Source organism: Ranitomeya imitator, chromosome 1, assembly GCF_032444005.1.
Source record: "Ranitomeya imitator isolate aRanImi1 chromosome 1, aRanImi1.pri, whole genome shotgun sequence".
In the NCBI taxonomy this organism is placed as follows: Eukaryota; Metazoa; Chordata; class Amphibia; order Anura; family Dendrobatidae; genus Ranitomeya; species Ranitomeya imitator.
The window spans coordinates 51,584,900-51,729,078 of record NC_091282.1 but is presented as its reverse complement, the minus strand read 5'-3'; the positions used below and the strand labels follow the sequence as shown (position 1 = coordinate 51,729,078).

At 46.1% G+C, this 144,179-nt stretch overlaps 3 protein-coding genes across 5 annotated transcripts; 2 read left to right on the top strand and 1 right to left on the bottom strand.

Annotated features, from left to right (window-relative positions):
* The first annotated feature begins 29,725 nt into the window (after positions 1-29,725).
* Positions 29,726-33,557, top strand: IER3IP1 (immediate early response 3 interacting protein 1). The gene is made up of 3 exons (XM_069746547.1): positions 29,726-29,856; positions 30,242-30,343; positions 32,699-33,557. Exons 1-3 carry the CDS (start codon positions 29,766-29,768, stop codon positions 32,752-32,754), a joined length of 249 nt encoding a protein of 82 aa, XP_069602648.1. The 5' UTR covers positions 29,726-29,765; the 3' UTR covers positions 32,755-33,557.
* Positions 33,558-48,998: 15,441 nt separating this feature from the next.
* On the top strand, positions 48,999-79,198 carry HDHD2 (haloacid dehalogenase like hydrolase domain containing 2). The gene is made up of 7 exons (XM_069746535.1): positions 48,999-49,054; positions 54,776-54,877; positions 55,084-55,292; positions 58,426-58,510; positions 77,442-77,658; positions 78,571-78,634; positions 78,887-79,198. Exons 2-7 carry the CDS (start codon positions 54,777-54,779, stop codon positions 78,988-78,990), a joined length of 780 nt encoding a protein of 259 aa, XP_069602636.1. The 5' UTR covers positions 48,999-49,054; position 54,776; the 3' UTR covers positions 78,991-79,198.
* Positions 79,199-83,193: 3,995 nt separating this feature from the next.
* On the bottom strand, positions 83,194-142,994 carry KATNAL2 (katanin catalytic subunit A1 like 2). 3 transcript variants are annotated; one of them, XM_069746506.1, is made up of 16 exons: positions 142,904-142,994; positions 133,864-133,934; positions 131,572-131,738; positions 131,225-131,270; positions 123,852-123,975; positions 123,579-123,674; positions 121,169-121,267; positions 120,394-120,471; positions 118,918-119,016; positions 118,770-118,833; positions 118,104-118,222; positions 114,479-114,570; positions 105,189-105,299; positions 95,051-95,213; positions 86,185-86,287; positions 83,194-83,518 (listed from the first exon to the last, which is right to left on the bottom strand). In XM_069746506.1, exons 1-16 carry the CDS (start codon positions 142,952-142,954, stop codon positions 83,379-83,381), a joined length of 1,623 nt encoding a protein of 540 aa, XP_069602607.1. In that variant the 5' UTR covers positions 142,955-142,994; the 3' UTR covers positions 83,194-83,378. The 3 variants fall into 3 exon arrangements, with proteins under 3 accessions (XP_069602607.1, XP_069602615.1, XP_069602622.1); XM_069746514.1 differs by lacking the exon at positions 142,904-142,994 and adding an exon at positions 142,538-142,657; XM_069746521.1 differs by lacking the exon at positions 105,189-105,299 and having other exon boundaries at positions 142,904-142,982.
* Positions 142,995-144,179: the final 1,185 nt, after the last annotated feature.

Here is a 144,179-nt window from a genome sequence, read left to right as displayed (position 1 = left end):
GGCAGTGTAAGCGGTTTATACCTTGTGGGAATAAAAGGACTAGAAATAGGAAAAACCCAATGTGGCTAAACAAAGAAGTAAGACAGGCAATTAACAGTAAAAAGAAAGCATTTGCACTACTAAAGCAGGATGGCACCATTGAAGCTCTAAAAAACTATAGGGAGAAAAATACTTTATCTAAAAAACTAATTAAAGCTGCCAAAAAGGAAACAGAGAAGCACATTGCTAAGGAGAGTAAAACTAATCCCAAACTGTTCTTCAACTATATCAATAGTAAAAGAATAAAAACTGAAAATGTAGGCCCCTTAAAAAATAGTGAGGAAAGAATGGTTGTAGATGACGAGGAAAAAGCTAACATATTAAACACCTTCTTCTCCACGGTATTCACGGTGGAAAATGAAATGCTAGGTGAAATCCCAAGAAACAATGAAAACCCTATATTAAGGGTCACCAATCTAACCCAAGAAGAGGTGCGAAGCCGGCTAAATAAGATTAAAATAGATAAATCTCCGGGTCTGGATGGCATACACCCACGAGTACTAAGAGAACTAAGTAATGTAATAGATAAACCATTATTTCTTATTTTTAGGGACTCTATAGCGATGGGGTCTGATCCGCAGGACTGGCGCATAGCAAATGTGGTGCAATATTCAAAAAGGGCTCTAAAAGTGAACCTGGAAATTATAGGCCAGTAAGTCTAACCTCTATTGTTGGTAAAATATTTGAAGGGTTTCTGAGGGATGTTATTCTGGATTATCTCAATGAGAATAACTGTTTAACTCCATATCAGCATGGGTTTATGAGAAATCGCTCCTGTCAAACCAATCTAATCAGTTTTTATGAAGAGGTAAGCTATAGGCTGGACCACGGTGAGTCATTGGACGTGGTATATCTCAATTTTTCCAAAGCGTTTGATACCGTGCCGCACAAGAGGTTGGTACACAAAATGAGAATGCTTGGTCTGGGGGAAAATGTGTGTAAATGGGTTAGTAACTGGCTTAGTGATAGAAAGCAGAGGGTGGTTATAAATGGTATAGTCTCTAACTGGGTCGCTGTGACCAGTGGGGTACCGCAGGGGTCAGTATTGGGACCTGTTCTCTTCAACATATTCATTAATGATCTGGTAGAAGGTTTACACAGTAAAATATCGATATTTGCAGATGATACAAAACTATGTAAAGCAGTTAATACAAGAGAAGATAGTATTCTGCTACAGATGGATCTGGATAAGTTGGAAACTTGGGCTGAAAGGTGGCAGATGAGGTTTAACAATGATAAATGTAAGGTTATACACATGGGAAGAGGGAATCAATATCACCATTACACACTGAACGGGAAACCACTGGGTAAATCTGACAGGGAGAAGGACTTGGGGATCCTAGTTAATGATAAATTTACCTGGAGCAGCCAGTGCCAGGCAGCAGCTGCCAAGGCAAACAGGATCATGGGGTGCATTAAAAGAGGTCTGGATATACATGATGAGAGCATTATACTGCCTCTGTACAAATCCCTAGTTAGACCGCACATGGAGTACTGTGTCCAGTTTTGGGCACCGGTGCTCAGGAAGGATATAATGGAACTAGAGAGAGTACAAAGGAGGGCAACAAAATTAATAAAGGGGATGGGAGAACTACAATACCCAGATAGATTAGCGAAATTAGGATTATTTAGTCTAGAAAAAAGACGACTGAGGGGCGATCTAATAACCATGTATAAGTATATAAGGGGACAATACAAATATCTCGCTGAGGATCTGTTTATACCAAGGAAGGTGACGGGCACAAGGGGGCATTCTTTGCGTCTGGAGGAGAGAAGGTTTTTCCACCAACATAGAAGAGGATTCTTTACTGTTAGGGCAGTGAGAATCTGGAATTGCTTGCCTGAGGAGGTGGTGATGGCGAACTCAGTCGAGGGGTTCAAGAGAGGCCTGGATGTCTTCCTGGAGCAGAACAATATTGTATCATACAATTATTAGGTTCTGTAGAAGGACGTAGATCTGGGGATTTATTATGATGGAATATAGGCTGCACTGGATGGACAAATGTCTTTTTTCGGCCTTACTAACTATGTTACTATGTTACTATGTTACTATGTTACTATGTCACTGATTTTTACTTCCTTGATAGACCCTCAATAAACAGTTACTCACGTGTGCAGGAACCAAATATATTTTAGCTGCTCCTGGTGTGACCATATAACAGAACACATAAAAAAGAACACATATCAAAGGTTTCCTGTTATCTGTAGCGCTCATCAATATTATCAGCGCAATAAATCTACAAATACTGATCTGTAGAGATTAGCCGAAAGGGTGGATTTTCCACATGTACTTGTTAAATTTTATGATATTGGTAAGTAGTTTTATGTTAATGATGCATGACATAGCATAAAAAAAGAGTTCTGCAATTTGCCAATGTCCAAAACACGGTTTGTGCAATAGAAACAGTTTAGGTTACTTATTTGCTGTGTATCTTCCAAAGTATATATATATTGAAAATGGAAAGGATCCTGGGCCCAAAAAATATCAGTTGAGGAACCTTTCATTACCAAATGACCAAAGGGTTCAAGTAGGAAAAGGTGTTTAGATATGTTAAACATTGAAATATACTTTTATTCTAAGGACTTCATGGGTTCTGGATGATGCATTTCTGCCAGGAGTTCAACAAAGGAGATCTGTGTCTCGTGGCATGTACCTCGTGGTATGTGCGAAGGAGAGATATTCCGGTGTCAGCACGTGACAATGATGTGTATGAAAAATGAGCCCCTGGTCCATCTACTCCTGGAACAAAACTAAGGTTTCCAAATCCATTACATAGGGGCATTTTAAGGTGACAATTGCAAAATCACTTGGAATTTTTCATATACAAATGACAGTTCTTTACTCACAGGGAGGCAATGAGCTTAGTGGTTACAGATTCTTTTACAAGGAAATATGCTTGGTGGTTACAGAATCTCACACGAGACCCATAAAGGCTTAAATAGTTTTCCGGTATACAGCAATAGGCTTAGTGACTAGGCACATTATACTTATGCAGTGCATCTATGGTTTTGCAGAGGTGTTCTATATGAATTTTTAAACAAAATAAAGCAGTGTTCAGGTGGAACCCCCAAAGAGTGCAATGACACAAATGGACTCTGTTTATTTATTCTTTCCAGCGGAGTCCAAATTTTCATATGAGCATAAAAAATATAGTGGGTGTTACTTTATTGGCACTTGTGTCATTTTACTTGAACTAGTGACAGACTGCTGGCAATCTCCTCAGCAGCACCTCCTTCCATCTGGCAGAGTATCTATGTTTCTTACAATGAAGCACAACACACACTCACAGTGCTTATCATATCCTTCTCCCAGAAAACTCTCTTAGCAGAGATTCGCAGCTACTGTCTGGGAATTTCACAACTCTTTCAGGCTACTCTTAAAGGTTAGTATCACAGTCTCTACCTGTCCCTGATATGGTTTTCTCTTTATCCTCAGGCATCAGCACTCAGACTCCTCTAGTGTGGCAATCCTCAAAATCTGAAATATGCCTATATGCTCCCCTTTTGCAGAGGCCCTGAAATCACCAATTGCTTGCCTCACTTATGCAGTGCACCACTATATCTGTTGGATGTCCATCACAGCTTTCAAATAACACAATAAGGATGATAAATATTAATATAGCATTACCTAAATGAAATGGGCACAATACTACCATACACATGCCCGTCAATGCATTTATATGGGGGAGTCAGGAGAGACAGCTGTCGGCGGATAGTTACCGAAGGTGAAGGGGCATAGATGGGGTCACTGTATATTGGGGGGCGGTAGATAGAGGGTGATTAGACTGCATACCTTCTTTCTTTGCTAGAGTTTCCATCTCATTGTGCCTGACATTTCAGCAGAAAAAGGAATTCATATTGACTGGAAATAAAATAAAACAAGCAACCGGACCTTTTGCATAATTGTCATGTAATAAAACAGTAAATGGGCACAGCCTGTGAGGTCATAGATTCGGAACAATCTGTAACATATTTTATCTCTGAATCATCTTTAGTTCACGCAGATAATAGATTCACGATCAGATAAGCTCCTCATATCTTGATTGTATCATTCCTCATTACCGTCACTCCAATCTGTTCTATAACTCTCCTCAACCGGTTTGTTTTCTAAACCTTCATGACATGAGCTGATCTCAATCACCCAATAATAAATCATGTCGTCCACATACAGGCCTCCCCATACGAATTAGACTAACATTGGCCGAACCCCCTGATATCAAAGTGTTTGGCCAATAGTTCAATGTGTTTGGGGGCCTCTTGACTGTCCCCCCCGGTATATGATGTTAGAGGGCAGAAGGATCAAGCATGTCTGATTTCGAGCTGCGGATCCCTTTGTTCTCGAAGAGATTAGCCACTGATGTCTGGTAGCAGCTCTCTTATAGAGAACACAGGCGCATTCGGCCAACTGAGCACTCCTGTGTATGGGAGATTCCGCTGAAAGATCATATGAAGTTGAATCATCATTTGTCCGTCAGCTATCTAAAGTTTATTGAAGTCTTTAAATTCCATATGCTCATTGTTGGGATATCTGATACTGGGACTTCCTCCTTCCTGGTATTATAGATCTGAGAATTAGTCCTTAATGGTTTTTAGATGCTTTTTAAGGTGGGAACACTAATGATTTTTGCATTTTGCTCATAAAAACTCAACTTTTTGCACCTTTGACTTTATTGAAATGTAAAATTTAGAAATCTACAATTTTTTTTTATTGTTATAGGGTTTGTCTCATCAAGGCAAAGCCTTTCAATATACTCTATTAGTGTAAATGAACATCAATTTGAGGTTCCTCTCTGTGAGCCACATTAGGATCATAAGAGTGGAAGATTCAACCTAATATTAAATGCATAAGGTTCTAGAAAAAAATGCACTGCATGATTCCTACATAAATAATGACAATTGTTGTAAGGTTATATAGTTCTATTAACAGAACTATTCACATTTGCAGCAAAGTGTTTGGAGAACAGTTATATTCTGCATAGCCCACAGCCCTGAGTCAGTCTCCTTTTACATATTGGCATATTATAATAGTCAATGGCCAAGGTTACGGACAATCAAAATAAAGTTCTTGGAATTATCTCTACAAATCAAGTTACTGTTGCAATAGACAGCACAAAAATTAGTAATGCTGGGTACCGCCATGGGGTCTAGATTCAGGCCATATCAAATAGTCATATTGACAATATCTCTAGGGCCTGGTATTGAAGTATGCCGTCAGCTAATTATCATGCACATAAATAACCTTTGCAGTCTGGGAAATACTATAACGGAATCATGTCTTGTATATTTTGGCAAATTTATAAATAATTTGGACTAATGGCCAATGATAGAGTAGAAGAAAACAATATGGTGTATTTGTGCTGTCCAGCTATCTTCTTCTGAGTTTATAACTATTACAAGGACTTATGCATAATATTTTGATTCCACTGAAGTGATTGTTGTACAGTATTTGTTGTCTTTTGCTGCCATCTACTGGCCATTGTTATTATGCATTCTCATGTATTGCTGACATTTTCTCCCATCATACCTCTCTCTCTGTAACTCATCTTTTTCCTCACTTCCTTTCCTTCTGGTCAGTGCCATCTTGACAGAAGCGTACGACAAGATCACAGAAATCATCTAAGGCTTCTATGGCACCAAAATAATGTCACCAGCAAGGAAATGGCTGAATACCGCATGAAGGTACATATTGTAACGCCTGTTGTTGTGGACCCTCTGCAATCTGCACCACAGGCCATGCTTATCCTGGAGGGGCGTGACTAAGTGTGTACCGGGCCTTCACTAGGGCCACTGATGGTGAAGTTACACTGGGCTGCCGGTAGACACATGGTACCACTGCATGGCAGTCCCTGGGACTGCAGCAGCTGACTCATGGGCCAAAGCAGGTATACGAGGTACAGAAGGGGAGAGACAGAAGCATCGTCAGACGGACCGAGGTTGGGGCAGGCAGCAATCAATCTCTAAATACAAAGTTGGAGTCAGGGATGGAGAAGTCAAACGGAGTGGATAAACAGGCAGGGTTAATAATGGAAGACAGAATACGGAGATATGCATAAACAGTTGCTAGCTTGCTAGGAATCAGTGTTTGAGCAAGGAGTTGTTGGAGGATATGCCTAATATAGACCCTGCTGGCACGGGATGGACCAAGGAAACTAATCTCTGCAGGACACAGTTGGGTTAAATTGCTGCAGAGATCAGCCACACCCTCCTAAGGCCAAATGGAAGCAACATGCAGATGCAGCTGTACTGAGGAGTGCTGCAAAAGGCAAACTCAGTGAGACAGCCTGACACGAGGAGAAGCTGCACAGTGGTCACGGTTAGTAGGGCAGTGCTGAGGAGGCATGGGAGTGACTGCCGTGACACAAGTGTTCAGAAACAGTCCTCCTGCAGTTGCTACATACGGCCTACATAGCACTGCATCACATGGCGAGTCACAGTATGAAAAGGACATCCAATGGTTTGTTGAAAAGGACTTCTACGTAGACAATGGGCTCAAATCCCTGCCCACAGCGGAAAATCCAACAGATCTGCTTAAATGGGACGAAAAGTATGCTTTCCAAAGCTCATCTCAGATTGCATAAAATTGCCTCCAACAGTGCTGTCGTCATGAAGGCCTTTCACCCTGAATATCGTGTTGCAGAATTCAGAGATTTAGACAATCCACCAGTAAGGAGAAGTCTGGGCTTGAGATGGAACTTATTGAAGGACTCCTTTAACTTTCAGGTTAGTTGTGCAGAAAAACCATTTGCTAAGCGTGGGGGTCTGTCAGTGGTGAACAATCTATACGATCCACTCTGGTTTGTTGCAACGCTGACTATACAAGGCAAACTTCTGCTAAGACACCTCTCAGAGTCTATTAAGGACTGCCTGCTGACAAACAACTAAAGTGGAGGTCCTAGAAGTAATCTCTTTGCGCCTTGGATAAGATCCACGTAACACGGTGTTAAGGTACCGTCACACTAAGCGACGCTGCAGCGATACCGACAACGATCTGCAGCTGCAGCGTCGCTGTTTGGTCGCTGGAGAGCTGTCACACAGACAGCTCTCCAGCGACCAACGATCCCGAGGTCCCCGGGTAACCAGGGTAAACATCGGGTTACTAAGCGCAGGGCCGCGCTTAGTAACCCGATGTTTACCCTGGTTACCATCGTTAAAGTAAAAAAAAAAACACTACATACTTACCTACCGCTGTCTGTCCCCGGCGCTCTGCTTCTCTGCCCTGTGTAAGTACAGCGGCCAGAAAGCAGAGCGGTGATGTCACCGCTCTGCTTTCCGGCTGCCAGGCACTCACAGCCAGAGCAGAGAAGCCCAGCGCCGGGGACAGACAGCGGTAGGTAAGTATATAGTGGTTGTTTTTTAACTTTAACGATGGTAACCAGGGTAAACATCGGGTTACTAAGCGCGGCCCTGCGCTTAGTAACCCGATGTTTACCCTGGTTACCAGCGAAGACATCGCTGAATCGGCGTCACACACGCCGATTCAGCGATGTCAGCGGGAGAGCCAGCGACGAAATAAAGTCCTGGCCTTTCTGCCCCAACCAGCGATATCACAGCAGGGGCCTGATCGCTGCTGCGTGTCACACTGGACGATATCGCTATCCAGGACGCTGCAACGTCACGGATCGCTAGCGATATCGTCCAGTGTGACGGGGCCTTTACAGTCTGAATCCCTTGCTGCGAGTCTAAAGGAAGACGATCCATATACAGAGCAAAATTGTACACAGACAGTAAGGTTGTTCTGGGTTACATATACAACATGACAAAACGCTTCTATGTCTTCTGCATGTCAGTAATCGCATTGAAAGGATCAGGAAGTCTTTGGAACCTGAACACTGGCAGTATGTTCATTCCCAAATTATCCCTGCTGACCTTGATAGCAGGCCAGTGTCTGCTGGAGCCCTTGCAATTTTTTGTAACAGGCCTGGAGTTCCTACTGGACCAGTTCAAAGGGACAACCAATGAAGATGTTTTTGGCCTTCTGGATCCGGACATTTATCCAGAGATACTTCCTGATCTCAGTGCCCTCATCACAAAATCCAAAGAGAAGGGTGGTTTGGGTAGACAGTGAGTCGAAACACTTCTCCAGTTGGACAAGGTTTATTTACATCATCACATTTGGAACCTGAACTTGAAACTTTAACAACTGAATTACAATGGGGTTGGAGACCATTTGGCCTAGTGCAGCTTCTCCAATCCAAAGATGAGTTATCCATTGGATTATTCAGGAATTTGATGTTAGACATTCGTCTACCTTGATCATATAGTATTGTTGTATTGAATGTAGGACACCCCACTTGGGCCTTGGGGTACTCAGTACCGGGTTCAGTACTGAAAGGGGATGTCAAGGTGGCTGCGACCCAGTCCGTGGCCCTGGGCGCCCAATTAAAGAGGAAATTCTTTAAGGGGATTTGTAAGTAAAGTCTATTGTTCGTGACACCACCTGTGGTTCTCGGTCAGTAAGGACCGACCCTGCTTAAAGGGGTCCTCTGGGGTGATGTTGTTGAAGCAAGATGGTAATGCTTCCCACAGGTGAAGCATGGTCCCCAGGACTTCCCAGATGTATGGCAAGATGGTGTAAGCCGATGAACGCACAAAGAACGAGGACACAGGTTTGCAAGTCTTTACCTGATTTACTGATGGTAGTAGTAGTCCTCAGTCCAGGGTACCAAGTGCAGGGTAGCTGTGGTCCAGCCGGCTTAGAGGCAATAAGGGATTCCTTTACCAGGTGAGGTCCGTAAGCCTTTCCTACTAGAACCCTATACTTAATTAGGTCCCTGCTGCTTGAAGCTCAGTGCAAATCCCTTCTCTCCTGTCCTAAGACAGATGTCTGTACGATAAGCAGTTTGAGCCTTTTTATAGGATCTCTTAGGTGACCCAGCTCTCACGGTCACTGCTTCACCTCAGACTTGTTAAAGGCAATTGACATATAGTACTTTGCCCTCCGGTTCTGTCGTGCGTCCTGGAGAACAAAACGACCTCGGGCTCCCAGTACCCAGCTTCTGTGCTCTGACTCTGCGGGTATCCTACCACTGTTCCCCTCCTGAGCCCTTTCCTCCTCTGTGCTTCTTTCCTCTAAGCTCCTTCACAATTCAACTCTCCTTCTGCTTCTCTTACCAGGGGTAGCAGCTCCCTCATGGCTGCACAGCCCCCATGTTTGCTCCAGACGTTCTTCTCCTCTCCACTACTGTCCTCCTTGGTCCCTCTGGACCAACTAACTAGCTCCTCCTCCAGACCAGGATACATAGAGTGTAAGGGAGCTCCCCCTGAATCCGGGTCTTGAGCTCCCCCTCCTGGCCTAAATTCAGAGATGTTGAATGCGAGTGCCTTACCTGATAGAATCTCCCTTGCCTCCAAGCGTGACATCAACCTCCCCGAAGGGAAGGCAACATCACTGCAGCAACCGGTTACCTGGGGGGTGCTGCATATGCATGTGTTATTTTGTCTTTCAGATTAAGTTATCCTCCTGTGAACCCCAGGAAAACACCTCTACTTCAAGACAGTTACATAGTGAAATCCAAGGATTTCAGATGGGGAGTGTGCTGTCCAACTATCCTCTCTTGAGTTTATATCTATTACAAGGACTTATGCATAATATTTTGATTCTATTGGAGTGATGGTTATACAGTATTTGCTGTCCTTTGCTGCGATCTACTGGACATTGTTATTATATGTTCTCATGTATTACTGATGTACTCTCCCATCATGCTTCTCTCCCTGTAACTCCTACTATCTTTTTCCTAACTTCCTTGCTTTCTGGTCAGTGCCATTTTGGCAGAAGCATGCAACCGAGCTGGAGAGAGGATTCTCCTGTTACCTCCAACTTCTACCTTCTTCCTCATCCTCATCCCTTCATCTTCTCTGATATCTCAATATCATCATTTGTCAAGGTACTCTAAATAAACTACCTAAATGTTTGTCCACTACATCTTCCTTCCTTGATCAACCACGTGTAACTGGTCGGGCAATAGTGATAGGGATAGTGATAGGGATAGCGAGTAACCTATCTACCATTGCATGTACAGAGATCCGTGGTCAAAACCATCAGACACATTTCACTTACGTACGTCGGTGGCAGAATAGTAATATTCCCTGTTGGCTTTAAGCAATATTGCACCTTTTAAATATTACATGCCCTTCTGAAAATTATCAGCAAGTAAAGCCGAAGAACGGGCTGAATTATGGCATGCAGTAATCAGGGAAACTATGTCAGGCAGAGCTTGGTTGTAGCCAAATCATGCAAATGTCAAACAAATGAAAAGCCCTTTAGAACTGGTTTATTGTGCAACCTGTACCCAGATGATTGTGATTCATTGTAATACTGCTCACCCACCCATATTATAATAGTGTATCATAATATGCGTGGGTTGCGCCACTTCCATGAGATACCATGTGGACAACAGGAAGCTGAGGATCTTGTCCAGTATGTTTTATTGCAGCTTAAAACTTAATAATGTTGTAAATTGTGATTTATATCCCAGTCTACACACATAAAAAGCACATTGCATTAAATTAGACAGTGACGTATCCTGAAGACTTGTCCCACCCCCAGCACTCATTGACTGTACATGATTCCAAGCTATTGCTTCTATGTATGTCTCTGCGGAGGAAGGGACTATCATTTTGAAAGATATTGCAATTTATAGCATACAGTCATGGCCGAATGTGTTGGCACCCTTGTAATTGTTCCAGAAAATGAAGTATTTCTACCAGAAAATTATTGCAATTGCACATGTTATGTTATACACAGGTTCATTTCCTTTGCGTGTATTAGAAGAACACAAAAAACAACTACGAAAAAAGGCAAATTGGACATAACTTCAAACAAGACTACAAAAATGTGCGTGACAAAATTGTTGACGTCTTTCCCAAAATGTGGCTAAACAACTTTGTTTCCAGTATGTGATGCTCGTTCAAACTCATCTGTGGCAAGTAACAGGTGTGGGCAATAGGAAAATCACACCTGAAACCCGGTAAAATGGGGAAAAGTTGACTCAATCTTTACATTGTGTGTCTATGTGTGCAACCTTAAGAATGGAGATCAGGAAGAGGAGAAGAGAACTGTCTGAGGACTTGAGAACCAAAATTGTTGCACAATATCAACAATCTCAAGGTTACAAGTCCATCTCCAGAGATCTTGATGTTCCTTTGTCTACGATGCGCAACACAATCAAGAAGTTTACAACCCATGGCACTGCAGCTAATCTCTCTGGACGTAAACGGCATCGAAAAATTGAGGAAAGGTTGCTGGATTGTCCAGATGGTGGATAAACATCCCCAAACAAGTTTCAAATAAATTCAAGCTGTCTTGCAGACTCAGGGTGCATCAGCAGGCTCAGACTGGCCCACAGGGTAACAGGGGAATCTCCCGGTGGGCCCCTGTGTAGAACTGGGCCCCCAACCCCATTGCATGGGCAGTACTTGGCATAATTCACTTGATTCACTCTGTCCAGAAAAAAAAACAGCATCTAAACATTAATTAACCAAACCACCCAGTTTGTTATATAGAGATATAGGTAAATTTGTGAATGAAGGTAGTATAATATTTGCATGCAGGTGAAAAGTGGACCCCCCAAAGTCAATGTTACTGGTGGGCCCTTGTCACCCCAGTCCAACACTGCATCAGTGTCAGATCATACTATCCGTCGAAATGTGAATGAAGTGAAACACTATGGCCGGACACCCTGGAGGACCCCAACTGCTGACACGGAAACATAAAACAGCTAGGCTGCAGTTTCCATAATATGTGTGTAAGCCAAAATCCTGAAAAAAATATGTTTTGGGGTTGATTTGCTGCCTCTGGTACTGGGTGCCTTGACTGCGTGCAAGACATCCTGAAATCTGAAGGTTAGCAAATGATTTTGGGTGGCAATGTAGTGTTTCTATTAGGACAATGACCCCAAGCATACTCAACAAGCAGCCAGAAGTGGACGGATGCAAACCGCTGGAGAGTTCAGAAGTGGCAGCAAAGAGTCTGGATCTAAATCCCATTGGTCACCTGTGGAGAGATCTGACAATTGCTGTTGGGAGAAGGCGCCTTCATATATGAGAGACTTGGAGCCAGAGAAGCCATCAGGGCATTACTGCCCTTAGTGGCGTATGGGGCCCGATGAGCAGAGGGGGACCGCAGTGGATCTCCTCTGTTCTGGTCACCAGGCCCCAGAAGCAGGATTCTGCCAGCTCAGTAACTGCCCGGGCGTTCTCAGACGCAGGGGCAGTTAAAATTTGTTGCCATGCGGGAGATTCTTCCTGCACGGCAACAGTTAACAGCCTCCAGCCAATCACAGGCCAGCAGCTGACGTCAGTGGGCACGGTGTATGACGTCACTATCTTATGCTGGAAGGCCCGGAATGACTCTGGTGTCTCAGATATATTGAGCCGAGGACATTGCTGGATCTCAAACAGGTAAGAAGAATCTTTTTTATTTTTTTCTAAAGCCGCGGTATGGGTATATGATATTATACACTATGGGGCTGAATTATACCCCTATGACGGTGCAATATACCCCTATGGGGGTGCATTATACCTCTATGGGACTGCATTATACCCCTATGGGACTGCATTATACCCCTATGGGGGGCATTATATTATGGGGCTGCATTATACTCCTATGGAGAAGCATTAGATTATGGGGTGCATTATATTATGGGGTTTTCATTATGCTATGGGGCTGCATTATACCCCTATGGGTCTGCATTATACTCCTATGGGGCTGCATTATACCACTATGGGGGTGTAGTATACTGCTATGGGGCTGCATTATACTATGGTGGTGCATTATATTGCTATGGGGCTGTATTATACTATGGGGTGCACTATATTGTTATGGGGCTGCGTTATACTGCTATGGAGGTGCATTATACTGCTATGGGGCTGCATTATACTACTATGGGGCTGCATTATACTGCTATGGGGTGCAATATATTAAGGGGTGCATTATACTACTATGGGGCTGCATTATACTATGGGGTGCATTATACTACTAGGGGGCTGCATTATACCTCTATGGGGCTGCATTATACCCTTATGGGGCTGCATTATACTGCTATGGGGTGCATTATACTATTGGGTGCATTATACTGCTATGGATGCATTATACTATGGAGCTGCATTATACCCCTATGGGGGTGCATTATACCACTATAGCAGTGCATTATATTATGGGGTGCATTATACTACTATGGGGCTGCATTATACTATGGGGTGCACTATATTGTTATGGGGCTGCTATATACTGCTATGGAGCTGCATTATACTGCTATAGGGCTGCATTATACTATGGGGTGCATTATACTGCTATGGGGCTGCATTATACACTATGGGGCTGCATTATACTACTATGGGGCTGCATTACACTGCTATGGGGTGCATTATACTGCTATGGGGGTGCATTATAATATGGAGCTGCATTATACCCCATTATACCTCTATGAGGGTGCATTATACCACTATAGAGGTGCATTATATTATGGGGTGCATTATACTACTATGGGGCTGCATTATACTATGGGGTGCATTATACCACTAGGGGGCTGCATTATTCCTCTATAGGGCTGCATTATACCCCTATGGGGCTGCATTATACTGCTATGGGGCTACATTAAACCACTATGGGACTACATTATACTGCTATATATGACTATGGGGGTGCATTATACAGCTATTGGGCTACATTATGCTGCTATGGGGATTCATTATACTACTATATATGACTATCGGATTAATTATACTATTATGGATGACTATGGAGAAATATGAAGAGACATGAGGCAGAATGGGTGGACACATGGGGTCCAGAATGGGAGGACATATGGGGTCCAGAATGGGAGGACATGTGGGGTCCAGAATAGGAGGACACGTGGGGTCCAGAATGTGGGATATTATTACTGTAGGGGCTAATTAAAGGATATTTTGAGGATACTGTTTTCAGTGTTGGGGAGGAGAGGTCCTGTTACTGTGCAGCGTGACACAGTTGCTTTTTTCTTCATCTGGTGTAGTATAGAGGTAAGGAAAAAATTGTGGAATGTACTCTAGATCACTGTGTTATTTTCTGCAGAGATGAGTGTCCTGGCTGGAAGAAGTGATGGCGGTCTGAACTGGATGAAGAAGAAAAGTGAAGATGAAGGACTTCAACTAGAGACGTCACCGGTGAGTCAGTGTGTTACCCGTACACTTACACTATATACTGTATACTATATAACAACATACTTACAGCCAAAGCTAACAGACAATACTCCTCCTTCCAGACCTGTCCTCTGCTTTTGACACAGTTGACCACTGCCTTCTACTACAGATCCTTTCTTCCTATGGCATCAAAGACCTCGCCCTATCCTGAATCTCCTCATACCTTTCCAACAATCCATTCAGCGCCTCCCACTCCCACATTATCTCCTCATCCCACCCTCTCTCTGTTGGAGTCCCCCAAGGCTCTGTTCTAGGTCCCCTAATTTTCTCAATCTATGCACTTGGTCTGGGACAACTCATAAAGTCCCATGGATTCCAGTACCACCTTTATGCTGATGACACTCAGATCTACCTCTCTAGCTCAGATGTCACCTCTCTGCTGCCCAGAATCCCGGAGCGTCTATCAGCCATATCCTCCTTCTTCTCCTCTTGCTTCCTCAAACTCAATGTGGACAAATCTGAAGTCATCATCTTTCCTCCATCTCACAGATCATCCTTACCTGATCTATCTATCACAATAAATGTCATCACTCTTTTCCCCGTACCGGAAGTCCGCTGCCTCGGAGTAACCCTTGACTCTGCCCTGTCCTTCCTACCGCACATCCAAGCTCTTTCCAAATCCTGTCGCCTCCAGCTCAAAAATATTTCCAGAATTCATCCTTTCCTCAACCCTCACTCTACTAAAATGCTTGTGCATGTCCTCATTATCGCCCGCCTCGACTACTGCAACATTGATTTCTGTGGCCTCCCTGCCAACACTCTCGCACCTCTCCAGTCCATCCTTAACTCTGCTGCCCGACTAATTCATCTCTCTACTCGCCACTCCTCTGCTTCTCCCCTCTGCAAATTTTTTCACTGGCTTCCATTCCCTCAGTGTATCCAGTTCAAATTACTAATACTGACCTACAAAGCCATCCATAATCTGTCTCCTCCATATACCTCTAAACTAATCTCCTGATATCTTCGCCCACATAATCTCCGGTCCTCCCAAAACCTCCTTCTCTCCTCCACACTTATTTGCTCCTCACCTAATTGCCTCCAAGACTTCTCCCGAATATCCCCCATCCTCTGGAATTCTTTGCCCCAACACGTCCGACTATCAACCACATTCGGATTCTTCAGACGGAACCTGAAAACCCAACTCTTCAGGAAAGCTTATAGCCTGCAATGACCCCGCTGCCTCCTCACCACTACCGCAGCTACCGCCTCACCAACACTGGAGCTGCTGCAACCCCCCAACCTACTATCTCCTTCCCCACCATCCTGTAGAATTTAAGGGTCCTCTCCCCTCTGTATCAGTCTGTCATTGTTAGTTTGCTTACTATAAGTGATATCTGTAATTTGTATGTAACCCCATCTCATGTACAGCACCATGGAATCAATGGTGCTATATAAATAAATAAATAATAATAATATACAGAACTCCTGTGTATAATGTCACGAGTGATCATGGCATTACCTTTAAACTGACACTATATAAAGATCACCTGTGAATAATGTCACTGGGGATCCCTGTATTACCTGTACACTGACACTATATACAGAACTCCTGTGTACAATATCACTGTTGATCATTGTATTACCTGTACACTGACATTGTATACTAAGTACAGATCTCCTATATATAATGACATTAGTATTGTGTTTTTTTTATTAATGATCAGTATTGTAGCATTCAGTCACTATGTGGTGGTAATGTGTGATCTGGTCATGGTGTGGTGGTATTTGTCCCCCGTATGTGGTATTATTTGGTCACTGTGGTGGTAACATGCAATCCAATCTGGTCATGGTGTGGCTTTATTTGTTCCTTGTTCATGGTATTATTCAGTCACTGTGGTGCTAATATGTAATCTGTTCATGGTGTAGTGGTATTTGTTACTTGCATGGGGTATTATAGGTCACTATGTGAGGGTAATATGGTGTCTGGTCATGGTGTGATGGTACAGAGTACTGAAGGAGATAGCAGAAGTTTTTGAACCACTCTCCATAATCTTTGAAAATTCTTGGAGAACAGAAGTCCCAGAAGACTGGAGAAGAGCAAATGTTGTTCCTATCTTAAAAAAAGGGGAAGAAGGTAAGCCCAGGGAACTATAGGCCGGTGAGTCTAACTTCTATACCATATCTTTGAACAAATTATTAAACAACATGTATGTAAGTACCTGGATAAGAATGAAGTGATTAACCAGAGTCAGCATGGGTTTGTAACTAATAAGTCATGTCAGACTAACTTAATTTCCTTCTATGACAAAATCACTGACTGGGTGGATCAGGGAAATGCTGTAGATATACTATATCTTGACTTCAGAAAAGCATTTGACAAAGTATCTCACACAATCCTTATTGAAAAAATGACTAAGTATGGAAATGACAAGGCAACTGTTAGGTGGATTCATAACTGGCTTAGTGATCGGACCCAAAAGAGTGGTCATAAATGGCTGCACATTCAGTTGGAAGAATGTCTCAAGTGGGATACCACAGGGTTCTGTCATGGGCCCTGTATTGTTCAACATCTTTATCAATGATTTAGATGAAGGATTTGAGGGTACAGTGATTAAATTTGCTGATGACACAAAGCTAGCAGGGATAGCTAATACTAGAGAAGTGAGAGAGAAGATTCAAAAAGATATAAATAAACTGGAGCAGTGGGCAGCAACTAACAGAATGGTTTTTAACAAGGAAAAATGCAAAGTACTACATCTGGACAATAAAAATGAAAAAAAGCATATACAGAATGGGAGGAATAGGGCTAAAAAACAGCACATGTGAAAAACACTTGGGTATACTAATAGATCATAAACTGAACAGGAGTCAATGGTGTGATGCAGCAGCAAAAAAGGCAAATACAATTCTGGGATGTATTAACAGAAGCATACAGTCTAGATCACATGAAGTCATTATTGCCCTCTACTCCTCTTTGGCCAGACCTTATCTGCAATACTGTGTCCAGTTTTGGGCACCACATTTTAAAAAAGACATAAACAAACTGGAGCAAGTTCAGAGAAGAGCGACCAAAATGGTGAGTAGTCTGCAAACCATGTCCTGTGAGGAACAATTACAGGATTTGGGAATGTTTATCTTGCAAAAAAGAAGACTGAGAGGAGACTTAATAGCGGTCTACAAATATCTCAAGGACTGTCACAGTGTAGAAGGATCATCTTTATTCTCATTTGCACAAGGAAAGACTAGAAGCAATGGGATGAAACTGAACAGGAGGAGACACAGATTAGATAACAGAAAAAACTTTTTGACAGTGAGGGTGATCAATGAGTGGAACAGGCAGGCATGAGAGGTGGTGAGTTCTCCTTCAATGGAAGTTTTCAAACAGAGGCTGGACAGACATCTGTCTGGGATGATTTAGTGAATCCTGCTTTGAGAAGGGGGGTGGACCAGATGACCCAGGAGGTCCCTTCCAACTCTAAGATTCTATGATTCTATGTATTTGTCCCTTGTATGTAATATTATTGGTCACTTTAAAATTTGAAAAATAAATAAAAATATACCTAACATTTTATTGGATATTTTATTAAATGTTTAATACATTAGAGTAGAGCCCGGCCAGAGGAGTCCAATACAGTATATCGCCCGCTCATGCTTGCTGAGCATCATGCTTTAGAGCAGTTTTTTGAGTGACTCAGGACCGGACAGCTACCCCTCTGCACTACATTTAATGAAGTTAGAAAATAAGACAATTTTAGTTTATGTTCACATGTCCAGTAATGATCTGTTAGAACGGATCCAGCAGCAATCCGTTGGCAAAACTTTTCAGGCCGTTTTTAAATAACTGATCTCTGCTGGATCCTTTTTTTTAAACATTGAAGTTTATGGAAAACAGATCTGTTAATTAACCATCCATTTTTCTTTCATTTGAAATGGATCAAGTAAGCAAAAAACGGATAGCTGATTAACGGATCCATTTTCCATAAACTTCAATGTTAAAAAAAATGGATTCAGCAGAGATCAGTTACAGATTAAAAAGTTCTGTCTGCACAACTTTTTTTGCCAATGGATTGCTGCTGGATCCGTTCTAACAGATCATTACTTGACATGTGAACATACTCTTATTTTGGTTGTCCAGCACAAAAAAAAAAGAAACAAAGAAAAAAAAATTCCTACATTTCATTAGCCCGAATTGCCATTTTTCAATCCTGCATCTCCCAATAAAAAGCGATCAATGTGTCCCAAAATAAACGTCACTAAAATACACAAAATGATAAAACTATGCAAGTTTGGTATCGTTGTAATTGTGCTGACCTGCCGAATGCTGTCGCTTTTTCTATTGTAAAGGACAATAAATTGTATAAAAACAAAACCGTCAAGAAGCGATGACTAGTAATGCAAATATTTTAAAAGAGTTGCCGACCCGTTCGTCTTCGGAATTCTCAAAAACTTTAGTGACCGGTACAGTCGCAGATAAGGAGAATTTATTTGTAGGGTGCAATCATAAAACGACGAAAAGCTCTGCATGGGTGCTGTATACACAAAACTGTTGATTTCTAAAAAAGGTTATTTTTGCAACTTTTTTTTCATTTTTTGCATTAGAACAAAGAAAATATCGATTGCAAATGTCAACATACCCTCTGAGAATAAATAAAAAGTTGGGAGATGACCACAATCTGAGCAGCGACAAACAAGGACTTCCCTGTGACTGCCCGCGGGCAAAAAAGAATTAATGAATGTAAATCAGTCGTTCCACCGTCAGAGAATCAGGAAAACAATCCAAACTGGAAATGTCATTTTCAAGAAGGGGACATATTTCCCACGGGAAGGGCCGGGAGGCAAGATGCCGGCGTGAGAAATGTTGGGTAATTCACGCTGTCCGGTCCACCGCACACATTCTACATATGAATATACAGCGTGTCTTATATACGGTTCTCACTCTTTTTATTAGAACATTGCATCAAAATTCTGGGGGGAAAAAAAATAATGTCACAAACCAAAAAGTAAGATGTGATTGTGTCATCTCCCTGCGGATACCAGGAAATAACTGGATAACGAGACGTTCTGAAAGTTTCTGAAATATTTTGCCTCCGATTCATTATTGTCTTCGCGCTTTTTTTGTGGAGTAAAAATAGTGGTTTATGTTTGCACCTTATTCATTTTTTTTTTGTTTACATTAACCTTACTTGATTTTGTCTTTTGTTTGCCAATATCGGCGTGGGTTTTCATTATCCAAATGTTTTAATCTAATTTATAATTTGTGAATTTTAGAAATATCGCAAAATGTTTGTGCAATTGTATTCCAGTACACTAGTGGGGTACAAAATTTGTTCAATTTGTTTGGAAGACTGACATGCAACATTTTACAAGATCATGCAACTTTTTACTCAAAATATTAAGATTGAGGCTGAAATTACACCAGTGTACGGCATCCGATGCGAGATGGTAATGACCCACGGCCCCTGCTCTGCTGCGAGAGGATCACTGCCCAGGTGCGGAGAAAATGGATACACCGAGACATCTCCTTTAGCTGTCTCGGTGTATATCGAACGGCACTGGGGTGATATCCGAGTGCCGTCCGATGTTTCACTCGCACCCATAGACTTGAGCAGAGTCCATGCTGTTGAATCAGCATGAGAAAATAATCGCAGATCTGAGCTGCCCCATAGAATAACACTGGGCAGAGTATTAGGAGATGTTTTATCGCATAGCACTAGGACGTATTATACTGTAGTGTGACTTGGACCTAAGAAACAAAACCACTTGGGCCATATTGAAAAATTTGGTAAAAAAAAAGCTAATAATAGGAGGCAGAAAAGAGAAAAGTCACTTAAAAACAAACAAAACAAAAGAGAAATGATGAATCAGGACTAGAGATGGGCTAATGAGTCGCCCGCCGGGGCCATGGGTACCCGGTACTGGGTCCGGTGTTCACAGGGGGATGTCACGGTGGCAGTGACCCGGTCCGTGGCCCTGGGCACCCATGTAAAAGGGAAATTGAATAAAGTTTATGTTAGTGACTCCATCTGTGGTATTCGGTCAGTGGGGACCTACGCTGCTTTAAGGGGTCCTCTGGGGTGATGTTATGGCAGCTAGATGGTACAACTTCGCACAGGTGAAGCATATCCCCAGGGCCCCCGATGTGTAGATGGAAGATGGTGGTGAATGGTGCAGTAAGGAACGAGGACACAGGTTTGCAGTCTCTTTACCTGGTTTACTGAAGACTTCAGGCAGCCACAGTCCAGGGCACCAGATCACAGGATAGGTAGAGTCCAGCCGGCTTGGAGGCAAGTTGGGAGTCCCCTTTTCTCAGGTGGAGATTAAACCCTTCCCTCTAGCGCGGTGGAATTGTAGTCCCTTACTGCCTATGGCTTCTGATAAGGTCCTCACAGTTCTTCTCTCTGTCCCCCATATGAGATAGGACATAAACCCGTATGACAGGTGACTCAAGCCTTTTTACAGGGACTCTATCATGCCCCGGGCTCTATGTGTCACTGTGCCTGCTGGGTATTAGGGTAGACAGGTAACTTGCACTTCAACTGTCCTGCCAGTCTCTGATGTAAGTCTTAGAGTCCCTTACAACCTCGGTGTTCCGGCTACTGGTTGTCTGCGCTTTGCCAGGAAGACAGTCTGCTCGCTGCTGTCCTCCCCCTGGTGTCCTTGCCCATGCCTCTCTCTCCTACACGCTCACTGCAATCTGTTCTGCTTTCGGTGTTATCTCGGTCCAGGGGCTGCAGCACTTTCTCGTGGCTGCACGGCCCCTCTGCTTCCTTCCTTTCTGTCTCTCTGACAGGAACTGACTGACTTTCCCTTCAAACCACAATAGATATAGGGGAGTCACCCAGGAATAGGATCAAAAGCTCCCCCTTGTGGCCTGGAGTGTGAACATGTTGCATGCTTGTGTTTACCTGATGAAAGTTATCCTTCCTTGCCTCCAAGCATAACATCACTCTCCCCGTGAGGAAAGCAATGTCACTGTGACGACCAGGACCCTGGGGCATCGCACTAACCCAAATGGTAAAGTTCACCTAGTCTCTGTGCACGAACCCAGAACAAGGACTTCTGACGAAAGTCTGTGATACTGTTCCTGTTCGGCAGCCTAAACAAAGCTTTTTTAAAGGCTGTTTTGCAATGTTTTATTGTCTAAGTTTCACTGAGAGAGAACATATGTGCTACTAGATTGGCCAAATTGGTGAATTCATAAGGCGGACCTGGGGGTCATTGTTAAGGATAGTAAAATATCCACCTTCCCTAAGATAATGAATAACTTATTGATTGATTGATGGGGTCCAAATGCTGGATCCCAAGAACAAGGTCATGAAACCCAAGTATTGGTCTCCGTGGTGGGCACGCTCTGCCAAGGCTCCATCCATTGTCTATGGGACTGCCGGTGAAAGCCGAGTGCAGAGCTCAATATATCACATAGACTGGGTTCTGGTCCAGAGCCACAATCCCAGATCTTCCAGGGCTGATTACCCCAACTGTGGCACGTACAGAGAGAGGTAACGACAAGCTTAGGAAGATAGCAGTCCAATCAGGTGCAAGAACCAGTTGACCGGAGGGCCACAACCTGGCTTCATCTTCCAGGGTCGATTACCCCACCTGTGGCACACACAGAGAGATGGTAACAACAAGCTTAGGAAGATGATAGTCCACTGAGATACAAGGCCAGTTGACCAGAGGGTCACAACCTGGCTTCTCCAAACATCTCCATGGAGCCAGGCGAACGGCAGGTCCAAATCCTGGCTTTCTCCAACCGTATCCATGTATTCGCTATGGTCAATGTAACAGATCTGTATCCTTCCAGCTTGCGGTGAGGTCTCCTAAGCCTGATCCTGTAGAATGATAAATCTGTGTCACACATGATGGAGCCAGGATGTTTTAGCTGCTGTCCTGTAGAGTCTTTTGGATGTTTGGGTGTTTTGGCCGAATCTCTGGCTCTCTCAGTCTCTCTCTAGAGGCATGTAACCTCTTTTTATAATTAATAAGTGTCCTTCATTCAGTATTTACATAAAGGGTAAGAATGGAGATGAGATCAAGTAGCATTACTTGATTTTTTAGTCTATTTGCATAGTTTTTCCTCCTGTTTTCTAAGTCAACAAACTAACTGGCCTAGACAATGCGTAATTATCATATCAGTAAACATCACTAGTCATCAAGGATAAGAGCAAAATATGTTACATCGATTGTCTACTTACAAGTCAATATTACAGACTTAAACAAGCAAAAGTCTGTTTTCTTGACCAACCAGAAAGGAACACATAAATTTGAAAGTCATCATATAAATAACAGTCTATTCTTTCTGGCTTGCTAAACATAGGCATCTGGTTAAATAATAATTCCGGGGGCCACACCCAGAATAATTAGGGGGGTCCAAGTTGTCGGATCATAAAGTTGCCTTCAGCATGGATGACTTAAAAGTTTTGAAATTATCCTATAAATCAATGATTACCATGACAATTCCTCAGCATGAAGATGTGATGTGATCTCAGGGCTACTGATGGGTAATTAGAAGTAACTGCTTTGATGCCAGGGTCACTTTTGACTGCAGCATCTGAGGATTTCAGTAATCAGGATCAGGGTTATCTTCGTTCCAGGTTGTTTCAGCAGCAATGTCAGCTGGCACCATCACTGTCCCATAAATGTCTGGTATTTTAACTATCTTTATATCACCAAAATCATATCAAGGCTCAGAAGTTTGTATCACTATAAGGCCGCATTCATACCTTCAGTATTTTACCTCAGTATTTGTAAGTCAAAACCAGGTGTGAAATAATCAGAGGAAACGTATAATAGAAACACGTCACCACTTCGATATTTATCACCCACTCCTGGTTTTGGCTTACAATTACTGATGTAAAATACTGAGAAAATACTGAATGTGTGAATGTGGCCTAACACCATGAAGCCGGTTCCCCTAATGGTCTCCTACGACCAGCTGCATCTGGGGAAATTGTGCTGCCACTGCGTCAATTCCAATGAACATGCGACCATGTAATGTCGGAGTGACGGCCACTGTTTCTGGGCAACTCTCCATTTATATAGATACATGACCCACATTATAGAGAGCATAACCCAATAGAATAAAACATAACTTTTACTAATAATATTAAAAGGTGGACAAAACAATACAAAAAAAAATAAATAAGTGCTCCCGCCGCAAACTGTGCTCAGATAAAAAAATGGTTAGATCTCACCAATCATGGACGAAGGGTCCCCATATAAATGGTAGAGATCCCTCTGGGGTTCCAGTAGTTGTGGGATACAGAAATGGGGAGGGGGCGGGGAACCTGTTTCCTTAACCCCTGTCGTGCCCCAGTAATAGCTCCTGTCCTTACAAGGACAGGCCCAAATCAGTCCCACTACGGACACCCTCCAAAAAGTGTTAGATGTAGTAGTAGATAGCGTCTCCCAGTAGTAGACGCTATCTACTACTACATCTACATCTTTATAGTAACACATGAGTTGCGCACACCCCAGACCAGACCTCTTTATTTACACAAACCCAAGACCCTTTATATAGACCCCACGTTATTTACACAGATCCAGACCAGCACAATACAAACCCTGCACCAGAGGCACAGATGCCCGGCCCAGGACGTCGTATATGGAGGCGTGTAGGAGTAAAGAGGGCTTAGGAACCGGGAGAAGGACGTATCATTTAACAAAGATGGTGCATTTGTGCAGATTACTTTCTCCTGAACTTTCTGGGAGTTAGCGAAAATGTAATAAATGGCTACCTCTAACTACATACATCACGTATTCCCCGATTAGGTGAAAAACACTGAACCAATTTCTGACTTGTTTCCAGAAAAAAAAAATCATGAGGAAGTGAAACACAAAGGTCTTGATTAGGAATGGGCAGACACTTGGATGTTCAGGTCTGTCCGAACGTTATAAAAAAGTACCAGAAAGGTACCCGAACTTGATCCCGAAACCGGACCCTGTTCAAGTGAATGGGGGGCCTTAACATCTCACCACGCTGTTATTTGTGTGACAGCGTTGGAAACATCGGCTCTGACCGGTGGTAACCTTAATGGTCACCACCGGTCACAACCGCTGGGTATCGCGGTTCCTACACTGTCTCACAAAGGACAGTGTGTGAGCCAGCAGCTGTGACAGGCGATGAAAAGGTTACCAAAGTTCAGTCATCAATTGATGATTACTACTCTCATCATCATACCCCTAATCTCACCGAGAGCAGGCGTGGCTGATGAGAGTATTCACCAAGCGGCACCTGTGCATAGTAAAAAAGATGTCAGCGAGATATGTAGTTAGAGCAGTGCATGTTTATCCTTACTGAATATGTATTTAGCTAATAAAGGAATAAAATAAAAATGGTGGGGGTCCCGCTTATTTTTAATAACCAGCTGAGGGAAAGCAGACCAGCTGGGGGGTGGTGTTATTATTCTGAAAAGGGGGCAATAAACATGGAACTTCCCAGGCTATTAATATCAGTTCACATCTGTCTACGTAGCCTTTACTGGTTGATAAAAAGGGGAGACCCCCCAAAAAAAATGACGTGGGGTTCGCCTATTTTTAATATCCAGCAAAGGCTATGCAGACAGCTGCAGGCTGATATTAATAGCCTGGGAAGTTGTCATGGATATTGGCCCCTTCCCAGACTAATAACACCAGCTCTAAGTCGCACCACAAATGATGTATCCATTAGATGCGTTATTTCTGGCACTTAGCTTTGGTTCTTTGCGCATGTCCTGATTCGTTAGCAAGCGGGGTGATGGTTTTGGGGTTGATGTCAGCTGTGTAATGTTTGCTGACATCAAGCCCGGGGGTTAGTAATGGAGAGGTGTCTATCAGACACCCCCATTACTAACCCTGTAGTAAAAAGTGATAAACAGACACACAGAGAGAAGTCCTTTAATAGTACAAAAGACTCCCCGACCATCTTTTACTCATTTATTACCTTTAAAAAAAATCAAATAATCCAAAGGGGTCCGCCGTAGATCCATCCTACGTCCCGCGATGATCCCCAACTCTGCTACGTCCAGATGGTGTGTTGAGCGGTGACATCAGTAATGTGACCACTCGGCGCTGTCGCTGGAGCACACTGACAGTGGAGCGTGAATTCGGCTGCCGCGTCGAACGCTGACATCAGTAATGTGACCACTTGGCGCGGTCACTGGAGCACACTGACAGTGGAGTGTGAATTCGGCTGCTGCGACGAGCGCTGACATCAGTAATGTGACCACTCGGCGCGGTCACTGGAGCACACTGACAGTGGAGCGTGAATTCGGCTGCCGCGTCGAACGCTGACATCAGTAATGTGACCACTTGGCGCGGTCACTGGAGCACACTGACAGTGGAGTGTGAATTCGGCTGCTGCGACGAGAGCTGACATCAGTAATGTGACCACTCGGCGCTGTCGCTGGAGCACACTGACAGTGGAGTGTGAATTCGGCTGCTGCGACGAGCGCTGACATCAGTAATGTGACCACTCGGCGCTGTCGCTGGAGCACACTGACAGTGGAGTGTGAATTCGGCTGCTGCGACGAGCGCTGACATCAGTAATGTGACCACTCGGCGCGGTCACTGGAGCACACTGACAGTGGAGCGTGAATTCGGCTGCTGCGACCAGCGCTGACATCAGTAATGTGACCACTCGGCGCGGTCGCGGGAGCACACTGACAGTGGAGCGTGAATTCGGCTGCTGCGACCAGCGCTGACATCAGTAATGTGACCACTCGGCGCGGTCGCTGGAGCACACTGACAGTGGAGCGTGAATTCGGCTGCTGCGACGAGCGCTGACATCAGTAATGTGACCAGTTGGCGCGGTCGCTGGAGCACACTGAAAGTGGAGCGAGAATTCGGCTGCTGCGACGAGCGCTGACATCAGTAATGTGACCGCTCGGCGCGGTCGCTGGAGCACACTGACAGTGGAGCGAGAATTCGGCTGCTGCGACGAGCGCTGACATCAGTAATGTGACCACTCGGCGCGGTCGCTGGAGCACACTCACAGTGGAGCGTGAATTCGGCTGCTGCGACGAGCGCTGACATCAGTAATGTGATCACTTGGCGCGGTCGCTGGAGCACACTGACAGTGGAGTGAGAATTCGGCTGCTGCGACATGCGCTGACATCAGTAATGTGACCACTCGGCGCGGTCGCTGGAGCACACTGACAGTGGAGCGTGAATTCGGCTGCTGCGACGAGCGCTGACATCAGTAATGTGACCACTCGGCGCGGTCGCTGGAGCACACTGACAGTGGAGCGTGAATTCGGCTGCTGCGACGAGAGCTGACATCAGTAATGTGACCACTTGGCGCTGTCGCTGGAGCACACTGACAGTGGAGCGTGAATTCGGCTGCTGCGACGAGAGCTGACATCAGTAATGTGACCACTCGGCGCGGTCGCTGGAGCACACTGACAGTGGAGCGTGAATTCGGCTGCTGCGACGAGCGCTGACATCAGTAATGTGACCACTCGGCGCGGTCGCTGGAGCACACTGACAGTGGAGCGAGAATTCGGCTGCTGCGACGAGAGCTGACATCAGTAATGTGACCACTCGGCGCGGTCGCTGGAGCACACTGACAGTGGAGCGTGAATTCGGCTGCTGCGACGAGCGCTGACATCAGTAATGTGACCACTCGGCGCGGTCGCTGGAGCACACTGACAGTGGAGCGTGAATTCGGCTGCTGCGACGAGCGCTGACATCAGTAATGTGACCACTCGGCGCGGTCGCTGGAGCACACTGACAGTGGAGCGAGAATTCGGCTGCTGCGACGAGAGCTGACATCAGTAATGTGACCACTCGGCGCGGTCGCTGGAGCACACTGACAGTGGAGCGTGAATTCGGCTGCTGCGATGAGCGCTGACATCAGTAATGTGACCACTCGGCGCGGTCGCTGGAGCACACTGACAGTGGAGCGTGAATTCGGCTGCTACGACGAGCGCTGACATCAGTAATGTGACCACTCGGCGCGGTCGCTGGAGCACACTGACAGTGGAGCGTGAATTCGGCTGCTGCGACGAGCGCTGACATCAGTAATGTGACCACTCGGCGCGGTCGCTGGAGCACACTGACAGTGGAGCGAGAATTCGGCTGCTGCGACGAGAGCTGACATCAGTAATGTGACCACTCGGCGCGGTCGCTGGAGCACACTGACAGTGGAGCGTGAATTCGGCTGCTGCGACGAGCGCTGACATCAGTAATGTGACCACTTGGCGCTGTCGCTGGAGCACACTGACAGTGGAGCGTGAATTCGGCTGCTGCGACGAGCGCTGACATCAGTAATGTGACCACTCGGCGCGGTCGCTGGAGCACACTGACAGTGGAGCGTGAATTCGGCTGCTGCGACGAGCGCTGACATCAGTAATGTGACCACTCGGCGCGGTCGCTGGAGCACACTGACAGTGGAGCGTGAATTCGGCTGCTGCGACGAGCGCTGACATCAGTAACGTGACCACTCGGCGCGGTCGCTGGAGCACACTGACAGTGGAGCGTGAATTCGGCTGCTGCGACGAGCGCTGACATCAGTAAGGTTATCGCAGTTCATATGGGATTAACTGATGTAACCTTACTGACGTCAGCGCTCGGCCCAGCAGCCGGAGTCGCACGCTGTCAGTATAAAAGTAAAATTTCTGTGTTTTCTTCTTAACTCCCCATAAAAAAGCTAATCAATCACTTGACAATGCGCTAAATACATAGCTAAAAAATATTAAAAATGGCACCTGCACTGCAATAAATTAGTGAACGCAACTCTCACAGAAATAACATAGTAACATAGTAACATAGTTAGTAAGGCCGAAAAAAGACATTTGTCCATCCAGTTCAGCCTATATTCCATCATAATAAATACCCAGATCTACGTCCTTCTACAGAACCTAATAATTGTATGATACAATATTGTTCTGCTCCAGGAAGACATCCAGGCCTCTCTTGAACCCCTCGACTGAGTTCGCCATCACCACCTCCTCAGGCAAGCAATTCCAGATTCTTACTGCCCTAACAGTAAAGAATCCTCTTCTATGTTGGTGGAAAAACCTTCTCTCCTCCAGACGCAAAGAATGCCCCCTTGTGCCCGTCACCTTCCTTGGTATAAACAGATCCTCAGCGAGATATTTGTATTGTCCCCTTATATACTTATACATGGTTATTAGATCGCCCCTCAGTCGTCTTTTTTCTAGACTAAATAATCCTAATTTCGCTAATCTATCTGGGTATTGTAGTTCTCCCATCCCCTTTATTAATTTTGTTGCCCTCCTTTGTACTCTCTCTAGTTCCATTATATCCTTCCTGAGCACCGGTGCCCAAAACTGGACACAGTACTCCATGTGCGGTCTAACTAGGGATTTGTACAGAGGCAGTATAATGCTCTCATCATGTGTATCCAGACCTCTTTTAATGCACCCCATGATCCTGTTTGCCTTGGCAGCTGCTGCCTGGCACTGGCTGCTCCAGGTAAGTTTATCATTAACTAGGATCCCCAAGTCCTTCTCCCTGTCAGATTTACCCAGTGGTTTCCCGTTCAGTGTGTAATGGTGATATTGATTCCTTCTTCCCATGTGTATAACCTTACATTTATCATTGTTAAACCTCATCTGCCACCTTTCAGCCCAAGTTTCCAACTTATCCAGATCCATCTGTAGCAGAATACTATCTTCTCTTGTATTAACTGCTTTACATAGTTTTGTATCATCTGCAAATATCGATATTTTACTGTGTAAACCTTCTACCAGATCATTAATGAATATGTTGAAGAGAACAGGTCCCAATACTGACCCCTGCGGTACCCCACTGGTCACAGCGACCCAGTTAGAGACTATACCATTTATAACCACCCTCTGCTTTCTATCACTAAGCCAGTTACTAACCCATTTACACACATTTTCCCCCAGACCAAGCATTCTCATTTTGTGTACCAACCTCTTGTGCGGCACGGTATCAAACGCTTTGGAAAAATCGAGATATACCACATCCAGTGACTCACCGTGGTCCAGTCTATAGCTTACCTCTTCATAAAAACTGATTAGATTGGTTTGACAGGAGCGATTTCTCATAAAGCCATGCTGATATGGAGTTAAACAGTTATTCTCATTGAGATAATCCAGAATAACATCCCTCAGAAACCCTTCAAATATTTTACCAACAATAGAGGTTAGACTTACTGGCCTATAATTTCCAGGTTCACTTTTAGAGCCCTTTTTGAATATTGGCACCACATTTGCTATGCGCCAGTCCTGCGGAACAGACCCTGTCGCTATAGAGTCACTAAAAATAAGAAATAATGGTTTATCTATTCCATTACTTAGTTCTCTTAGTACTCGTGGGTGTATGCCATCCGGACCCGGAGATTTATCTATTTTAATCTTATTTAGACGGTTTCGCACCTCTTCTTGGGTTAGATTGGTGACCCTTAATATAGGGTTTTCATTGTTTCTTGGGATTTCACCAATCCCAAGTGAATTCACTTTTGTAAATGACCAAGACAATAAAAAAAAACCTTATGACTGATGACAATATACCTCCCCTGGCTCTAGACTTAGCGCCTTCGCGATGCTATCCATTTTGTCCCACAGTTCGATCCGTCCCAGCTGATTCCTGCGCTCCCCACTAGTCGCCGCCACGTCACACCCAGGGAGTCCACCAACAAGATGGCGTTCACGCTGTACTCGCTCCTGCAGGCCGCACTGCTGTGTGTGAACGCGGTGGCCGTCCTGCATGAGGAGCGGTTTCTGAGCAAAAGTGAGAGCTGCGGGTAACGGGAATTGGACGGGGAGGAGGAGGAGAACCCCGAGGGTGCGGAGAGGGCTGACATAGTCCGCTGCCACATAGTTACACTGTATGGAGCCTGACACCTGTTAAACTTCAGCTCCCAGAATGCCCTGGCAGACAACTGAACCTGCAGCGGTGATCTGCTGCTGCGAGGAATTGTGGGAGTTGTAGTTTACAATAGCTGGAGAGCCAGCATCTGTGTCAGAGCAGGGGGAAACTACAACGCCCAACATGTAATGATAGGAGTTGTAGTGGAATTGGATTGTAAGCTCCGGTGGTGGGTTTTTCTTTTCTGCACCTGTCACTTTTGGCTGTGCCTGGTGGTGACCCCGATTTCTCATGCTTGTGTCCGCAGTCGGCTGGGGCGCTGATCAGGGGATCGGAGGTTTTGGAGAAGAACCCGGAGTCAAGTCCCAGATGATGAACCTTGTGCGCTCCGTACGGACAGTGATGAGAGGTAAACGTCACCATCTCTGAAGATTTTGTACACACTTAAATCCCTGCTCTTTCTATGCTTAGGAGTCCAGTAGGCGGTCGTACACACTGATTGGCCCCGCCCACTGGACTCCTGAGCATAAAACAAGGAGGAATTAGTTCTAGGGTTGAGCGACCTTGACTTTTTTAGGGTCGAGCCGGGTTTTGCGAAACCCGACTATCTCAAAAGTCGAGTCGAGTGAAATCGGCCGATTATGGCGAAAAGTCGAGGATCGACCGAAACACGAAACCCAATGCAAAGGCAATGGGATATTTTTTTTTTATTTTTTTTTCTCTGTCTCTGTCTCTGTCTCTGTCTCTGTCTCTGTCTCTGTCTCTGTCTCTGTCTCTGTCCCTGAACTGAAAAGCTGGTGTTACACAGTGCAAATCGCTACAGCGCACAAGCGACAACATGGCGATAGGCGTCCACGCCCCTAAGACCTATGTCATCACTCTGCCCACGCCCCTTCATTGGCTGAAAAAAATGGTGCCAAGCGCGTCATACGAAACGCGACTTTGGCGCGAAAGTCGCGTACCGCATGGCCGACCCCACACAGGGATCGGGTCGGGTTTCATGAAACCCGACTTTGCCAAAAGTCGGCGACTTTTGAAAATGACCGATCCGTTTCGCTCAACCCTAATTAGTTCTACTGATACTTTTTGTCGTCCAAAAAATCTATATATCCATCTGCTCCACTCTGATGTGCCGCCTCCAGACATGGCGCCCCCGATTCATCATTTGCTTTCTCTTTTTTTTTTTTTTGCTATGTTGTTTTTACTTACTTTCTTTTTCCAAGTGGTTAATAAGTTTTGCGTAGAATAAAAAAAAAAAAAAAAGTTATTTATTTTTTCTTTTAACTTGTTTTGCGAAAAATGTCACAAGATTCTTCTAAAATTTGTGCGAAAAATATCTGGCATCCATAAAATCATTCATGTGAGAAGGGACTGGTGTCCGTTGATGACAAAATTTGCGACTTTTTTTGGTTTTAAAAAAAAAAAAAAAAAAAAAAAAAAGCTGCCATAAGCCCCTTATGTAGTCACTTCTGTGTTGCTGAATACTTGGGCGCTCTTTCACCTTCGCTCATGGGCGGACACCTCAACAGAACCCACCTGATAAGATTTTTTTAAAGGTTCAATGTATTTTATGTATTTTATTATTCTTTTATCCGTATTGGGGACGGCCATTGGCTTTTAGCAGCATGTAGAGATGAGCTTTACTGCAGCCGTATGGACCATAGGGAACAAAAGGCTCGAGATTAGAGTTGAGCGAATATGTTTGGAATCGGTCACCAAATCTGAACTTGCCATTTTGGTCCTCTATTCGCGCCAAATTTGTGTTTGATGATCAGTTCCGAACATATTGTTCATTTCTACCCCCCGTTGACTCCAATGGCTTTCTACTGTGTTTGGTGAATATTGCAAAAACAATATTCACCGCCGATCGTAATTAGAACCGAATTTTGAAAATTTCGCTCAACACTACTCGAGATGACTTCTATAGAAGAGTGTTGTGGGCGTGCTTAAAGGGAGTGTCCAGTGAAAAGAAGTTGGGATAGGTGATCTGTGGGGGTCTGACTGCTTGGCAGAAAGGGGAACTTTTATTCCAGTGAGCATGTCCCAATGCTACTTCATTCATTCTCAATGGGGCTGCTGGAAAAACCCAAGTGTATCACTCAGCAGCCTCATAGTAAATGAAAGGAGTGGCAGGTGGGGGCGTGCTCGCTGGAGTGGTGGGTGGGAGTGAGCTCGCTGGTGTGGCGGGTGGGGGCGAGCTCGCTGGTGTGGCGGGTGGGGGCGGGCTCGCTGGTGTGGCGGGTGGGGGCGGGTTCGCTGGTGTGGCGGGTGGGGGCGGGCTCGCTGGTGTGGCGGGTGGGGGGGAGCTCGCTGGAGTGGCGGGTGGGGGCGAGCTCGCTGGAGGGGCGGCGAGCCCGCTGGAGTGGCGGGTGGGGGCGAGGTCGCTGAGGTGGCCGGTGGGAGCTCGCTCGCCGGTGTGGCGGGTGGGGGCGAGCTCGCTGGAGTGGCGGGTGGGGGCGTGCTCGCTGGAGTGGCGGCGAGCTCGCTGGAGTGGCGGGTGGGGGCGTGCTCGCTGGAGTGGCGGGTGGGGGCGAGGTCGCTGTAGTGGCGGGTGGGGGCGTACTCGCTGGAGTGGCGGGTGGGGGCGAGCTCGCTGGAGTGGCGGGCGGGCATTGTCACTGCTGCGTTCTAACAGGAATCAGTTCCTTGTTCTGTTGATCGGTGCAGGTCCCAGCGGGCAGATACCTGATGGGTTGTATTCACCGGACAGCCCCTTTAAGACTCAGTCACCAAAACGTTCTACATTTTTTTTTCTATCTTGCAGTTCCCCTAATAATCGTCAATTCGGCAACGATCGTGCTCCTCCTATTATTTGGATGAAGACTCTCTTGTCCCTTCTTGTGAAGACTGACCTGGACGGATGACCCCACCACCTCAGACTGTCCCCCTCCTCCGGCTCGAGCGCTGCGCCGTCTGTGCTGTGCATTTTTCCAAATACTCTTAATATACGCCCAATCTGAAGACTGAGACACCGGGATCTACATACAGTTGTGCCCACCCGCCTCGCAGTCGGCAAAATGATCAGCGCGCACCACACTCCTATATTTTGGCTTTTTGGACTTTGTACCAGTGTCGGCAGCATTTACTGTCTATGGCAGCGATGTGCAGCCTGTGGCTCTCCTGCAGCAGACCTGCGACCCATGAGCCGCCATCTACACCTGTGACGGGCAGGTATCCACCACGAGATTTAATAATGAAGTGTGTACCTTGGGCCACGTTCACACGTTCAGTATTTGTAAGCCAAAATTACTGATGTAAAATACCGAACGTGTGAACATGGCCTTAAGGTGTGACTCCCAATATGTGCTGTGCTTGGCTTTTTACAGCAGTCCCATAGACAGTGAACTGATCAGCTGCAGTTAGTTTTACACACCCTCCCCTGGTCCAAAGCCGAGTCTCCGCCGCTGCTGTCGGTCTTTGTGTGCATTGTGAGGGTCCCAGAGGAAAGTCCCTGGCAGCGACCATTGTATGCATATCAGGCCGGGGAATGTCATATGATGGGTGCAGAGCTCTCCCTACACTGCAGTGTTCCACACTATTGCAGCACATGGTCTTTTTGTATTTTTTTTCCGTTTCTTTGTATGTAGGTTTTGGGGGAAGAAAAATAAAAACGCATCATAAAACCCTGTCTGAAAAAAGGTGGGTTAGTTAATACATTGAGCTGCTGCAAAGGTCTACAGATGGGAACCTCACAGAACATTGCATCTGACTAAAATGGAAACCTAAATCTGGTATTTGTTTGTTTGTTTGTTTCTTTTAAAAATTGTTGTTTGATTTTGCCATATAACTATGTCTTTAAAAAGTACAGGTATATATCAGAAATCTTGCAATTTTCACATTGGCCACTAGGTCTTATAGGAGGCTCACTTCCTGTTCTGTCCAGATGATTTCAGCAGCCACATGGACATAGGCAGAAACAGATGGCTACTGACTCATTAACTTCTAAAGGAGAGCTGTCTAGGCATGCTCTCGTCTGGACATAACCTATTGTGAATGGTGGATCCTGTGTTATCTACTGTATATAGAGGTGTTATCAGTCATTGTCACAGCTCACCTACTCCTCCTCCTGTACAATGACTGATAACACCTCTATATACAGTAAATAACACAGGATCCACCATTCACAATAGATGATGTCACAGCTCACCTACTCCTCCTCCTGTACATCACCTATTGTGAATGGTGGATCGTCTATATAACACCTCTATATACAGTAGATATCAGTCATACAGGAGGAGGAGGTGAGTTGTGACATCACCTATTGTGAATGGTGGATCCTGTGTTATCTACTGTATATAGAGGTGTTATCAGTCATTGTACAGGAGGCGGTGGTGAGCTGTGACATCACCTATTGTGAGAGTGTGTGTATATATATATATATATATATATATATATATATATATATATATATATATATATATATATATATATATACAGTACAGACCAAAAGTTTGGACACACCTTCTCATTTAAAGATTTTTCTGTATTTTCATGACTATGAAAATTGTAAATTCACACTGAAGGCATCAAAACTATGAATTAACACATGTGGAAACAACTGAAAATATGTCTTATATTCTAGGTTCTTCAAAGTAGCCACCTTTTGCTTTGATGACTGCTTTGCACACTCTTGGCATTCTCTTGATGAGCTTCAAGAGGTAGTCACCGGGAATGGTTCTCACTTCACAGGTGTGCCCTGTCAGGTTTAATAAGTGGGATTTCTTGCATTATAAATGGGGTTGGGACCATCAGTTATGTTGTGCAGACATCTGGTGGATACACAGCTGATAGTCCTACTGAATAGACTGTTAGAATTTGTATTATGGCAAGAAAAAAGCAGCTAAGTAAAGAAAAACGAGTGGCCATCATTACTTTAAGAAATGAAGGTCAGTCAGTCTGAAAAATTGGGAAAACTTTGAAAGTGTCCCCAAGTGCAGTTGCAAAAACCATCAAGCGCTACAAAGAAACTGGCTCACACGAGGACCGCCCCAGGAAAGGAAGACCAAGAGTCACCTCTGCTTCTGAGGATAAGTTTATCCGAGTCACCAGCCTCAGAAATCGCAGGTTAACAGCAGCTCAGATTAGAGACCAGGTCAATGCCACGCAGAGTTCTAGCAGCAGACACATCTCTACAACAACTGTTAAGAGGAGACTTTGTGCAGCAGGCCTTCATGGTAAACTAGCTGCTAGGAAACCACTGCTAAGGACAGGCAACAAGCAGAAGAGACTTGTTTGGGCTAAAGAACACAAGGAATGGACATTAGACCAGTGGAAATCTGTGCTTTGGTCTGATGAGTCCAAATTTGAGATCTTTGGTTCCAACCACCGTGTCTTTGTGTGACGCCGAAAAAGTGAACGCATGGACTCTACATGCCTGGTTCCCACCGTGAAGCATGGAGGAGGAGGTGTGATGGTGTAGGGGGGCTTTGCTGGTGACTCTGTTGGGGATTTATTCAAAATTGAAGGCATACTGAACCAGCATGGCTACCACAGCATCTTGCAGCGGCATGCTATTCCATCTGGTTTGCGTTTAGTTGGACAATTATTTATTTTCCTATCGCCACGACAGCACCCCTACGAGAGAGGGGATCCGCCCACCTTCCGGACAGGAACCTACAGCATTTAAAGGGGCGGTCCCCCTCACCACTCCAGTTTGGGTTCCTGTCCGGACGGCGGGAGCCTGCAGCAGCAGTCTTACCCGGGCCTCCATGCCTCCGCGCGGTATTTGTTAGGAACGGCGGAATCGGGGGCTCGGAAGCAGCGTCGGGGGTGTCCTGCGTGCAGACCCCCCCTCGTCTGGCCGTGAGGAGCGCGTCCCAGGAGTCGGGCAGTGCCGTCCTGGTCCGCGGTTGAGCGCGGTGTGCAGCGTCCACACCGGCGCTGGTGAACCCGGAAGTAGTTGGTACGCTTCCGGGGTAAGCCGGGGGAGGAGCGCTGCAGCGCTGTAAAAGAGCGACGCCTAGGGTAGGAGGCGCGCAACCATGTCCTCAGTAGGGGACGCCGAGCACCCTCATGGAGAGGGAACGGAACAGCGCAGTAAGAGCGGTAGCGGCCGCTCAAGGAGAAGCAGCAGCAGCAGCGTGCGAGCGCCCCAGCGTCACATTTGGATCCTACTCCTCCAGAACCGGCATTCACAGGATCAGCCTTATGGTGAGTGTTAAATCAGACACCTGGTGCTGATATGGTCTGTTATTTGTGCTTTGTTTTAGGGAAAAAAGACCACAAAATCTAAGCACAAGCAATGTGCTCTATGCATGACACCAATGCCTGACAGTTATACCAAAAGGCTGTGTCAGGCTTGCCTATCTCAGACCTTAGAAGAGGAAGCTCCCCTTCGGTCATCAGACCTTAGTGCGGTCATCAGGGAGGAAATTAGCTATTCCCTTAGAGGCAGCCGCCAGGAAAGGTCGGGCAGGGACATATCGCCAGGATCTAGTCTGTCCCTGCAAGAAGGGGAATGTTCCCGCTCCTCATCTCCATCCTCCTCAGATGAAGAGGGAAGGCCTTGCTTCTCGGTGGACAACATGGACATGTTGGTTAAAGGAGTCCGAGCTACCATGGGTGTTGCAGAGAGCAAGGAACCAAGGTCTGCACAGGACATAATGTTTGTGGGCTTGTGCCAGAGGAGTCGTAAAAGAAGGTATCCCTTTGAAGATAATGAGCTGGCAGAGTGGATGAAAGTCCCGAAAGTGGATGCAGCGGTGGCTTCTACATCTAAAGCCGGTACCTTGCCGCTGGAGGACGTGGGCCTTCTGAAAGATCCATCAGATAGGAAGGCGGACATGTTTTTGAGGAAAGTTTGGGAATCAACTGCAGGGGCATTTAAACCTGCTATCTCTAGCACGTGTACGGCTAGATCTGTCATGGTGTGGATATCCCAACTGGAAGAACAGCTGAAGTCCAAGGTGCCCAGAGACAAGATGTTGAACTCACTTTCGCAAATACGTGAAGACGCGTCAGTGGATTCTTTAAAATTGGCGGCAAGATCAGCAGGCCTTTCAAACGCTGCTCGCCGAGCCCTATGGCTTAAGACCTGGAAAGGGGATGCCCAGGCGAAAGCTAAACTGTGTACAATACCGTGTAGGGGTGAGTACCTGTTTGGCCCGGTATTGGATGATATCCTAGCTAAGGCTGAGGATAGGAAGAAAGGTTTTCCTAAAGCTTTCAATCCTACCTTTAGGAATACCTTCAGGAGACGCTTCCAATACCAAAGACCTTACCACAACCGAGACTGGGAACCATCAGACCCAAAAAAGAAAGGTTCGGACTTTAATGCTTCGTCATCTTCCTCAAGAAGAAGAAGAAACTATCGTTAATAGAGATCTTCCAGTAGGGGGCAGGTTAAAATTCTTTTATGCTCAGTGGGCCAAAATAACGTCGAGCAATTGGGTTCTGGGTATAATCAATTCAGGGTTAAAATTAGAGTTCCGGGAAAGACCTTCTGAATTTTATATCTTGACTGCCCCTGATTCCTTAGAACAACAAAAGGCCCTTGAAAAAGAGGTCCAAATGTTAAGACGGAAGAAAGTCATAGTGGAGGTTCCAAAACATCAACAGGGGAAAGGGTTCTATTCCCCTTTATTTTTAATCTCCAAGCCAAATGGATCCTTTAGAACCATCATAAACTTACGGAGATTAAACAAACATCTAGAGTATCATGCCTTTAAGATGGAATCGATTAAAACGGCAACTAAACTTCTCTTTCCCAGATGTTATATGACAGTCCTGGATTTAAAAGATGCGTATTACCATCTGCCCATTCACCAGGATCATCAACAATTCCTCAGAATGGCGGTGCACTTAAACGACCAGGTCAGACACTTTCAGTTTGCTGCAATGCCCTTTGGTCTATCTATGGCACCGAGGGTGTTTACTAAAGTCATGGCAGAAGTAATGGCCTATGTCAGAGAACAGGATACGTTAATTATACCCTACTTGGATGACTTCCTGGTAGTGGGGAATTCCTTTTGCCAGTGCAGTACTCGCCTAAATCATGTAATATCTTCCTTACAGGACTTGGGTTGGATAGTCAATATGGAGAAGTCAAGACTCGACCCATCAACAACTCAGACTTTCCTAGGTATTCTGCTGGATTCGGAAGTGCAACAATGTTTCCTTCCGGAAGAGAAAAAGCAGAGGATTGTGCACAAAGTCAGTACGGTAACAAGGAAGCCAGATCTGACTTTAAGAGACGCTATGTCCCTTCTGGGATCTCTAACGTCCTGCATACCAGCCGTCCAGTGGGCTCAATTCCACACTCGAGTGTTACAGGCCCAAGTCTTGGATACAGACAGGAGTCTTCAAGGGCAATTAGGTGGAAGACTCAGGCTGTCCACCGCCACTCTACACAGTCTGAGATGGTGGTTAAACAGAAGACATTTAGGGAAAGGAGTACGCTGGAGTGTAGTACCAGACAACATGGTCACAACCGATGCCAGTCCAATAGGTTGGGGAGCTCATATAGGAGATGTTTGGACTCAAGGGCAATGGTCTCTCTTAGAGGCTCAAGAGTCCTCAAACTGGAAAGAGCTCACGGCAGTGAAGAAGGCCTTACTCAGGTTGCTTCCATCTCTGCAGGATTCACATGTAAGAGTCCAGACAGACAACACAACAGTAGTGGCGTATCTCAACCATCAAGGGGGTCAAGATCCCTAATGAACACCGCCACAGACATACTCGAAATAGCTGAAGCCCACTTTCGCTCTCTATCAGCTGTGCACATTCGGGGAGAGCTCAACACAGAGGCAGATTACCTCAGCCGTCATTCTCTACGTCAGGGAGAATGGGTTCTAGATCGACGGGTGTTCAGACAAATAGTGGACCTGTGGGGATTGCCCGTAATCGATCTATTCGCAACGAGAGAGAACAGGCAGACCAGGAAGTTCGCTTCTCTTCGGGTGGCGGACAAGCCCTGTATAATAGACTCCCTTCAAATACACTGGAATTTTCCTCTAGCTTACGCGTTCCCTCCAATGTGTCTGATCCCGTTAGTCCTCAGGAAGATCAGGGAGGACAGGGCGAGAGTGATCCTGATTGCCCCCTTTTGGCCCAGGAGGGCATGGTTCTCGTTACTCAGGGCAATGTCTGTGTCCGACCCCTGGGTACTGCCGACCAGCCCGGAGCTTCTTTCTCAGGGTCCATTCAGTTACCCCAATGTGGAATCCCTGCATCTGACGGCGTGGAATTTGAGAGGGAGTTATTGAGGAGAAGAGGGTTTTCAGAGGCTCTCATATCTACCCTTTTAAATAGTCGGAAAGAAGTCACCACTAAAATCTATGCTAAAACTTGGAAAAAGTTCCTTGCCTTCTACCAAAATCCCTTTTCTGGCAAGGTTCCAATTCCGGCTATTCTGGAGTTTTTACAGAAAGGCCGAGAATTGGGCTTGGCGGTAAATACCCTTAGAGTCCAAGTATCAGCTTTGGGAGCGTTATATAACAGCGATGTGGCGGGAAATAAATGGGTTTCCCGATTTATCAGGGCCACTGAACGTAGTAAACCAGTGTATATTCCTAGATTACCACCATGGGATCTAAATTTGGTTTTAGACGCCTTAACAGAAGCCCCCTTTGAGCCAATAGATTCTGTCTCCATTAAAAATTTAACTTTAAAAACAGCCTTCCTAGTAGCCCTGACCTCTGCTAGGAGAGTGAGTGACTTACAAGCTTTGTCGATAGACCCTCCTTATTTAATGGTCTTTCAGGACAGGGTAGTGTTAAAACCTGATCCAGCATACCTACCAAAAGTAGCTTCCAAATTTCATAGAAGTCAGGAAATAATTTTACCATCTTTCTGTGACAATCCGAATTCAGCTGACGAGCAGAAATATCACATGTTAGATGTCAGAAGAACTCTATTAGAGTACCTATACAAAACAGAACCATGGAGGCAGAGTAGGGCTCTGTTTGTTTCCTTTCAGAATCCAAGGAAAGGGGCGAGTGTAACTAAAGCGTCTATCGCCAGATGGATAAGAGATGCCATATATCTTGCTTATACTGCTAAAGGCCAGACACCACCAGATGGCATCAGGGCCAACTCCACTCGAGCCATGGCCTCATCCTGGGCGGAAAGAGCGGACGTCTCCATAGACGTAATATGTAAGGCGGCAACTTGGTCATCTCCTTCCACCTTTTATAAACATTATCGCCTTGATTTATCTTCAGAGGCCAATTTAGTTTTTGGCCGTACAGTACTTAGTGCTGTAGTCCCTCCCAGGTGATTGATCTTTGAAAATCTCTCGTAGGGGTGCTGTCGTGGCGATAGGAAAACCGGTTTTTACGTACCGGTAATAGGATTTTACGGAGCCACGACAGCACCCGCACATTCCCCCCCGTAGTTATTCACTGGTTTCTGCACCCTTTGGGGAAAGTGTGCTTGTTAAAAAATCACTCTTTAGTAGGTGATGGTATTTAGTAATGTTTAAGTATATATGTTTATGTACTAACTCAATGGCGGTGTCCCTTATACTCTGAAACACAAACTGGAGTGGTGAGGGGGACCGCCCTTTTAAATTCTGTAGGTTCCTGTCCGGAAGGTGGGCGGATCCCCTCTCTCGTAGGGGTGCTGTCGTGGCTCCGTAAAATCCTATTACCGGTACGTAAAAACCGGTTTTTCAACAGGACAATGACCCCAAACACACTTCCAGGCTGTGTAAGGGCTATTTGACTAAGAAGGAGAGTGATGGGGTGCTACGCCATTCCTGAACCCAATCGAGATGGTTTGGGGTGAGCTGGACCGCAGAGTGAAGGCAAAAGGGCCAAAAAGTGCTAAGCATCTCTGGGAACTCCTTCAAGATTGTTGGAAGACCATTTCCGGTGACTACCTCTTGAAGCTCATCAAGAGAATGCCAAGAGTGTGCAAAGCAGTCTTCAAAGCAAAAGGTGGCTACTTTGAAGAACCTAGAATATAAGACAAATTTTCTGTTTCACACTTTTTTGTTAAGTATATAATTCCACATGCGTTAATTCATAGTTTTGATGGCTTCAGTGTGAATGTACAATTTTCATAGTCATGAAAATACAGAAAAATCTTTAAATGAGAAGGTGCGTCCAAACTTTTGGTCTGTAATGTATATATATATTTATATATATATATAATTATATATATAATTTCACATGTTGTTGTGCAAATGGAATGGACAACAGATGGAAATTATTGGCAATTATCAAGACAGCCTCAAAAAAGGAGTGGTTCTGCAGGTGGGGACCACAGACCACATCTCAGTACCAATGCTTTCTGGCTGATGTTTTGGTCACTTTTGAATGTTGGTTGTGCTTTCACACTCGTGGTAGCATGAGATGGACTCTACAACCCACACAAGTGGCTCAGGTAGTGCAGCTCATGCAGGATGGCACATCAATGCGAGCTGTGGCAAGGTTTACTGTGTCTGTCACCGTAGTGTCCAGAGGCTGGAGGCGCTATCAGGAGACAGGCTAGGACACATGGAGGGGGCCTTAGGAGGGCAACAACCCAGCAGCAGAACCGTTATCTCAGCCTTTGTGCAAGGAGGAACAGGAGGAGCGCTGCCAGAGCCCTGCAAAATGACCTCCAGCAGGCCACAAATGTGCATGTGTCTGCACAAACGGTTAGAAACCTACTCCATGAGGATGGTCTGAGTGCCCGACATCCACAGATGGGGGTTGTGCTCACAGCCCAACACTGTGCAGGACGCTTGGCATTTGCCCTGGGAAATTTGGCACTGGCGCCCTGTGCTCTTCACAGATGAAAGCAGGTTCACACTGAGCACATGTGACAGACATGACAGAGTCTGGAGACGACGTGGACAGCAATCTGCCTGCAACATCCTTCAGCATGACCGGTTTGGCAGTGGGTCAGTAATGGTGTTGGGCGGCATTTCTTTGGAGGGCCGCACAGTCCTCCATGTGCTCGCCAGAGGTAGCCTGACTGCCATTAGGTACCGAGATGAGATCCTCAGACCCCTTGTGAGACCATATGCTGGTGCGGTTGGCCCTGGGTTCCTCCTAATGCAGGACAATGCCAGACCTCATGTGGCTGGAGTGTGTCAGCAGTTCCTTCAAGATGAAGGCAGTGAAGCTATGGACTGGCCCGCTCGTTCCCCAGACCTGAATCAGATTGAACACATTTGGGACATCATGTTTCGCACCATCCACCAACGTCACGTTACACCACAGACTGTCCAGGAGTTGGCGGATGCTTTAGTCCAGGTCTGGGAGGAGATCCCTCAGGAGACCATCCGCCACCTCATCAGGAGCATGCCCAGGTATTGTAGGAAGGTCATACAGGCACGTGGAGGCCACACACACTACTGAGCATCATTTCCTTGTCTTGAGGCATTTCCACTGAAGTTGGATCAGCCTGAAACTTCATTTTCCACTTTGATTTTGAGCATCATTCCAACTCCAGACATCCATTTACCATTAGTTGTGATTTACATAGATCATTTTTAGGTTTTATTGTTCTCAACGCATTCCACTATGTAATGAATAAAGATTTACAACTGGAATATTTCATTCAGTGATATCTAGGATGTGGGATTTTAGTGTTCCCTTTATTTTTTTGAGCAGTATATATATATATATATAGATATATATATATACACCGTATATATATTTAAGATGGCGATATAGAATATTAATTGCAGCATAAAAACCTGATTTATACAATGGGTCATGTTCTGATTATTCATTTCTGTTTAGAAACCACCTCACATTACAACAAAGATGCTTGTTGGGAAAGAGGCTTGATAATAACACATTTGTGCGTTGATACCTAGCACTGCTGCACGCATGTTCAAAGGAACAATAAGTGACAGTGTAAAATTGTGCAAATTCTCCAAAAGTATCAACCTAGGCTAGCACATACATTTTTGCTTTATGTGTATGCCAATGTTTTGTGCCCCCACTAGCTTGTCTTCCCATAGCGCACCCTTATACCATCCCTTCCCCATGTAAGTGGCGCGCACCCCGCTGCCCACATGCTGTAAGAGTGATTCATCAGATCTGACTTCCTTCTTTGTTTCTTGATCCTGTTCTGATGTTCACATTCCCATTGGTTGGATTATGTGGAGTGCACATAGATCAGCATGAGCGCCCTGACAAGCCAGAAAACACACAGCTCCACACAGCAAGCTGCCATGTTCTGCGTGTCTTGACCTCTATCATATCCAGTTGTAAATTTCTTCACAATTTGAACCACAGTAATATTAGTTTTCTGGGAATCGGACCTGGCAGCCTAACTTTCACTCCCCACGTGTATCAATGAATCTTGGTCATCCGTTTCACTCATTCTCTGTTACACCATGGACCACCTTTCCTAGGTAATAATCACTGTGCACCCACAAGACCCACCATCTACTGGCAACACCCCACAAAACCAGCCATATACTAGAAATACCCCACAAGACTTCCATATACTGGGAAATCCCTATAGGACCCGCTGTATATCAAGAACACCTCATGAGACCTGTGGTATACTGGAGACCTCTAAAACTCGCGGTATACTGGGAACACTCCAAAAGACCTGCCATATTCTGGGAACATCCTAAAAGATGTTCCATATATTTTAAACACCCCACAAAACCCACTATATACCGATAACACCCCAATAGACCCACCATATACTGTGAACACCCCAATAGACCTGCCATGTGCTGGGAACACTCCAACAGACCCACCACATACCGGGAACACCCTAACAAACCCACCACATACCGGAAACACCTCACAAGATTCACCATATACCGAGAACACCCCAACAGGCCCACCATATGTTGAGAACACCTCACACGATCTACAACATACTGGGAACACCGCAACAAACCCACCACATACCAGGAACACCTCATAAGATTCACCATATACCGGGAACACCCCTAACAGACCCACCATATACTGGGAACACCTCACACGATCTACAACATACTGGGAACACCCCAACAAACCCACCACATACTGGGAACACCTCATAAGATTCACCATATACCGGGAACACCCCCAACAGACCCACCATATACTGGGAACACCTCACACGATCTACAACATACTGGGAACACCCCAACAAACCCACCACATATCGGGAACACCTCATAAGATTCACCATATACCGGGAACACCCCTAACAGACCCACCATATGCTGAGAACACCTCACACGATCTACAACATACTGGGAACACCGCAACAAACCCACCACATACCGGGAACACCTCATAAGATTCACCATATACCGGGAACACCCCTAACAGACCCACCATATGCTGAGAACACCTCACACGATCTACAACATACTGGGAACACCGCAACAAACCCACCACATACCGGGAACACCTCATAAGATTCACCATATACCGGGAACACCCCTAACAGACCCACCATATACCGGGAACACCTCACACGATCTACAACATACTGGGAACACCCCAACAAACCCACCACATACCGGGAACACCTCATAAGATTCACCATATACCGGGAACACCCCTAACAGACCCACCATATACCGGGAACACCTCACACGATCTACAGCATACTGGGAACACCCCAACAAACCCACCACATACCGGGAACACCTCATAAGATTCACCATATACCGGGAACACCCCCAACAGACCCACCATATACTGGGAACACCTCACACGATCCACAATATACTAGGAACACTCCAACAGATCCACCATATACCAGGAACGCCTCAACAAACCCACCATATACCAGGAACACCTCATAAGATACACCATATACCGGGAACACCCTCAACAGACCCACCATATACTGGGAACACCTCACACGATCCACAATATACTAGGAACACTCGAACAGATCCACCATATACCAGGAACGCCTCAACAAACCCACCATATACCAGGAACACCTCATAAGATTCACCATATACCGGGAACACCCCCAACAGACCCACCATATACTGGGAACACCTCACACGATCCACAATATACTAGGAACACTCCAACAGATCCACCATATACCGGGAACGCCTCAACAAACCCACCACATACCGGGAACACCTCATAAGATTCACCATATACCGGGAACACCCCCAACAGACCCACCATATACTGGGAACACCTCACACGATCTACAACATACTGGGAACACCCCAACAAACCCACCACATATCGGGAACACCTCATAAGATTCACCATATACCGGGAACACCCCTAACAGACCCACCATATGCTGAGAACACCTCACACGATCTACAACATACTGGGAACACCGCAACAAACCCACCACATACCGGGAACACCTCATAAGATTCACCATATACCGGGAACACCCCTAACAGACCCACCATATGCTGAGAACACCTCACACGATCTACAACATACTGGGAACACCGCAACAAACCCACCACATACCGGGAACACCTCATAAGATTCACCATATACCGGGAACACCCCTAACAGACCCACCATATACCGGGAACACCTCACACGATCTACAACATACTGGGAACACCCCAACAAACCCACCACATACCGGGAACACCTCATAAGATTCACCATATACCGGGAACACCCCTAACAGACCCACCATATACCGGGAACACCTCACACGATCTACAGCATACTGGGAACACCCCAACAAACCCACCACATACCGGGAACACCTCATAAGATTCACCATATACCGGGAACACCCCCAACAGACCCACCATATACTGGGAACACCTCACACGATCCACAATATACTAGGAACACTCCAACAGATCCACCATATACCAGGAACGCCTCAACAAACCCACCATATACCAGGAACACCTCATAAGATACACCATATACCGGGAACACCCTCAACAGACCCACCATATACTGGGAACACCTCACACGATCCACAATATACTAGGAACACTCGAACAGATCCACCATATACCAGGAACGCCTCAACAAACCCACCATATACCAGGAACACCTCATAAGATTCACCATATACCGGGAACACCCCCAACAGACCCACCATATACTGGGAACACCTCACACGATCCACAATATACTAGGAACACTCCAACAGATCCACCATATACCGGGAACGCCTCAACAAACCCACCACATACCGGGAACACCTCATAAGATTCACCATATACCGGGACCACCCCCAACAGACCCACCATATGCTGAGAACACCTCACACGATCTACAACATACTGGGAACACCGCAACAAACCCACCACATACCGGGAACACCTCATAAGATTCACCATATACCGGGAACACCCCTAACAGACCCACCATATACCGGGAACACCTCACACGATCTACAACATACTGGGAACACCCCAACAAACCCACCACATACCGGGAACACCTCATAAGATTCACCATATACCGGGAACACCCCTAACAGACCCACCATATACCGGGAACACCTCACACGATCTACAGCATACTGGGAACACCCCAACAAACCCACCACATACCGGGAACACCTCATAAGATTCACCATATACCGGGAACACCCCCAACAGACCCACCATATACTGGGAACACCTCACACGATCCACAATATACTAGGAACACTCCAACAGATCCACCATATACCGGGAACGCCTCAACAAACCCACCACATACCGGGAACACCTCATAAGATTCACCATATACCGGGACCACCCCCAACAGACCCACCATATGCTGAGAACACCTCACACGATCTACAACATACTGGGAACACCGCAACAAACCCACCACATACTGGGAACACCTCATAAGATTCACCATATACCGGGAACACCCCTAACAGACCCACCATATACTGGGAACACCTCACACGATCTACAACATACTGGGAACACCCCAACAAACCCACCACATACTGGGAACACCTCACACGATCTACAACATACTGGGAACACCCCAACAAACCCACCACATACTGGGAACACCTCATAAGATTCACCATATACCGGGAACACCCCTAACAGACCCACCATATACTGGGAACACCTCACACGATCTACAACATACTGGGAACACCCCAACAAACCCACCACATACTGGGAACACCTCACACGATCTACAACATACTGGGAACACCCCAACAAACCCACCACATACTGGGAACACCTCATAAGATTCACCATATACCGGGAACACCCCTAACAGACCCACCATATACTGGGAACACCTCACACGATCTACAACATACTGGGAACACCCCAACAAACCCACCACATACCGGGAACACCTCATAAGATTCACCATATCCCGGGAACACCCCTAACAGGCCCACCATATACTGGGAACACCTCACACGATCCACCATATACCAGGAACACTTCAACAAACCCTCTATATACCGGGAACACCTTACAAGATTCAACATATACCGAGAACACCCCAACAGACCCGCCATATACTGGGAACACCTCACACGATCCACAATATACTGGGGACACCCCAATAGACTCACCATATACTGGAAACACCCCCACAAGATCCACCACATTCCGGGAACACCTCACACGATTCACCATATACTGGGAACACCCCAATTGACCCACCGTATACCGGTAACACCTCACAAGACTCACCATACACCAGGAACACCCCAATAGACCCACCATATACCGGGAACACCACCAGAAGATCCACCCCAATAGACCCACAGTATACCGAGAACACCTCCACAGACCCCCAATATACAGGGAACACCTCACGCGATCCACAATATACTGGGAACATCCCAATAGACCCACCATATACTGGGAACACCCCAATAAACCCACCATATACTGGGAACACCCCCACAAGATCCACCATATACCGGGAACACCCCAATAAACCGACCATATACCGGGAACACCCCAACAGACCCACCATATACTGGGAACACTGCCACAAGATCCACCATATACCGGGAACACCCCAATAGACCCACAGTGTACCGAGAACACCTCCACAGACCCACAATACACGGGAACACCTCACGCGATCCACAATATACTGGGAACATCCCAATAGACCCACCATATACTGGGAACACCCCAATAAACCCACCATATACTGGGAACACCCCCACAAGATCCACCATATACCGGGAACACCCCAATAAACCCACCATATACCGGGAACACCCCAACAGACCCACCATATACCGGGAACACTGCCACAAGATCCACCATATACCGGGAACACCCCAATAGACCCACAGTGTACCGAGAACACCTCCACAGACCCACAATACACGGGAACACCTCACGCGATCCACAATATACTGGGAACATCCCAATAGACCCACCATATACTGGGAACACCCCAACAGACCCACCATATAGTGGAAACTCATCGACAGACCCACCATATACTGGGAACACCCCGACAGACAGGCCATGTACTGGGAACACCCCCACAAGACCTGCTCTATACCGTAAACACCCCACTAAACATGCCGTTTACCGGGAACAACCCATTTTGGGGGAGTTCCGTATTTTGCTCATCACAATATGGCCTTTGTCAAAGTCAATCAGCTCTTTACTTTCGCAGTGCTGCTTCCTGGGAGATTTTCCAGGACTTTGTGGCGCCAAGGAGATTTTCCACCAGGAGGTCTCACCCCTTTTTTTTACCCCCAGAAAATTGTTTTTCACTTGTAATCCCTTTGACAACATAAGCATTGTTATGCACGTCAGTTGTAAGATTCTGGTAAAGTCGCGGCCAAACGTTTTGAGACTAAATAAGTTTGAATTTCACTCGGTTTTCCGCTTCAGTGGATTTAGATCTTTTAGTTGTCTGTTTCTATGGTTACTGGAGACTACATGTATAATCATATTCTAATACAAAGCATTATTGTGCTTTACACTCTATCTCTCCAAGAGATGTGACACTACAATATCCAGATTTACTTGCAGAACATGCTGGTTATTGTAGTGCTACACTTGCTGGAGACACATTTGTTGCTATATGACTTTGTGCGTTCCACGCCTCACTTCCGCATTTGCCTGCAGTAGTCAGGAACGTCATCAGCACTGAGGCGTGGAACGCACCCTGTTCGCAAGGCCCGGGGTCCTCTTCAAACTAGACTGACCTTGGAATTGCCTGTGTGTAGAAAATAGTAAGTTACCTATAAATTGGTGCAGGCTTTATGGTGGTCACCTATTTTCTGTCAGTGACAGGACTGCAGTGCTGCTGGTTAGGAGGTAAGGCAGAGCTCCAGTTCCATCCATTACTAGGTAACAAATGAAAGCTGTAGAATGCCATAATGATATAACTGTGCTGAGACTTGTAGTTCTGTCCTCATGTTAACTCCATGAGCCACAAGTAAAGAGTAAAGTTAAGAATTGTCAGCAGCAGGCAATATAGGAAATCATATAACTGAAGCTTAAAGGGGTTGTCTGTTTATGCAGCCGGTTGCTTCAATGCATTTAAAAAAAAAAAAAAAAAAGATAAAACTTTGCAAATAAGTTTGATTAAATCTAACAATGGTGTACGCAGCTCCTATTTGGATCAATGCGTCTCCATGGTTACAAACAACAAGTATGTTGCCACACTGTTTCAAGCGTTTTTACTGTTTGTTTGTTTTTTAATGCATTTTTTTGTTTGTTTTTTTAAATTCCTTAGCTTTTTTTTCTGGAATAGAGGCAGAAGACATCTATGTGCTCTATACTTTATGGATCCATTATTTTGATGACGCTAGGTCGTATGAATGCAGCCTAAGCGGTTTTTAAAGGGAACCTGTGAGAGCTTTTTACGTAAGGAAGTAGTGGTATGTTCGTATAGGCGCTTGTTCCCCGATAAAAACAATACGTGTTTTGTAGAGATCTGATGTTCCAGTCCTGAGAAATCCAGTGTAGAAATCTTAGACAAATCAGGCTTTAAGTGCACTGGGGGGCGTGGCCGATTGTTCCAAGTGCATTGGCACGCCCCCAGTGCCTGATTTGCATACGGCTTCAACACTGGATTCCTCATGACTGGCTTATCGGATCTCTACAAAAAAGGTATCGTTTTTATCAGGGAACAAGCACCCACACAGTCATACCACTACTTCCTTGTGTAAAAACGTGCTGGCAGATTCCTTTTAATCCAACAATATATAATGTCATATAGCATTTTTTTTACCATTTTAGTGTAGTGCCACGTACAGAGAGGAACTGCAGATGCAAAAATCGTTTTGGCTAAGGGTACGTTCCCACGGAGAAAATATTCCACTGTGGATTTTAGCGGCTGGAAAATCTGCAGTATATTGGGCCATGCTCACACAATGTGGATTCTTGCACCAAAAATTCAATTTACAGTACAATACATGTGAATGAGTTCTAAATATCCGGACAAAAATCAGACAAGCCTCGCCTCATTCAGACGCCCGATTTTTTTTTTCACATAGAAGAAAATCGCACCTATAATTCTGATCAGTTTGATCAGGGAGAAATGTGCATCAAAATGCAGATCTTTTTTGCACTTTTGCATTTTTTTTTAACTCTGCCAACTTTGCTGTGTTTTTTTTTTTAACCTCTGTGACGTAATCATCACGCGATACGCAACGACTCTTACACCGGGGAAAATTTGGTGGGATGTGAGAGCAAAAATCTACAAAAAACGTCTTGCGCTCACGTCTCAGCCTTTGCTGCGATTTTTCAAAAATGTGACCGCAGTTTTCGAATCCACCTTTAGTCCTCGATTTATTGTGCCGCCAACTCTTGCAAGCTCACCGTCCCATCCGCAGGCGATATGTGATCTGCATTTGGTGACACACAGGGCGCAGTAATTAAATTTCCACCATAATAGCAAAACAAAACCTCAAAATGCAAACGTTATGGGATTCAGCAGGCTAACACTGCATGTAATATGACAGCAACATTGTGCACGCCGGTGCAATAATCTGGCCCATGAATGCAGCGTTAAGGGATGCAGCAGGCTAACACTGCATGTAGTATCACAGGAAGATTGTGCATGCCGGTGCGATAATCTGGGCCATGAATGCAGCGTTATGAGATGCAGCAGGCTAGTACTGCATGTAATATCACAGGAACATTGTGCACGCCGGTGCGATAATCTGGCCCATGAATGCAGCGTTATGAGATGCAGCAGGCTAGCAATGCATGTAATATCACAGCAACATTGTGCACGCCAGAGTGATAATCTGGCCCATGAATGCAGCGTTATGGGATGCAGCAGGCTAATACTGCATGTAATATCACAGGAATATTGTGCACACCGGTGCAATAATCTGGCCATTGAATGAAGCGTTATGGGATGCAGCAGGCTAACGTTTCATGTAATATCACAGGAACATTGTGCCTTTTGGTGCGATAATCTGGCCCATGAATGCAGCGTTATGGGATGCAGAAGGCTATAGCTGCATGTAATATCACAGGAACATTGTGCACGCCGGTGCGATAATCTGGCCCATGAATGCAGCGTTATGGGATACAGAAGGCTAACGCTGCATGTAATATCACAGGAACATTGTGCCTTCCGGTGCGATAATCTGGCCCATGAATGCAGCGTTATGGGATGCAGCAGGCTAACACCATGTAATATCACAGGAGCATTGTGCACGCCGCTGCGATAATCTGGCCCATGAATGCAGCGACGGCTAGGAGATATCAGGACGTGAGTCCCTGCAGAGGCGGTGAGCGCATCATCCGCATCACATGTTCTCAAGGACAAGAATGAGCCTTCACCTTGACATTGCAGTCGATGTCTTGGTGATAAGGAGCAATATTACAGGACGGCTGATGGCTCATAGCTTATATGGCACAGACTGATAACTGCAGCTCTGTAATCTGCGCTGATAAGATTATCACAGGAATCTCACAGCACAAATTACTGGGAAATGTTTCCTAATTGTGAAAACAATGGAACTAAAATCTGTTACAGCAAGAGATGAGGAAACAATGGAGCGATCAGGTGGTACTTCATATCAGAACCAGACAAGAACCTGCAGGGACTGAGTTTAGTGGAGATGTGTCCTCAGAGCCAGCCTCCTCCTTGTCAGACAGGACAGAAGCTCAGAGAGAGTCCATTATCTTGTCTCCATGGCCGACTATTGATAATACTATTAAAGGGATCTGTGGCTGGCACTGTTATAGGGGATCTGTGGCTGGCACTGTTATAGGGGATCTGTGGCTGGCACTGTTATAGGGGATCTGTGGCTGGCACTGTTATAGGGGATCTGTGGCTGGCACTGTTATAGGGGATCTGTGGCTGGCACTGTTATAGGGGATCTGTGGCTGGCACTGTTATAGGAGCTCTGTGGCTGGCACTGTTATAGGGGATCTGTGGCTGGCACTGTTATAGGGGCTCTGTGGCTGGCACTGTTATAGGGGCTCTGTGGCTGGCACTGTTATAGGGGCTCTGTGGCTGGCACTGTTATAGGGGCTCTGTGGCTGGCACTGTTATAGGGGCTCTGTGGCTGGCACTGTCATATTGGATCTGTGGCTGGCACTGTTATAGGGGATCTGTGGCTGGCACTGTTATAGGGGCTCTGTGGCTGGCACTGTTATAGGGGCTCTGGCTGGCACTGTTATAGGGGCTCTGTGGCTGGCACTGTTATAGGGGCTCTGTGGCTGGCACTGTTATAGGAGCTCTGTGGCTGGCACTGTTATAGGGGCTCTGTGGCTGGCACTGTTATAGGGGCTCTGTGGCTGGCACTGTTATAGGGGCTCTGTGGCTGGCACTGTTATAGGGGCTCTGTGGCTGGCACTGTTATAGGGGATCTGTGGCTGGTACTGTTATAGGGGATCTGTGGCTGGCACTGTTATAGGGGATCTGTGGCTGGCACTGTTATAGGGGATCTGTGGCTGGCACTGTTATAGGGGATCTGTGGCTGGCACTGTTATAGGGGCTCTGTGGCTGGCACTGTTATAGGGGCTCTGTGGCTGGCACTGTTATAGGGGATCTGTGGCTGGCACTGTCATAGGGGAACTGTGGCTGGTACTGTCATAGGGATCTGTGGCTGGCACTGTTATAGGGGATCTGTGGTTGGCACTGTCTGCGGGATCTGTGGTTGGCACTGTCATAGGGGCTCTGTGGCTGGCACTGTCTGGGGGATCTGTGGCTGGCACTGTCAGGGGGATCTGTGGCTGGCACTGTCATAGGGGATCTGTGGCTGGCACTGTCATAGGGGATCTGTGGCTGGCACTGTCATAGCGGATCTGTGGCTGGCACTGTCAGGGGGATCTGTGGCTGACACTGTCATAGGGGATCTGTGGCTGGCACTGTCAGGGGGATCTGTGGCTGGCACTGTCAGGGGGATCTGTGGCTGGCACTGTCAGGGGGATCTGTGGCTGGCACTGTCAGGGGGATCTGTGGCTGGCACTGTCAGGGGGATCTGTGGCTGGCACTGTCAGGGGGATCTGTGGCTGGCACTGTCAGGGGGATCTGTGGCTGGCACTGTCAGGGGGATCTGTGGCTGGCACTGTCAGGGGGATCTGTGGCTGGCACTGTCAGGGGGATCTGTGGCTGGCACTGTCAGGGGGATCTGTGGCTGGCACTGTCAGGCGGATCTGTGGCTGGCACTGTCAGGCGGATCTGTGGCTGGCACTTGCATAGGGGCTCTGAGGCTGGCACTGGCATAGGGGCTCTGTGGCTGGCACTGTTATAGAGGCTCTGTGGCTGGCCATATTACGGTCATTTTGTGGCTGGCCCTGATATATAAACTTTGTGGCTAGCTATTATAGGTGCCCTGTGACTGGCACTGGCATATGGGCTCTGAGGCTGGCACTGTCAGGGACTCTGTGGCTGGCACTGGCATAGGGACTGTGTGGTTGGCACTGTCATAGGGGCTCTGTGGTTGGCACTGTCATAGGGGATCTGTGGTTGGCACTGTCATAGGGATCTGTGGTTCGCACTGTCATAGGGGATCTGTGGCTGGCACTGTCATAGGGACTCTATGGTTGGCACTGTCATAGGGACTCTGTGGTTGGCACTGTCATAGGGACTCTGGTTGGCACTGGCATAGGGACTCTGTGTTTGGCACTGTGATAGGGGCTCTGTGGTTGGTACTGTCATAGGGATCTGTGGCTGGCACTGTCATAGGGGATCTGTGGTTGGCACTGTGATAGGGACTCTGTAGTTGGCACTGTCATAGGGATCTGTGGCTGGCACTGTCATAGGGGCTCTGTGGTTGGCACTGTGATAGGGACTCTGTAGTTGGCACTGTCATAGGGATCTGTGGCTGGCACTGTCAGGGATCTGTGGCTGGCACTGTCATAGGGGCTCTGTGGTTGGTACTGTCATAGGCGCTCTGTGACTGGCACTGGCATAGCGGATCTGTGGCTGGCACTGTCAGGGGGATCTGTGGCTGGCACTGTCAGGGGGATCTGTGGCTGGCACTGTCAGGGGGATCTGTGGCTGGCACTGTCAGGGGGATCTGTGGCTGGCACTGTCAGGCGGATCTGTGGCTGGCACTGGCATAGGCGCTCTGTGGTTGGCACTGTTATAGGGGCTCTGTGGTTGGCACTGTCATAGGGGCTCTGTGACTGGCCATATTATGGTCGCTGTGTGGGTGGCCCTGATATATGAGCTTTGTGTCTGGCTATTATAGATGCGTTGTGTCTGGCATTATAATCTCCTTGGCTGGCAATGTGTTTGGGTCGCCAAGGTCGGCACTATTTTAGGGGCACTGAATATCAGTATGGAGAATGTTATGGTTGTTTTTGTTTTTACCTGCATGCTATGGTGCTATGAGGTGTGCACTGTGTGGCAGTATTATCTAACGATCCTGACCGGGCAGTACAGTATACCTTTATGTCTTGGTGGCATTATTACATGTATTACCGTGTGGCCGGCACTGTTGTACATCACTGTTTTGCCTCTCTCTGATATGTGGGCACTGTATGGCTACATTATTGCCTATATGATTACATGGGACTATTATTTATTATATTGTAAAATCTAACCCTGCTGAATCTTTATAGAATGGCGGCTCGACGCGCCCTCAAGGCCGTGCTGGTGGATCTAAGTGGCACCCTCCATATCGAGGACACCGCTATACCGGGGGCTCAGGAGGCTCTGAAGAGGTAAGAGGCATTGTCTAATGGTTTCCTCGCCTGTCCACAGGTTGTCTGTGGCATTATAACTTGACCAGTTTACTTAACTGGAGCTGAACTGCAGTACCAGACACAACCTGTGGACAGATATGGCGCTGTTGCAGATAGAACCGCCATGTTTTTTCTTTTTTTTTTTTTCCCACTTGCTGCGTGAGTCTCTGTATTCCTTGCTCTAGACTGCGCTCCGCTCCTGTTACCATACGGTTTGTCACTAACACGACCAAAGAGTGTAAGAGGACGCTGCTGGAGAGACTGCGCAGGCTGCACTTTGATATAAGCGAGGACGAGATCTTCACATCTCTGACGGCAGCGAGGAACCTGCTGGAGCAGAAAGACGTCCGACCCATGCTGCTAGTGGACGATGGCGCACTGCCCGATTTTGAAGGTAATGGGACGTTAAATCCCGTAAACTGTTCCAAAACGTCTCCCTGGAGCATTGTGTCATGAACTGAGAATCCATCAGTAAGGCCACCATGAAAGTCTGACAGGGAGCTTCTCTGTTATCTGTCTTTTTCTGAGCTCCTCAGCCGATTTATCACCACAGACCACATCAAAGTTGAATGTGCAGAGCCTGGAAAAGCCAAAACGGTGCAAAATTTTGACTGAAAGCCTAATTGTAGGAATGATATTTTCATTTTTTTCTCCTGTGGCTGATCTCTTTGGGGCCCTTACCTTCTTGGTACTGGTCTGACATGGGCTCCTTCTGGCCTACAGGGGTCTCACAGGCTGCGATGTGTCTTCTTCTCCTCTGCTAAGTATGCGGCGTGCTAGAGTCAACCATTGTCAATCCGTTGGTGGAGCTTCTTCTTACTGTCCTTCTCTCTACGCTGGCTTCTTCAGAATATTAAGTGCTGTAGATCATTTAGGCTGAAGTTCAAAATGTCATAGAGGAATTTAAGAGGACTTTTCCCGGGAATTCCTCGCGCACATCGGTCTTAAGCGGCATAGTGCTCTGAGATTGATGAGGAAGGTAAAGTAGTATCGGTGTCATTCTTAGAACAAAAAGCTTCTGGAAGACCTTTGTACCTGGCAAAAGATGCGTTCCTTTACTAAAAGCCACCATTCAAGTAGAAGAGCAAAAAGCACCTTGGACGGTCCAGGACGGGATGTTTGAGGGCCTACAGCCTAGGAGATCTAGAATGGATGAAACCGGATGTCCATCATTCCGCCAAATGTAAACATCCGTTTGTTAGGAAAGGGCCCCTAAAATTGAAGATCCTGTAGCTAAAATCTCCCAAACCATGAGCTCTTCCCGTTGAAAATAAGGGATCTTTAAAGGATTCTATGGATAAAAGAGATGAACTAGACCTGGAGAAAAATTGGGAGGCATCTATAGTCTTCAGTGTTTGTCTGAACCAGTTAACTGTTCATCTTCAAAGTAAAACCTTTAAGAAAGAAATTTCGGGAACAATTTCAACTCTACCTAAGGCTGTAGACAAAGCAAAGTCAAAAAAAGGCACCAAAGTATTAGGTGGGGGAACATCTATATTCCTTCTCCCAAGTCCAGGAGAAGATCACAGCAAGTTGTTGGGTAAAAAGCACCACCAAGGATGGCTACCATCTAGATTATATGTCCCTCCAACCAAGAAAATGTATAGAGCAGACTTAACAAATGTAAGACCATTATCAGATACTTATAAACTGGAAAATTGAATCATTTCCTCATTAATTTACTGATAAAAGCTCTGGCCCTTTAAGAGAAGGAGGCTCAAGCTGGAGCCATTTGTTGTCTCTCTATTTGACAGCTGTGTGAGAGTTCCTGCATTTTATCTGGGAGAAACCACTGTGTTGGGGAAAACTAGGATAGTGCAGCATAACACAGGAGTGTCTGCTACTACAGGGTGAATATAATTAGTCGTATTTGTGGATCCCTGTATATTATAGAGCAGCAGAACAGGTAAATTCTACATTCTCTTAACTGTACCATTTGGCTACTGCTGGCTTTGTACATCTTGTAGTAAGAGACTCAGATTAACGGTTTATAAGCGACTCAGATTTATCCTTTTCAAGCAGATTTATCCATTTTGCAGATTTACCCTTTTGAACCAGCTATGTCCTCCTCCAGCAGTATAACCCTTTAGAAGCAGCTTTGTCCTCCTCTTACTTTTGCTGGTCTGTAAACTATACTGCAACATCTTATTACGTGTCTGATACTTAACCATATTCATTTAGAAGTAAAGTTAACGTGCTTGGTTGAAGGGGAATGTTTCTCTGAGTCAGTGACCATTGGGACATATTTGTGAAATGATTCACCATGTTTGTGAATCAGTTTAGGGGTATGTATGAGAAAAAAAAGGCAAATTGGTCTCCCATAGTATTTGATGGACCAGAAACTCAACAAATCAAGCAAATTGAAGAGCTCACCTTAAATCCTGCAGATCGAAGCAGAAGATTTAGGAGGAAGATTGATCTCTTTACCACCAGCCATTCTGTGACATGGTATTAAAGGCAGACGGCATGGTGGGGGGGCGGAGGCTATACACTGGGGGTGAGGGGGTCAGAGGTTATACACGGGGAAGGGGGGGGCGAGAGGTTGGTAGTTATACACCGGGGGTATAACTGGATGTTATACACGGGGGTACTAGAGGTCAGAATTTTATACAGCGGGGGTGTTGCGGGTGTTAAACACTGGGGGCTAGTGTCCGGATGTTATACATGGGAGAGGACAGATGTTATACACTGGGGGTGGAGGGTTAGAGGCTATATACCGGGGGGGGGGGGAGGGCCTGCAAGTTATACACAGGGCGTGAGGGGTCGGAGGTTAAGACACAGGGTGGGAAGTGCCGGATATTATACACAGGGGTGCAAGGGGTCGAATGTTGTGTTATATACCGGGGGAAGGGGCCAGATATTAAACATTAGGGGGTAAGAGACCAGATACTACACATGGGGGGGCGAGAGGCCAGATATTATACACCAGGTGCCGATGGAGATGGACATTAATAAAATATTATTTTCGGTAGCACATCTTCCTGTTTAAACATTATGTGCTGCCGAGAACAATGATATACTATGCACACAGCACAATTGTCACATGGAAATTCAGGTCTATTAAATGACCACTGATCACATTGCGTAGGAGATTGGTGGTTTGTTTATCGGCCTCCGGTCGGCCAGCGTAAACGCACCGTCAGTCACGTTCCACCCTCTTCCAACATTATATTTTAGCCTTGTTTGATGCGCAGCGGAGAAAAGGCAGCCAAATCGGAATCAAGAAAATATCACTGCGGATTTTCTCGCAAAAAGGAAGAGTACATGACGTTTCATGGAAAAAAAATGGGGAGCACAAAGGAAAGGGTTACAGGCAGATCCCCGCATCCGGCAGCCGGCGATGCACCGTATAGATATAGAGGCACCGAGGACAGGTTGATAATACCGCTGCGAGAATTAAAGGTTTTGCATTGATGAGAATTTCCTCCTTGGGCTTTGTATCGAAGCATGACTAAATTATAGCCGCCACGTACAATTCAATTACGGCAGAGTCTTCCGGCGGTGACCTCTCTCTTCTCCGCTCGCAGGAATCGCCACCGACAGTCCCAACGCGGTGCTGATAGGATTAGCTCCAGAACACTTCAACTACCAGCGCATGAATCTGGCCTTCAGGTGAGTCCTGGCCTGATTGCGTTTCATGGCTCGTGTAATTGGCTGGTTACTTCTTAACCCCTTCAAGACCCAGCCTATTTTGACCTTAAAGACCTTGCCGTTTTTTGCAATTCTGACCAGTGTCCCTTTATGAGGTAATAACTCAGGAACGCTTCAACGGATCCTAGCGGTTCTGAGATTGTTTTTTCGTGACATATTGGGCTTCATGTTAGTGGTAAATTTAGGTCAATAAATTCTGCATTTATTTGTGATAAACACGGAAATTTGGCGAAAATTTTGAAAATTTCGCAATTTTCACATTTTGAATTTTTATTCTGTTAAACCAGAGAGATATGTGACACAAAATAGTTAATAAATAACATTTCCCACATGTTTACTTTACATCAGCACAATTTTGGAAACAAAATTTTTTTTTGTTAGGAAGTTATAAGGGTTAAAATTCGACCAGCGATTTGTCATTTTTACAACGAAATTTACAAAACCATTTTTTTTAGGGACCACCTCACATTTGAAGTCAGTTTGAGGGGTCTATATGGCTGAAAATACCCAAAAGTGACACCATTCTAAAAACTGCACCCCTCAAGGTACTCAAAACCACATTCAAGAAGTTTATTAACCCTTCAGGTGCTTCACAGCAGCAGAAGCAACATGGAAGGAAAAAATGAACATTTAACTTTTTAGTCACAAAAATTATCTTTTAGCAACAATTTTTTTATTTTCCCAATGGTAAAAGGAGAAACTGAACCACGAACGTTGTTGTCCAATTTGTCCTGAGTACGCTGATACCTCATATGTGGGGGTAAACCACTGTTTTGGCGCACGGCAGGGCTTGGAAGGGAAGGAGCGCCATTTGACTTTTTGAATCAAAAATTGGCTCCACTCTTTAGCGGACACCATGTCACGTTTGGAGAGCCCCCGTGTGCCTAAAAATTGGAGCTCCCCCACAAGTGACCCCATTTTGGAAACTAGACGCCCCAAGGAACTTATTTAGATGCATAGTGAGCACTTTGAACCCCCAGGTGCTTCACAAATTGATCCGTAAAAATGAAAAAGTACTTTTTTTTCACAAAAAAATTCTTTTAGCCTCAATTTTTTCATTTTCACATGGGCAACAGGATAAAATGGATCCTAAAATGTGTTGGGCAATTTCTCCTGAGTACACCAATACCTCACATGTGGGGGTAAACCACTGTTTGGGCACATGGTAAGGCTCGGAAGGGAAGGAGCGCCATTTGACTTTTTGAATGAAAAATTATTTCCATCGTTAGCGGACACCATGTCGCGTTTGGATAGCTCCTGTGTGCCTAAACATTGGCGCTCCCCCACAAGTGACCCCATTTTGGAAACTAGACCCCCCAAGGAACTAATTTAGATGCCTAGTGAGCACTTTAAACCCTCAGGTGCTTCACAAATTGATCTGTAAAAATGAAAAAGTTATTTTTTTTCACAAAAAAATTCTTTTCGCCTCAATTTTCTCATTTTCACATGGGCAGTAGGATAAAATGGATCATAAAATTTGTTGGGCAATTTCTCCCGAGTACGCCGATACCTCATATGTGGGGGTAAACCACTGTTTGGGCACTCGGCAGGGCTCGGAAGAGAAGGCGTGCCATTTGACTTTTTGAATGGAAAATTAGCTCCAATTGTTAGCGGACACCATGTCGCGTTTGGAGAGCCCCTGTGTGCCTAAACATTGGAGCTCCCCCACAAGTGACCCCATTTTGGAAACTAGACCCCCCAAGGAACTTATCTAGATGCATATTGAGCACTTTAAACCCCCAGGTGCTTCACAGAAGTTTATAACGCAGAGCCATGAAAATAAAAAATAATTTTTCTTTCCTCAAAAATGATTTTTTAGCCTGGAATTTCCTATTTTGCCAAGGATAATAGGAGAAATTGGACCCCAAATATTGTTGTCCAGTTTGTCCTGAGTACGCTGATACCCCATATGTGGGGGTAAACCACTGTTTGGGCGCACGGCAGGGCTCGGAAGGGATGGCACGCCATTTGGCTTTTTAAATGGAAAATTAGCTCCAATCATTAGCGGACACCATGTCACGTTTGGAGAGCCCCTGTGTGCCTAAACATTGGAGATCCCCCAGAAATGACACCATTTTAGAAACTAGACCCCCAAAGGAACTAATCTAGATGTGTGGTGAGGACTTTGAACCCCCAAGTGCTTCACAGAAGTTTATAACGCAGAGCCATGAAAATAAAAAAAAAAATTATTTTCTCAAAAATGATCTTTTAGCCTGCAATTTTTTATTTTCCCAAGGGTAACAGGAGAAATTTGACCCCAAAAGTTGTTGTCCAGTTTCTCCTGAGTACGCTGATACCCCATATGTGGGGGTAAATCACTGTTTGGGCACATGCCGGGGCTCGGAAGTGAAGTAGTGACGTTTTGAAATGCAGACTTTGATGGAATGCTCTGTGGGCGTCACGTTGCGTTTGCAGAGCCCCTGATGTGGCTTAACAGTAGAAACCCCCCACAAGTGACCCCATTTTGGAAACTAGACCCCCAAAGGAACTTATCTAGATGTGTGGTGAGCACTTTGAACCCCCAAGTGCTTCATAGAAGTTTATAATGCAGAGCCGTGAAAATAATAAATACGTTTTCTTTCCTCAAAAATAATTATTTAGCCCAGAATTTTTTATTTTCCCAAGGGTTACAGGAGAAATTGGACCCCAAAAGTTGTTGTCCAGTTTCTCCTGAGTACGCTGATACCCCATATGTGGGGGTAAACCACTGTTTGGGCACACGTCGGGGCTCAGAAGGGAAGTAGTGACTTTTGAAATGCAGACTTTGATGGAATGGTCTGCGGGTGTCACGTTGCGTTTGCAGAGCCCCTGGTGTGCCTAAACAGTAGAAACCCCCCACAAGTGACCCCATTTTAGAAACTAGACCCCCCAAGGAACTTATCTAGATATGTGGTGAGCACTTTGAACCCCCAAGTGCTTCACAGACGTTTACAACGCAGAGCCGTGAAAATAAAAAATCATTTTTCTTTCCTCAAAAATTATGTTTTAGCAAGCATTTTTTTAGATTCACAAGGGTAACAGGAGAAATTGGACCCCAGTAATTGTTGCGCAGTTTGTCCTGAGTATGCTGGTACCCCATATGTGGGGGTAAACCACTGTTTGGGCACACGTCAGGGCTCGGAAGTGAGGGAGCACCATTTGACTTTTTGAATACGAGATTGGCTGGAATCAATGGTGGCGCCATGTTGCGTTTGGAGACCCCTGATGTGCCTAAACAGTGGTAACCCCTCAATTCTACCTCCAACACTAACCCCAACACACCCCTAACCCTAATCCCAACTGTAGCCATAACCCTAATCACAACCCTAACCGCAACACACCCCTAACCACAACCCTAACCCCAACACACCCCTAACCATAACCACAACCCTAATTCCAACCCTAACCCTAAGGCTATGTGCCAACGTTGCGGATTCGTGTGAGATATTTCCGCACCATTTTTGAAAAATCTGCGGGTAAAAGGCACTGTGTTTTACCTGCGGATTTTCCGCGGATTTCCAGTGTTTTTTGTGCGGATTTCACCTGCGGATTCCTATTGAGGAACAGGTGTAAAACGCTGCGGAATCCGCACAAAGAATTGACATGCTGCGGAAAATACAACGCAGCGTTCCCGCGCGGTATTTTCCGCACCATGGGCACAGCGGATTTGGTTTTTCATATGTTTACATGGTACTGTAAACCTGATGGAACACTGCTGCGAATCCGCAGCCAAATCCGCACCGTGTGCACATGGCCTAATTCTAAAGGTATGTGCACACGCTGCGGAAAACGCTGCGGATCCGCAGCAGTTTCCCATGAGTGTACAGTTCAATGTAAACGTATGGGAAACAAAAATCGCTGTACACATGCTGCGGAAAAACTGCACGGAAACGCAGCGGTTTACATTCCGCAGCATGTCACTTCTTTGTGCGGATTCCGCAGCGGTTTTACAACTGCTCCAATAGAAAATCGCAATTGTAAAACCGCAGTGAAATGCGCAGAAAAAAACGCGGTAAATCCGCCATAAATCCGCAGCGGTTTAGCACTGCGGATTTATCAAATCCGCAGCGGAAAAATCCGCAGAGGACCAGAATACGTGTGCACATTCCTAACCCTAACCCTAACCCTAGCCCTAACCCTACCCCTAACCCTACCCCTAACCCTACCCCTACCCCTACCCCTAACCCTACCCCTAGCCCTAACCCTAGCCCTAACCCTACCCCTAACCCTACCCCTAACCCTAACCCTAACCCTAACCCTAACCCTATTCTAACAGTGGAAAAAAAAAATTTCTTTATTTTTTTATTGTCCCTACCTATGGGGGTGACAAAGGGGGGGGGGGGGTCATTTATTATTTTTTTTATTTTGATCACTGAGATAGATTATATCTCAGTGATCAAAATGCACTTTGGAACGAATCTGCCGGCCGGCAGATTCGGCGGGCGCACTGCGCATGCGCCCGCCATTTTGGAAGATGGCGGCGCCCGGGAGAAGACGGACGGGACCACGGCTGGATCGGTAAGTATGATAGGGTCGGGGGGGGACCACGGGGGGGGGGATCGGAGCACGGGGGGGGGAATCGGAGCGCGGGAGGGGTGGAACGGAGCGCGGGGGGCGTGGAACGGAGCACGGGGGGGCTGGAACGGAGCACGGGGGGGTGGAACGGAGCACGGGGGGGGGGGTGGATCGGAGTGCAGGGGGGGTGATTGGAGCACGGGGGGGTGATTGGAGCACGGGGGGAGCGGGCACGAGCACGGGGGGGAGCGGAGCACTGGACGGAGGGGAGCCGGAGCAGTGTACCGGCCAGATCGGGGGGCTGCGGGGGCGATCGGTGGGGTGGGGTGGGGGCACACTAGTATTTCCAGCCATGGCCGATGATATTTCAGCATCGGCCATGGCTGGATTGTAATATTTCACCCGTTATAATGGGTGAAATATTACAAATCGCTCTGATTGGCAGTTTCACTTTCAACAGCCAATCAGAGCGATCGTAGCCACGAGGGGGTGAAGCCACCCCCCCTGGGCTAAACTACCACTCCCCCTGTCCCTGCAGATCGGGTGAAATGGGAGTTAACCCTTTCACCCGATCTGCAGGGACGCGATCTTTCCATGACGCCGCATAGGCGTCATGGGTCGGAATGGCACCGACTTTCATGACGCCTACGTGGCGTCATGGGTCGGGAAGGGGTTAACAGACGGATTAATCCTCCCCGCTCCGGAGGGACTCGTTAACGCGCCAAAATCTGCTCCGTCCGCGCGGGGACTGTAATAAGGAGCCCACACAAAGCCGTGCGCGGCCCGTGCCCCAATTATCCGTCAGCTGTGGACGTTTACTGTAGCCGATGTTATTAACCCATCCGAGCCTTTTTAAAATAATTGTTTATCTGTTGGACAACCCCTTTAATGTTCTGGTGACGGGAATAGCGGCGTCCTGCATGGCCTCCATACGTGACATCTGGCTGTTCTACTAAATGTGGAGCAAATCAGAAAGTGTGAACCAAGGCGATGACCGAGTCTCTATCTCATATCTATGTATTATCTATCTAGCTCTATCTATCATCTAACTAGTATCTATTATCTATCTATCTGTTATGTATCTATCTATCTATTATCTATCATCTATCTATATATTATCTATCATCTATCTATTATCTATCTATCTATCTATCTATCATCTATCTATCTATTATCTATCATCTATCTATTATCTATCTATCTGTTATGTATCTATCTATCTATTATCTATCATCTATCTATATATTATCTATCATCTATCTATTATCTATCTATCTGTTATCTATCTATCTATCTATTATCTATCATCTATCTATCTATTATCTATCATCTATTTATCTATTATCTATCATCTATATATTATCTATCATCTATCTATTATCTATCTATCTATTATCTATCATCTATCTACCTGCCTATTATGTATCATTTATCTATCTATCTATCTATCTATCTATCTATCTATCTATCGATTTTCTATCTATTATCTATCTCATATCTATATCTATTGCAGCCATCATATGTATCTATTCATCTGTGTCTCTGTCTATTTAATATCTACTTATCAGCTCTATCTATATGTCTTTCTTTCAGTGTATCTAGATATCCATCAGCCAGTCCATCGGTCTATGACTATCTGTATTTATATAACATCTACACTGTGTGCAGAATTATTAGGCAAGTTGTACAGTATTTTGATCACATGATACTTTTTATACTTGTTGTCCTACTCCAAGCTGTTCAGGCTTGAGAGCCAACTACCAATTACCGTAAGTAAATCATGTGATGTGCATCTCTGTAATGAGGAGAGGTGTTGTCTAATGACATCAAAACCCTATATAAGGTGTGCTTAATTATTAGGCAACTTCCTTTTCTTTGGCAAAATGGGTCAGAAGAGAGATTTGACGGCTCTGAAAAGTCCAAAATTGTGAGATGTCTTGCAGAGGGATGCAGCAGTCTTGAAATTGCCAAACTTTTGAGGCGTGATCACCGAACAATCAAGCGTTTCATGGCAAATAGCCAACAGTGTCGCAAGAAGCGTGTTGGGCAAAAAAAGGCGCAAAATAACTTGCCATGAATTGAGGAAAATCAAGCGTGAAGCTGCCAAGATGCCATTTGCCACCAGTTTTGCCATATTTCAGAGCTGCAACGTTACTGGAGTAACAAAAAGCACAAGGTGTGCGATACTCAGGGACATGGCCAAGGTAAGGAAGGCTGAAAAACGACCATCTCTGAACAAGAAACATAAGGTAAAATGTCAAGGCTGGGCGAAGAAATATCTTAATACTGACTTTTCAAAGGTTTTATGGACTGATGAAATGAGAGTGACTCTTGATGGGCCAGATGGATGGGCCAGAGGCTGGATCAGTAAAGGGCAGAGAGCTCCACTCCGACTCAGACGCCAGCAAGGTGGAGGTGGGGTACTGGTATGGGCTGGGATCATCAAAGATGAACTTGTGGGACCTTTTCGGGTTGAGGATGGAGTGAAGCTCAACTCCCGGACCTACTGCCAGATTCTGGAAGACAACTTCTTCAAGCAGTGGTAAAGGAAGAAGTCGGTATCATTCAAGAAAAACATGATTTTCATGCAGGACAATGCTCCATCACATGCCTCCAACTACTCCACAGCGTGGCTGGCCAGTAAAGGTCTCAAAGAAGAAAAAATAATGGCATGGCCCCCTTGTTCACCTTATCTGAACCCCATAGAGAACCTGTGGTCCCTCATAAAATGTGAGATCTACAGGGAGGGAGAACAGTCCACCTCTCGGAGCAGTGTCTGGAGGCTGTGGTGGCTGCTGGACGCAATGTTCATCGTAAACAGATCAAGCAACTGACAGAACCTATGGATGGAGGCTGCTGAGTGTCATCATAAAGAAAGGGGGCTATATTGGGCACTCATTTTTTTGGATTTTGTTTTTGCATGTTAGAAATGTTTTTTTCGAAATTTTGTGCAGTTATATTGGTTTACCTGGTGAAAATAAACAAGTGAGATAGGATTATATTTTATTAAGTTGCCTAATAATTCTGCACAGTAATAGTTACCTGCACAAACCGATATCCTCCTAAGTTAGCCAAATCTAAAAAAACCCCGCTCCAACTTCCAAAAATATTAAGCTTTGATATTTGAGTCTTTTGGGTTGATTGATCAACAACATAGTTGTTGATCAATAATAAAAATAATCCTCTAAAATACAACTTGCCTAATAATTTTGCACACGGTGTATATCTCAGATATCTATCTACATATCTATCAACTAGATGGCAGCCCGATTCTAAAGAATCGGGAGTCTAGAATCCATATATACTTTATTTATTCAAATGTAAGAATAATACAATTAATAAATAATAGTAAGAAAGAACAAAAAATGGCTGCACTCACCAGCTCTTGACAATTCTTGTTATTTAAGGTACAGTTACACAGGATCCATGAACATGCTTATGAGGGGAAGGATGAAAGACATCAGACGATCACTGAGGAGTTGGAAGGTGTATCGTGGTCAGAGTTTATTAATATGGAGGTGCAAGCGGTTTTTTTGCGCCATTCACGGCGTGCACCAGCTGCATTTGGTAATGGTTTGTTTGTTGCCTTAGTAGAGTCAGGTGTGAAGCATGTCTTATAAGCAGACTTAACAGTGTGCAGGCGACGGCGTTTATCATTTGGAGTGTAAGTAGGACAGTGTTTGCTCTTACGTGCAGATTTACCAACGGTTAAAGGAGCTTCAAGCTGCACACATTCTATGAATGGAGACAAAGAAGCTGTATTGTGGGCAGAATCTATGACTGAGGACGTGGAAATATTATGTTTGCAACGTTGAGAGCGTGCAGCAGCAGCTTTATTACTTAATCGATTAGTTTTTTCCTCAAAAGACTCATTAGTAATGCGTTTATTGCAAGCAGCATTAACAGTGTCCAGGCGCTTATGTCTGTCCTCTGTAGTCTCGTTACCACGCTGTTTGTGCTTACGTGCGGCATCGGCGGCTTTTCGCTCAGCGTCATTGGTATACTTATTATCAGACCTGATCTTACGTGCGCCATCAGCAGCTTTGGACTCTGTGTCATTAGTATACTTAACAGTATCCAGGCGCTTGCATGTATCCTCTGTACTCTTGTTAACACGCTGTTTGCGCTTACGTGCGGCATCGACGGCTTTTCGCTCTGCATCATTACCATACTTTATATCAGACCTGATCTTACGTGCGCCATCATAAGCTTTGGACTCTGTGTCATTAATATACTTAACAGTGTCCATGCGCTTGCATATATCCTCTGTACTCTTGTTAGCACGCTGTTTGCGCTTACGTGCGGCATCGGCGTCTTTTTGCTCTGCATTATTAGTATACTTTCTATCAGACCTAATCTTACGTGCGCCATCAGCAGCTTTGGGCTCTGTGTCATTAGTATCCTTACTATTAGAGCTCATGTTGGCTAAGCTAAACAGCTTTAAGCGTGGTGGTGGCAAACAACAGGTTAATAAGAGGCAGTGTCAGGTAGTAGGAAAATAGCCAGTTAATAATAGGCAATAGTTCTTTGCAGGAATGCAGATATTAATAAATAGGCAGTTTATATTGCAGAGAAATTGCTGGGCAATAATGGACAATGTCCTTATGCGGCAAATAATAGAGCAATATACCCAATGTGGCAAAGAAGAGGTTAATAAACGGCAGTCTCTCAGTATAACAGTCAGTGAATAATAGGCAGTATATGGAGAAAACACCAAACAAAAGTTCAAAATTGGTGTGAAAATGTCACTGAACCACTTCACAACTAAATATATATAGTTTTGGTAAATGGTATTATCATTTTTTTGACGAAATTCGGCAGGAGCTTGAAGAGCAACGTCACTGGGCCCGCCTCCACGCAGTAGAAACTTGCTGTGAGGTAAAAATTCAAAAATCACACCAAAATGGCGGGCGGAGTGTGTCACAGTACGGCACGTTTCTGATTGGTCGCTCGCAGCAGGCGGCAACCAATCAGACACTGGACACTGTTGACGTCACTTATCTCCGGACATTAGCTCCGGACATCATCTCCGGACATTATCTCCGGACATTAGCTCCGGACATTAGCTCCGGACATTATCTCCGGACATTATCTCCGGACATTAGCTCCGGACATTAGCTCCGGACATTAGCTCCGGACATTATCTCCGGACAAAGCCACGGAAGTTGGCACAAATTGCAGGAAGTAGTATTCTAGGCAATTATATATTAGATATACAGTCATGGCCGAAAGTGTTGGCACCCTTGAAATTGTTCCAGAAAATGAATTATTTCTGTCAGAAAATTATTGCACTTACACCTGTTTTGTTATACACACGTTTATTTCCTTTCTTTGAATTGGAACAACACAAAAAACTGAGAGAAAAAGGCAAGTTGGACACAATTCTACACAAAGCCCCCAAAATGGGCCCAACAAAATTGTTGGCACCCTCAACTTAATATTTGGTTGCACACCCTTTGGAGTAAATAACTGCAATCAATCGCTTCCTATAACCATCCACAAGCTTCTTACACCTCCTAACTGGAATTTTGGAGCACTTTTCTTTTGCAGACTTCTCCAGATCTCTCATATTTGAAGACACCTTCTCCAAACAGCAATTTTAAGATCTCTTCATAGGTGTTCAATGGGATTTAGATCTGGACTCTTCAGGACTCTCTAGGGCTTTGTTTCCATCCATTTCTGGAGGCTTCTTGAACTATGTTGGGGTCTTTGTCCTAAAACGCCAACGCAGCTTTCTGACACTTGACACTACATTGCGACCCAAAATCCTTTGGTAATTTTCCAATGTAGGTTTCATTCCGTTTTCAGTAAACAGTAGAATGATGTGCTTTACCAAAAAGCTCCATCTTGGTCTCATCTGTCCACAAAACACTATCCCAGAAGGATTTCGGCTTACTCATGTACAACGTCACAAACTGCAGTCTGGCTTTTTTATGTCTCTCTGTCAGTAGTGGGGTCCACCTGGGTCTCCCACCATAGCGTTTCATTCATTCAAATGTTGATGGATAGTTTGCGCTGACACCAATGCATCAAGAGCCTGCAGGACAGCTTGATTGTCTATAAAATGATGGCACATTCAAAGCAATAGTGGATGGTGAGATATGGAGCCTGAAAGTCAGACGTTCAAAACATTGTTACCCTTTTGCTCGTCAGTGTGTCAACAATCTCGAGATTACAAGTCCATCCCCAGAGATCTTGATGTTCCTTTGTTCACGGTTCGCAATGTACTCAAAAAAGTTTACAAACCATGGCACTGTAGCTAATCTCCCTGGACGGCAGAGAAAAAGTGATGAAAAGTTGCAACGCAGAATAGTCTGGATGGTGGGTAAGCAGCCCCAATCAAGATCCAAAGAAATTCAAGCTGTGCTGCAGACTCGGGGGGGCATCGGTGTCAGCGCAAAGAATCTGTCGACAATTTTGATTCTCAAGTCCTCAGACAGTTCTCTTCACCTCTTTCTGTTCTCCATGCTTAATGTGGCACACACAGACATACAAGGCAAAGAGTCAACTTCTCCCCTTTTTATCTGGTTTCAGGTGTGATTTTCATATTGCCCACACCTGTTACTTGCCACAAGTTGTTTATCCACTATTTTGCCCGTCCCATGTACACACATGGCAAATTAAACGTTTGTTCACTTTTTTTTTTATATTCCTACAGTGTGCTGCTGCTTTTCTGCCATTATATTATTAGGTTACTTGGTGTAACCTGTAGGCCGACACCTACCAACTGCATGTAGTCATTGCTTGTGCCATTTCATTTTTTGCTTTTTCTATATCTATCTAGATTTCTTTTTTTATTTCTATCTAATATCTGTTTCATATCTGCTTATTTATCTCATATCTATCTATTATCTATCTATCATATATTTATTATCTATCTATCTATTATCTACCTATTATCTATCATCTATCTACTATGTATATATTATCTGTCTATCTATTTATTATCTATCCATTATCTATCTATCTATCTATTATCTATCTATCCCATATCTATCTATCTAATATCGTTCTATTTATCTAATATCTATTTATCTAATATCTATCTATCTATTATCTATCTATTATCTATCTATTTATTATCTATCCCATATCTATCTATCTAATATCTATCTATCTAATATCTATCTATTTATCTAATATCTATCTATCTATCTATCTATCTATCTATCTATCTATCTATCTATCTATCTATCAATATAGTGATATATTTCTCCATCCCCTTATATAAGAAACAAGTAGTCACCCCACAGTTGCACATGGCGGAGAGCAGTAGAGAGGGACTCCGGGGTACAGCCCATCAATATGAAGTGTAATATACTCAAGTAAGAAAGAACAACAATAGGAAAGGTGACGCTGTACAATATAACGTGCGCAGGGAGTCCAATGGATGACCGATGGCATAACATGTAAAGCATGGTGCTAGGAGGACTGCACCAGCCTTATAGTCTCTCCTGAAGAATCTTGCAAGAGGAAACACATGGAGAGCCATATATCTTATTATGGACACATTTCCCTAATGGCCCCCTTACATGTATGTTGTGAATTCTGTGGCTGAATTCACTTCTGTGGTCACAAGTGGTACTGCAGCTTCTGAGCTTCCTCCCTCAGGTGTTCTGGTGAGCTCGTTAACTGCTTCATTACTTAACTCCGCCTGATGCTGCTATCCTTGCTCCTTGTCAATGTTTCAGTGTTGGATCTGAGCTTCTCCTGATTGTTCCTGTGACCTGCTGCTCTGTATAGCTAAGTGCTTTTTGCTTTTTGTTGCTTTTTTTTCTGTCCAGCTTGTCTTTTGTTTTGCTGGAAGCTCTGAGACGCAAAGGGTGTACCGCCGTGCCGTTAGTTCGGCACGGTGGGGTTTTTTTGCCCCCTTTGCGTGGTTTTGCTTTAGGGTTTTTTGTAGACTGCAAAGTTCGCTTTACTGTCCTCGCTCTGTCCTAGAATATCGGGCCCCACTTTGCTGAATCTATTTCATCCCTACGTTTTGTCTTTTCATCTTACTCACAGTCATTATATGTGGGGGGCTGCCTTTTCCTTTGGGGAATTTCTCTGGGGCAAGTCAGGCCTATTTTTCTATCTTCAGGCTAGCTAGTTTCTTAGGCTGTGCCGAGTTGCCTAGGTAGTTGTTAGGCGCAATCCACAGCCGCTTTTAGTTGTGTTTAGGATAGGATCAGGTGTGCAGTCTACAGAGTTTCCACGTCTCAGAGCTCGTTCTTGTATTTTTGGGTATTTGTCAGATCACTGTGTGCGCTCTGATCTCTAAGCACACTGTGTTTCTGGATTGCCTTCATAACACCTGTCATTAGCAAACATAACACATGTATCCAGCAGTAAGGAGACGCTATATTTTTTAGAATGTGCATTCTTCTGCGTGATCGTTACCACGTACCATTAATATGCCGTCTCCTGATTATCACACATCTTGCTATACAGGTCCTTCTCAAAAAATTAGCATATAGTGTTACATTTCATTATTTACCATAATGTAATGATTACAATTAAACTTTCATATATTATAGATTCATTATCCACCAACTGAAATTTGTCAGGTCTTTTATTGTTTTAATACTGATGATTTTGGCATACAACTCCTGATAACCCAAAAAACCTGTCTCAATAAATTAGCATATCAAGAAAAGGTTCTCTAAACGACCTATTACCCTAATCTTCTGAATCAACTAATTAACTCTAAACACATGCAAAAGATACCTGAGGCTTTAATAAACTCCCTGCCTGGTTCATTACTCAAAACCCCCATCATGGGTAAGACTAGCGACCTGACAGATGTCAAGAAGGCCATCATTGACACCCTCAAGCAAGAGGGTAAGACCCAGAAAGAAATTTCTCAACAAATAGGCTGTTCCCAGAGTGCTGTATCAAGGCACCTCAATGGTAAGTCTGTTGGAAGGAAACAATGTGGCAGAAAACGCTGTACAACGAGAAGAGGAGACCGGACCCTGAGGAAGATTGTGGAGAAGGACCGATTCCAGACCTTGGGGAACCTGAGGAAGCAGTGGACTGAGTCTGGTGTGGAAACATCCAGAGCCACCGTGCACAGGCGTGTGCAGGAAATGGGCTACAGGTGCCGCATTCCCCAGGTAAAGCCACTTTTGAACCATAAACAGCGGCAGAGGCGCCTGACCTGGGCTACAGAGAAGCAGCACTGGACTGTTGCTAAGTGGTCCCAAGTACTTTTTTCTGATGAAAGCAAATTTTGCATGTCATTCGGAAATCAAGGTGCCAGAGTCTGGAGGAAGACTGGGGAGAAGGAAATGCCAAAATGCCTGAAGTCCAGTGTCAAGTACCCACAGTCAGTGATGGTGTGGGGTGCCATGTCAGCTGCTGGTGTTGGTCCACTGTGTTTCATCAAGGGCAGGGTCAATGCAGCTAGCTATCAGGAGATTTTGGAGCACTTCATGCTTCCATCGGCTGAAATGCTTTATAGAGATGAAGATTTCATTTTTCAGCACGACCTGGCACCTGCTCACAGTGCCAAAACCACTGGTAAATGGTTTACTGACCATGGTATTACTGTGCTCAATTGGCCTGCCAACTCTCCTGACCTGAACCCCATAGAGAATCTGTGGGATATTGTGAAGAGAAAGTTGAGAGACGCAAGAACCAACACTCTGGATGAGCTTAAGGCCGCTATTGAAGCATCCTGGGCCTCCATAACATCTCAGCAGTGTCACAGGCTGATTGCCTCCATGCCACGCCGCATTGAAGCAGTCATTTCTGCCAAAGGATTCCCGACCAAGTATTGCGTGCATTAATGAACATTATTATTTGATGGTTTTTTTGTTTGTTATTAAAAAACACTTTTATTTGATTGGATGGGTGAAATATGCTAATTTATTGAGACAGGTTTTTTGGGTTATCAGGAGTTGTATGCCAAAATCATCAGTATTAAAACAATAAAAGACCTGACAAATTTCAGTTGGTGGATAATGAATCTATAATATATGAAAGTTTAATTGTAATCATTACATTATGGTAAATAATGAAATTTAACACTATATGCTAATTTTTTGAGAAGGACCTGTATTTCTCGGTATCTCGATAGTTTGTTTTCTGACCCGATTCTGATATTCTCCTGTGACTACTCGCTGCTGTACCAGGACCATGTTTCCATAGGGGGCACAGGGCACATACTGTATTATGTTGTTCCAGGTATTTATATATATATATAGTAGATGGTGGGCCGATTCTAACGCATCGGGTATTCTAGAATATGTATGTATATAGCCACATAGTATATAGCACAGGCCACGTAGTACTGTATATAGGAGTACTACGTGTCCTGTGGTATATACCATGTGGCTGCTATATACATACATACATATCGTAGAATACCCGATGCGTTAATATAGGCCACGCAGTAAATAACACAGCCCACGTAGTATATAACAGCCCACACAGTATATAGCACAGCCCACGTAGTATAGAACACAGCCCACATAGTATCTAACACTGGCCAGGTAGTATATAGCAGCAACACGGTATCTAACAAAGCCCACGTAGTATACAGCAGTGTGGGCACCATATCCCTGTTAAAAAAAATAATTAAAATAGAAAATAGTTATATACTCACCCGACGGGATCCAGTGTAGATCTAGCGAACTTCTGACAATGTGCGCGGTTGCCGCCATCTTGCGTTCCCAGGATGCATTGCAAAATTACCCAGATCACTTAGCGGTCTCACGAGACCGCTAAGTCTTCTGGGTAATTTCGCGATGCATCTCTCGGATCGGAAGCTGGCGGGAGCGCATCGTCGGTCTACGGAAGGTGAGAATAGCAGGTTTTTTGTTTTTTTTAATTATTTTTAATATTAGATCTTTTTACTATTGATGCTGCATAGACAGCATCAATAGTAAAAACTTGGTCACACAGGGTTAATAGCGGCGGTAACAGAGTGTGAGTTACCCGCGGCATAACGCAGTCCGTTACCGTTGGCATTAACCCTGTGTGAGCGGTGACCGGAGGGGAGTATGGAGCAGGCGCTGACTGCGGGGAGTATGGAGCGGGCGCCGGGCACTGACTGCAGGGAGTATGGAGCGGGCGCCAGGCACTGACTGCGGGGAGTATGGAGCGGGCAACGGGCACTGACTGCGGGGAGTATGGAGCGGGCGCCGGGGACACTGATTGCAGGGAGTATGGAGCGGGCAACGGGCACTGACTGCGGGGAGTATGGAGCGGGCGCCAGGCACTGACTGTGGGGAGTATGGAGCGGGCAACGGGCACTGACTGCGGGGAGTATGGAGCGGGCGCCGGGGACACTGACTGCAGGGAGTATGGAGCGGGCGACGGGCACTGACTGCGGGGAGTATGGAGCGGGCAATGGGCACTGACTGCGGGGAGTATGGAGCGGGCGACGGGCACTGACTGTGGGGAGTATGGAGCAGGCGATGGGCACTGACTGCAGGGAGTATGGAGCGGGCGCCAGGCACTGACTGCGGGGAGTATGGAGCGGGCAACGGGCACTGACTGCAGGGAGTATGGAGCGGGCGCCAGGCACTGACTGCGGGGAGTATGGAGCGGGCGACGGGCACTGACTGCGGGGAGTATAGAGCGGGCGACGGGCACTGACTGCAGGGAGTATGGAGCGGGCGCCAGGCACTGACTGTGGGGAGTATGGAGCGGGCGCCAGGCACTGACTGCGGGGAGTATGGAGCGGGCGACGGGCACTGACTGCAGGGAGTATGGAGCGGGCGCCAGGCACTGACTGCGGGGAGTATGGAGCGGGCAACGGGCACTGACTGCGGAGAGTATGGAGCGGGCGCCGGGCACTGACTGCGGGGAGTATGGAGCGGGCGACGGGCACTGACTGCAGGGGAGTATGGAGCGGGCGCCGGGCACTGACTGTAGGGGAATAGGGAGGAACTAATCGGACTGTGGCTGTCGCTGATTGGTCTCAGCAGCCATGACAGGCAGCTGGCGAGACCAATCAACGACTTGGATTCCATGACAGACATAGGCCGCAACCAATGAATATCCGTGACAGACAGACAGAAGGACAGACAGAAAGATGGAAGTGACCCTTAGACAATTATATAGTAGATATATTATTGACCCATTTGCAGTAATAGGTCCCTGGGACTTTATATGTGTTTGTTTTTTATTAGTACAGAATAAAATTAAAATTAATTTTGAACATTACCACTATCTGCTCCACAGTATCTGATACCAGCGGTTCTCTACATATACCCACTTCTTTGTTATAAGACTTTATTCTCCTTTACTTTATTGCTATTTTATTTTCATTGCTTTATACGGTTTTTTTTTTTTTCATTTTATTTCCGTGTTTTTATTGTATTTTTTTTGCTGTACAAAATTGTGACAAAAATGGAAAAGTAAAATTGACCTCCGTCATCATTGCCAAAATTTTATTTTTTATTCATTTTAAATGTTCATTTATTTTATGCTACATTTTTACAGGGTTTTTTTAATACTATTTTTTTTTTATACATTTTTTTTTGTTCAAAATTCTGACCTAAAAATGGAGAAATGAAAGTGTTGTGTGTCCTCACCACTAACTTCCAGACTGACTGCCCTCCCGGGTGCACTGTAGCGTGAGGGAGGTCATGATGTGCAGGGACATCAGGCCCATGTGTTATCTAATCTCCCTTCTTCTCTTATCTTATCACCCCAGAGATATAAAGCCATGTTCTCTGTTGAATTGCTGCCTTCTATAACTTATATGCTGCATCATTCACAGTTTTCCTTTTCTCTAGAAGCATGCGAAGGGCAGAATGAACCCCGCTCTTGCCCAGGTCAATGGTCTTACTGCCATTTGCCCATGTAATAACCCATGCGCCACTTCCCGTGTATTCTACGTGTCCTGTCTATGCTCCACACAAGACTCGGGACCTCCATTCTACTGATCTGCCATCATACATTGATACGCGTTAAATGTCCTATGTGGGAAAATCTGTCAGCAGGTTGTTTTTTTTCTAGTTAATCTGAGAGCACCATGATGTAGGGGCAGAGACCCCGATTCCAGCGATGGGTCACTTATCAGGCTGTGTGCTGTAGTTTCAATACAATCAGTGTTTCATCAGCAGGAGATTATCACTGCAGGACTAGATCTCAGGTGCAGACCTGTCCAGCTAAACTGTGTAACCCCGCCCCCAGCACTGATTGGCAGCTTGCTGACAGTGTACACAGGAAGCTGCGAATCAGTGGTGTGGGCGGGGTCATACACAGCTGAGCAGTTAGGTCAATGGCTCGTGCTGTCTACTCGGGCAGAGCCACTATGAGTAGGAAGGCATTATTAGTTGCACTTACCATGTATCCTATTACTCCCATCCTCTCCCATCTGAATTGCTGCAGGTCACTGAGCGTGGCGGCGCTCATCACTGATGTATCCTGAGATCTGAGCTAGGGTCATAAATGTGCTTGCTGTAATGAAGGGCTCTGCTTCAACCTGGGATTAACCCTATACTCTACAACCTACACAGGTCCATGCTGCACACTCAGCAGAATGGAGCGTGCATACGTACGGGGCTTATTAGGAAGGATCAGCCTTCTGCTCGATCAGCGTTCAGCCAATTACTTTTTAAGAAGCATTTTCAATCTCATTGTAGGGGAACCTTTCTAACAAAAAGGTTATGTCCAAATTGGACACCCCCTTTAAAAACAACCCGTCACTTGCCATAAATATGTATTTTTTTTTTTTTTCACTTGGTGTAAATGCCGCTGTTCTCCTGAATCCGGCGATGTTATTCTTTTATCCCTGCGCCTCTCCGTTCCTGAGATATGACCCCTTTTACCCTGTGTATACATTTAGTCTTTTTAACCAATTGGGTGTGGCCCTCAGGATGAGATCCACGCCCACTTGGATAAAAATACATACAGCGAAGAAATGGGCCATATCTCAGGAACGGAGAGGCGCAGGAACAAAAGAGAAACGTCATCGGATTCAGGAGAATGGCGGCGTTTACACCAGATAAGAAAAAAAGTAATCATATTTATGGCAAGTGACAGGGCGTCTTTAAAGGGAGTGTCCCGCATTATTTTTTAGAAGGGTTTCCTAATATTAAAACCTCTTCAAAAGCAGTTTGCTCATTCATCAGAAAGCGCTCTATGGTAGGTGGACATGCCATATCCTCCATGATACGTAAGGGTCAGGATAAGGACCCCCTTACTTTACTCAGCATTCCTTTACAATAGGCTTCCTAATCCAGACCTCTCCTTTAAGAGCCAAGATCCCCCTATAGACGTGTATTAATGAATTTAGTGCTGGGGGGCCCCATTGTGACACAGGGTCTTTTTTAATTGCCATGGTAGCTGCACAAATAGGCGGGCACAGCTGTAAAAAATCATGTCAGTAGACCCCCCCCCCTGATAAAACATGTACTCGGCAATGTCCCCTTACACTTCTCCATCCTTGTCTTTCCAGACTGGCGCTGGACGGCGCCCCCATCATAGCCATACACAAGGCCAGGTATTACAAGAAGAAGGACGGCTTAGCGCTGGGTCCCGGCCCATTTGTGACAGCTTTGGAATACGCGACAGACACTAAGGCCATCGTGGTGGGAAAACCAGAGAAGACTTTCTTCCTTGAAGCCTTGAGGAGCACCGACTGCTGCCCGGAGGAGGCGGTAATGATAGGGGACGTAAGTGCATTTATCTAGGTTTCTTTCTATGTATCCCATATCTCATCTATATCTCTTCATCCATCACACCTAGGCTGTAGGCGGTGCAGCGGGCAGTGAGCGCAGGCGGCTCTGCTACATTTCTCTCCAGTTAGATTGATAGCATTTGAAATGTAGCGCTGCCCTCTTGTGGACTGTCCTGGTAATAACGGCTCTTTACCATCTTGATCTGAATATGCAGGTATTTGATGGAGTCAAGGTTAAGGCTGTGTTCACTCATAGTGTACAAGCTGCTTTTTCCTTTTTTTTTTTTTTTTAATCCACATTCCCTGCAGATGTCTGCACCAAAGAGCCCTGATTATTGAGTCTATTTGATGCGGTATTTTTTATGCATTATTTTTTCTTCGTACTGAAATGCATTGAATATGAACTTAACAACAGAAAAGCATTTCTTTTACATATTTTTTTTTTTTCATGAAATCACATCTACTTTGCTTCGGAACATTAAAAGGGTATCCTATCCATATTATTAATAATAATATTAGCAAACACCTCCAATTAGAAATGTGGTATAGTTCTTCTGATTTGCTATGTCGCTTACCCCATGTGCATTGTAGTAGCTTAGATCTCCATGGTTACGAACACGATCAACTGATTGACATTTTGAGAGTGGTCGTAACCATGGATGCTTGCCCTGCACATGGGGTAAGTGACAGAGAATCAGAAGAACTATACAATTTACTAATATTATTATTACACCTGCTACATATTGGGATAGGATCTTGGAGACGGGAATAACCCTTTAAAGATCAGTCTGATCATGATCCCTCCATGCTGGGAGGTGATGATTGGGGTCTTCAGGGCCGACCACGTTTTGCATCTCAGCCTCTGTTAAATACAGGTTTATGTATTTGGATTTTCTTTTCCATACAGGACTGCAGGGATGATATTGGGGGTGCACAGGACACTGGCATGCTGGGGATACTAGTAAAAACCGGTACGTATCTGTTATCGGATCTGCCCCATATATACCCCTTGTTCCATCCGAGGCGGTTTGATGCTCCCTCATGCTTTACACTGCAGCACTGCTTGTTTAGAAAGGACGGAATATGATCTACACCTGTTGGGGGCTTTTTCTTTACGTGTCTGGGTTACTGCTCATTGGCAGCCACCCGCCGAGCTCTTGTGGCATCCAGCAGCAATGCTGGGAGTTGTAGTTTTGATATTTTCCGTCTCTTCTACTTCACAGGGAAGTACAGGATAGGCGATGAGTCCAGAATCACCCCGGCGCCTCACCTGACCTGTGCCGACTTCCCTCAGGCGGTGGATCACATACTGAAGAATCTGCTGTGATGAGAGATTACGATTCAGGAGAGGAACGTGGCGGACGATCGAGATCACGATTTGTTTTCCCCACGTTGATGCAATGCAAAAAGGCATAAGCCGTTTTAGGAACTCGCTCTAAGCCGCCCCCCGAAAATATCGCTCTGATGGCGGACATAGCCTTCTCCACCTTAGGGGGGTTACTTCATTAAAAATAAGGTCTTTCCAGTTTGTACGATTCATTTGTGAAGTCTTCACCTTCATAGTTCCGTTGTTTGTGCTGCAGAACGCTCCGTCTTCTCTAACGGGGTCGTTGTCATCATCGCCTGCCATGTTACACGTACAGTGGAGGAGCGGCCCGGTCATCATCTCTACACATTACAATACGCTCTCCACCACCATATTACAGAGAAAGGTGCTGATGCTGCTGTAATCGCAGGGTTTCATTAGCTAGTTACGACAGCTTTCTATCTCAGCTGCTGCAATCACCGTATTTCATTATCTAGTTACGACAGCTTTCTGTCTCAGCAGGTGCTGATGCTGTAATCACAAGATTTCATTAGCTAGTTACGACAGCTTTCTATCACAGCAGGTGCTGATGCTGTAATCACAAGATTTCATTAGCTAGTTACGACAGCTTTCTATCTCAGCTGCTGCAATCACCGTATTTCATTATCTAGTTACGACAGCTTTCTGTCTCAGCAGGTGCTGATGCTGCTGTAATCACAAGATTTAATTAGCTAGTTACGACAGCTTCCTATCAGCAAGGAGAACATAATTTGATCACTAGGTGTCTCTGCTATTTTGCAGAGCAATACAATTAAATGTCGCACCCAACTGCAGATGCTGCTGTAATCACAGGATTTCATTAGCTAGTTACAACAGCTTTCTATCTCAGGAGGTGCGGATGCTGCTGTAATCACAGGATTTTATTAGCTACTTACGACAGATTTCTATCTCAGCAGGTGCGGATGCTGCTGTAATCAGAGGATTTCATTAGCTAGTTACGACAGCTTTCTGTCGCAGCAGGTGCTGATTCTGCTGTAATCAAAGGATTTCATTAGCTAGTTACAACAGCTTTCTAAGCAGGTGCTGATGCTGCTGTAATCAGAGGATTTCATTAGCTACTTAGGCTGCCATCACACGTTCAGTATTTGGTCAGTATTTTACATCAGTATTTGTAAGCCCAAACCAGCAGTGGGTGATAAACACAGAAGTGGTGCATATGTTTCTATTACACTTTTCCTCTGAATGTTCCACTCCTGGTTTTGGCTACAAATACTGAGGTAAAATACTGACCAAATACTGCTAGTGTGATGGCAGCCTTACGACAGCTTTCTATCTCAGCTGGTGCTGATGCTGCTGTAATCACAAGATTTAATTAGCTAGTTACGACAGTTTTCTATCACAGCAGGTGCTGATGCTGCTGTAATCACAAGATTTAATTAGCTAGTTACGACAGCTTTCTATCACAGCAGGTGCTGATGCTGTAATCACAAGATTTCATTAGCTAGTTACGACAGCTTTCTATCTCAGCTGCTGCAATCGCCGTATTTCATTATCTAGTTACGACAGCTTTCTATCTCAGCAGGTGCTGATGCTGCTGTAATCACAAGATTTAATTAGCTAGTTACGACAGCTTCCTATTAGCAAGGAGAACATAATTTGATCACTAGGTGTCTCTGCTATTTTGCAGAGCAATACAATTAAATGTCGCACCCAACTGCAGATGCTGCTGTAATCACAGGATTTCATTAGCTAGTTACAACAGCTTTCTATCTCAGCAGGTGCGGATGCTGCTGTAATCAGAGGATTTCATTAGCTAGTTACGACAGCTTTCTGTCGCAGCAGGTGCTGATTCTGCTGTAATCAAAGGATTTCAATAGCTAGTTACAACAGCTTTCTAAGCAGGTGCTGATGCTGCTGTAATCAGAGGATTTCATTAGCTAGTTACGACAGCTTTCTAAGCAGGTGCTGATGCTGCTGTAATCAGAGGATTTCATTAGCTAGTTACGACAGCTATTTATCACAGCAGGTGCTGATGCTGCTGTAATCACAAGATTTAATTAGCTAGTTACAACAGCTTTCTATCTCAGCAGGTGCTGATGTTGCTGTAATCACAGGATTTCATTAGCTAGTTACGACAGCTTTCTGTCACAGCAGATGCTGATGTTGCTGTAATCGCAGGATTTCATTAGCTAGTTACGATAGCTTTCTATCTCAGGTGCTGCTGCTGCAATAACCGTTTTTCATTAGCTAGTTACGACAGCTTTCTATCTCAGCAGATGCTGATGTTGCTGTAATCGCAGGATTTCATTAGCTAGTTACGATAGCTTTCTATCTCAGGTGCTGCTGCTGCAATAACCGTTTTTCATTAGCTAGTTACGACAGCTTTCTATCTCAGCAGATGCTGATGTTGCTGTAATCGCAGGATTTCATTAGCTAGTTACGACAGCTTTCTATCTCAGCAGATGCTGATGTTGCTGTAATCACAGGATTTCATTAGCTAGTTACGACAGCTTTCTATCTCAGGTGCTGATGCTGCTGTAATCACAGGATTTCATTAGCTAGTTACGACAGCTTTCTATCTCAGCAGATGCTGATGTTGCTGTAATCGCAGGATTTCATTAGCTAGTTACGATAGCTTTCTATCTCAGGTGCTGCTGCTGCAATAACCGTTTTTCATTAGCTAGTTACGACAGCTTTCTATCTCAGCAGATGCTGATGTTGCTGTAATCGCAGGATTTCATTAGCTAGTTACGACAGCTTTCTATCTCAGCAGATGCTGATGTTGCTGTAATCAGGATTTCATTAGCTAGTTACGACAGCTTTCTATCTCAGGTGCTGATGCTGCTGTAATCACAGGATTTCATTAGCTAGTTACGACAGCTTTCTATCTCAGCAGATGCTGATGTTGCTGTAATCGCAGGATTTCATTAGCTAGTTACGACAGCTTTCTATCTCAGGTGCTGATGCTGCTGTAATCACAGGATTTCATTAGCTAGTTACGACAGCTTTCTATCTCAGCAGATGCTGATGTTGCTGTAATCGCAGGATTTCATTAGCTAGTTACGATAGCTTTCTATCTCAGGTGCTGCTGCTGTAATCACCGTTTTTCATTAGCTAGTTACGACAGCTTTCTATCTCAGCAGGTGCTGATGTTGCTGTAATCACAGGATTTCATTAGCTAGTTACGACAGCTTTCTATCTCAGGTGCTGCTGCAATCACCGTTTTTCATTAGCTAGTTACGACAGCTTTCTATCTCAGCAGGTGCTGATGTTGCTGTAATCACAGGATTTCATTAGCTAGTTACGACAGCTTTCTATCTCAGCAGGTGCTGATGCTGCTGTAATCACAGGATTTCATTAGCTAGTAACGACAGCTTCCTATCAGCAAGGAGAACATAATTTGAGCCTCCTCCTACTTGTGCATAGGCTAAATTGAATGGAGCGTGCAGCCTGCCAGTGACAAGGCCTAGACCTCTCATTTTTAAAAATTATGTATTAGAAACATGAACCGCTGAAGATACGGTGGCTTTGACAGCTACACGTTGTGCTGCCGGAGATCACTAGGTGTCTCTGCTATTTTGCAGAGCAATACAATTAAATGTCGCACCCGACTGGGATTTCGCGTCTTGCTCATCACCATAGCTTTGCAATGTGACCCTGTTTCCTTGTATTGCGCTGCCGTGATAGCAGCAACACCTAGTAATCTTTGGGGCACGCGACGTGTAGCTGCAGCCTAAAGGTTTGCTCTAATCTAGATAATCCCCTCATCATACAATTCCCTTGATCATAAAGTGTCCCCCCGCTTAGCAGGTGACTAACACTGTATGTGACCATGAGTTTTCTTGGAGATTGCAGTCCATCAATACCACAGCGCAGAGGGAGCATGCCCACAGCAGGGTGACTGGAACAGCATGGAGGAGAAGAAGCCATCACTCTTCTCACTGTGGGCATGCTCCCCCTGCACAGTGGAATTGATTGACAGCGTCTTGCACTAATCCGGTGACCGTGGATGGGGAGATCAGAGATGATTAGACTTTAGGGGGAACAAACCTTGACAAAATCAGTGTGAAGGAAAGGAGTGGGATCTGGGTGCTCCCATCAGGAATTACGTGCCTGTTCCACCACATTGCCTGCCTCTACCACCAAACCCTGGCATCTGCACAGTTGGAACAAATCTGGTGACAAATCAATTACTGCTTGTAAATCCATCCCCGATGCATCAGTCAAATAATAACACTTTATTTCAGCTTTTTTTCTTTAAATAGTTTGTACAGTGCAAAATGTGAAATAAACGGAATAAGACGCCTCGTGTCTGGTGTCCATGTCACAGGCTCCAGGGCGGAGGGCAGTCTGTTTCCCGCAGGGTGCAGCGGTGATGGTGGTGGTAGCCGCCGGCGTCTTTCTCGCCCTCACACAGACTCAAACTCCCTTTGCCAGGCGTTATATTTTTCGGCCAGACTTTTGGCTGATGGCTTTGTATGTGCTAAAACTTCAAGAAAATCGGATGTGGTCACAGTGTCCAGGTGAATAAAAGGCAGGTCCTGGCTCCCTGGGGGAAGTAAAGTCAGGCTTAGTGTCTGTCCGGGGAATGCTCAGCACCATTAGACTTCCGTGCTCCCTTAGTTTTGCCCTCCCACTAAGACAATAAAAACAATTTATATCGCACCAGGATGCTTCACTGCGTGGAAAACATTATTTTTAAGGATGGAAGAAAAGCTCATCTCGCCACAATGGGCTGAAAAGTTCAAATGTATCGTTGAGGTGTATTTTTAAGGATGGAAAATAAAGCTACGAAGGGAAATATTCTGCTGCCTCAAATTTTTTAAGATATAATCAGTGACTGCCGACAGATGCAGTGCCTGCCAGTGTCCGCCAACTGAAACAGTGCCTGCTGGTGACAGCCGACGATTTCAGTGGCAACCGCAGACCACTGACTGATACAGTGTCTGCCAACTGATACCGTGTGCCGGTGATCACTGACTGGTAGAGTGTCTGCCAACTGATACCGTGTGCTGGTGATCACTGACTGGTAGAGTGTCTGCTGACTGATACCGTGTGCCGGTGATCACTGACTGGTAGAGTGCTAACTGATACCGTGTGCCGGTGATCACTGACTGGTAGAGTGCTAACTGATACCGTGTGCCGGTGATCACTGACTGGTAGAGTGTCTGCTAACTGATACCGTGTGCCGGTGATCACTGACTGGTGAAGTGCTAACTGATACCGTGTGCCGGTGATCACTGACTGGTAGAATGTCTGCTAACTGATACCGTGTGCCGGTGATCACTGACTGGTAGAATGTCTGCTAACTGATACCGTGTGCCGTTGATCTCTGACTGGTAGAGTGCTAACTGATACCGTGTGCCGGTGATCACGGACTGGTAGAGTGCTAACTGATACCGTGTGCCGGTGATCACTGACTGGTGAAGTGCTAACTGATACCGTGTGCCGGTGATCACTGACTGGTAGAATGTCTGCTAACTGATACCGTGTGCCGGTGATCACTGACTGGTAGAGTGCTAACTGATACCGTGTGCCGGTGATCACTGACTGGTAGAGTGCTAACTGATACCGTGTGCCGGTGATCACTGACTGGTAGAGTGTCTGCTAACTGATACCGTGTGCCGGTGATCACTGACTGGTAGAGTGCTAACTGATACCGTGTGCCGGTGATCACTGACTGGTAGAGTGTCTGCTAACTGATACCGTGTGCCGGTGATCACTGACTGGTAGAATGTCTGCTAACTGATACCGTGTGCCGGTGATCACGGACTGGTAGAGTGTCTGCTAACTGATACCGTGTGCCGGTGATCACTGACTGGTAGAGTGCTAACTGATACCGTGTGCCGGTGATCACTGACTGGTAGAGTGCTAACTGATACCGTGTGCCGGTGATCACTGACTGGTAGAATGCTAACTGATACCGTGTGCCGGTGATCACTGACTGGTAGAGTGTCTGCTAACTGATACCGTGTGCCGATGATCACTGACTGGTAGAGTGTCTGCTAACTGATACCGTGTGCCGGTGATCACTGACTGGTAGAGTGTCTGCTAACTGATACCGTGTGCCGGTGATCACTGACTGGTAGAGTGCTAACTGATACCGTGTGCCGGTGATCACTGACTGGTAGAGTGCTAACTGATACCGTGTGCCGGTGATCACTGACTGGTAGAGTGCTAACTGATACCGTGTACCGGTGATCACTGACTGGTAGAATGCTAACTGATACCGTGTGCCGGTGATCACTGACTGGTAGAGTGTCTGCTAACTGATACCGTGTGCCGGTGATCACTGACTGGTAGAGTGTCTGCTAACTGATACCGTGTGCCGGTGATCACTGACTGGTAGAGTGTCTGCTAACTGATACCGTGTGCCGGTGATCACTGACTGGTAGAGTGCTAACTGATACCGTGTGCTGGTGATCACTGACTGGTAGAATGTCTGCTGATACCGTGTGCCGGTGATCACTGACTGGTAGAGTGTCTGCTAACTGATACCGTGTGCCGGTGATCACTGACTGGTAGAGTGCTAACTGATACCGTGTGCCGGTGATCACTGACTGGTAGAATGTCTGCTAACTGATACCGTGTGCCGGTGATCACTGACTGGTAGAGTGTCTGCCAACTGATACTATGTGCCGGTGATCACTGACTAGTAGAGTGTCTGCTGACTGATACTGTGTGCCAGTGATCACTGACTGGTAGAGTGTCTGCTGACTGATACAATGCCTGCCGGTGACCACCCACTGATACTTTGGCTGCCCCTCTTGCTTTCATTCCCTTGTCTGATAGTTTTTAGATTAGAGGTTTGTCACAGTCATGTAAGTGGACTGAAGTCGGTACCAGAGGACTGGCAGGAGGTAAAGCAATAGACTATGGGGAGAAATGTCTGAAGCCTGAATATAAGGCTATGATCACACGGTCAGTATTTCACATCAGTATTTGTAGTCAAAATCAACACGTCACCACTTCTGTATTTTTCACCCTCTCCTGATTTTGGCTTATAAACACTGATGTAAAATACTGATCAAATACTGAGTATGTGATCGTGGCCTAATAGCAGGGATCTCTGTACCCCGCACACTACAGGTGTATCAGGTTTTGCTGCTGTTCATGTTGCAGTTTTTGGTGTAATTGTGCCAAAACCAGTGTGATTACTGCTCAACTTTTTTACAAAAAAAAAAAAAACAACTGCTCCCAGCCCCAAACGATTACCTGGTTGGTGATTTTCCAGTGCGTGGAACACTTTCCTCACCGGCCGCATGGCGGCTTCTTTACACACCAGCTTAATGTCTGATCCGGAGTAACCTTCAGTCTCCTGCACACAGAACGGACGAGCAAAATAAGGAATAACTTATTAGGGTACATTTTAGAACAGGAAGAACAAACTAGTAATTTATATATTTTACTCCGAAAGTTTAAGGCAGTGTTTATAAAAAGTTCTATAAAGATGTTACAATATGAAACAATTGAAAATATGTACAAGGTATTTATAAAAAAAAGAGGGATTACATGAGAAATAACACTTACATGTGTTCAGATCATTTGAGGCAACCAGGCTAGTGGAGTTCCCATATGTCCCAATGTATCAGGACTCTGGTTAGGAACAGCTCTTCAAGTCAGACTCACATAGGCTCCAGCAGACAGTCAGCCGCAGGCTGGGGTGCCTGGCAGACTTATAGCTCAGCCTGATGACATCACAAAAAGGGCTGGTTTTCACAGACCCTCCTATCTCTTCAGTTTAACTAAATTTAACCTAAATTTGTCTAATGCCTGTAACTCCGCTACAGAACATGTCAGTCATAACAAACCCAGCATTCATCTCGTATTATCTTTGGCATTCTAATGAGATCAAATATGTCCTATTTGTGTATTCAATATTCTCCTAGCCCAAGTCGTTGGCCCAATATCTTATCATATTAGAACAAAGACCCTCAGCTTTTCAAAGGGGGATTCCGACCAGTTTCAGCTGGTACAACTTTCCACTGCCAGTCGTAAATACCTTCAATAAAACTCCCCCACATACATTGACAAGGCAAGCTCTTGCCTTAGTGAAAGGGAAGGGGGGTTTTAGCCCACAGCCTGGGCTAACAAGAGAAACTAAACTTATATGATATTTCATACAATATCGTGACACCTCCCCCTTTTGGTGTGCGCCACGGAGGCAGAACCCCTCGGTATGCCTCCATGCGCACCTCAGTAGGTTCACCCTAGTGGGACAATCCATCTGCATTGCCATGCTCCCTGCCTGTTTTATGTTCAATGCTGAAGTCAAACTGCTGAAGGGCAAGGCTCCAGCGTAGCAACCTGCCGTTGGTTCCACACATGGCGTTTAGCCAGCGCAGAGGATGGTCGTCGGTCACCACAGTGAAGGTGCGACCGTACAAGTAGGGCTGCAAGCGTTGCAGGGCCCAGACTATGGCCAGGCACTCCTTTTCGATGGTGGAGTAGGCCACTTCCCTCGGCAAAAGTTTCCGGCTCAGGTATAACACGGGGTGCTCTTGGTCCTCCGAGTCAACCTGGCTGAGCACAGCACCAAGGCCAAACTCGCTGGCGTCGGTCTGCACCAAGAACGGTCGACTGCTGTCGACTGCTTTCAACACAGGGGCGTTTGCACAGTGCTGTTTTCAATGCCTGGAAGGCCCCCTCACAGCCATTGGTCCAGTTGACGATGTGGGGTAGCTTTTTCCTGGTGAGGTCCGTCAAGGGTTTTGACATGCTACTATAGTGCTGTACGAAGCGCCTATAGTACCCTGCAGTGCCCAGGAAGGACATCACCTGTTTCTTGGTCCTGGGGGTGGGCTAGTTCACGATCACTCCCATTTTCAGGCTCTGGCTTTAGGGTGCCCCCGCCTACCCGGTGCCCCAGGTAGTGGACCTCACTCATGCCCATCTGGCACTTTCCCGGCTTGATAGTCAGTCCAGCTCGGTGAATTCGCCTGAGCACCTCCTCGAGATGCTGCAGGTGTTCATCCCAGGAGAAACTGAAGATGGCAATGTCTTCCAAGTACGTCACGGCATACTCCTCCAGTCCCTGAAGCAGGAGGTTGACCATCCGCTGGAAAGTGGCAGGGGCATTCTTCATCCCGAAGGGCATGACTGTGACAGTCCGAAGAGTGTGATAAAGGCGGACGTCTCCTGCGCCTCGGGGCTCAGGGAAATCTGCCAGTATCCTCGACTCGGATCCATTATGGTCAGGTACTCTGCGCCAACTAACCTCTCAAGCAGCTCCGCGATGCGCGGCATGGGGTGCGCATCAGAGGCTGTGATGGCGTTGAGTCCCCTGTAGTCCACGCAGAACCAGGTGGTCCGATCCTTCTTTGGCACGAGAACTACAGGTGAGGCCCACACGCTTTTTGACCGACGAATCACCCCCAGCTGTAGCATCTCATTGATCTCCTGGCGCATAACCTGTTGCACCTGGTCGGAGATTCGATAGGGTGCTCGCCGTAGCGGGCGTGATTCCCGGTGTCCACCTCGTGGACTGCTCAGTCTTTCCAGGTCGGTTGGAGAATACGGCCCGGAAGAGTTCCAGCTTGGTCCGCAACTGCGACTGCTGGGGTTCGGTTAGTGAGGCGCTTACCTCCACATCCTCGATGGACCCACTGGCCTTGGCTTGGGCCAGCATGTCCAGGAGGGTGTCTTCCTCCCCGTCTTTGGGTAAGCTGCAGACCGGTAGGATGAAAAGTTCACGTTCGTGATGAGACTTCATCATGTTGACGTGAAAGGCCTTTCGCCTACCCCGAGCGTGGTCAAGCATGACCACGTAGGTGACCGGGTTGAGCTGTTGGTGGACGACGTACGGGCCCTCCCAGGCTGCCTGAAGCTTATCCTTTGGTACGGGGCGTTCTGGTCGTACCAGTGCTTCTGGTCAGCCTGAGCCTGCGTCATGTTGTCATGCACCAACTGCGTCAGGGTCTGTATCTTGTCACGGAAGCGCATGACATACTCCACTATGGACACTTCAGAAGGATTCGGCTCCTCTTCCCAGGATTCCCTTACCAACCCAAGGGGTCCCCGGACTCGCCTGCCATACAGGAGCTCGAAGGGGGAGAACCCAGTTGAGGCCTGCGGAACCTCTCGGTAAGTGAATAGCAGGTGTGGGAGGTACCGCTCCCAGTCGCGCCCTTGGGTCTCAACCAGCATGCGTAGCATCTGTTTGAGGGTACCATTGAAGCTTTCACACAAGCCATTGGTCTGTGGGTGATACGCACTCGATACCAGGTGCTTCACCTGCATTCTCTTACAGAGAGCCTCCATTAGGCGAGACATGAATTGGGTCCCTTGATCAGTAAGCATCTCCCTGGGAAATCCTACACGTGAAAAGATAGCCAACAGAGCATCCGCCACCTTATCTGTCCTAGTTGACGACAGAGCTACTGCCTCTGGGTACCGGGTAGCGTAGTCTACCACAGTAAGGATGTATTGCTTTCCAGAGCTGCTGGGGACGGCCAGCGGGCCCACAATGTCCACCGCGATTCTCTGGAAAGGCTCCTCTATCACTGGCAAAGGGATCAGGGGAGCCTTAAGAGCAGGCCCCGCCTTCCCCACTCTTTGAGAGGTGATACAGGAGCGGCAGTAGTTTGACATATCTGTCCCAATCTTAGGCCAATAGAAGTGTTGAGACAGCCGGGCCTTAGTTTTGCTGATCCCCAAGTGTCCAGCTAGCGGTATCTCATGGGCAATCCGTAACAACTCACCCCGGAATTGCTGCGGGACGACCAGCTGCCTTTCCCTCAACCACTCCTTTTGTGATTCTCCGGGTACTGTCTCCCGATACAACCTTCCTCGTTCCCAGAACACCCTCTCCTTCTCAGTCACGGAGGTGGGCGTCTCGGCAAGTTGTCTCAAACGCTCTAGGCTCGCATCTGCGCAGAGCGGCCTGAAACTCCTGGCTAGGGGAAGCCAGAAGCGATGTCAGGGTCCCTTTCCCACAGGAACCCTCTTAGACCTGCTCTGGGTCCACCTCTGGTTCAGTCACACTGATGACTGAGGAGGGTCCGGAAGGCAGACAGTTATCTGCGTTCCAGGCACTCTGACTGCGGGTGACAGCAGCTACGTAGGCTGTCTCCCCGGGGATTTCTACAGACCCATCAGCCGACGCTGCTATGGGCTTTACCTCCCCATCCACCCCCAACACTCCAGGGGCAGTGCTACTTATGGGCCAGTTACCTTCCTCTGTGGCACTGGTCAATATCATGGCGTCACCTTTCTCACGGTTCCCATGCATCTCCCCATTTCCTATAAACCTACAAAAGATCCGTAGCCAACACGGAAAAAGTTCCCCCTAGTGGCCAAAACATATAAACCGAAGAAAGGGTTTGCTCAAAAGGAGCAACACAGTCTATGGTCGGATGATAAAATGAGTCACCTCATGGAAGCCCATAAGAATAATATAACCTAAGACAGACTGTGAAAACAACATAGGGGTAAATAGTGCAACAAATTTTATTAAATGCGTACAACATACATAACTGCGGACAACAAACAATAAAGTAATGTAGGTAAAGGGAGAAGCAGCTAAAAGATACTGACATCTATACAGATGACAAACATGGATGTCAGAAAAGAAAAAATAGTAAACATGTCACAAAGAACACGGCCGCACGTAATAATAAATAATAAGTGCTGAGAGGTAGATTGCCACTATCTATCCATGTTTGTCATCTGTATAGATGTCAGTATCTTTTAGCTGCTTCTCCCTTTACCTACATTACTTTATTGTATGTTGTACGCATTTAATAAAATTTGTTGCACTATTTACCCCCATGTTGTTTTCACAGTCTGTCTTAGGTTATATTATTCTTATGGGCTTCCATGAGGTGACTCATTTTATCATCCGACCATAGACTGTGTTGCTCCTTTTGAGCAAACCCTTTTCTTCGGTTTATATCTCCCCATTTCCTGTAGCACCGACCACTTGCCCCTGCTGGGGGTTCCTCAGCCCCCTCACTCCGCAGAGCGACGGGGCTGAGCACGCCTGTACCTATGAACATATTAACCTTTGCAGAAAAATGGTTATCAGGTTCAGTTGGCACAGGTACAACATTTTCACCATCAATCTGAGTGAAAAAATGGTTATCAGATGCATCATTACAAGATAAGTAAATAAGGCAGCACACTGCAGCGCTAAAACATGCAAACATGAAACACGAAAATTGAACTGCATTACAGCACTAGAAATATGAAAAATGAGAGCGTTTAGCGCATAAAAATGGCCAATTTTATGTGTACCTGGTAGCCCCTTTACGGCATCTCTCTTATACCAGGTCCTAAACTTGCCTTTCCTCGCTGAGAATAAACATCTCCATCTGAATGGGTACATGTGAAACCTCCTCTTAGACTAAAATGCTCTCTCTCTGTGGAGGCAGCACCTGTTCACACTTAGTCTATGTTTGGATGTGACGGTCAGTTTTTTTAAATGTATTTTTTTAAATCATTACAAGATAAAGCATGGTCAAGTAACACATGCGATTTCCCATCATCATCATCATCAGGGGTAACATTACCCTCATTAGCAGATTGGGGAGGGGTGTCAGGGACGTAGTATGCAACCTTCCCCAAATCAGTCCCCAACAAAACATCAGTGGGCAAATTATCAGACAGCCCCACTTCCTTCACCCCGCTCCCGGCACCCCAATCAATATAAACCCAGGCCATTGGTAAGGGACAGCTGATGCCCCCAATCCCAGTGACAGTTAGGGTTTTCCCCGGAATGATTTCTTCAGGGGCCGCCAGTTCGTGTCCGTGTCCTTGAGGCCTGTAGCAACATGGCCTCCCACCGTGACATGCTGTACGTTGTCACACACCCTCCCAACCACACCACCCACCAAAAGAACTGCTGCATTAGGCCCTGGGGCCTTGGCTGGGGGGTTATTCGGCTTGTCTGGACAGTAGGGACTGATATGACCAGTCCGCTTGCAGTAGTAACACTGGCGAGGTTCGGTGCTGTTGGCCACAGGGACATGACCTCTGGTGTGTTGGCTGGCAGGGGTACTGGCATTGGTTGCAGGCTTACCCCCTCTCCAGCTGGTGGTGACTGGCTTCCGCACTTCCGATCTACGGTTGGCCTCATAGGCATCGGCAATCTGCGCTGCTTTCATCACGTCTTTGGGTTCTCTGTCCATCACGAACTGCCGCACCTCAGCTGGGCAAAGATGTATGAACTGGTCTTTGATCATCAGGTCTCACAGCTGTGCAAAGGTGGTCACTGACAGTCCTTGGGTCCACTGGTCAAAGTGGGTCCCCAGTTCATGTGCCACATCACTGTAACTGTCGTGTGGGCCACGTTGGAGGTTCCGGAACTTTCTGCGGTAAACCTCAGGTGTAAGCTGGTACTTGGCTATGAGGCCCTGTTTGATTGCCTCATAGTCACCATCTTGTTCTTGAGGGAGGGCAGCAAACGCCTCCAGAGCTTTGCCTTTCAGCCCTGGTGTCAGGTATCGTGCCCATTCATCTGTAGGCAGCTGGTACTGTCTGCAGGCTTTCTCAAAGGCCCGCAGAAAAGTGTCCAGGTCCCCGTCCTTTTCCATAACAGGAAAGTGATCGGGCCGGGGCTTCGGTATCTGAGCGCTGCTGGGCTCACGGCTGGACCGGGACGACCGCTGCATTTGCAGTCGGGCTAACTGCAGCTGGTACTCCCGCTCCGCTTGCCGCTCGGCTCGGGCCTCTCGCTCGGCTTGCTGGGCCTCCTGCCGGTATTGCTGAATCAGCTGCCGACGTCCCTCATGGTCGTCAGTGGGGAATTCTTCCAAGGCCACCAGCAGGTGGGGGTCCAATTCGCCCTGATTACTAATAGGGCCGGCATCCAATGGTTGGACCTCTGCTGCAGCACCATGTTCGCTTGTGCTGGCTTCTGCGGCCACTGGGCTCTGTTGCCTAGCTTGGTCTAGAGCGGCTTCCCATTGCACCAGATCTGAGACCAGTTGGGCTTTGTTTTTGCTTGCAAAGTCAATGTGCTGTGACCTGCATAAGGAAATAAGGGTGTCTTTGGTCTGCTGCTTATAAAAGCTTTCTCCCAGCACAACCATGGTTGCTAAATAAAAGATAGGACAGAAAAACGAAGAGGAAGGGAAGGGATAATGACCAGTACACACAATTGTCTCAGGACTAATAAACACTGAGTTCGTTCTCCAAACTTATTTGCGCAGAGTTCTCGCAAGAACTTTGCAAGTTTTTAGTGAGAGGAATGATCACTCAAACCAAATCACTAATGCTCCAAGATCCCACCACTGCCACCAATATGTCACGATTCACACCGTGACAGTCACCCCTACGTCACGGATCGGGGTGACTTTAGACCAACAGACGGCTATCACATGTGCAGGGGGGCTTATCTTAGTTATCCCTCCACTCCACAATGTGATGAAAAAAACACACACAAGGCTATTGACCTCTTAGTTTACAGCAGGGGCTTATTTTAGGTATCCCACTGCTCTTCAATATACCACGAACTGCAGGGATTTATGTATATCCCGCTTACAGTTCCACTTAAAACTTGAAGCTCTCTGGCGCCCCCCTTACTCTCAGGTCAGATTAGATACTGCACCTAGGGTAATTAGTCACCAGAAAGGCTGCCTGCTATGTACTGGCTATTGGGCACGCTGCAGCGAGGCGATTTAACTACTCCCACTCGGGCAGGAACAATGATTATCAACGCCGCAGTCGCTACAGCGACACCCAAAGGCCCGCACACGGTATGCTGCCACCAGCTTCGATTAAACGGGTCCGAAGCTAACCCAAAACAGTAGCGTAATTCCCTTCAGAAGACTTAGGGTATGTTTTAAAACAGGAAGAACGAACTAGTAATTTATATATTTTACTCTGAAAGTTTAAGGCAGTGTTTATAAAAAGTTATATAAAGATGTTACAATATGAGACAATTGAAAATATGTACAAGGTAATTATAAAAAAAAAACAGTGAATACATGAGAAATAACACTTACATGTGTTCAGATCATTTGAGGCAACCAGACTAGTGGAGTTCCCATATGTTCCAATGCATCAGGACTCTGGTTAGGAACAGCTCTTCATGTCAGATTCACATAGGCTCCAGCAGACAGACAGCTGCAGGCTGGGGTGCCTGTCAGACTTATAGCTCAGCCTGATGACATCACAAAAAGGGCTGGTTTTCCCAGACCCTCCTATCTCTTCAGTTTAACTAAATTTAACCTAAATTTGTCTAATGCCTGTAACTCTGCTACAGAACATGTCATAGTCATAACAAACCCAGCATTCATCTTGTATTAACATTGGCATTCTAATGAGATCAAATATTTCCTATTAGTGTATTCAATATTCTCCTAGCCCAAGTCGTTGGCCCAATATCTTATCATATTAGAACAAAGACCCTCAGGTTTTCAAAGGGGGATTCCGACCAGTTTCCGCTGGTACAACTTTCCACTGCAGCTATGCCAGTCGTAAATACCTTTCTTCAATAAAACTCCCCCACATACATTGACAAGGCAAGCTCTTGCCTGAGTGAAAGGGAAGGGGGGTTTTAGCCCACAGCCTGGGCTAACAAGAGAAACTAAACTTATATGATATTTCATACAATATCGTGACAACTTACTGCACGAATGTCCGGTATCACATATTTTTCTGTAACTGTAAATTGTCAATTTTGAGGCTGTGTTTTCACATATTTAATAGGGGTGTAAATTTTTTGCTGATGCGCTGTTGTCTATGGAACTGTCAGAGATCACCGCCGCTCTGTTGTCTATGGGACTGCTGGAGATTGCCGCTGCTGCATTGACGGTAGGACTGCTGGAGATTGCCGTTGCTCCACTGACTGTGGGATTGCTGGAGACCCCAGCCAGTCCTTTGTCTATGGGACTGCCGGAGATCACCGCCACTCCATTGTCTATGGGACTGCCGGAGATCACCGCCACTCCATTGACGGTGGGACTGCTAGATATCAGGGGATAACATACAGATTCCATCCAAGTAGGGACCAGCAGAATTTTTATGTTTTGGGTGTGAATGTGAAAGAATATGCAAATATAGCTTAAAATTAGTACAAGATAAAGAAATTAAAAAAAAAACGTTTATATAAAAGGAGTCAAACCTATTCTGCATTTACCTCTCCCAGCATGCTGTATTGCAGCTCAGTTCTCAGTTCCACCCCTCCACTATTATTCACTGGTGGCAGCCACTGCTGGATCATAGACTCTCGAGCTTCTTTACAGGGCAAATCCACCAAAATCCTCTTCTCCAGCCTCCTTAACATGGCGTAATCCAGCTCCCTAACATAAAGACATTGTTAATACCGGCATGGATGTGGATATTGTGCCGACCGGCAAGTACACTAAGCAGTGAGCTCAGCCGCAGAGTCCTCCCTTCTCCTCGTCTATATGGCGGTATTATGTGGATACTAATAAAACAAAAAAAACAAAAACAAAAAAAAGGTGAGCTGCACAGCTGCAGAATCCAAAGAGATGCTGAATGGAAACTTTCAGTAAGTGGTAATCCAATAGGTAAACGGAGGTGCTCGCCTGAGAATGAGAGCTCAAATCATGGTAAATCATAGAACAAACGCGGCAGCACTCACCGGTCCTGTAGTCAGAAGTTCCTTTATTCAGAAATAGATAAACATCATCACGGCTCGGGGGAAAAGGGCAGTGAGAGGAGTGTGCAGGAGGAGACAATGGCCGTTTCGCGCTTCAAACAGCGCTTCTACGTAGAAGCTCTGTTTCAAGCGCGAAACGGCCGTCATCTCCTCCTGCACACTCCTCTCACTGCCCTTTTCCCCCGAGCCGTGAAGATGTTTATCTATATCTGAATAAAGGAACTTTTGACTACAGGACTGGTGAGTGCTGCCGCGTTTGTTCTATGATTAACTATTATGTGGATACTGTTTGGGTTTATTTTTTAGCTGTTCTATTACTTGGGCACTGGTAATGTATGGCGGTGTATATTGGGGCAGTCTGCTCTCTTTGCTGCCAATAGGGCGTCTATAATACAATGTTATTGAAGAATGAGACAGAAGTTCAGGCAAGGTGAAATTGTGAGAGAGAAAAAATGCAATTCCACCATTGTTTTTTTTTTTTGTTTGGGGGGGGGGGGGGGTTGTTTTAGGGTATGTGCACACGTTGCGAATTTTGCTGCGGATCTGCAGCGTTTCCGCAGTGCGGACCCGCAGCAGTTTCCAATGAGTTTACAGTACAATGTAAACCTATGGGAAACAAAATCCGCAGTGCACATGCTGCAGAAAAAAACGTGCGGAAACGCAGCGGTTTACAATCTGCAGCATGTCAATTCTTTCTGCGGAATCCACAGCGGTTTTACACCTGCTCCAATAAAAAACTGCAGGTGTAAAACCGCAGAAGAATCCGCAGTAGAAACCGCAATAAATCTGCAGTAAAAACCGCAGCGGTTTTGCACTGCGGTTTTTCAAAATCCGCTGCGGAAATATCCGCAGTCCTCTAGGATACGTGTGCACATACCCTTAAGGTGTTTATTGTTTAGTGAAAATAAACTGGTGATATAATTCTTCAGATCAGTACGACTAGGGCGACGCCAATAATATACAGTTACATCGTGATTTAAAAGGTTTCAGAAATTTTTAAAAATCTAGATCTGTGTTGCCATTTTCTGAGATCCGCATCCGTATTATTGGTACCGATTTTTCGTTACGAACAACGTTTTAATTGCCATTTACTGCATTTTGGAGAAGTGAGAAAACAGGGAAAAAATGGCATTTAATTTATTACATTTACTATACGAGTTAAGTAATTTGACATTTTCATAGATCAGATGTTTACATGTTCATTTTTAATTGGGGGAAAAGCGGGTTAATTCAAGCTTTTATGTTTTTTTTTAGATTTTTAAAACCTTGACCTTTATTTCTTCTTTTTTTTTAGTCCCTCTGGGAGATTATTTATTATACTGTAGCATAATTCATCGACAATTCATCTGCAGCGTCCAGGATAGAATAGATATATACACGGGGGCGTGGCCTGAGAGTCCATGTGAGCGGACGTGCGGCTGTGAGCTCCCGCCGCTGTATATCTAAAAATCCTGCAGAGCCGCTGCTGTTTGGTCCCTGAGGGGGCTTACCGGCTGCGGGGAGACTTGTGGAGCCCGGTGGCGCTGAGCGGGAGCGCTGGAACCGGCGAACATGACAAGGAGACGGCAGAAGGACGCAGGAGCCGGGGATGCAGGCGCAATCCAAGATGGCGCCGACACAAGGGAGAAGGCGGATAAGGAGAACGCCGCATGCAGAAAGCGTATGGAGGTGGCGGCAAAGCTCCAGCAGTTTGCGAGAGCGGAGGCCGCAGAGGAGGGAGCCGGAGCTGATACCGAAGAGGAGGAGGAGGAGGAGGAGAGCCCAGCAGGAGAACATGAGGTACAAAAGGGGAGAAAGGAGAGTAAAATGGCGGTGGCAGAAGGGGGACCCGAGGAAATGGCGCCAGAAGCTGAGCCTACCTTAAGAGACGTTTTTGCGCTGGTTTCTTCATGTAAACAGTCTCTGACCTTACAGATACAGGAGGTTAAGGGGGACACAGCCCAGATAAACGCAGCCATGCAGAAGATTGACAAACGTGTGGGGGAGGTAGAGGAGAGAGTGAGCACTGCAGAAGACCATATAGTGCAGCTGCAAAAAGCAGAGAAAAAGTTCACTCAAGCAATAGCTGAATTGGCGGCGAAAAATGAGGACCTTGAGAACAGGTCCAGAAGAAACAATATTCGCATAGTGGGCATCCCTGAAAAAGCTGAAGGGAGGAATCCAACGGAATATATTGAAAACTGGCTGTTAGAGACTTTTGGAGATACGGCGCTGACAAAAGTTTTCGCGGTAGAGAGAGCGCATAGGGTCCCACCGAAACCACCTGTCCCTGGAGCGAATCCCCGTACCATGCTCGCCAAAATTCTAAACTATAGAGACAGAGACATTATCCTGAGGAAGGCCAGAGACATGACGGATCTGACAGTTGAAGGCCAAAAGATTGCTATCTACCCAGACTATTCTACTTTGGTGCAGAGACAACGGATGATGTTCACGGGTATAAAGAGACGGCTGAGGGAGCTGGGAGTGCAGTACTCCATGATGTTTCCAGCAAGACTGAGGGTGGTGGCGTTTGATAAAATTCATTTTTTTCAGAAGCCGGAGGAAGCTACCCAGTGGATCGATATCAATGCTAAAAAGCTTAAAGGAAAAGGAGACTGAAACTGTGGGAATAGAGTGTTGTGAATTCTGTGGCTGAATTCACTCCTGTGGTCACAAGTGGTACTGCAGCTTCTGAGCTTCCTCCCTCAGGTGTTCTGGTGAGCTCGTTACTGCTTCATTACTTAACTCCGCCTGATGCTGCTATCCTTGCTCCTTGTCAATGTTTCAGTGTTGGATCTGAGCTTCTCCTGATTGTTCCTGTGACCTGCTGCTCTGTATAGCTAAGTGCTTTTTGCTTTTTTGTTGCTTTTTTTCTGTCCAGCTTGTCTTTTGTTTTGCTGGAAGCTCTTAGACGCAAAGGGTGTACCGCCGTGCCGTTAGTTCGGCACGGTGGGTTTTTTTTGCCCCCCTTTGCGTGGTTTTGCTTTAGGGTTTTTTGTAGACTGCAAAGTTCGCTTTACTGTCCTCGCTCTGTCCTAGAATATCGGGCCCCACTTTGCTGAATCTATTTCATCCCTACGTTTTGTCTTTTCATCTTACTCACAGTCATTATATGTGGGGGGCTGCCTTTTCCTTTGGGGAATTTCTCTGGGGCAAGTCAGGCCTATTTTTCTATCTTCAGGCTAGCTAGTTTCTTAGGCTGTGCCGAGTTGCCTAGGTAGTTGTTAGGCGCAATCCACAGCCGCTTTTAGTTGTGTTTAGGATAGGATCAGGTGTGCAGTCTACAGAGTTTCCACGTCTCAGAGCTCGTTCTTGTATTTTTGGGTATTTGTCAGATCACTGTGTGCGCTCTGATCGCTAAGCACACTGTGTTTCTGGATTGCCTTCATAACACCTGTCATTAGCAAACATAACAGAAGAGTCTGATTTTGGTTACCTATTTGTCAGTGGGCATAGAGTCATGTGATTGACAAACCAGGGAGTATGGGTGGGGAAGAGGGGAGCTGGATTGTACTCAGTTAAAGTTAAAGGGAGAGTGTAATGGTTGCTGGGAAGGAGGGAGGAAGGGTAAGCGGCATATTTTAAGTGTATGCAGGTTTCTTGCGTGTGTAAATAATTCTACGTTAAAATACTTTGAGATACGTTATTTTTCAAAATGTCTGAAATCCTGTTATGTACAGTGGTGGGAGGAGGGTTGGGAAGGTAATGCCAAACGGAGTGTCCGCTATGGGCGATGATGCCCCACTCTTGAAAAGAGGTGGAATGGTTAGATGTGAGGGGGGAAGGGTGGGAGGGGGAGATGGGAGGGGGGGGGGGGAGGGAAGTTAGACAGCTTGTGCTCAAAAAAGATGATACTTTGAGTGAAGATGAGTCAATTGATGGGGACCCGTTTTAAGATTTTGTGCTGGAATGTGAGAGGCCTAGGGGAGAAATCCAGACGTGCCGCGTGTTTGCAACATGTAAGAGACCAACGGGCCTCAATGATTTGCTGCTGGAGACGCATTTGGTAAGGGAAAAGGTGGATGTCCTGAATAGACGGTGGATCCAGAAGGGATATCATTCTGCCTTCTCCACGTATGCAAGAGGAGTCTCAATCTTGGTTCCAGCGGGAGTTCAGTATGAGGAGGTGAAGGTATGTGTGGATGTGGATGGGCAGTACGTACTAATACGGTGTATACTGTATGGAGTGATGTTGTGTGTTGCAGCGATGTATATTCCGCCTCCCTACTCTAGCAGGAAAATTAGAGAAGTAATGGAGCGAGTGGAAAGATGGGGGCCAATACCGTTAATAATTATCGGAGATCTAAATAACATCTGTGATGAATATTGGGACAAAAATAAAAATACTCAGAATAGGTCGGAGGGACACATAACAACATTTGGCACTTATATACAGGAGATAGGTATGATTGATCTTTGGAGGGTCAGACATATTGGAGAGAGAGGGTACTCATGTTATTCACCGGCGCATGCCACGCTCTCTAGGATTGATATGGCTCTGGGTAACAGGATTTTGGACACGTTGGTTGGGGAGGTGAGATATCTGCCAAGGGCCTTGTCGGACCATAGTCCAATTGAAGTAGAGGTTAGATTGGAGGGGGCACGTTCGACAAGTGGGAGAGAATGGAAGATTCATCCCAATTGGTTACAGAGTATTGAGTTGGAAAGTATAGGACGGGAGGTGGCGGAATTCTTTCTCTTAAATGATGGAAGCGCCGACGCTCTTACAATTTGGGATGCAATGAAGGCGTACCTGAGGGGACTACTGTTTAGGGACATTAGTAGGTGTAAGCGGAGGACGAGAGAGGCAGAAAAAGCGGCAATTGAGGAGTTGAAGGAAGCAGAAGACGGGATGGCTACACTGGGAACCCCTGAGACAGAGAGAAGGATGAAAAACGCACAAAATCATTTGGAAAAAATTCTGTTAGGCAAAGCTGAGAGGAAGCGGGATTTCCAAAGGGTATTGTTTTATCAGGAGGGAGAAACAGTGGGACATATGCTGTCGGTAGTGGCTGCTGCTCAGAGAGGTTCTTCATATATACATTCTTTGGACTCTGCTAGTGGAGGTAAAATAACGGAAACGCCTGAAATCTTGAGAGCCTTCGCGGACTTCTATGCAGATTTGTATTCCTCTCGGGTTGGTGAATCGGTCGAGGACACTTTGACTTTCTTGGAGGGTCTGGAACTGCCGAGACTGAATGAGGCAGATAGGGAGAGCCTTGAGGCCCCTATCACTGAGGAGGAATTGAGTCGGGCATTGATGTCTATGACTAATGGGAAGGCGCCTGGGGTTGATGGGCTACCCGCTGAGATCTATAAAGGGTTGGCAGAAGTGTTGATTCCTAGATTAAAAATGGTATTGGAGGAAGCTAGGTCCTGTGGGCGCTTGCCAGCCTCTATGAGAGAGGCCATAATAGTGGTTATTCCAAAGGAGGATAAGGACTTGGGGAAACCGGAGTCATACCGCCCAATTTCTTTACTAACTATTGATGTCAAGCTTCTGGCCAAGGTGTTGGCTCTCCGCCTCTCTAGTGTTATTGCGAGTCTGGTGCACTCGGACCAATCTGGCTTTATGCCTGATAGATCAACGGCGATCAATTTGCGGAGATTATATGTAAATTTGCAGGTAGAGTCTGATAACGGTGGTCGTAGAGTGATTGTATCGCTGGATGCACATAAGGCGTTTGACAGTGTTGAATGGGGATACCTCTGGCAGGTGCTGGAACGTATGGGGTTTGGTCCGCAGTTTGTGGCCTGGATACAGCTGTTGTATTCATTACCGTCGGCTAGAATTAGAGTAAACGGGGAGCTGTCTCGACCTATAGAGCTGGCTAGGGGTACTAGGCAGGGATGCCCGCTCTCACCCCTCCTGTTCGCGTTGGCTGTAGAACCTCTTGCTGCTAAGATTCGGCAGTCTGATAGGGTCCCTGGGTTTAGGTATGGGAAAGTAGAGGAAAAAATAGCGTTATATGCGGATGATGTTTTGCTGTTCCTGGAGGATCCAGACAATTCACTAAGAGGGGCCATTGAAATTGTTGAGAGATTTGGTACTGTGTCGGGACTAACAATTAATTGGGATAAGTCGGTTCTTTTTAGGGTGGATGACGTAGGAGAGAATGTGAGTGAGGATGATGGGGATGAGAGGCTAAAGGTGGTTTCCCAATTTAAATACCTTGGAATATGGATTTCGGTGCCAATTGCGGAGTTCCTGCAAAGGAATTTGACTCCTGTTATGGGGGTACTCAAGGCGAAGGTAGAGGCCTGGAATAAACTACATCTATCGGTCGTTGGTAGGGTAAACCTTATTAAAATGGTCCTGATGCCAAAAATTCTATATGTTCTACATAACGCACCAATTTGGATCCCTCGGGGGAAGTTCAGGCAGATTAATGCCCTCTTTAGAAGTTTGATATGGGGAAGACAATATCCACGTATTAGCCTGGAGACGCTTCAGCGACCCAAGGAAGATGGTGGATTGGCTTTGCCCAACCCGGAAATATACTTCCTTGCGGCCCAGAGCCAGCATTTGAAGGGCTGGGCGCGAGGGGCGTCATCCAGTGCAGTACAACATCTAATGGAAGAGGTGACGGACCGACGACCGGTGGTCAGGTGTTTGGAGGATGGCTCCTTGGGCGCTTTGGGGAGAGTATACCCAACCCTGTTCCTGATTCGCAAATTATGGAATAGACTGAAAGGCAGATTCGCGGGGTTACAGGGTTGACTAAATTCACACCGATATGGTCTAATAACAATTTAAAGGAATTTGAGGCCTTGGGGGGACTGATGGAATGGCAGAATAAGGGAATTTGCTTTGTTCACCAGATAATCCAGCAGCAGGCATTGAAGTCCTTTTCCCAATTGCAGGTAGAATTTGGTCTGCGATCCACAGGGGAATATCAGTATGCGCAGATGAGACATGCCTTTAGAGCTCAGAATAAAAAGGTTGATATCAGGGTTCAAGATGATATAGTGTTGGAGTATGTGTGTGGTGACGGGACTACAAGGGGAGTTATTTCCACTCTGTATAAGGACCTTATGCACACGTTTTTGCTAGATTTCCCTATAAAGGCGAGAGCTAAGTGGGAGAGGGACGTAGGGCCGATGGAGAATGAAACCTGGGAATCGGTGATGGAGTGGGTTCCGCGACTATCCTTGAGTGAACCATATAGGATCTCGCAGCTATACATTCTGCATAGAGTATATAAATCTCCGGAAGTGCTATACAGAGCGGGATTGCGTGCCAATTCTGAGTGCCCGAGGTGTGCGAGTGAGAAGGCAGGAATATATCATATGATGTGGACGTGTCCTAGACTGGCTGCTTTTTGGGTGGTGGTTTTGAGCCGGGTTGAAGTAGCGTATAGGTGCAGAGTTCTTAGAGACCCGATAGTATGCGTGCTGGGATATGTGGAAGAAATTGGAGTTGACAATACTTGGAAGATTGCAATCGCTAGCCTACTATACATGGCCAGGAAAGTAATAGCACGAAATTGGATACATGCGGAACCACCTGCGAGAAGGGAATTTCTCCAATATGTTCAACATGGTCTAAAATTGGAAAAGGGGGTGTACAAAAAAAGGGGGAAAATAGAAATGTTTAATAAGATGTGGTCTCCTTGGCTTGAATTGGATTGAGGAGTATAGACGTCGAGTTTCTTAAGACCTGGATAAGGATAAATTGCACGAGGCAGAGAAGGCCTCAGTGGGGTGAAGATTGGGATTGAGCTGTCTTAGGGGGGAGGGGGTAGTTGGGGTAATGTTGGGGTTTATTAAATAAGAAAATGTGTATGTGATATATTGCAATGTAAATGGCATTCTGAGGTTCTTCTTTATATTGTTAATAAAAATCTAGTTAAATAAAAAAAAAAAAAAGAATAGATATATACACATAGAATAGATAGATATAAAGATGTCAGTGACATATACAATTAGTGCAGTGTGTGCAGCTTACTGTACATTGATTTAATTAATAAATGATTATTTTTCAGCATGGGCTCCAGCGTAATTTTCATAACCAGCAGAGGAAAAGTCATACAATATGGCTATGGGGTTAGTAATGGAGGCGTTTTATTGATGCCTCTCCATGGCTTGATGTCACCTGACAATACAAAGGTGACATCAACCCCCCCAACTATCACCCCACTTGCCACCGCAACAGGGCAAGTGGGAAGAACGAGGCAAAGTGCTAGACTTGGCACATCTTTTCTGGGGCAATATCCGTGGCCCCTTCCTAGGCTATTGACATTAGCCCACAGCTGTCTGCCTAGCCTTTGCTGGTTATTAATTATAGGGGGACCCTATGTCATTTTTTTTGGGGGGGTCCCCAATTTTAATAACCAGTAAAGTCTAAGTATACAGTTGTGAGCTGATATTAATAGCGTTGGGAGCTCCATGGGTATTACACCCTTCCCAGGCTATAAACATATGCTCCCAGCCGTCGGCTTTCCCTCTGCTGGTATGGAAAATTATGCTGGAGCCCACGCCATTATTTTACATAAAATAATTTATTTAGTAATAAAATACATGTACAGTAATCTGCACAAGCACTAATTATATATGTGACTGATATCTTTACATCTATGTATTGTATGTATATATATGTATTCAATCTATTCTATCTTGTCGGGTCATGCTGTGATTTTACTGTACGCGGCAGATGAATTTTCAAAGGACATTGGTGTGTAAAAATCGTATGGCACTCATATAGACCGAGTGCTGTGCAACTTTTTTTTTCAACCACACCCATTGACTTCTATTCCCAAATGCAATCCGATTCCTAAGGGCTTGTTTTCACTTGCGAGGAACACGTCCGTGTCTCACACGTGGAAACGAAGCTCTGGCGCCGGCACTGTGGAGCGGAGCGTGCGGCCGCATAGCAACACATGCAGCCGCACGCTCCGCTCCGGAGTGCCGGCAACAGAGCTTCGTTTCCACATGCGAGACACGGATGTGTTCCTCGCAAGTGAAAACAAGCCCTGATTATTATCGCAGCATGTTGTGATTTTTTTTTCCAGTCTGATCATCAGATCCGTGATGGAAAAAAAAAATGCAGGTGAACACACAATGATAAAATAACATTGGTAGGAATGCAATCCGATTTTTAATTGGATTGCATTCGTCCAATTTCATCGCTGGTGGGAATGAGCCCTAAAACTGTATTACGCCCCTGTGAACTATGGCCAAAAACGTAAGCCAGAATTGAGTAGTTTTATTTTTTTGCACAGCGCCAGTAGTTTATGTTTAGGGATTACATCCCTGCGATGCTTATAGAAGTAAGATTACAGAGAGATGATGAGGGTGGTGGGCCGGTTGCGCTCCCCTCCCCCGATGGCAGTAGATGATCAGATCTCACATATGCACATGGCTATAAATCAGATTACAGCGCCCCCCAGCCCCCGGCCACATTTAGCCCGGACTTCTGCAGCTTTAAGTACTTTATACTTGGAAGTTAAAACCCTTCTCAGCATAAACCGTAGTAAATAACTTGGCTGTAGAGTTGGAGGAGGCTCGGTAAATACTGGCATATGGCCGCCGCCGGCAGGTTATTAAAGATTATATTTTATTCTGAGGAATAAACATTAGAGGGAAGAGCTCCCAATTAATCTTTAAATGTTTTAAGCAAAACTAAGGCCCTTTCTGCGGATCTGGGGGCAGCGCCGTCCTCATCTCTTACCAAGGGAGATTGGAGGCGGCGAGGACGAACACCAGGTCGTCTGATCGGGACAAGCCGTCCATCTGAACTAGTAATTCTGTTTTCATCCTGCGACTTCCCTCGTGCTCGCCTCTGTTTGAGGGAAAAAAAATGCAATTTTTTTTTCTTTCCAATCTTCCAAAATCCCTTTAAATTGTCACATCCCGCTGATGTTAGTAAGAGCATTTTTAAAAAAGGTTGTTTTGCTAAAACTAAAACTTAAAAAAAAAAAAAGGCTGTAAAACATCCTTCAGACGTTTTCATCATGAAAAGCAACACTCCCGACCATGGGTTGGGTTTGGTTTTGCAAGTCGGCTGCATAGAAGTGAATAGAGTTGAGTTGCAATACCACACACAGCCCATGGTCAAGGGTGGCGCTGTTTCTGAAAGAAAACAGGTTTTTCGAATCATGAACAACCCCTTTTAACCCCTTTCTGACCTCGGACGGGATAGTACGTCCGAGGTCAGAAGCCCCGCTTTGATGCAGGGCTCCGCGGTGAGCCCGCATCAAAGCCGGGACATGTCAGCTGTTTTGAACAGCTGACATGTGCCCGTAATAGGCGCGGGCAGAATCGCGATCTGTCCGCACCTATTAACTAGTTAAATGCCGCTGTCAAACGCAGACAGCGGCATTTAACTACCGCTTCCGGCCGGGCGGCCGGAAATGACGTCATCGCCGACCCCCGTCACATGATCGGGGGTCGGCGATGCATCAGGATGGTAACCATAGAGGTCCTAGAGACCTCTATGGTTACTGATCACCGGTGGCTGTGAGCGCCACCCTGTGGACGGCGCTCACAGCACACCTCCATTTCTGCTACATAGCAGCGATCAGCAGATCTCTGCTATGTAGCAGAGGCGATCGTGCTGTGCCTGCTTCTAGCCTCCCATGGAGGCTATTAAAGCATGGCAAAAGTTAAAAAAAAAGTTAAAAAAATGTGAAAAAAATAAAAAAAATATAAAAGTTTAAATCACCCCCCTTTCGCCCCAATCAAAATAAATCAATAAAAAAAAATCAAATCTACACATATTTGGTATTGCCGTGCTCAGAATCGCCCGATCTATCAATTAAAAAAAGCATTAACCTGATCGCTAAACGGCGTAGCGAGAAAAAAATTCGAAACGCCAGAATTACGCTTTTTAGGTCGCCGCGATATTGCATTAAAATGCAATAACGGGCGATCAAAAGAACGTATCTGCGCAAAAATGCTATCATTAAAAACGTCATCTCGGCACGCAAAAAATAAGCCCTCAACCGACCCCAGATCACGAAAAATGGAGACGCTACGAGTATCGGAAAATGGCGCAATTTTTTTTTTTTTAGCAAAGTTTGGAATTTTTTTTCACCACTTAGATAAAAAATAACCCAGTCATGTTAGGTGTCTATGAACTCGTACTGACCTGGAGAATCATAATGGCAGGTCAGTTTTAGCATTTAGTGAACCTAGCAAACAAGGCAAACAAAAAACAAGTGTGGGATTGCACTTTTTTTGCAATTTCACCGCACTTGGAATTTTTTTCCCGTTTTCTAGTACACGACATGCTAAAACCAATGATGTCGTTCAAAAGTACAACTCGTCCCGCAAAAAATAAGCCCTCACATGGCCAAATTGACGGAAAAATAAAAAAAGTTATGGCTCTGGGAAGGAGGGGAGTGAAAAACGAACACGGAAAAACGAAAAATCCCAAGGTCATGAAGGGGTTAAAATTTAAATATATACCATACGCCTGCAAATTAAAAAAAAAAAAAAAAAAAAAAAAAAAAGAACCCCGAATGGCACAGGGACCATTCATATACCATGTGATTTTTTTTTTCTTCTCAAATACATCTCAAAAGGAACCATGAAATTTCATCAACCAAGTACAATAAATTCACAGCCAGAACCCTCAAAATAGATAGATATAGTAATAGAAAGATAATAGATAGATAATAGAGAGATAGATAAATAGATAGATATGGGATAGATAGATAATAGAGAGATAGATAAATAGATAGATAATAGATAATAGGTAGATAGATAATAGATAGATAGATAATAGATAGATAGATAATAGATAGATAATAGATAGATAATAGATAAATACATAATAGATAGATAGATAATAGATAGATAGATAGATAGATGATAGATAGATAATAGATGGAAGATAGGTGATAGATAGATAATAGATAGATAATAGATAGATAATAGATGGATGATAGATAGATAATAGATACATAGATAGATAATAGAAAGATAATAGATAAATACATAATAGATAGATAGATGATAGATAGATAATAGATGGAAGATAGGTGATAGATAGATAATAGATAGATAGATAGATAATAGATAGATAATAGATGGATGATAGATAGATAGATAATAGATAGATAGATAGATAATAGATAGATAATAGATGGATGATAGATAGATAGATAATAGATAGTGATGAGCGAGTGCGCTCGTTACTCGAGTTTCTCCAAGCATGCTCGGGTGGTCTCCTAGTATTTCGGCGTGCTCGGAGATTTAGTTTATGACGACGCAGCTGCATGATTTGTGACTGCTGGACAGCCTGAATACATGTGGGGGTTGCCTGTTTGTTAGGGAATAATAATACAAAAAAAAAAAAAAATCAGATCCCATACATATCAGTTACATCCATTTTTAGGGATTATTTTTTTAATAATTGCAAATAAATGAAAATGGAGGCCAAAATTCACGTGGATTTAAGCTACATTGGGGAAACAATATCTGCCATACAGATAAATAGCGTGTTACTTATGTGCACAAAGATCGAGTGACCATAAGGGATCATCCTCATGCGGATCTGTGGCAGAAATCAGCGCCAGTCCCCAAAATCAGCAGGGATTCCACAGTGAAGTACATACATGTTTCGTTCAGATTTTGCTACAGATTTCACCCAGTAAACAGCATGCCTGCCTTTTCTCCCACTGCATACAATGGCTTGTGAAGGAATGAACCCCCTTTGGCATTTTCTGTGTTTTGCTAACCTGAAATTTCACTTTTTTTTCAAGGTTCGAATTAGTTCATGTGAATAGCATGTCTACTGTGAACATTTGGTTTCTTTTTATTGTGAAGCAAACAACAAATAGGATAAAATAACTGAAAACTTCAGTGTGCATAACTATTCACCCCTTCCTAAAGTCAGGACTTTATGGAGCCTCCTTTTGCGGCAATTACAGCTGCAAGTCGCTTCGGATAAGTCTCTGAACTTTCCACATCTTGCCGCTGGGATTTTTGCCCATTCCTCAAGGCAAAACTACTCCAGCTCCTTCAAGTTAGATGGTTTCCTCTGGGGAACAGCAATCTTCAAGTCTGACCACAGATTCTCACTTGGATTACGGTCTGGGCTGTGACTAGGCCACTCCAAAACATTTACACGTCTCCCCTTAAACCACTCGAGTGTTGCTTTAGCAGTTTGCTTTGCGACATTGTCTTGTTAGAAGATGAACCTCCGTCCCAGTCTCAAATCACTGACAAATAGGTTTTGCTAAAGAATATCCCTGCATTTTGCACCATCCATCTTCCCCTGGAAGCAGACCGTTTTCCCTGTCCCTGCTGCCAAAAATCCTGCCCACAGAATGATGCTGCAACCACCATGTTTCACTGTGTGGATGGTGTTTTTAGGGTGATGAGCGGTGTTGGTTTGGTGCCAGACATAGGATATACTTTGGTGGTCAAAAAATTACAGTTTGGTCTTATCTGACCACAGCACCTTCCTCCATACATTTGGAGAGTCTCCCGTATGTCTTTTGCCAAATTCAAAACGAGCCTTACAATTATTTTGTGTAACTAAAGACTTTATTTTTCCCGATCTCACCTAAAGGCCACCTCTATGGAGTGTATGGCTTATTGTGGTTGATGGAGTTACTCCAGTCTCTGCTTTGGAAGTCTGCAGCTCTTTTAGGGTTACCTTTGGTCTGATGCCTCTCGGAGTAATGCCCTGTTTGCCCAGGTTGAGAGTTTTGTTGGGCACCCTCTTTTGGCAGGTTTGTTGTGGTGCCATGTTCTTCCCATTTGATGATAATGGATTTGATGGTGATCCAGGGGATCATCAAAGATTGAGATATTTCTAGAACCCAACCCTGACTTGTACTTCTCAACAACTTTGTCCCTGACTTGTTTGGAGATCTCCTTGGTCTTCATGGTGTTTGGTTAGTGGTGCCTCTTGTTAATGGTGTTGCAGCCTCTGTGGCAGTAGCGTAGCTACCAGGGGGGGCAGAGGGTGCGGTTGCCCCGGGCCCGGAGCTCAGAGGGGGCCCATCTGGAGCTACGCTACCCTTAACTATATTAGCCTGCTGTGCACGCCAATATAGTTGAACTCTGCGGTAGAGCAGGGACAGAATCTCCCTGCACTGCCGCGGTCTGTTCTGTAGAGGAGCATGTGTCCGGGGACGCTGGGTGCCGGCACTGTACCTGCTGCCTCCAGCAGAGCATACTGCAGACACACACACATTGCCAGCTGTGTGGTGTCTGCTGAAGAGACTACAGGACGCTGCTTCTTCCCTCCCTGAGCCCTGCACACAGGAGCAGCCGGGCAGGAGATAGGACGATGTAGGAGCTCAGGCTGCAGGGGCTGGAGGTGACCGCACTGTGCAGTAAGGAGGAGGCAGGACACTGTTCCACTCCTGACAAGTCCCTGAGGTTTCTTGCATCCGTTTTGCTCTGTCTCTGTCAGTCTCCCTCGCTCTCTGTCTCATGCTATGTCTCGCTCTCTCTGTCTCTCAGGGTCAGTCTCTCTCTGTCTGTCAGTCTCTGTCTGTGTCGCTCTCTCTGTCTGTGTCGCTCTCTCTGTCTGTGTCGCTCTTTGTCTGTGTCGCGCTCTCTCTCTGTGTCGCTCTGTCTGTCTCGCTCTCTCTCTGTCTCGCTCTCTCTCTCACTCACTCTCTGTGTCTCTCTGTCTCGCTCTCTCTCTCTCTCTGTCAGTCTCACTTCAGTCTCTGTCTCTTTGTCTGTCTCTCTCAGTCTCTCTGTCTGTCTCTCTCAGTCAAGGTCTCGCTCTCTGTCTCTGTGTCCCTCTCTCTCTCTGTCTCTCTCTGTGTCTCTCTCTCTCAGTCTCTGTCTCTCTCAGTCTCTGTCTCTCTCTCAGCGTCTCGCTCTCTCTGTCTTGTAATGTGGTCCTGTAGCCGGGGTCAGGGTCCTATCAGTCCAATGTGTCTCATCTCATATCAGTAAATACAAGGTAACAAACATCAAAATGCCATTTATATAAACAATAAAAATCCCCATAAAGTTGAGGATAAATATATATGATGAAGAGCCAAATAGAATATAAATGGGAACAGCCAGTAGGTAAGTATAGATAATCACAATCACGTATATATGCATATGTATACTCAGTCTGAATAACATGGCCCACAAATGGGGAGAAGGGAAGAAAAGAAGAGATGACATACAGGGGGGCGCACTTTCTTCTTTCATTGTGTGATATTTTACCTCCCCCCCTTTTTTCTGCTTTCCTCTTTCTTTCCATTCACCTCTTTAGGGTCTTGTCCAGACAAGAGTATTCTTTTTAGGGTTACCTGGATTCATTCAGGGACCTATTCCCATATGATGGACTCTATACGCATTTACTGGTTGTTTTTATTTTCTGCAATTTGCAGCCCACAGAAAGGGACAGAGACCAGAATCCAAGGGAGATACAACGTGGGGGCTAATGAGGGGGCCATTATATATTTTCAATTACAGCAGGATCATCTGCTGAGGTTCCCCCTATACCCATGATTAAAGTGTGCCACCATAGTTGTAATCGAGGTTTAGGGGTCCACTCAGATGGTTCACCCCCGAGCTGAACCCTTAGCTACGCCTCTGCTCTGTGGTCTTTCAGAAAAGGTAAAGTGTTAATACTGACAGACATGTGACATTTAGATTGCACACAGGGGGCGTCCTTTTAGTATGTATGTGACTTATGAAGATAATTGCTTGCACAAAGCATTTTTAGGGGCTTCATAGCAAACGAGGTGAATACATACGCACATGTCAATTTTTAGCTATTTAGTTTATGCTTATATTTTTGTCACCGCACTAATGTAGACGATTTAGTGCTGATGTATCACACACAAATCAGATTACACACATATTTACACACAGGTTGTAATGTAACAAAATAGGTAAAAAGCCGGGGGGGGGGGGGGGGTGAATACTTTCCCAAGCCACTGCATACAGTGGGGAAAAAAAGTATTTAGTCAGCCACCAATTGTGCAAGTTCTCCCCCTTAAAAAGATGAGAGAGGCCTGTAATTGACATCATAGGTAGACCACAACTATGAGAGTCAAAATGAGAAAACAAATCCAGAAAATCACCTTGTCTGATTTGGTAAGATTTTTTTTGCAAATTATGGTGGAAAATAAGTATTTGGTCACCTAAAAACATGCAAGATTCCTGTCTCTCACAGACCTGTAACTTCTTCTTTAAGAGGCTCCTCTGTCCTCCACTCATTACCTGTAGTAATGGCTCCTGTTTGACCTTGTTATCAGTATAAGAGACACCTGTCCACAACCTCAAACAGTCTGACTCCAAACTCCACTATGGTGAAGACCAAAGAGCTGTCGAATGACACCAGAAACAAAATTGTAGCCCTGTGCCAGGCTGGGAAGACTGAGTCTGGAATAGGCAAGCAGCTTGGTGTGATGAAATCAACTGTGGGAGCAATAACAAGAAAATGGAAGACATACAAGACCACTGATAATATCCCTCGATCTGGGGCGGAAGATCTCACCCCGTGAGGTCAAAATGATCACAAGAAAGGTAAGCAAAAATCCCAGAACCAAATGGTGGGACCTAGTGAATGACCTGCATAGAGTTGGGACCACCATAACAAAGGCTACCATCAGTAACACACTACACCACCAGGGACTCAAATCCTGCAGTGCCAGAAGTGTCCCCGTGCATAAGACAGAATATGTCCGGGCCCGTCTGAAGTTTGCTAGAGAGCATTTGGATTATCTATAAGAGTATTGGGAGAATGTCATATGCTCTGATGAAACCAAAGTAGAACTGTTTGGTAGAAACAAAACTCGTTGTGTTTGGGGGAGACAGAATGCCGAGTTGCATCCAAAGAACACCATACCTACTGTGAAGCATGGGGGTGGCAGCATCATGCTTTGGAGAGGTTTCTCTGCAAAGGGACCAGGACGATCCATGTACATGAAAGAATGAATGGGGCCATGATTTTGAGCGCAAACCTCCTTCCATCAGCAAGGGCATTGAAGATGAAACGTGGGTGGGTGTTTCAGCATGATAATGATCCCAAGCACACTGCCAGGGCAACGAAGGAGAGGCTTCGTAAGAAGCATATGAAGGTCCTGGAGTGGCCTAGCCAGTCTCCAGATCTCAACCTCATAGAAAACCTTTGGAGGGAGTTGAAAGTCCGTGTTGCCCAGCGACAGGCCCAAAACATCACTGCTCTAGAGGAGCTCTGCATGGAGGAATGGGCCAACATACCAACAACAGTGTGTGGCAACCTTGTGAAGACTTACAGAAAACGTTTGACCTCTGTCATTGCCAACAAAGGATATATTACAAAGTATTGAGATGAACTTTGTTAATGACCAAATACTTATTTTTCACCATAATTTGCAAAACAAATCTTGCCAAATCAGACAAGGTGATTTTCTGGATTTGTTTTTTCATTGTGACTCTCATAGTTGTGGTCTACCTATGATGTCAATTACAGGCCTCGCTCATCATTTTTAAGTGGGAGAACTTGCACAATTGATGGCTAAATACTTTTTTCCCCCACTGTAGGTAAGGGGTTTTCACAGCCTGTACTGCACTGTTAGCCGCTGCAGATCTGTAGTGTAATATCCGCTGCACAAATCACACAGCAAATGGAAAGAACCTGAATTCATCCTGAGTCAGGAAAAATGTCCGTCAGATGTGAAATGAATGATTATATATTTTGACAGATGAACATTCGTTATCATTCAAAACTCCAGGTGGGAACATTGGATTTTTTTGGCTAATATTTAACGCTTGCTACATCATCGACTAAAAAAAATGCAATATTGGGCAATACAGTCTGTGGTGTACAATCTTCAACACTGAAATCACCGACCAATGATATCCCAGATGTTCTGGATGGGAGACAAGTCTGGAGAAGCTGTAGGTCATGGTAGCACGTTTAGGACATGCAGGCTGCTCAGAATAGCGCCACCAATATGCGGCCTGGCGTTGTCGTGTTGAAAAAATAATGTCTGGAACTCTGCAGAAATGGCCACACCACCAAATCAATGTAACGCCGAGCTATTAGTGCACCTGGAATGAAGACTAGAAGGGCCCAGCTACTGTACATTACTCCACCCCACATTATAATCCCAGGTGTAGGACCAATGTGATGTTCCCTCGTAAAGGCCTCTTCATGGCGTTGTCCGCATGGTGTCATCAGATTTAAAGCATGACGTAAGATGCCAAGCCTAAAGAGTCAAAATGGACTACAAAAACCATCAGAAAGAGTTTGGAGAACTTTGGGATATCAGCCAACGTTCCACTGTCGTCACGCCATCTCTGTCAAAGTCTATAATGGTGTATACTAAGATGGCAATGGAGGTCTGTCCTCTTCAGTGATGTGTCCCTACTTTTTTCTTGGACTTTTTCTTGGACTCAATGATGGCCGGAGATTGGTCTGGGGGCCACATGGGTAACCACATGAAGACGTCTTCACGAGGGAATGTCTGACTGGTCCTACTTCTAGGTGAATGGCATAATGTATGGTAGACGGACATCTAGCCTTCATTCATTCCAGCTCAGCGTCTCATCGACTTCATGGAGGAACCAGGGGTGCAGCCATTTCTCCAAAGTCTCTTTTCAACACAACAACGCCAGGACGCAACTTGTTAGTGAGCATCCTGAGTGGCCTAAACGTGCTCCCATGGCTGCAGTGTCTTTGGACTCCATCGAGCGCATCTGGGACGTCATTGTGATTACAAAGGAGCTGCCAGCAATGGATCTTGATGATTTGCCCATTCAGTGTGGCCAAAACTTCCTCAGACGACCAATAACAGCCTCATTGATAGCAGCCGAGGCTGCAAGTGCTGGGATTTCTGCACATGGCTCATATTCCAGACTGACTATATCAAAATGTACTGAAAATTTTGCTTCCATTTGTCCATCATTTGCAGATCACGAACGTCTCCATCCTGTGATTTCCATCACTTTTCCTTCTCGGTGTTGCAATTTCAACGTTGATGAGTGTACATTGGGTGACTCAATGAGTTGTTGTTCAAGGGCCCATTTTCATCTAATAGGGGAGGTTAGACTTCTACTTACCCCGGTCCGGATCCTCTCTGGCTCATCACAGATTCAAGCTCATCAAGAAAAATGGTGGACGGAGCATGGTATCGGGCAAGTTCAAATAAAACCTGAACATGAAAAAAAAAAATCTTTATTAGGAATTGCAGTAGATAGAGTGTAGACTAATAACGTTATTTTTTTTATATATAGTAAATGAAACAGATATCAATCTGTCTAATGTGGGCCTCCTGCCTGTCCCCTCGATAGAGGATATTGTTGGTCAGAAGGATCTGGCTTGTTTTGAATTCGGACTGCCGATCTTTTTATTCTCAGTGATAATTGGCGGCCACAGTAGCCCTCTCTTAGAGAACACGGGAGCGCTGATGGCTGAACGATGGCTATGTAAAGTGTATGAGAGGCTTAAAGGGAAGGTGCCATCAAAAAAATTTTTTTTTCAGAAATTGTAAAAATGTAAAGAATTAATGATTACATTTTCTTAAAAAATATTATCATTTGTTTATAATTTAGTAAAATATGAAAAATAATTTGAAAAGTTTTGGAATTTCCACTTTTCAACACTAGGGGGAGCAGCTGCTGAAATTTCAGAAAAACCTAGTGTAGAAATAGCTCACATTACAGCACTGCAGTAAATATGGGCGGAGTCTGCTGACCTGTGTGATGTCTCCTCCCCTTCTGGGTGTCTGCTAAGGGATTAGAGAGGATGATATTCAGGAACCCAGTGAGCAGCCATTTTGTTGGTGACTGCAGAGTATGGCTGCCGTCACACTAGCAGTATTTGGTCAGTATTTTACCTCAGTATTTGTAGCCAAAACCAGGAGTGGAACAAATAGAGGAAAAGTATAATAGAAACATATGCACCACGTCTGCATTTATCACCCACTCCTGGTTTTGGCTACAAATACTGAGGTAAAATACAAACCAAATACTGATAGTGGACGGCAGCCTTATACTGACAAGTAGACAGTCACCGAGGATGGCAGGCAGCAAGGATTCTGGGAGATATGTGGTGGAGGGAGCAGGGTGACAGCAGCACAGAGTATTTCAGGAGAGCAGAGTGCTGGTCTATAGGGGCCCCCTGTTTGGTGTGCGGAGCAGCCAGGGATTGTACATAGAGCGCTGTCTTTTATACACATGGATGGACCGTCTGCTCCACAGAAATCCAGGAAACATTTCTGCGGATTGATGGCCTGTTCTGATCCAGACTTTGCATACAAAGACTCCATTCCCCTCCTCAGATCCTGTCTTCTCCATCCTGTCCTGGCAATGTGTGAAAGCGAGGCGACAGGCGCAGTCCGGGGTGACGCTGGGAAGGAAATGTAGCCATATAGTAACGATAAAAATGAGACCCCTCTCTTCAGCTGCCTCACCAGCCCTGACTGCACCTAACTGGAGGTCATGCTTTACCCTCTATTACCCCAGACCCGCGTGCAGGTGCTCAGCCAGAACCACCATAGAATGGGTCCGCTTTCTGAAGATAATACTGCCATAGTGTTCTCACATAATACCGCCATATAGATCACACACAATACTATCAAATAGATCACACAATACTGTCATACAGTTCTCACATAATACCACCATATAGATCACACATAATACCGCCAGTGTTCTCACATACCGCCATATAGATCACACATAATACCGCCAGTGTTCTCACATACCGCCATATAGATCACACATAATACCGCCAGTGTTCTCACATACCACCATATAGATCACACATAATACCGCCAGTGTTCTCACATACCACCATATGCTTCTCACACAATACCGCCAAATAGATCACCCATAATGCCGCCACATAGATCTCACATGTATTGTAAATAAAGACTCGGCCAGAATAAAGTCCTTTATTAATCTTTTTTATACCATACCGAACGCATAATCCTCGACTCCCTCATCTCCCACAACAAAAATAATAAACCACAATGGGGAAAGACACGCAGGGGGAGAGGAGTGCATAGGAGAGGATTAGATACTGACTGCTGCGCCGTGTATCTAATCCTGTCCTGTGTGATACTGTGCTGCGCCGTGTATCTAATCCTATCTTGTGTGATACTGTACACAGGACAGGATTAGCTACACAAGACTAGATTAGCTACACACGACAGAGGTAGCAGTGGTAGATGGTATATAGAGGCAGGCAGCAGTGGTAGATGGTATATAGAGGCAGGCAGCAGTGGTAGATGGTATATAGAGGCAGGCAGCAGTGGTAGATGGTATATAGAGGCAGGCAGCAGTGGTAGATGGTATATAGAGGCAGGCAGCAGTGGTAGATGGTATATAGAGGCAGGCAGCAGTGGTAGATGATATATGGAGGCAGGCAGCAGTAGTAGATGATATATGGAGGCAGGCAGCAGTGGTAGGTGCTATACAGAGGCAGGTAGCGGTGGTATACAGAGGCAGGTAGCGGTGGTATACAGAGGCAGGTAGCGGTGGTATACAGGGGCAGGTAGCGGTGGTATACAGAGGCAGGTAGCGGTGGTATACAGGGGCAGGTAGCAGTGGTATACAGGGGCAGGTAGCAGTGGTATACAGGGGCAGGTAGCGGTGGTATATAGGGGCAGGTAGCGGTGGTATATAGGGGCAGGTAGCGGTGGTATATAGGGGCAGGTAGCAGTGGTATATAGTGGCTGGTAGCAGTGGTATATAGTGGCAGGTAGCAGTGGTATATAGGGGCAGGTAGCAGTGGTATATAGTGGCTGGTAGCAGTGGTATATAGGGGCAGGTAGCAGTGGTATATAGTGGCTGGTAGCAGTGGTATATAGTGGCTGGTAGCAGTGGTATATAGTGGCTGGTAGCAGTGGTATATAGGGGCAGGTAGCAGTGGTATATAGTGGCTAGTAGCAGTGGTATATAGGGGCTAGTAGCAGTGGTATATAGGGGCAGGTAGCAGTGGTATATAGTGGCTGGTAGCAGTGGTAGATGCATAAGAAAATATAAACCCTGTACTTACCTTCAGTCCTCTCCCAGGAAGTGCTGAGTCATGTTCAGGGCAGAGCAGTGTGACGATCTCCCTGCTCTGAACAGGTCGGCAGTGAGCAGTGATTGCAGTCTGTGCTGTAATACTAAGTACAGGCTGCAATCACAGCTCCTGGCTGCAGATACTCACCCTGAACCTCGCTCCCAGCAGCAGCTTCTCCCTGGCAGCTCCTGCTATGATCGCATGCACTGAGCTGTGTGTGCGATGACAGAGGAAAAAAACAAAATGGCCGCGATCTCCTCTCACAGCTGTGACGTAGCAGCCCAGGGGGCGTGGCCAAGTCACAGCTGAGAGGCAGGAGGAGCGGTCGGAGCCCGACTGTTGACTCCTATGCCCATGGCTGCCGTAAGTGAGGAGTGCAAGTGCCGTGCCCAGACACTTACACCCACACTAATGAAAATGGCGGCCTCCAGTGGCAAAAGTAAAAATGAATAAATAAAAAAGTATTAAAGTACTACATTTACTTTTGTATTAAAAATAATTGATTATATAATCAATAATTATTAATACAAAAACTAAAATCACGGCACCCTCCCTTTAAGAACTGTATGGAGTGATGTCAATATATTTACATTGTTGGGAATAAACTGCTGCAATAGTATATATTCATGGACCAGCAAATAATGAGATGATAATGGAGGCCATCAACGATCCTACCCGCACTAGTTTCTCCGAATCTCCTCTCCACTTGCTGACGATTGTAGATGCAGAAATGTTGAAAAATGTGGTGTTACACTCTGTGGCCACGGCTTTAGCCAGCAAGGTCTTCCCAGTGCCTGAAAAGCATCAGATAAAACAGACCTTACTGATATCAGGTTCCCATATACATAGAATAATTACAGCCCGTGTTCCGTTCAGGACATGGCTATGCCATAAAGACACAGGGTCCAGTTTGCGAATTCTCCTAACGGCTGAACGCTCGTTTGGCTGACGACCTCGCCCCTTTCCCATTAATACTCATGAAGACTCAGTTCACAGAACTAAGCATGTGTAATAATAGGGAGAGGAGAATACGCCATTCCAGACACCCCTGCTGTTAGATTATACCGTTTAAAGGGATTGTCCAGGTAGAAAGTAAACTTTCCCGGGGGCTTGGGAAACTTTTATTTTTGCCCCTTTAAGATCTAAGGAATAGGACATGTCTAAATCCGACATGCCTGATCCTTTTTTACTTCCCTTGTCATCAGAACATTATCATACACATTGACTAAGGGAGGGGGTAGATCAAATGTATATGGACTCCTTTCATTTTTCAGCCACATTTTCCCTGTAGATGAGCTACAAGGTGTTTGGTGATTTCGGGCTGATGAAGGTTGCCTTTACCCGGCGGGCCGTATAACAGGAGCCCCTTCCAAGGAGACAGGATTCCAGTGAAGAGCTGCGGGTACTGCGAGAAGAATACAAATAAATCATTCATCTGATGACTGTGTAATCGTGCGGAAGTGATAAAAGGGTTGGGCCATGTTCTCACTCTTATAGGATACACCACCGCCTCCTTCACTAATCGCTTCGCTGCATCCAGCCCGATGATGTCGTCCCACCGTACATTGGGGTTCTGCAGGTATATGTCCTAAAGAGATTAAAAAAAAGTAAAAAGATAGGGATGAGCGGAACCGTAGAAGTCCGGGTTCTGGTACCCAACCTGAACTTTATGCCAAAGTTCGGTTAGGGTACCAGAACTGTACCACAACCCCATTGAAAACACTGGGGACCCGGACTTCTGAGCGCTCTCTCTGCATCGGACTTTCCCCGGAGCGCTGAACATTGCAACGGACTCCTGGGAGAAGTTCATGTTTGGTGTTTAGCACCGGACTCTACTTGTCTGGATTGAACCCTTTTAAGTTCGCTCATGTCTAATAAGAGACAATAAGAGCTGACCCACTGCGGAAAATCATATAGTATCAATGCTACATCGAGAAAGTAAAGGGGTATTTCCTCTTTGTATACAGGTTATGCCATAATTGTCTATAGGGTCCCATCTCAGATACCACGCCTGGGGTGCAACAGCTACCTCTGCACCTCTTTATCTGCATCTGAGGAGCGGACACACAAACCTTGGGGCATAGCCAAATGGAAGGGCGGTGGAAGGGGCGCTACCTGCATTCGTTGGCACAATTTGTCATCTATTTGATGATCGTTATAGGAGTTTTCTGAAGCTCATCAACAAGTGAAGGGTTGACCATGACGTTGTAAGGGTTGACCATGACGTTATGTCCTCACCTTCCTACCAGAAGGTATATATGATAGGTGGGTATGGAGCGCGTGCTGTCTGATTATATCCTGTGTGTTCTTACATTAAACAACCCTTTAGAAGAGGTGATGCAGGACTTCTTTTCATTTTTCCTACGGGACTAAGCACTTACCGGCAGGTAGTTGCTGACCACCTGTACTCTGTCCTGCAATGATCTCTCCCACCTCAGGACGTTCGTGCACAATTCTCCTGCTTCCTGTGACACCACGTCGACAGAGCAGCAAATTCTCTTCTGATTTGCTCTGTCAACAGGACGTCATAAGTATTTGACAGCCGGGCCCCCGCTGCGTTAGGTTGATCGAGCAGTTAATCAACATGACGTCGGCAGTGATGACCCATCGACAGAGCAAATCGGAAGAGAGGGTGCTGCTTCGTCGACGTTGCGTCACAGGAAGCAGGAGAAGTCTGTGACCGCTCTGAGCGGGGAGATATCATCACACGGCAGCCGAGACAGGTAGGTAGCAGATACCTGATGATAAATGCTTAGCCCTGTGAAAAAATAACCTGGATAACCCCCTTTCAACGGAGCAACATCAGATGTTTCAATTTAAATGGACCCATCATGAATCAATAGATTTGTCACTTTTCTGGTGTCGGAGTTCATTGTGTCAGTACCTGATATATAGTATATACATTACATATCACTATATACACTTCCATAATTCTTTAAAAAAAAAAAAAAAAGCATAAACTCACGCGACTTATCACCGCAGCCAATTCTCTCATCTCGCTATTGGCACCGAGAAATGTGCTGACCGGCTTCAGTAATCTTTCCTTGGAAATAAAAAAAAAAAAAAACATTACTACTATCCTAAGTTAGATAAACTATTAAAAAATGTATAAAGAGGTTTATACCGGTGCTTTATATATCGGTATAGTCCCTATTCAGAGCCTTCACATATTTTATCATGATTATTGTGCGGTCACTTATGTTGAAACTTAAAAAGGAAAAAAAAAACCACATACATGTCCAAAAGTTTTAGAGTTTCGGCAAATAATTTAGGTCACATAGCAGATGCAATTAGCTAAAGAACAGTCGGTTTGTTCGGTCATCGGTCGATCGCTGCCACTTTTTCCACGAGCCGATGATCGGGAATGTGGAGTCCTATAAGGCTACGTTCACACTAGCGTTGCGCCGCCCTGCGTCGGCGACGCAACGCGCGACGCACGGAAAAACGCGCGCAAACGTGCGCAAAAACGCGCGCGTTTTGCGACGCGTGCGTCGTTTTTTGACGAAATCGGACGCAAGAAAAATGCAACTTGTAGCGTTTTCTTGCGTCCGACGCTAGCGTCTAAAACGACGCACGTGTCGGAAAACGCGTGCAAAAAGACGCACGCGTCCCCTATGTTAAACATAGGGGCGCGTCGCCGCTGCGTCGCCGCTGCGTCGCCGACGCAACAGCGACGCGACGCTAATGTGAACGTAGCCTAAGCTGCCCCATACAAGGTATAATCCGACAGTGAAACTTACAGAAGGGTCCGGATTGTAGTTCAGGGTGTTCATAGCGATTTCGTTGGACGCCCCCTTTATTGCGTCCTGGATCATTCCACGAAAGTCAATGATCTGTCCCTGCGCAAATCACAAAGCATAAACCATAAAGAGAAACAAGTGCAACAATGTATAAACTGTATCTTCTCCATCTCTCCAGGAGGATTTACCAATGGGATGAAAATAAAATCTAATCACAGTATTGTAGAAGTAAAGGGAACATCGAAAAAAACATTTTTTTTTTCTTTTTTTAAAAGGTTGTCAAACTTAGAGTTAAGTTATGTAAAAGTCCGGGTTGTAAAGCAATAAAAAAGACGCCATACATACAGTATCGCCTCTATAACCTGTCACCCCAGCGCAGGCCAAAGCGGGGGTCTTCACTAGGACAGGAAGCGATGACATCCCCGTTCTTTAGTCATCCGAGCACTGAGGCCTGTGAATGGGATGTTATCGCTTCCAAGTCCCTGCAAAGACTGCAGAGTAAAGGCGTTTTATTATTCTACATTACCTGTCTACGTAATTCTTATTCATTATGAAGATCTGTTCTCAGTGAAAGGAACGTTACATACACTGCGTGGGAAAAAGTATGTGACCCCTCCACATTCCCCTCCAGGAGCTTTTCTGACCTCCCATCCTACATCCATAGACATTAATATGGAGTCTTCCCCTGTGCTCCAGCTCTTCTGGGAGGAATTCTCCAAGATTTGGGGAATTTCTGCCCCTTCATGCAGAAGATCATTAGTGAGGTCAGACCCTGATATTGGGGGGAGGTCGGGCTCACACTCTCCATTATAGACATTGGATGGGGCTGAGGTCCGGGCTCTGTGCGGCCGCTCATGTTCTTCCCCCCATGTCTGTACGGACCTTGTGCACTGGGCACAGTCATGGGGAACAGAAAAGGGTGAACCCCAAACTGTTCCCACAAAGCTGGAGGCTACAATTGTCCACAATGTCTTGTCCTGTAGATTAAGATTTCCCTTCACTGGAACTAAGAGGCCTCGGCCGCCCCCTGATAACAGCCCATAACATTATCCTCCTCCACCATCTGTACAGCGCGCACAATGAGGTCAGGGGTAACATTCTCCTTCACCAAACCCAGACTCCTCCATCAGACGCAGATAGAGAAGTGTGATCCATCACTGCACACAACACGTGTCCCCCTAGTCCAGTGATGGCGGCTTTACACCAATACATCCGACGCCCCTAATTGTGCTTGGTGATGTACGGCTGCATGCAACTACTTGGCCATGAAACTCCCAGAGGGGCGCAGTGTTTGTGCTGATGTTATACTAGAGGAGGTCTGGATTATGCAGTTATGGAGTCAGTAGAGCGGTGGTGACTCTTATGCCCTCTGTCTCGGCCCTCCGCTCTGCAGTGTTACGGGGGTCTCCACTTCGTGGCTGAGTTGCTGCAATACCTTCCACTTCTCAATAATATCACTCACAGGTGATGGGGGAAGATACAGGAGGAAGAAATATCAGGAACAGACTTGTTACCCCGGTGGCTCCTATTACAGGACAGCGCTGGTATCAGTGAGCTCTGTACCACCGGCAGTTCAGTCACATGTTAGTAAAGGCAGACAGCATGGCGGGGGGCCGGAGGTTATACACCCCTGGGGAGATGTGGGGCCTGATGTTATACACTGGTGGTGAGGGGGCCGGATGTTATGCTTTGGGAAGTAGCGAGGGACTGAAGGTTACACACCAGGGGTGAGGGACCCGATGTTATACATCAGGGGGAAGCAAGGAACTGGAGGTTATACATCGGGGAAGAGGGGCCGAATATTATTCAATGGGAACGAGGGGGCTGGATGTTGAACACTGGGGAGAGGGGCTGGGGGGTTGAGAGGCCAGATGTTATACAACTGGGGTTGAGGGTCCGGATGTCATTCAATGGGGGCCGGATGTTATACAACTGGGCTAATGGGCCGGAGGTTACACACTGGGGACAATGGGGCTGAATGTTATACACTGGGGGAGTGAGGCCAAATACCATACAATAGGGTTGAGGGGCCGGATGTTATACAGGGTGGGCTATTTATATGGGCGCAAAACTTTGATAACTTGGTATTACAAAAACAAACAAAAAACTTTGTGCCAGAATTCCTGGGTAAATGTGGCCCAATATGTCATCCTGAAGTCTGGGCTGTCTGGTTTATTAAAAAAAACTGCATAGAATGCATACAATTGTAGCAAACTCTCAGCTGTGAGAAGCTTCTGGACTCTGGATATTGACACAAATTTGGAAGCCCCCTTTATGATTGTGACAAGGAATCCTAATAGTTGTTCCGGCGTCTCCATCTCATGCACACACATTCGTTCTGGCTGGAGGTCACAGTATCGCTGACACTTTCCCTTTTATTCGCTTCTTGCTTCGCGTGAGTTGTACTGACCCTTCGCTGTGAAACGCCTTCTCCTCCATTTTTATTTAAACCTGAAACGTTTAAGCCAAAATCTGAGACCTCCGGAGGACTGGAGCTACCGTTCTCCTGCAAAATGAGACAAGGATTAGAATCTGAAAAATGAGTGTCGGCAACATTCAGCCGATGGATTTATCCATTGTCCAACAGTAGACATCATGATTGTCAGCAACATACGGGGTGAACAACACATCCCAGCAGTCTCAGGGGTACACGGGCCCCCCTCGTGATTTCAGTTCCCCCCACCTGTCTGGAGAGCTCTCTGGTTGATGCTTTCTCCGCCATCCTGGCGTGTGTCCGGGACGCCGGGCGCTGGATGATGTTATGGTTGGTGATTCTCGGCAGACCCTGGGAGGAATTGCTGGCTGTTCTGGAAGAAAGGAAGGAGACAAATGTAATGTCCAATCATTTCCTAATTATCCCAACTTCACGCTCTCCCGCTTTAATACTCTGTGCTGCTTTCAGCACATACTAGTGCTTCTCACTAAATGAGAATATCATCAAAAAGTTATTTTTTTTTCAGTTCTTCAATACAAAAAGTGAAACTCGTAGTATATAGAGTCATTACAGAGTGATCTATTTCATGTGTTTATTTCTGTTAATGTTGATGATTATAGCTTACAGCCAATGAAAACCCTAAAGTCATTATCTCGGTAAATTAGAATAATGACTTTTGGGCTTTCATTGGCTGTAAGCCATAATCATCAACATTAACAGAAATAAACACTTGAAATATATTATATAGAGTCATTACAGAGTGATCTATTTCAAGTGTTTATTTCTGTTAATGTTGATGATTATGGCTTACAGCCAATGGAAACCCTAAAGTCATTATCGGTAAATTAGAATAATGACTTTTGGGCTTTCATTGGCTGTAAGCCATAATCATCAACATTAACAGAAATAAACACTTGAAATATATTATATAGAGTCATTACACAGTGATTTATTTCAAGTGTTTATTTCTGTTAATGTTTATGGCTTACAGCCAACGAAAGCCCAAAAACAGGATTTTTGGTTGCTTACCGTAAAATCTGTTTCTTGAAGCCTCCATTGGGGGACACAGGAACCATGGGGTGTATGCTGCTGCCACTAGGAGGCTGACACTATGCAAATAACAAAATTAGCTCCTCCTCTGCAGTGTACACCCCACCGACTGGCATTAAACTCTTCAGTTAGTGAGAAAGTAGTAGGAGAAAGAACAAGGTTGAAAAACCATAACCACAAACTTGAGAACTGTAAACGTGAGAACAGTCAGAGAACATATAACAAAAACATTGGGAGGGTGCTGTGTCCCCTAATGGAGGCTTCAAGAAACAGATTTTACAGTAAGCAACCAAAAATCCTGTTTTCTTTATCGCCTCTCATTGGGGGACACAGGAACCATGGGACGTCCCAAAGCAGTCCCAAGGGCGGGAAAAACAGACTTCCATCAGGTCAGAGGACTCACCACTGCCGCCTGCAGGATCCTTCTGCCTAGGCTGGCGTCCGCCGATGCGTAGGTATGGACCTTGTAAAATTTGGCGAACGTGTGGATGGAAGACCAAGTTGCCGCTTTGCACAGCTGTAGGGCGGAAGCCCTGTGGTGCACCGCCCAGGAGGCGCCGACTGCCCGGGTAGAGTGAGCCTTAATCCCAGGAGGGGGCACTCTGTTCTTGACCCGGTAAGCCTCCAAGATTGCCATTCTGATCCATCGAGCAATAGTGGCTTTAGAAGCCGGCTGGCCTCTGCGCGTGCCATCAGGAATGACGAAAAAGGAATCCGTCTTCCGGAAAGTGGACGTTCTGTCCAGATAGATCCTCACAGCCCTGACAAGATCCAGCTTGTTCAATGATCGCTCCAGAGGATGAGTCGGAGCTGGACAAAAGGAAGGTAGAACGATGTCCTCGTTGAGGTGGAAGGTGGAAACCACCTTAGGAAGAAAAGAAGGAGGGGGCCGGAAGACCACCTTGTCCTGGTGAATGACCAAAAACGGAGGACGGCAAGACAGGGCCGCCAGCTCGGAAACGCGGCGAATGGACGTGATGGCCACAAGAAAGGCTACCTTCCATGATAAAACTGATAGAGGAATCTCCCTAAGAGGTTCAAAGGGAGAAACCTTCAGAACGTCCAGTACCAGGTTTAGGTCCCATGCCTCCACAGGGGCCCTGTACGGCGGGACGGCGTGGGCTACCCCCTGAAAGAAGGTCTTAACCTGTGGCCGAGAGGCCAAGGTCTTCTGAAAGAGGATGGAAAGCGCAGAGACCTGACCCTTCAGAGAACTAAGAGCCAGGCCCGAATCCAGTCCTGCCTGAAGGAAGGCCAAAAGAGAAGGCAGGGAAAAAACGATGAAGGCGGAAGGCGGTTGGACTCGCACCACCGGAAGTAGGCCTTCCAGGTGCGGTAGTAGATCCTGGAAGACGAAGGCTTCCGAGCCTGAATCATGGTGTGAATCACCCGGTCCGAAAGGCCAGACGCTCTCAGAACCGCGGTCTCAACAGCCACGCCGTTAAACTGAGCGACCGAGAATTCGGGTGGCTGATCGGACCCTGGGACAGCAGATCGGGCCTGTCTGGAAGGCGCCAGGGAGCGTCCGCGAGAAGGTTGACGAGCTCCGCGAACCAAGCTCTCCTGGGCCAATCCGGGGCGATCAGGATGACCGGCACCCCTTCCGCTTTGATCTTCTTCAACAGTTTGGGAAGTAATGGAAGGGGTGGGAACAGGTAGGGCAGCTCGAACTGTGACCAAGGAATGGCCAGAGCATCGACGCCCACTGCGAGAGGATCGCGGGACCTGGAGACGAACTGCGGAACCTTCCTGTTGACTCGGGACGCCGTGAGATCCACATCCGGAGTTCCCCATCGAAGACAAATCTGATGGAAGACCTCCGGATGTAAGGACCATTCCCCTGCCGCGAGGCCCTCGCGGCTGAGGAAGTCGGCGGCCCAGTTTTCCACGCCGGGGATATGCACCGCGGATATCACCGGAACCGTTGCCTCTGCCCAAAGGAGGATCTTGGATACCTCGGCAAGGGCCAAGGAGCTCCGAGTCCCCCCCTGATGGTTGACATATGCCACAGCCGTGGCGTTGTCCGTCTGGATCCGGACTGGAAGGCCCCTGAGAATCCTTTCCCAGTGGCGGAGGGACAGGAAGATGGCCCGAATTTCGAGGACGTTGATCGGCAGAGATGACTCCTGCAGCGACCAGCGGCCCTGGACCGTCAGGTGGCGAAAAACCGCACCCCAGCCGAGCAGGCTGGCGTCCGTTGTCACCACCTGCCAGTGAACTGGAAGGAAGGACCTGCCCTGGGAGATGAGAGGTGACGTCAGCCACCAGTTGAGAGACCGCCTGACCCGAAAGGAGAGTTTGATCGGTCGATCCAGGGAGAAGACCGACCTGTCCCACTGAGACAGAATGGCTTGCTGAAGGGGTCGTGAATGGAATTGGGCGAAGGGAATCGCTTCCAATGTAGCTACCATCCTCCCCAGAACCTTCATGGCCGAACGGAGGGAGGGAGGTCGAGGACCCTGGAGCAAGCGTATGTCCCGACAGAGAGTGGATCTCTTGTCTGTGGGAAGGAAGACTCTGCTCTGACGAGTATCGAAAAGCATGCCCAGAAAGATGATGCGCTGAGAAGGAATAAGGCAGGACTTCTTCCGGTTTACCACCCACCCGAAACGGGCTAAGGTGTCGAGAACAATGGACAGGCTTTCGTGGGCCTGAGCGAAGGACGGAGCCTTGATGAGGATGTCGTTGAGATATGGAAATAGGACCAGGCCTCTGACTCTCAAGATGGCCATCAGCGCCGCCATGATTTTCGTGAACACTCTTGGCGCGGTTGCGAGACCGAACGGCAGGGCGACGAACTGAAAATGATCTCGTTGCACTGCAAAGCGCAGGAAACGGTGATGTCCGGGAAATATCGGGACATGGAGGTAGGCGTCCTGGATATCTATTGAGCATAGAAACTCCTGAGCCTCCATGGAAGCAATTACTGAACGAAGGGATTCCATCCTGAAGTGTCTCAGGCGAACTCTCCTGTTCAGCAATTTGAGGTCCAGAATGGGGCGAACTTTGCCGTCTTTTTTCGGTACCACAAAAAGATTTGAGTAGAAACCCGTGAAGCGTTCCTTTTCTGGGACAGGAACGATTACCCCGGATTTGAGCAGAGAAGCGATGGCTGAGAAGAAGCCCGGAACTAGAGCGGGGTCTCTTGGAGGACGGGATTGGAAGAAACGATCCCGAGGTCGGGAAGCGAACTCTATTTTGTATCCCGAGGATACAACTTTCCTGACCCATGCGTCCTCTACTGCGGAAATCCAGACGTCCCTGAAAAGGAGAAGACGGCCGCTCAATCTGGGAGTTGGGCTGGAGTCTTGCCGAGAGTCATGCCGAGGTGGATCTTCCAGTCCTGGGCCTGGAGGATCTACCCTGGGAGAAACGAGGACGCCAGGACGGAGTGGGCCTAAAGGACACCGCCTTCTTCTCTTGACGTGCCTGTGGCCTCTGTTGCTGCTGGGAAAAGGAGTTTGACGCAGCGAAGCGACGAAAAGGCCGAAAAGGACGAAACTGTCGTCTAGGAGGAGGGCGACGAGGCTTAGCCTGGGGGAGAAGAGAACTTGTACCCCCGGTGGCGTCCTTAATTATTTGGTCCAGCTGGGAACCAAAGAGGCAAGAGCCCTGGAAGGGCAGACTAGTGAGGGACTTTTTGGAGGACAAGTCCGCCTGCCAGGCCTTGAGCCAAACGGTCCGGCGGATGGCAACGGCATTGCTGGAAGCTTGAGCCGCACAAGACGCGGCATCCAGAGAGGCGGAAACCAGATATTCACCAGCATGGGAAATCTGGTTGGCAAGTTCCGCTAATTGCGCGGGAGACGCCCCATCCAGGATACCCCGCCGAAGATCCTTGGCCCATTTTGAGATGGATTTTGAAGCCCAAGTGGACGCAAAAGCTGGACATAGAGCCGCTGAAGCCGCTTCAAAAGCAGATTTCGCGAAGGATTCTATAACTCTATCGTTAGAATCCTTCAGAGATGCTCCGCCGGACAGAGGAAGCACCGTGTTGGTGGACAGCCTGGAAACAGGGGGGTCCACCGAGGGAGATGCCGTCCAATTGGCGGCAAGTTCTGGAGGAAAAGGATATAACACACCCAGGCGTTTTCCCCTCTGAAAACGCCTAGTGGGGTTCTCTCTCTCTCTGGACACGATTTCCTCGAATTCAGGATGAGGAGCAAAAAATTTTGAAGGTGGTTTGGCCCGTCTGAACGAAACCGCCTGATCTGCGGGTTCCGTAGAGGGATCCTTGATGCCACATGTTTGGTTTATTGCCCCAATGAGGTTCTGGACTGTCTCACTCATGGTGGCGATTTGGTTAGGATCCAGCTCCGAAGTATCCTCCGAAGGCGCATCAGATAATGCCTCAACTGACTCAGGGGAGGAGGATCGGTGGGACACCAACCGCGGGGGAGGGCCGAGCGGCGAGATGGAGCGCGAAGAGGACTCAGACCGACGTTCCTGTCTGGACCTTTTGTGGCTAGTCAAGGAGGGCTCGGGCGGCGGTTCCTGCGACCCGCTGGCCACTGCAGGGGTCTGCAGGGGTAACCGATCCAGCGCGGACACTAGGGTTTGAGATACCCGTGTTAAATCGGCCACCGATTGTGACAGAGAGGCGGCCCAGCCAGGGATGGGGGGATCACTCTCGGGCGGAACAGCCGGGGGATCCTGGGTGGTGGGAACAATCGGGTTGCTGCAGGACTGACACAGCGGGGAGGACTGACCTGAGGGAAGTTTGCTGTTACAGGACGAACATGCAAAGTACGTGACTAAGGCAGAAGATGAAGAGGTAGGGGGACGAGAGCGGCCCCCTTTAGAGGTAGACATTTTTAGGGACCCTGAAGATGCCAGTGGGTTAGGGGACAGTGGGCAGAGGGGGGTGTCAGTCTGCAGTGCAGCTACTCACGGACCCGGTCCTGGAAGATGTCCCACTTGTCCTCGGTGGAGAACTTCCCTGAGGTGCTGATTCTGCGATGCTGAGCCACAGAAGATGCGAGTGAAGGAGCGTGGCGCGCTGCGTGAGGCACTGCGAGGGCGGCTGCTGCTGTGAGAAGCGGTGCACACCGGCCGAGGGACCCACGAGGAAGGGGGTGGAGCCAGACGCAGAGGCGCCGGTGGGCAGGGCGCAGTATGTCGGGCGGGAAAAAAGCCTGCCCGCAGAACCGGAAGTGAGGAGCCGAGAAACCGGAAGTAGGCCCCGGCCAAAGCCGGGACCTAAATTAGAGACCGGCGCCGCCGGAGAAGGGAACCGCGGCGCCGGAGCAGTGCGCCGCAGGGACTGAGAAGAGCGGCAGCCTGCCAAGGCTGTCCGGGAAAAACGGAACTGGCGGGGTCGCGGCGCCAGAAGTAGGCCCCGACAGAAGCCGGGACCTAAATTAGAGGCCGGCGCCGCCGGAAATTCGCGGAGAAACGCGGAGAAATCGCGGAGCCGGAGCGCCGGAGAATCGCGGCGCCGGAGCGCCGCCGGAGAATCGCGGAGCCGGAGCGCCGCCGGAGAATCGCGGAGCCGGAGCGCCGCCGGAGAATCGCGGCGTCGGAGCGCCGCAGAAAGTAAGTGGCACGGCATCCTGCCAAGGACGCCGTGCAGACACAGGACGCATTGTGGCCCCCGAGCAGAGAGACCGCAGGGGGAAGCGGCGCGGCAGCCTGCTAGGCTGTGACTCTGTAAGGGGCTGTGCGGCTGCAGGGAGAGAACTGCGGCCGCTAAGGAAGAAGAGCTTATGGCTGTCCCTGGGATCCCTCTAAAATAAACGCCATGAGGGAGGACAGGGGAACATCTGGAGAAAAGATCCCGGGGGAATGGAGGGGAAATACTCACCTAAACATCCCACGCCGTTACTAACCTGAGGGGAATGAGACGTCCACGGAGCTGTGATGGACGTCCTCGTCTCCTCCAACCGACAGGCTCTGGTAGGCGAGTGGGTGAGGGACGGAGCCAGGACCGGACTTCTGAGCACGCTTCTGTGCTAGGATCTTGGTCCTGGAGAGGGATCTATGAGGATACGGGGTGGCAGTACACGCCGTACTCATAGTCCGCATTGTGGGAATACAGGTGTGACTGCTCACCCTGTATCCCTCCGGAAAAAACCTGAAAAGAAACGACGCACATTGAGGTAGATAAGGGTCTAATGAAAGACCCGTGTCCACCTCCTACTGACACTAAGCTAAACTGAAGAGTTTAATGCCAGTCGGTGGGGTGTACACTGCAGAGGAGGAGCTAATTTTGTTATTTGCATAGTGTCAGCCTCCTAGTGGCAGCAGCATACACCCATGGTTCCTGTGTCCCCCAATGAGAGGCGATAAAGAAAGTCATTATTCTAATTTACTGAGATAATGACTTTAGGGTTTTCATTGGCTGTAAGCCATCAACATTAACAGAAATAAACGCTTGAAATAGATCACTCTGTAATGACTCTATATAATAGAGGAGTTTCACTTTTTTGTACTGAAGAACTGAAAAAAATTAACTTTTTTGATGATATTCTAATTTAGTGAGAAGCGCCTGTATGAATACTGTGATTTAGCTACATATGTAACACTTTATATAGGAGTAATACAGCATGAGAAGACATAACGAGCAGATTTACCTTCTCAGTTTTCCTCCACTTCGAGGCTTTAGGAGCAATTTACCATCTATTAAAAAAAATTAAAAAAAGTAAAATTTATTTGGAGATTAATCTGTCATGGCCGAAAGTGTTGGCACTCTTGAAATTGTTCAAGAAAATGAAGTATTTCTCACAGAACATTACTACAATGAAGGATGGCAGTAACGGGGCTGCCAGCTCGCATGGGTAATGGATCCATAAACTTTGACCATACGGACCCCGGCTTGGATCTCCCCACATTGGCTAAGCCATGTAAGTGGCTACACAGCAGTGATCGGAGCTGGCTCCAGTTGCTGCTGTTATAGCCAGGCGGCGGCAGTAAAACTCACCATTTTCTCCAACTTTTTTGGTGATTTTTGGGTATTTCTGGAATTTGACATAATAGTAACTCTCATATTCCATGATGATGGTTTCCAGGTCAATGTTATCGCAGACTTCAAATCTTCTCAGGCTTAGTTTGCTTTCCTGCTCTAGGGCGTTCGCCGAGTCCACGTAACTAGAAGAAAGGTGAACAGGCCGGTGTCAAAGTGATTTTGGGGGTAAACGCTCTTTGGATTGCTTACCGTATCTTCTTAACACATGGATCCAGCACTACGTTCACGGAAAACCTGCTCCGATTACAGCTACGGGGGAGACACAAGGTCGACATGACTGCTCTATTAAAAAAAAAACTGTCCCACTATCTTTCAATTCATCACTTATTTTTTTTTAAAGATTTTTTTTTTAGATTTTTATAGGCCCCGAGAACCCCCTGATGGCATCCAAGGCTCTTCATTTGATTAGCTGACCTTGTGGCGTGGCGCACATGTCATCGTATCAAGCTAGGCCGGGCAAACAAAAAAAGGTCGCGCTGTCTTTTTTATTTATTTGTCATGTCTGTATATTGTACAGTGCAAGCAAAAAGTTAAAGGGGACGTGTCATCAGAAAATAAACTATTGATTAAATCAGTTTCTTAAAATTAAATGATTTTTTCTTCATTTTTCCATATCACGATCTATATATAAAAAAATTTAAAAAAAATCTTGCAGTTTTCACACTGGTCGCTAAGCCTCCTACTAGACTCATACTTCCTGTGCTTTTCAGCAGCCACATAGACATAGACAACGTTACATTGTCTCTTACCCTACTGACTGGTATATATGTATTTTCTGCTCATGTTCTGATGTGGGCAAAAGTCATTGTACTGGAGGAGGAGGTGAGCTGTGATATCACCTATTGTGAATGATGGATCCTGTGTTATCTACTGTATATAGAGGTGTTATCAGTCATTGTACAGGAGGAGGAGGTGAGCTGTGACATCACCTATTGTGAATGGTGGATCCTGTGTTATCTACTGTATATAGAGGTGTTATCAGTCATTGTACAGGAGGTGAGCTGTGACATCACCTATTGTGAATGGTGGATCCTGTGTTATCTACTGTATATAGAGGTGTTATCAGTCATTGTACAGGAGGAGGAGGTGAGCTGTGACATCACCTATTGTGAATGGTGGATCCTGTGTTATCTACTGTATATAGAGGGGTTATCAGTCATTGTACAGGAGGAGGAGGTGAGCTGTGACATCACCTATTGTGAATGATGGATCCTGTGTTATCTACTGTATATAGAGGTGTTATCAGTCATTGTACAGGAGGAGGAGGTGAGCTGTGACATCACCTATTGTGAATGGTGGATCCTGTGTTATCTACTGTATATAGAGGTGTTATCAGTCATTGTACAGGAGGAGGAGGTGAGCTGTGACATCACCTATTGTGAATGATGGATCCTGTGTTATCTACTGTATATAGAGGTGTTATCAGTCATTGTACAGGAGGAGGAGGTGAGCTGTGACATCACCTATTGTGAATGGTGGATCCTGTGTTATCTACTGTATATAGAGGTGTTATCAGTCATTGTACAGGAGGTGAGCTGTGACATCACCTATTGTGAATGGTGGATCCTGTGTTATCTACTGTATATAGAGGTGTTATCAGTCATTGTACAGGAGGAGGAGGTGAGCTGTGACATCACCTATTGTGAATGGTGGATCCTGTGTTATCTACTGTATATAGAGGGGTTATCAGTCATTGTACAGGAGGAGGAGGTGAGCTGTGACATCACCTATTGTGAATGGTGGATCCTGTGTTATCTACTATATACAGAGCTGTTATCATTCATTGTAATGCTGTCTATGATGATAATGAAACTGCTGAGAAATGATCTATACAGAGCACAGAGTTGAAGTCCAGTATCAGCTTAGTGGCCATTGTGAAAGTTGCAAAATTCCTACATTTTTAAATTGTATAATGCAAAAAAAAATACATACAATACATATACAGTAAAAACCAAAGTTAAGCAAACGGATGTTTTCCGATGACACATTCCCTTTCCCATTTTTTTTTTTTAAATCCAGAGGAACATTTCTATAATTGAAAGTATCCTTAAAGTTGATTTCCAGGATTACAACACAGATAGGTCGTCAATATCAGATCGGTGGGGGAATGACGCTGCCCCAGGGTCTTGGAGTTGGACCCCAATGATCTGATATTGCCGACCTATTCAAGGGATATCGTAATGTTGGACGAACTCTCCAAGAATCGGATATCATGCCCTATATATGTGGACACACTGCAATACCCACCCCTCCTGCAGCATGTAATGCATGATGAGTATGAGCAGGTTCTTCCTCCGGGCCTCCGTCCGCTGCTCATCCTAGAAGGACATGAGACATAGTTATGGAAAGTGGTTGAAGAAACCCATCGCCAAACTTATCTACGGCTCCTGGATTTATCGCAACACAACTCAGTAAAAATGCCTTTCAGGACTATGGAAAAGTTGGATAGAGGCTATTATGGTGGTCATATTCCCAGAAAACACAGTTTATACCAACCTCACCGGAGACGAAAAGCTAAGAGTTTCCAGGTACCGTGGCTTTAACTTTATATATAGCCAATTTGGAGATACTGTATAATCGGAGCAAGTAATGAGCAACGAGAGCGGCGATTATCACTCTGCAGATAAAACGCCTGAGCGTTAACTAAGACAATGCATGAAAACTAATGAGTCCATTAATAGAAACTGCTACAAATAATTAGTGCACAAAAAAAATAGGCAAAAAAGGAAGAAAAACTGTAAAAAGAAAAACAAGCAATTAACACCGTTAAGTGCAGAAGTCATTAAGCAAAGCTTATTAACGAGAGCGAGAAGGCTGGAGAGTCTCCAATACACGTAGGGTAAGAGCAGAGCCGCTCTGCAGATCAGGGATCTCCTAAACTTACCTGCACCCGCTGCAAAAAACAAATCAGTCATTGTACAGGAGGAGGAGGTGAGCTGTGACATCACCTATTGTGAATGGTGGATGCTGTGCTATCTACTGTATATAGAGGTGTTATCAGTCATTGTACAGGAGGAGGAGGTGAGCAGTGATATCACCTATTGTGAATGGTGGATGCTGTGTTATCTACTGTATATAGAGGTGTTATCAGTCATTGTACAGGAGGAGGAGGAGGTGAGCTGTGACATCACCTATTGTGAATGGTGGAACCTGTGTTATCTACTGTATATAGGGGTGTTATCAGTCATTGTACAGGAGGAGGAGGTGAGCTGTGACATCACCTATTCTGAATGGTGGATCCTGTTATCTACTGTATATAGAGGTGTTATCAGTCATTGTACAGGAGGAGGTGGGGAGCTGTGACATCAGCTATTGTGAATGGTGGATCCTGTGTTATCTACTATATTATATATATATATATATATATATATATATATAAACAGTGGGGCAAAAAAGTATTTAGTCAGTCAGCAATAGTGCAAGTTCCACCACTTAAAAAGATGAGAGGCGTCTGTAATTTACATCATAGGTAGACCTCAACTATGGGAGACAAACTGAGAAAAAAAAATCCAGAAAATCACATTGTCTGTTTTTTTAACATTTTATTTGCATATTATGGTGGAAAATAAGTATTTGGTCAGAAAAAAATTTTCATCTCAATACTTTGTAATATATCCTTTGTTGGCAATGACAGAGGTCAAACGTTTTCTGTAAGTCTTCACAAGGTTGCCACACACTGTTGTTGGTATGTTGGCCCATTCCACCATGCAGATCTCCTCTAGAGCAGTGATGTTTTTGGCTTTTTGCTTGGCAACACGGACTTTCAACTACCTCCAAAGGTTTTCTATAGGGTTGAGATCTGGAGACTGGCTAGGCCACTCCAGGACCTTGAAATGCTTCTTACGAAGCCACTCCTTCGTTGCCCTGGCGGTGTGCTTTGTCATTGTCATGTTGAAAGACCCAGCCACGTTTCATCTTCAATGCCCTTGCTGATGGAAGGAGGTTTGCACTCAAAATCTCTCGATACATGGCCCCATTCATTCTTTCATGTACCTGGATCAGTCGTCCTGGCCCCTTTGCAGAGAAACAGCCCCAAAGCATGATGTTTCCACCACCATGCTTTACAGTAGGTATGGTGTTTGATGGATGCAACTCAGTATTCTTTTTCCTCCAAACACGACAAGTTGTGTTTCTACCAAACAGTTCCAGTTTGGTTTCATCAGACCATAGGACATTCTCCCAAAACTCCTCTGGATCATCCAAATGCTCTCTAGCAAACTTCAGACGGGCCCGGACATGTACTGGCTTAAGCAGTGGGACACGTCTGGCACTGCAGGATCTGAGTCCATGGTGGCGTAGTGTGTTACTTATGGTAGGCCTTGTTACATTGGTCCCAGCTCTCTGCAGTTCATTCACTAGGTCCCCCCGCGTGGTTCTGGGATTTTTGCTCACCGTTTTTGTGATCATTCTGACCCCACGGGGTGGGAGTTTGCGTGGAGCCCCAGATCGAGGGAGATTATCAGTGGTCTTGTATGTCTTCCATTTTCTAATTATTGCTCCCACTGTTGATTTCTTCACTCCAAGCTGGTTGGCTATTGCAGATTCAGTCTTCCCAGCCTGGTGCAGGGCTACAATTTTGTTTCTGGTGTCCTTTGACAGCTCTTTGGTCTTCACCATAGTGGAGTTTGGAGTCAGACTGTTTGAGGGTGTGCACAGGTGTCTTTTTATACTAATAACAAGTTTAAACAGGTGCCATTACTACAGGTAATGAGTGGAGGAAAGAGGAGACTCTTAAAGAAGAAGTTACAGGTCTGTGAGAGCCAGAAATCTTGATTGTTTGTTTCTGACCAAATACTTATTTTCCACCATAATATGCAAAAAAATGATAAAAAAAAAGACAATGTGATTTTCTGGATTTTTTTTTCTCAGTTTGTCTCCCATAGTTGAGGTCTACCTATGATGTAAATTACAGACGCCTCTCATCTTTTTAAGTGGTGGAACTTGCACTATTGCTGACTGACTAAATACTTTTTTGCCCCACTGTATATATATATATATATACACACCAGATGGTGGCCCGATTCTAACGCATCGGGTATTCTAGAATATGCATGTCCACGTAGTATATTGCCCAACCACGTAGTATATTGCCCAGCCACGTAGTATATTGCCCAGCCACGTAGTATATTGCCCAGTAACATAGTATATTGCACAGCCCACGTAGTATATTGCCCAGCCACATAGTACATTGCCCAGCTACATAGTACATTGCCCAGCTACATAGTATATTACCCAGTCACGTAGTATATTGCCCAGCCACGTAGTATATTACCCAGCCACGTATGTAACAGGTTAAAAAATAAACATATACTCACCCTCCGAGGGCCCCTTGTAGTGCTGTGACGCTTGTGTGCGGTGCACGCGGCAGCTTCCAGTCCTAGGGTTGGTATGAGCGCAGGAGCTGTGATGACATCGCGGTCACATGACCGTGACGTCATGGCAGGTCCTTCTCGCATAGCATTCTTAGCACCGGAGCCTGCCGCTTGCACTGCCGAGGACAGGATGTGACGTCGGAGGAAGAGAATTACCTTTTTTTTTAATTATTCTTATTTGTAACATTAGATCGTTTTACTATTGATGCTGCATACGCAGCATCAATAGTAAAAACTTGGTCACACAGGGTTAATAGCGGCGTAACCGGAGTGCGTTACACCGCGTTCCGGTAACGCTGGCATTAACTTTGTGTGAGGGCTGACTGGATGACTGGAGGGGAGTACGGAGCGGGCACTGACTGCGGGGAGTAAGGAGCGGCCATATTGCCGCCGGACTGTGGCCGTCGCTGATTGGTCGTGGGCGTTTTGCCACGACCAATCAGCGACTTGGATTCCATGACAGACAGAGGCCGTGACCAATGAATATCCGTGACAGACAGAAGGACAGACAGACAGAAAGACGGAAGTGACCCTTAGACAATTATATAGTAGATATGTGTGTATCTCTCTCTCTCTCTCTATATATATATATATCGAGAGTGAAGATAAAAGAAAAACAGCACAAAAAATCATGAAAAAAGTGGACTTTTGTTGTACAATTTTGTTGTACAATACGGGGACAACCACCAGGGGGAGCGGAAGGGAGGTAAGGCTAGGTTCACACTTGCGTTGTGCAGTCCGTTCAACAAATCCGTTAAACGGACTGCACTAACGCAAGTGCCGACTTTGGCACTGCGCTAGCGCAGATGAAGCATCTGCTAGCTCCATCTGCGCTAGCAATGCGCTAGCAGTGATGGACCCGGAAACGCTGCAGCCCGTGTCTTGGGTCCGTCACTCAATGACGGCACATAGCTAGCGCACGCCCACTGTGGGCCATTGCAAGTAATGGCGGCGTTAACGGACTATGTTACACCGCGTTATGCCGCGGTGTAACGTAGTCCGTTAAACAGGTTCACACAACGCTGAAGAGCTGGGCAAACACCGCTAGGGGTCAGTAGAGAGGTCGGACAAGCCAAATCAGGAACAGCTGGGAACTCAGTATCAGAGGAGAAGAGAGAAGCAAGGTCTGAACTAAGCCAGGGGTCAGAAGCCAGTCGAGAGCGCGATACCAAGAGGACGAGACGAAAACACAGCCAGAAACAAGCCAAAGATCAGAGCCAGACGAGACAGTCCAAAACAGGAACGCAAGACGGAGGGGCAGGTCAGAAATCAAGCCAGGTCATACACAGCGGGGAACAGACACACAGGACGCACTAAGTTAGAGGTCAGGTATGGGGCAAATATGAACACAGGCAGACAGAAAGCAAAGGAGACACTCAGCTGCTCTATTGGAAGACATGAACTATATCACTGACATCAGCTGCCAGCAACAGAGCAGGGAAAAAGCCACCCATACACCAGAGAGAGGCAGGAAAGGTTAACCCGCACATGACCAGGTCAGGAAAAAAATAGCCTGAAGTAAAACCTGACCTGGTTCATGACAGTTCCCTCCTCTCAACGGGGGTACACAGGAGCCCCAGGTTTCCCTGGATATCTGGCATGAAAGGCCCAGACAAACCAGTCTGCATGGACCGATCGCGACGGAACCCACGACTGGTCCTCAGTACCATAACCCTTCCAATGAACAAGATATCGAAGAGAACGAGGAACCATCCGAGAGTCCACAATCCGTTCCACCTCATACTCATCTTGGCCATCCACTGGGACCGGTGGCGGGAAGATGAAGACCCCTCAATGGAAGACCCCAACGGTTTCAAAAGGGCTTTATGGAATACATTGGAGATCCGTAGAGACAGTGGAAGGCGCAAACGGAAAGCCACAGGACTGACCACTTCCATAATTTCATAAGGACCAAGGAACTTAGGCCCCAAGTTTGCAGAAGGAACCTTAAGTCTAATATTCCTGGTAGATAAGCAAACCTTATCCCCTACCCGGAATACAGGCCCCATTGACCGTCTTTTGTCAGCAAAATATTTAAATTTGCCCTGAGCCTCCCCAATGTTCTTCTGGATCTCCTTCCACACCTCCCCCAACCGCCGATAGCCATATCTGCCCCGGGACACCCAGAATCTAAATTGAGAAAATTCCCCAAAATGAGGGTGGAAACCATAATTGCAGAAAAACGGGGAGGTGCCCGTGGACTGATTAATGCAGTTATTAAAAGCAAATTCTGCCAAAGGTAAAGAAGAACACCAATCATCCTGCTGGGCAGCGGTCAGACATTGCAAAATTTGCTCCAGAGACTGATTTGTCCTCTCAGTTTGACCATTAGTCTCCAGACGATAAGCAGACAAAAAGTCAAACAAATACCTAACCTTCTACAAATCGATCTCCAAAACTATTGAGAAAAACTGTACCCCCCTATCCAAGACCACACTCAAAGGCATACCATGGAACCATACCTCATGTTCCACAAACAATCTGGATAGAGTTTCACTATTGGGAAAGCTGTCAAAGACACAAAATGCGCCTGCTTACTAAATCTGTCCACAACCACCCAGATGACAGTATTACCATTAGAAGGAGAAATATCGGTGATGAAATCCATGGACAGATGAGTCCATGGTCTATCTGGAATGGGCAAAGGCACCAATTCCCTGGCCGGCCGCTTATGGGAGTTTTTGGTATGAGCACATACCTCACAGGCAGACACAAACCTCACAACATCCGAGGACAAAGACGACCACCAAAACAATCTAGCAATGGATTTACGGGTGGCCGAGATCCCAGGGTGTCCACTAAGGGCCGAGTCGTTGAACTCCCGGAGCACTCCGAGACAAAACTGAACAGGCACAAAAAGCTTATTAATGGTCCTGGATGGAGGCGCCAGAGACTGAGCTTCACAAATCTCCTGCTCCAACCCAGCGGAAATCCCAGCCACAACCACACCATGTTTAAGAATGGAGGAAGGAGGTTCGGGAGGAGATAATGGGTCTAGACTATGAGACAAAGAATCCGCCTTAATATTTTTAGAACCCGGCTGGAAGGTGATCGAGAATTAGAATCGTAAAAAAAAAAAAAGTGACCATCTAGCCTGCCTAGGGGTCAACCTCTTAGCAGACTCAATGTAGGGCAAATTTGTGGTCCGTAATTACAGTGATTCAGTGAATCGCCCCCTCCAAAAAAAATGCCTCCATTCTTCAAACGCCAATTTAATGGCCAGAAGCTCCTGGTTCACCACATCATAATTTCTTTCTGCAGGCAAGAAGTTCTTAGAAAAGAAAGCACAAGGTCTTAAACTGGTTAAAGTGGCGGGTCCCTGGGACAACACCGCCCCCCACCTCTGAGGAATCCACCTCAACAATAAACGGTTCAGATGGATCCGGCTGAACCAACACAGGGGCGGACATAAAACATAAAGAACGCCGCAACGGCTGAGGCTGACCAATTCTTGATATCAGCCCTTTTCTTAGTTAAATCCATGAGAGGCTTGACCACCTGGAAGAACCCCCTTACGAACTTACGATAATAATTGGCAAACCCCAGGAAGCGTTGCAGGCCTTTCAGATCTCTGGGTTGAAACCCAATCAACAATGGCCTGAACCTTCCTAGGGTCCATACGGAACCCCTCGGTGGACAGAATGAACTCCAGAAAGGATAGTTCCTGGGCAAAGAATTAACATTTTTCTAATTTAGCAAATAGGGAGTTCTCCAGGAGCCTCTGGAGAACAGCACGAAGGTGACCCACGTGAGTCTGCTGATCCGGAGAATAGATCGTCCAGATAAACCACCAAAAAACGCCTAATAAAGTCAGGAAAAACATGGTTAATGAAGTTCTGGAAAACAGCAGGTGCATTAGTCAGACCAAAAGGCATAATTAAATTCTCAAAAAGCCCCTCCGATGTGAGAAACGCAGTTTTCCAGTCATCCCCCTCTCATATCTGGATGAGGTTATATGCCCCCCGGAGATCCAACTTGGAAAACCATTTGGCCCCAGACAATTGGTTGTATCAATCAGGAATAAGCGGAAGCGGGTACGCAGTTATCTTATTTAACTCTTGGAAATCGGAGGCATGGGCGCAAACAACCATCCTTTTTCTTTACAAAAAATAACCACTTTTTTCATGATTTTTTTTGTGCTGTTTTTCTTTTTTTTTTTACTCTATTGCATGGAACCATTGGATTGTTGGTTGGAAAAGCTTTGCACATGAATGGAGGTAACGGTTTGGTGCTGTTCCAATTTTTGGGAAAACCTGAAGCCAGTCGGTGCACTGTCTAAAATTGTGTAATAGATCTTCAGGAGCGCAGCGCTCCTCTGCCTCTGACCTCCTGCCTGCCGGGGGGGTGCGGTGCGCTCCTGATGACTGACAGATCATTCTCCCATGCTGCAAGCAGCGTGATCCAGTGACCGGCCGGCTTCAGAGCTTTATAGCAAGGAGCCGATAAGACTGCAGAGGTGGTCGGTAACCTAGGCAATGAGCAGTGAATTAGAAGATTAAAAATCTTCTCCATTCTCAAGAACATGGCTACTTTTAATAAGAGGTAAATTGAAAAGTTGCTTGCTTTTACGAGAACTTTGCAGTTTTATCCATTTAAAGGGGTTGTCCACCACTCGGAAAACCCTTTCTGAATCCTTATATTCCCCCCTCGTAAAATAATAACAGTTATGACATGTTATCCAATCAGCGATGGCTTCCTACAGCCGGAATGGACATCCGGAGGGGTGGATGGGGGACGCCGATTTGTGTATGGGAGGGGAGAGTGAAGCAGGCACTGATTGGCCACAGGGATTGCATGACACATTGTCATGTGAGCCCCGGGAGAGCCAGTGCTGACACATCGCTGGAAGGGCCGCCGGCACCGGAGGGGAGTACAAGTTTTATTTTATGAGGGGAGAACATAGGAATTCAGAAGGGGTTGTCCGGGGAGAGGATAACCCCTTTAAGAAGTTGAGACAACCTATTATGGTCAACATTACCCATTGCTGTAAATAAGGGACTAGACAGCCCCAGACCATCACCCCTCTTCTACCACATGTTATTACAGGCGCTGTGCATTCTGTAGCCCAACATTCACCAAATCCAGATCTGCCCGTCAGTACACGTCCCCTTCAGAGTCCATTGGTGGCGGCCTTACACCACTCCATCCGGGGCTCGACATTGTGCTTGGTGATGTAAGGCTGCAGGCAGCTGCTGGACCATTGCGACCCACTTGTAATGACATTGGCCCCATCCTATCGGATGCAGGCTCCATATATCCGAACGGGGGAGCTGAATAAAATATATTTCCACACTGGACTCATCCAAAATAGGAATCCTATCTGACCTCCATCTATCAGACATTTATGTTGCAAAGACTGTGGTCATACCCCTTTAAATGTTAAAAGAAAATCCCTTTTACACAATTTTATGAAAACTCCATCATCACGTTGTGCGCGAGTCTCGCCGCTCCCGCCTGTGTAATGACAATTTAAAATAATATTCCGTCACACACAATTTATTGACAGTCGCAATCTGTGTAATATCCAAAATAAATATTTCATAAAACACCTGTATGACCAAATGTCCTGTCTAGAGAACGAGCGGTGACGGAGCGGCCATGTTTCACCGTCTCATAGAGGAGCCGCCTGCTTGGTGACAACCAAGGAGCCTCATGGGACCTCAGCGCGCAGGCGCACAACCACAGCCGGAAATGCACCCAGCTCCGTTACCATAACAACCAAGGAGCCTCATGGGACCGCAGCGCGCAGGCGCACAACCACAGCCGGAAATGCACCCAGCTCCGTTACCATAACAACCCTTGTAAACTTTATAAACAACAACAACAAAAAATAACAAAATGCCAATCACGTGAGACTCGTAGAAACTTTTCCCTCAGTGCCGCTCAGCCTGGCGTCATACCCGCCCGGTACTCACCGCCTCTCTGCTCTGCGCCGCCGTCTTCACCGCCTGATAGGAGAGCTCCATGTCCTGCGCCGCAAACCATTCATAGAACGGGAGCAGGGAGGGAGGAGCGTCCCGAAGAGTGACAAGCCGGCGGGCCAATAGGAGCAGAGCGTGCGGAGACGGCGTCGACTCTCAGCCAATCAGAGAACAGATGCTGGGGTAGGCGGGGCGCTTAACCCATTCATTGCTGAAATAGTAATACGTTTATTATCGCGTGCAAAATAATACCGGGACCCCGGATCGCACCGACCGCAGTCGATCAACCAATCAGTCCTCGTGAGGATGATGATTTTTTTTTTTTTTTTACTGTTATTAATATAAATTTTTATTCTTAATTTTCCAACAGCCAAAATATATATTTTTTTTTTAAGTCCAGGTTGTATTTTTCAGGACAAGGATTTTTTTTTTATGCCACAGTTTTTGTCTACCTGTGATGTTGCAGCATTTATTAAATATATTTTTTGAGGCTGAAGAGGGGGAGGGGGGTTGAAAAAAATTCAATTCTTAGGCGGCGTGCACACAATGAGTTTCCAGTGTTGCAGATTTTCCGCAGCCACCAGGTAGAATAGTTGATGTCATCCTGTAATGTGGCATTCGGAAGTGATACAATACCCCGATATTTCAGAATTTTTCTCAAAGCTTTCCCTGTATTATTATTTTATGCCCCCATTGTGTGACAGATGTTTGCTGGGAGTCAGTCAGTCAAGTGTTACATTCATTTTTTTAGGGATTTTTCAACTTTTTTTTTTTCTTTTTCGAAAACACAACTTGCTCTTGGTGCGGAGGCGCGGGGCTGTGCTCGGGGGGGTTTGCTTAACACTTGAAAAAAAAACCTCAGTGTGAACTCAGTCTTAGGCCACGTGTGTGCAGAAACTCTCCAAACCCTCCTCCCACTCCACACTCCACTCACAGCCCTGGTGCACGTGGCGAGGGATGAGCGACCATTGGAGGCTCAGGATCTGGTACCGACCCGAACTTTAATCCAAAGAACTAGAACCAGAACACCACTGACAATAATGGAAACCTGAACTTTGGAGCCTGGAAAATCTTTCTCTCTCCTCTCTCTTCTTTCTCTCTGTCTTTGCTCTCTCCTCTCTCTCATCCTTTTGTCTGTATTTCTCTTCTCTTGCTCTCTATCTCTTTTTTCTAATCTCTCTTCTCTAGCTCTCTCTTCGCTCTTTTCTGTCTCCTCTCTCTTCTTTCTGCTTTCTCTGTCTTCTCTCGCTCTATCTCTTTTTGTCTTCTC

Excerpts from the sequence above, each read along its gene's own strand:
- HDHD2 (XM_069746535.1), top strand. The coding sequence starts at position 54,777 with ATGGCGGCTCGACGCGCCCTCAAGGCCGTGCTGGTGGATCTAAGTGGC. Across the intron at positions 77,659-78,570 it reads AGGCGGTAATGATAGGGGAC|GACTGCAGGGATGATATTGG; the intron begins GTAAGTGCATTT and ends TTTTCCATACAG. Across the intron at positions 78,635-78,886 it reads GGGGATACTAGTAAAAACCG|GGAAGTACAGGATAGGCGAT; the intron begins GTACGTATCTGT and ends TCTACTTCACAG.
- IER3IP1 (XM_069746547.1), top strand. The coding sequence starts at position 29,766 with ATGGCGTTCACGCTGTACTCGCTCCTGCAGGCCGCACTGCTGTGTGTG. Across the intron at positions 29,857-30,241 it reads GGAGCGGTTTCTGAGCAAAA|TCGGCTGGGGCGCTGATCAG; the intron begins GTGAGAGCTGCG and ends TTGTGTCCGCAG. Across the intron at positions 30,344-32,698 it reads CGTACGGACAGTGATGAGAG|TTCCCCTAATAATCGTCAAT; the intron begins GTAAACGTCACC and ends TCTATCTTGCAG.
- KATNAL2 (XM_069746506.1), bottom strand. The coding sequence starts at position 142,954 with ATGGAGCTCTCCTATCAGGCGGTGAAGACGGCGGCGCAGAGCAGAGAG. Across the intron at positions 133,935-142,903 it reads CGGCGCAGAGCAGAGAGGCG|GATGAGCAGCGGACGGAGGC; the intron begins GTGAGTACCGGG and ends ATGTCCTTCTAG. Across the intron at positions 118,223-118,769 it reads CCTGTTATACGGCCCGCCGG|GCACTGGGAAGACCTTGCTG; the intron begins GTAAAGGCAACC and ends GATGCTTTTCAG.